Source organism: Oryzias latipes, chromosome 22 (genome assembly GCF_053564925.1).
Source record: "Oryzias latipes strain Hd-rR chromosome 22, Olatipes_Hd-rR_3.1".
In the NCBI taxonomy this organism is placed as follows: domain Eukaryota; kingdom Metazoa; phylum Chordata; class Actinopteri; order Beloniformes; family Adrianichthyidae; genus Oryzias; species Oryzias latipes.
The window spans coordinates 26,720,351-26,863,704 of record NC_136258.1 but is presented as its reverse complement, the minus strand read 5'-3'; the positions used below and the strand labels follow the sequence as shown (position 1 = coordinate 26,863,704).

At 41.7% G+C, this 143,354-nt stretch overlaps 5 protein-coding genes and 1 long non-coding RNA gene across 12 annotated transcripts; 1 reads left to right on the top strand and 5 right to left on the bottom strand.

Moving 5' to 3' along the window:
* Positions 1–25,873: 25,873 nt before the first annotated feature.
* On the bottom strand, positions 25,874–33,960 carry vrk1 (VRK serine/threonine kinase 1). Its single transcript, XM_004082147.5, has 13 exons — positions 33,798–33,960; positions 32,673–32,832; positions 32,508–32,563; positions 31,986–32,055; positions 31,506–31,593; positions 31,300–31,408; positions 29,809–29,901; positions 29,192–29,324; positions 28,212–28,332; positions 28,049–28,107; positions 26,942–27,117; positions 26,234–26,327; positions 25,874–26,158 (listed from the first exon to the last, which is right to left on the bottom strand). Exons 2-13 carry the CDS (start codon positions 32,830–32,832, stop codon positions 26,016–26,018), a joined length of 1,302 nt encoding a protein of 433 aa, XP_004082195.1. The 5' UTR covers positions 33,798–33,960; the 3' UTR covers positions 25,874–26,015.
* A 1,951-nt stretch (positions 33,961–35,911) lies between these two features.
* Positions 35,912–85,066, top strand: LOC101170478 (protein phosphatase 1 regulatory subunit 37). Of its 3 annotated transcripts, XM_023951989.2 has the most exons (11): positions 35,912–36,229; positions 36,332–36,432; positions 47,456–47,501; positions 51,915–52,015; positions 52,213–52,332; positions 54,301–54,448; positions 58,133–58,288; positions 59,651–59,763; positions 61,573–61,714; positions 61,960–62,126; positions 84,273–85,066. In XM_023951989.2, the coding sequence occupies exons 1-11, from the start codon at positions 36,088–36,090 to the stop codon at positions 84,378–84,380; spliced, it is 1,344 nt and encodes a 447-aa protein (XP_023807757.2). In that variant the 5' UTR covers positions 35,912–36,087; the 3' UTR covers positions 84,381–85,066. The 3 variants fall into 3 exon arrangements, with proteins under 3 accessions (XP_023807757.2, XP_078797240.1, XP_078797241.1); XM_078941114.1 differs by lacking the exons at positions 35,912–36,229; positions 36,332–36,432; positions 84,273–85,066 and adding exons at positions 37,426–37,817; positions 73,299–74,203; XM_078941115.1 differs by lacking the exons at positions 35,912–36,229; positions 36,332–36,432; positions 84,273–85,066 and adding exons at positions 46,433–47,382; positions 73,299–74,203.
* LOC144989108 (uncharacterized) lies at positions 60,209–62,034 on the bottom strand. Its single transcript, XR_013653256.1, has 3 exons — positions 61,906–62,034; positions 61,552–61,706; positions 60,209–61,361 (listed from the first exon to the last, which is right to left on the bottom strand). It is a non-coding gene; the product is annotated as an uncharacterized LOC144989108 (long non-coding RNA).
* A 4,003-nt stretch (positions 85,067–89,069) lies between the features above and the next one.
* On the bottom strand, positions 89,070–104,487 carry ak7b (adenylate kinase 7b). 4 transcript variants are annotated; one of them, XM_078941109.1, is made up of 18 exons: positions 104,333–104,487; positions 104,081–104,242; positions 102,554–102,662; positions 102,118–102,212; positions 101,907–102,017; positions 101,757–101,840; positions 101,515–101,603; positions 101,323–101,432; positions 101,153–101,226; positions 100,785–100,934; positions 100,548–100,676; positions 100,381–100,471; positions 90,527–90,649; positions 90,390–90,446; positions 90,105–90,302; positions 89,805–90,031; positions 89,272–89,421; positions 89,070–89,184 (listed from the first exon to the last, which is right to left on the bottom strand). In XM_078941109.1, the coding sequence occupies exons 1-18, from the start codon at positions 104,402–104,404 to the stop codon at positions 89,140–89,142; spliced, it is 2,076 nt and encodes a 691-aa protein (XP_078797235.1). In that variant the 5' UTR covers positions 104,405–104,487; the 3' UTR covers positions 89,070–89,139. The 4 variants fall into 4 exon arrangements, with proteins under 4 accessions (XP_078797235.1, XP_078797236.1, XP_078797237.1 ...); XM_078941110.1 differs by having other exon boundaries at positions 101,323–101,417; XM_078941111.1 differs by having other exon boundaries at positions 104,114–104,242.
* A 2,058-nt stretch (positions 104,488–106,545) lies between these two features.
* galcb (galactosylceramidase b) lies at positions 106,546–117,527 on the bottom strand. 2 transcript variants are annotated; one of them, XM_004082148.5, is made up of 17 exons: positions 117,079–117,527; positions 116,919–116,987; positions 116,785–116,848; positions 115,589–115,702; positions 115,373–115,512; positions 113,929–113,967; positions 113,658–113,785; positions 111,326–111,481; positions 109,583–109,707; positions 109,372–109,499; positions 108,553–108,642; positions 108,384–108,473; positions 108,167–108,311; positions 107,591–107,771; positions 107,341–107,504; positions 107,185–107,261; positions 106,546–107,115 (listed from the first exon to the last, which is right to left on the bottom strand). In XM_004082148.5, the coding sequence occupies exons 1-17, from the start codon at positions 117,217–117,219 to the stop codon at positions 106,972–106,974; spliced, it is 1,995 nt and encodes a 664-aa protein (XP_004082196.1). In that variant the 5' UTR covers positions 117,220–117,527; the 3' UTR covers positions 106,546–106,971. The 2 variants fall into 2 exon arrangements, with proteins under 2 accessions (XP_004082196.1, XP_004082197.1); XM_004082149.5 differs by lacking the exon at positions 113,658–113,785 and adding an exon at positions 111,781–111,911.
* A 4,549-nt stretch (positions 117,528–122,076) lies between these two features.
* Positions 122,077–127,633, bottom strand: LOC101170968 (GTPase IMAP family member 9-like). The gene is made up of 2 exons (XM_020713711.3): positions 127,394–127,633; positions 122,077–123,876 (listed from the first exon to the last, which is right to left on the bottom strand). The coding sequence occupies exons 1-2, from the start codon at positions 127,422–127,424 to the stop codon at positions 122,909–122,911; spliced, it is 999 nt and encodes a 332-aa protein (XP_020569370.1). The 5' UTR covers positions 127,425–127,633; the 3' UTR covers positions 122,077–122,908.
* Positions 127,634–143,354: the final 15,721 nt, after the last annotated feature.

Sequence of the window (143,354 nt, the reverse complement as noted above, 5' to 3'; positions counted from 1 at the left end):
GTAAAGCAGTGGCTCACAATTCCATTAGCATTAGGCATAAACAACAGCATCTAGTGCACTGGGGTGGTGGACCTCTTTAACTATGATGTTTAGTGCTGTAAACATAAAGGTGTACTCTATGAAGCATCCCTCATTCTCGTCTTTACCAGGGAATTGTAAACTGCTGGGTTATGCTTGATTGAGACGTCACCTCCTTTGACTGTGAGGTGTGATCTGCTTTGACCTCCGCCCTGATTTCAGCGCCCCCTCAGTGTCGCCTGAGCTGCAGCCAGCCCTCTGTGGTGGCAGCAGGACGCTTTGACACCTTGTAATTACAAGGGCCGTGTCTCTGCCATCCAATCGCACATTACTAGTCGCCAGCGTGCCCGATGACTCTTTTCTCACTGAATGTCTGCCCCTCTATGATTATTCAGAGGTTCGCACATTAACTGGGTCGACTGATGGACAGCAGCATGCATAAATTGTTTGCAAAGGCTGAACTCTGACTCTCTGCTAACAGATGAAGAACATGCACAAGCTGCAACTCAAATCAAAGAACAAGGACAGGCTACATAGAGGTCAAGGGTCAACCCTGATCCTGTGTCTGCGTGTATGCAACAGGGCTACAGTTCAACAATACAAGCTGTGACATTTTCTCCGGGAGACACCGAAGATTGTGCTGGGGAGATATGAGCGGAAGTGTGTGCAGTATGTGGAAACTTCTGCATTTCTGGAGAACGAAAGGGACAATAGTGACAATGTTCACATGATGGAAAAACCACCGGATAAAAAGAAGCTCTGTATCTACAAGACACGCTCCAACTGAAGCGAAGACGTAGCAGAAGAAAGACACCAAAGTTCTTATCTGTCGGGATATTTGCTGAATTTTAACTGAGAAGCTTTGATCAAATTTAGCTCAATCTCTAACATAAATTTCACTTTATGCTGTTTTTCTTCAGCGGAACTTTGTATTGCAGAGGTCCAGTCTGAATAAAATAGTTCATTTTACTTTCAATTTGTCAAAAAGCTTGAGAATTTTGAGGTTATTTCCTTAACATTCTTTAAAACTTTTACTCTTCACCTGTTTACGCAATTAAAGTAATTCCTGTGGAAAAAAGGCCCTGTGCTATGTTCACATTGGACTCAGTAACGGGCATTTCAGTGACCGCTTACAATAAAAAAATCTTACTCATTTGCACATTGCGGGCTTCTGCGTCCAAAACTCTCGCTGTCATGCATAGCTGCATACGTTTTTAGGCCCTACATACAAATTGTGCGAAAACTGAACTATGACTATGACTCTAATTGGGTAATGACGACAGAAGTGCTAACCGTTTGAAAATCGATCATGAAGGAGGAATTGAACATTGCGGTTGGTGCCCAGACGGAATTATGTGACACCATGAAAAAGCCTGGAGGAGGATTCGTGTAATTTGCACCGCTTCTAGATTTTACACCAAGCCTCTTCCAACGAATACATGTATCGTGTAGCGACAGACTTATATTAACACCATATTCTAAAAGTACGTACAAAAACCAATGTCAGCATGTTCTTAAACGTGCACATTGAGGCTTGATGTGTACATAGCTTTACACTGAAATGCAACACTTTACAGTAATAAAGTCTTTACGCAATCAACGTAAATCAGTGGACTCTGAAGCAGAGAAAAGCGACTTTTCGCCATAATGGAACACTTTATGTTTGTTATGTAAGTTTTCTTGGTTATACCATTTTTTGCACTCTTTCAAATCTTCAGTCAGTTTTCACCAAAACTTTGCTAAAAGTTTTTACTAAATCTATTTAATACATTATCACATGGAAAATTTCCTATTTGTGAATGGTTATCTCCAACTGTAGCAACACATTTTCCTTCAAAATAAAATTTTGCATTTCACCTTTTGCCCAAATGGCAGTTTTACAATCAAACCTTTTTGTTGCAAGTTTTGGTAAATGTCATTCCTGTGCCAATGCTAAGGTTCAGTTTCAACAGAACCAACGGAAGACTTTTTATTTCTTAATCCAAACCAATTTTTGTTTAAAAATTTTCAGACAAAACGGTTTTAACAATCTTTGATATATATATGTGTGTGATTAAAGGTGTTTTTCTAATAAAAACCGCACAACCGTTCCTGTTGGTGAGAATGCCGGTCCTCTAAATGGCTGGAGAGCTGTGCTTCCATGAATCGTGATGCCTCAGATCATCAATATTCATTACCTTTTGACAGCAGCAGTCAATGTTGTGTAACGTTTAACAAACTCAACGTTTAAGCATATGTCACGGCAAGATGTTTCCATCCAGGAACATCTGGGGTCAAAGGAGGGGGAATGAGAAGACAGAGGTTCTGGGAAGATGGATGTAAGGGCAGGAAGAAGGAAGAGACAAGAGGATGGTTGGCCAGAGTCAGAGGCTTTGACTGGATGCCAGTCTTCTCTCCTCGCCCAGCAGGCAGCCTCTGACGCCAACAAGACGTGGCTTCTCTGTCCCTAATGACCACATGGCTGAAGGTGATGAAGATGGAGGAGGAGGAGTTCAGGCCAGAGAGGAAGTGAGACACACAGGAAGGCTTTCTTCATTATGCATCAAATTAAAAACAATTCATAATTTATCATAACACCCAGCCCAAAATGCCACCCAGCTGAGCCTCATTTCTGGAAACTGCATCCCGTCGAGTGAGGGAGGGGGGAATTTTCTTTTTAAAAAAAAAGAAAAACTGTCAGAGCCCCCGCTGCAGCCAACGGGCAAAATTAATATGCAAATGCATGCAAGAAATTAAAAAGCAGAATTACACAGGCAAATGAGGTAGCTACACTTGAATTGTTAGGATTATGAATAATTACTGCGAATTTCCTGCTCCTAATATAACTTGTTTTTTGATAAACAAAGACTTAATTATCGAGATGCGCTGGAGAATTTCCGCGGCACTCATTAATCTTGCACAAAAAACAAGTCCCCGGTGGCCGCCGGTAATGAAGAGAGCGTGCCCTGAATCGGCACGAGGATCAGAGCCAGGGGGCGCCGTGCGAGCCACCGCCAAACGCCGCCCTGCCACTGTCCCTCCCCGTACCCAGGAGGGTCATAACTTCCTGCACTAACTATCAAAGGGACTTATTTATGCTGGCAACACAGCCATAAGTCCAATTTTATGAGGCCTGGGGCGGGGGACAAGAGGGAGGGGGTATCTGTTCATGCGCTTTGGAAATGCCACTTTTGTCGCTCCAACCTCCCCTCCCCGCCTGTTTCCATTTTTCACTCTCTGCTTGCTCTCATCTGATGCAGACATGCAGCCTGGGGTGATCTGGCACAGTGCTGCCCTCTGCAGGGGGCCTCTCGGGGCCTGTCCTATGCCGCCTGTGAGTGTGGGGGGCAGAGTGTCCTTCAAACCAGCGTTGAATCGGCTAATTCACGTTAAAGTGGTTTCTCAGGTCTGAGCAGAAGGTGACAACTTCTGAGGGTCGGAAGGAAAGGCAAACTGACAGAGAACTGGATAAAAAATTTATGTCACGTTTTAGAGTTATAAATAATAATAATAACATATAATTTACTTTATTTATCCCACAATGGAGAAGTTCTTTCTCTGCATTTGACCCATCCCCTGGGGGGAGCGGTGAGCTGCAGGCTAGCCACACTTGGGGGCTGACAGCTGGCTGGGGAGAGCGGGGATCGTTCCGCCAACCCTTTGGTTGTTGGACGACCTGCTCTACCGCCAGAGCTAAACTGCCGCCAGTTTACAAGGTTTGTGCTGAAAGTCTAGAAACGGACACAAGTGAAATAAAAGGGTTGGTGCTGAAGACAACAAGAAGGAAAAGTATTTTCCAGGGTTCATTTCTTATAACAAATAACTTCACTGCTCAAACATACGCCTCAAAAAAAAAAAAAAAAAACACTCGGGACAAACTCTCGTCTCTTTATCTTTTTTTATGCCAGGCTCTTATCTTCTCCGGCCTTTGCTGTTGGAGGAAGGATGTGACACATTTTTGTTCAAAACCTTTCCATGGTGGAAAAACCAAGAAGTACCTCAATTCCTTGATGTTAACTTCCGTATTGAAGCATATTTCAAAACCAAATTAAATCGAACCATTTCAGTTCATGAGTTAACAAGTAGGTGTCTTGTTTACCACAATCTTAATCTGTCCAAAAAAATAATGAATTCTGCATCTGAATATTTTTCACCAATGTGATTAGACTTCTGTATAACAATTAAATCTTCCAAAATCCTAAAAACAGACACTATATTCTTTCTTCAACCATGGTATTCTTTTGATTGACAGGTTATGCTGAGATCTACAGCTGCATCTTAAAGGGCCTATATCATACTTTTCTTAAGCCTTTCAGATTAAACTATGTCCATTTATAATGATAATATATGACCTTTGGCACTCTATAGAATGTTTTTTCATATAATATTGATTATTTTTGTAGTTCATTTTCCTACTTGAAAGTAAACCAACTCAATCTCTGAGCTCCGCCTTTCACTCCTTGTGGGTGCCGTCCATCTCATGACGCCATGGCGCTAGAGCCGCCCTCGGCAGCAAGTCTCCATTTCGTCCAGGAAAACAAACAATATCCAAGCGTTTGCAAAGATGGATGAGCATAATTCGTTCATTTTCTATTCTGTTTTGTCCCTTTCGGGGTCACGGGGCTGCCAGAGCCTATCCCGGCCACTTGCGGGCGAAGGCAGGGGACATCCTGGACGGTTCGCCAGTCTGTCGCAGGGCCAGTCTAGTCTATCAGAGAGACCAATTAACCTATGCAGCGTGCTTTTTTGGACAGTGGGAGGAACAGACTCTTCCTGGAAAGGGCTGTTCCTTAATTTGTTATATCGCAATGATTGAAAGGGTGTAGTGCTCATAGCGGCAGGTTTTAAAGGAAAGCTAAGAAATGCGTGACTGGATCAAAACTTCACCTTGTTTTTTTTTTTGTTTTGTTTTTTTGTAATGAATGAACATTATAATACACTCAAAAGCTCAAAAAGTGGATTTTACATGATATAGGCCCATTAATGGTATGTTCAGCTACCGTTAATCCTGGTTGCTTTTCGAGGCGGAGGTTTGGTGATGTCACAGCCAAGATGGTCACATTTACCCATCAATAGTCAGCTATGTGAATGAATTAGATTTTTCAAATCAGTCTATTTTTATGGCAGCAGAAACATTTTTAACTCTTATAGTCTTTCCACTCATCACTGCACTTGTCAAGTGCGTTTCTTTGTAATGACCTAAAAATCACGCCAACCCACCATTACCATTGTTTTTAATCAAAATTTAATACACAGGTTTCAACAAAGATTTAAACTTTGAATTTGTTTGTTTAAAATGAACATAGCAAGAGTTATGACACAAATGTGTGTATCCTGAGTGGAGATTCACCTTTTTTTCTTTACATTGTCTTGACTTTGTCTTTGCTTTGTTATTGGATTTATACCTTTCCATTTTCTGTAGACGTTAGATATTTGTTATAAAACAGAAAAGCAGATTGATTTTAATTCATATTATTTTTTCAGTAAAATAAAATGACTACATTTACTCATCACAATGAAGATTTTTTTGGACAGTTTGAGGTTTATTCTGGGGTCATTGTGTAATATAATATAAAAAAGAAAAGATATATACAAAAAAGGAAGCAAGGGTTGTACCAAAAAAAGGATATCAAGCACTGAGACAAGAAACAGTTTTAAAGATAAATTATTTAAGGTAATTGTAAAGCTTTAAAAACTGCTCAAAAAAGCCATCGACTACTAAGGGTTAATCAGGCTTTGATGGAACTGTGTTTTTTTTTAACATGTCTGGATTTTGTTTCAAAGGTACGGTTTTTATCCTGTTTAGTTGGCTGTTTTTTGAGCTGCTCACCTTCTCACACGTTCAGACTATGTTCCTGGACTTTCGTCTCTTTGGCATCACAGCTGCTTTTATTTTGAAATCCTCACACCTGCATCTTGTTTCTGATTATGGCCCGTTCTATTTAAGTCCATGCTGCCCATGTGAGTACTTTTGTTCAGACAAAATCTAAGTCCAGTCCTCCTTTACTCTATTTGCCATAAGGGTGGTTTTAATGGGAATGTTTTTAAATAATGCACCATTTTTTACTGATATCTAACCATACTGATTTTTATCTGAGGCACCAACATCAGAATTTATTCTTTGATTAAAAGTCCTGCTTTCTTTTTTTTTTTGCTTTTGATGAAATTGTGTAATTTGATGTATTTTTTTAAAGCCAACCAGGTTGATTGTCATATTGAACATCAGTAAGCCCATCTAAAAGAAGTGTCATTCTGTCTGATTCATGAAGCATTGTGGATTAAGTGGAACATAAAAAGGCACTTTAATGTCCACCTGCCTAAACAAAAACACGGCACTACATGTGTGCAGAACATCACTGATTCCCAGCCTGAAATCAATTTCAAAACCTCAAACGCGAGATGTTCAATCATTCAATCACTCATTGTAAAAACCATGAAGAGTCTGCAGAGCACAGACTTTTATTTCACAGGCCTCAAATCTTTTACTCATTCATTACAAAGTGAGAATCTGTAGGAGCGTAACCAAAGTGGGGAAAGTTGTCAATATCTCACATTGGGTACAGGCCTAAGCCTAACAATGTCTGAGTGTGTCCTTACAATCAGTTCATGTGCACCATATTTCTTTCATGACCTCCAACTATGTGCTGGAGAGGCTGTCTTCTTCCTGCTGGGACAATCATCGCAGAATTGTTTTTCCAACCAAAGAAAAAAAATAATAACAGCGGATACTCTGACAAGAATGTAGAAAAAAGTCCTGTCTGTTTGGCAAAATAAACAAATACAAAGAGCTAATTATCATTAAAGTCCCACCACAGCTATATTTGTATCTACTGTAAAATCGTTCCCATTGGTCTATTATGGTAATTATGGTTAGGCATTTTAGCCTAGTCTGTGTTGGTTTCTAAGACAGCAGGGGTTCATTAGAAATGTGCCTCTGAGTTGTGGGCAGGACAGCTGAAGTAAGCCTCCGCTGATTTTTGATGTTAATGTATCTATTTGTCTGCAGCTGGCTGTTTCGGAATGGAGCGGCGCTGGAGAAGTGTGGCTCGCCCATTTTAGTTGCTGTGTCACAAATTTGAGCCTTTTTAAACGGCTAGTATTTATCTGCTGCGATTTGGATAAAGACATACTCAGAAACATGGTTTTGATCTTAAATTATTTTATATATCTTTTCCATTATGAGAAAAATGCTACAAGAAGATGTTAAAGACACCAGAAGCACAGTTTTAATTAGAGTGGGTCTTCAGTGAAATCAATCATAAAAGTATGGGACCAAAGACAGATCCCTGAATGACACCGCAAATCTTTTTTTTGTTAAATGAACAAACTAATTGTGATCACTACAAATACTTAAATCAATAGTGAGTCCCAAACTATTTTTGTACAAAGCTGTAAAAATGTTTGCTGAGCTGCGACTTTGAGGACGGAGTATTGACAATCATAATAGAAATGTCTTAAAAGGTTTAGTTTTACTAGTTTTTCTTTGTTTTCATGCCCACTTTTATTCCAATAAAATTATTCCAAAATTAAAATAATTTTTTAGGTTTTTTTGGGGGTTTTTTCAAAGTAAAAAAGATGCTAGAGGTTTGTCAAAATAACCATTATATTTACAAAAACATTACCATTTCCTCCTCCGCCCCTTTCTCCACCTTGATCAATATCATGACATGGACTGGCCTCAACCACCATTAGCATCTAGGCTCCAGAGTTTATCCATCTAAGCTCATCCCACCAGGACAAAGACGTCATCTGCCCAGAGCCTAATCACCAAAAGACTGTGGACTATTTTGTAGTGTTTTTGTATCACAAATGAATCTTTGTTCGCATTCCTCAGATCTCTCCATGTTGAAATATGGGTTTATTACACTTTAGCTGACCATAATAACTTAAATTGGCTCCAATTAACTCTGATGCGCCTTCATGCAGCACACTTCCAAACAGCCATGATGAGGGCGCAGAGGAACCTTTCAGGACGTTACTCTGGATCGACAGACATGATGGTATCCATTTCACGGGGCGTCCAGAGCGTTTTGAAGAACACAGAGCCTGACAACCTTCATATTAAAATGTGATGGGAGTGACATCCAACGATGAGTGACGACAACTTTTTTAGGTCAACTTCACACACACACACACACACACACACAGAAACCAGCACACACACTCAAAGCATTAATTAGACAACAGCCTGCCATCAGCTCAAGATGACGTCTGTTTGAAAAACAAAAGAAAGGAAGGAAGACTCTGCGTCTCCTGATGAAGCCTGTACCTACGAGCTGACAGGCCTGCTTTGATGCCGCCATGCCCCCCCCCTCCCCGCCATGCTCTACTTTCACTGATGTGTCTGCAGAGAGACAGAGGAAGGCCTTTGTCAACATGAGATGGAGGCATTAACTTAGCAGATTCTTCTCACACGCTGAAGACAACATGAGGAGATGAGTCCTTCCCTCCACACATCAGACAGATTTTTTTTTTTTGGGGGGGGGGGTCTTTAAAATGCTTAAAGATAAAATTAAAGCTGTTACAACACAAATGTTCTACACTCTGCTCTAAGAAAAGTACTTCTCCACCATAGCCTTAAAAGGCTCAATAACTGCAGAAAACATCAACAAACTCTCCAGACCTTCAGTTTAGGAGCTAAGGTTCATGAAAGTATGCAATCCCCCAATGCTCAGTTTCATATTGGAAGACAGACATTGGATCCCATTTTGAAGATTCTCTGGTATGATCCAACTGAGATTTTAAAACAAATCTTTCAATGTCAAACCAAATGTTTATTGAATTAGATGACTTTCCGTTTATAAAAAGAAACTTATTCTCTGCTGGTTCTTTAATTGAACTATGTGGACGATGGAGAAAAGGACACATGGGGGGAAATTGAATTTTTGTGTTTAATATACTGTATAGCCCAATATTACAACCATAGTCATCTCAATGGGCTTCATGATGGTAATTGTACAATAAACATTAAATCATAAATAACATGAAGTCATAGAATTCAATAGGTAATAGCTAAACTAAACTAAATAGTCTAAGATAAACTGGGCTTTCCTGCCCTTAGACCCTCCTTCTCAGTAAGGAAAAACTCCAAAAAAAGAGAAAAAAGGACTGTCTCCAGTAATAAAAGAAGTAACCTCAGAGCTGCTCAAATGAAGGAGGGATCCTCTCCCAGGACGGACAAGCAATTACCAGAACTTTGCAACTACATGTCAAAATATTCCAGCAGATGGGCTTCATCCAGTTGGAGTAAGAGGAGGGCTGGGGGCGTGAGACGAGCCAGAGACGAGGTCCACGGTCAGGTACAGGAACAGGAGCATACATGAGCCAGAGGCAAGGTCCACAGACGGGTACTGGAGTACGGAAGAGCCAACTGGAACCTGGTATCACTCCCCTTTGATCTTAGCCTTTGATCATAATGAGCCAATGAGTTTTGAAACTTTTTATTTCTCTGCTCCCACCAATGTCAATGCTGCTGTCATAAACCCCACTGTTCTTTCCTTCATCGGATTGCTCACTCTCAGCACACTCAGGTGACTAAAAAGTAATAATGATGGAAATGATTGTAATCAATTACGTGACAGCATGTTTGTGGTCACCTCAACTTCAGGATTTAGTAACTCAAGTGGTGACAAAAATGACATGAGTGCATATATGTCATTTTTGTGGTCGATTAAAAATTCGTGAAAACGATTTTACCTTTTTTTGCATAATTTTACTTTGCAAATTCGTTTGTGACCAGATTTCCACAAAGACCTCTCTATCTGCCTTTTGCTACATTTTTTTATTCATCAAGGCCTTTTTAAAATCCGGTCCATAAAACAATCAAAACAATACCTAGTTTTAGGAGAGGTTTTAAGGTAAAAAATTCCACTTCCTAAAAAAGTTAGTTTTGTCTTCACTAAACTGTCCTTTCTGGAGTTGTTCTAGCCAACAAATCCACCACAATCCTGTTTGTTTGTAAATAATAAACTGCTTCCACTGCTGCCTGCTGTGTAGATCAGTAATAAAGAAAAAACTACTCTAGGTCAATTTATGACGACTTGTCGTATTTTCGGGCAGATACTCGCTGCAGTGTTTTACAGGTAACTCCCCTAGGGCGGTTCAGTCAATTAACTCACCTGCTCAGCGTCCTATTTAAGCCCAGGTGCGCAGCTGTTCATTCTCTTTCTTACCTTCAGCGCTCATTCTTCGCCCCTCCCTCCTCCCCGGTTTCCACCTGTGGGCTCCGTAAAGGGGGGTTTTGTTACCCGAAAGTTTTATGGAAATTTCTCATGGAATTGAACGGAGTCTTATGCCAAACGAAAAGATGTTAAAGGCCAACTTAAAGAATGTTGAAAATTAAGTATGTCAAATAAATATTTCTTACTGCAAGAGTTGTCTGACTGAAAGTAATTTAATTTTGAGAGAGAGAGCAGATCTAAGATGTCACCCCTTTAGACTAGATTTAGCTTAAACAATTCATAATGGTGACACATCTCATTTAATAGATCAATTGTAGAAATGTTTCACCAAAAAGTTTTCTTTAGGGCAGAAGGCCAGAGGACTTATGACATTTGACAAGGTGTAAAGACATTTTCTATATAAGTAGTTTTCCTTGGTAGGTTAGTCTGCAGATCAATCTCCGCGCTTCATTTCAATAATTTGAGATGGCCTCATGAGGTGACAAAACTTTGCATTTACCAGGTACTCCTAACCAATTCAAACTGACCTTAGGGGCCATCATTGCAGTGTCCTACAAGTGTACACCCTCCAACACACAAACAACACCACACTTCTTTCTCTTTGGGGTCTTCATTAAAGGAGAGAGGCAGCAGATTGATCTCCAAGGACAATTTGGACACAAACCAGCAGCTCACATGCGTAAATGCACAAAGTGAACAGTGCAGATGAGGCAAACCATTGTTCTGTGAGGACCACAGTCGCACACCTTCAAGATGGTCTGCACATGGACTCACAGTATAATTAAGCAGACATGATGGTAGCATGTTGGTCAGTGCGTCTGGATAAGAGATGCTGAAACATAAAAAAGGCCTTGCATCACAACAGTGGTGATAATTACAGGCTGCATGTGTGTGTGTGTAAAAATGCTGTAAAGACGATATTTATTTAACTATTTATGTCCTTTAGCGTCTGACTCTTGTTTTCAATCAATTGAAGCTTTTTAATGTAAGATCATTTTGAACACCTCAAAAATGATGGTACCTCCATAAAAGACTGAGAACTATTTGCCCAGGGGGTCATGATGAACTCGGGTATGTCCTTTGATTGACATCACAGCTGTTTTCAAATCCATAATCAGTCAGTCTGCCTATTTAAAAGGAGACAAATAATCACGTTGCCGTTTAGTGAAAAGGTGTGTACCACACTCAACATGAACAACAAAAAGAGAAGGAGAGAATTGTCCCAGGACATAAGAAACAAAATTATAGACAAACATCGTAAAGGTAAAGGCTATAAAACCATCTCTAAGCAGCTTAAAGTTCCTGTGACCACAGTGGCACATATTATCCAGAAGTTTAAGACCCACGGGACAGTAGCCAACCCCCCTGGATGTGGCTGGAAGAGGAAAATTGATGACAAATTGAGGAGACGGATAGTGAGAACTGTATCCAAAGAGCCCAGAACAACATCCAATGACATTAAAGGTGAACTCCTAGATCAAGGTACATCAGTGTCAGATCGCACCATTCGCCATTGTTTGGGGCAGATTGGACTTCATGGGAGACGACCAAGGAGGACACCACTGTTGAAAGGAAATCATAAAAAAGCGAGACTGGAATTTGCAAAAATGCATGTTGACAAGCCACAAAGCTTCTGGGAAAATGTCCTTTGGACAGATGAGACAAAACTGGAGCTTTTTGGTAAGGCACATCAGCTCTATGTTGGTAGACTCAAAAATGAAGCATCCAACCAAAAGAACACTGTCCCTACTGTGAAACATGGAGGAGGCTCAGTTCTGTTTTGGGGCTGCTTTGCTGCATCTGGAACAGGGTGTCTTGAAGTTGTGCAAGGTCAAATGAAATCTTCAGATTATCAAGGCATTCTGGGTAGAAATGTGCTGCCTAGTGTCAGAAAGCTTGGTCTCAGTCGCAGGTCATGGGTCTTCCAACAGGACAAGGATCCAAAACACACAGCCAGAAACCCCCAAAAATGGCTAAGAGAAAAGTGTTGGACTATTCTGAAGTGGCCTCCTATAAGCCCAGATCTGAATCCCATTGAACATCTGTGGAAGGAGCTGAAACATGCCATTTGGAGAAGACACCCGTCAAACCTGAGACAACTGGAGCAGTTTGCTCATGAGGAGTGGGCCAAAATACCTGTCGGCAGGTGCAGAAGGCTCATTGACAAATACAGAAACCGTTTCATTGATTATCTCAAAAGGTTGGGTAACAAAATATTAAGTTATGGGTACCATCATTTTTGTCCAGCCCTATTTCATTTTTTTTTAAATAATTCTGTTAATCAGCAACTCATAAGTAATGGCTGATTTTGATTATTTAATTTTCCATAAATTTTAATTTATTGTTACTTATGAATTTTTCAAGTCATTTCAGTGAGCATTGTGGACTTTCTTTCTTTAACTGAGGGGTACCAACAATTTTGTCCACCAATGTAAATTGATCTTGCTGCTTAAAGTTGGTCGTGCTTTACCTTTTTTGTTTTGATTACGACACACACTGCTTCATGAATCCAATAACATATGTGAAGATGATCAGAGAACAACGTTATCCAGGAATCTATCCCATGAAATTTAGGCCAATGTTTGCCTCTTAATGGTTTGATGAACTGACAAACTCTCCACCCAAAGCAGACAAAGTGGTGTGCTCACATCAACACAAAGACACAAACACAGTCGGAGCACTAATACATTTCTCAGCTGTTGTTAAAAGTTAATGAGAGAACAAATGCTCTCACCCGTGAAACATGGAACAAGCATGACCAGACGACAAAAGCCATCATGCATCTTTGCAGCCGTCTTCAAGTCTTTTGTTGAGCAGAAGAAGCAGCAGAGCGGCGGCTCAGCCTCCCCGAGGACCATCCTTCAGACACGCAACACTCCGGGAAACACTCGACCTTTTTAAATATTAACAGCTCTTCTGTTTTTCATTACATTCAGAAGAAAATAAATAAATAAAGAGCGAGGTGCTAACAGGCACGCAGCGTGCCCAAACAAAAAGCTTGGAGGTGATCTCACAACATGCTCTCTGGTACCTGTGGAGACGAGAAGATCCTTTCAAACACAATCAGTCTCTTCTGAACTGAGAGTCATGCACCAATATTTTTACAGCTTCAGCTTGGTTTAACAGATTTTTTTCTCTCTTATTTTCTTTGCAGGTGGTTTTTAAGGTTTATGAGCTGAAATGTACACTTGTTTCCACCTACTCCAGATTTCCAGGGTTTTTTTCAGATGCAACTGTACAAATCAAAACTGTATTGTAATCTACTTCAAAGACAGAAGAAGCTTTTCCACTGCATCTTTTCCAAAACAAACTGTTACAATTTGGTGCTTCTCTAATTGTTTTTTTACAAAGCTCAAAGTTTGATATGCTAGCCAAAGTCTGTAGGATCAGAGATGTTTCTTAGGGTTTCTGTGAGCATTGTCTGACCAGATTCTTATCTTTGGTAGAGTTAAATTTCTGTACTATCAGCATGGAACAAATATTTTATACCATTGAAATAAAGTTCAAACTGTTTGAAACAACCTTGTTATCCCTTCAAGATTGGTCGTTATTGAGTTCTGACACCAGTGAATGAATGTGATTCAAAGCAACTAGAAACAACCAACTTTCTGCATGACAAAAGTGAACCAATTCAACCAATCAAAGATAAGAATTGCCCAGGTCATTGGTTTGAACAGACTTTAGTGTGAGCGTAGATCAGAACACAGTCACTGAAGGTTTGTGGAGCCTGGAGGAGAACCTGAATGAAGAGCGGAACAAAGGCGGTAAGGTGGGAGGTGTGCATGAGGAGGAGCTGGGTATATTTAAGCAGGTCTCCAGCTGCTTCTAACAACCTGTGTGTACACAGTAACGCAGGTTTGTGTGTTAACTCCGTGGATGCATGTGTCCCTTCTCCCCCAGGAGCCCCTTCACTACACTCTTAATGAAGTCCCAAGGAAAGCTCCGTAGGAGGGTCGGCCGTGTTTATGCATGCGAATGCGTCGCCCGTGTTTTCCTCCCCAGCCGCCTTTTGAGCCGTGGCCTTAATTGGAGGCCCGAGCGTCCAATTAACGGCGAGCCGGTGCGGCCATTTGGTGCGGCAGACATGTGGAGGCCACACAAAATGTTCCTGTCCCAAGCTGTCCTGCTCCCAGCCGACCTCCCCGCCCAGGGGAGACCTCCTCTTAGCTTATGAGATCGCGGAGGTTAACATCTCTGTGTCCATTCTTCTCTGGTGGAGCTTCTCCTGTAACCTGTGTCCTTTGTCAGCCTTCTTGCATCTAGGTCACAAATAAAGAACAAGCAGTGGGTGGAGGAAGAGGACAGGCGGGGAGAGAGGAGGGATGCTTGGGAGTCCCTCGGTCCCTACTTCATTAAAACCAAATAAAAACAGGAGGTCATTTATCTCTTTCCCCTGCAAAGCCATAAACACAAATAGGTTGCGCGTTGTCCTCCCTCTTTCAGCTTGTGGGTATACATCACAGCAGATAAAGCCAGCCGGTGATGATAGCTTGTATTCAATTGGAATGTAAGTGAAATTTTAGATTGCTGATATGGCTGGAGGGGTGAGGAGACGGGGTGCAAGCATGTTTGCTGTTTTGTATGTGTGAGGGAGATTAACCTGCACCGTCCTTTCTTATTTTCTTGTCTGAGACAACATTAAATCACCGCTCCCGGTCAGAATAATAAGCAGCACCGCTTTTCATTCTGCATTCAGGTGGGTTGGGATGTGTTGAGTTGTGAGTTATTTGAGGTTCTGGGTCAGAATCTAGTAGCTCAAATGCACCTGGAGGCTTTAGACTGGTAACACCAGTATTTAATGTGCAGTCACTGGTTAAACTCATGACTGTTGAAGTTTTAGACTTGGTCTTCATTTGAAGTCCTTTTGAAATTATTTGACCTTTGACTTTAATCTGGATCCATCCTAGGACCATCCTTGAAAGCTGGCGAGGACAACCCAACCACAGAACTCCTTTACAAATTTATTTCAAGTTCAATTCTTCTAAATGTCATAATTTATCTATAACTACTGAATCCACAAATAAGACACTGGAGCACTAAGCCTGCATGGATTGAAAAAAAAGTTTTTTCATCTGGATGTAACACATTGAAATAAATAAACAATGTAACCTTTACTGTAACAAAGAGAAAACTACAACTTAGCATCATGGGAAGTCTATGTGCCATCTCAACCTACGGCACCATGATGGATGGGATGTTCAGAGGAGATTCAAAGCCCAGAAAAGAAAATATCTAATCTAACTTTTAAAAGTAAATCTGAGAGGGTTTTCTATTGTGTTAAGATAATGAAGAAATATTTCCTAAAAGATCCTTGTGCGTTCACACATGTTGACTTAAAACTGAATATTTTGTCATGTTTCAATTACAATAAAGTTTATATTTAATTGAAATTTTGTGGAAGTTCACCAAAGGCCTGAAGACCTGGTAACTCATCTGGATCATTAATAATTTTTTTCTGCTTTCATCATGTCTGTCTCGTCTTTGATTAAAACAAGTATCAGAGAAATCAAGAGATTTTTAGGAATCAAGAATGGTTTCAACTCAACAAACAGGAACCCACAAAAACACGAAGAAACTGATTAGATGCTGATTATAGTACTATTGCTAATTCTGCTCTTTAGGCTGCTCTCGTCAATATGATGATATTAACAACTGATTCAATCAATGTGTCTAATGTGGAAGTGGTGTTTAATTACAGCCCTGTTCTTATTCTATACAAGACAAGCCTCCCTACATGTCACTTCATTTATTTCTTTGTTTTAAAAAGGAGTGGAAGCTTTTGGAAAACAGACGTTCTTCAGGTACCATGATGGTGAGTCGAAGATGATGAGGAAAAGCACTAGTCCTTTGGGACTGCACTCTAAGGTGAGGTAGACCAGAAGGCAAACAAAGACATTTCATTTGGGAGTTGGTCAAATAGCCCTATTAGCACCTTCGTTTCTGTGAGTGCATTTATCTCTAAAACTAAATTTGGACATGTGGTTTGAGTCTAATTAGTGGGGACGGCTTGCCTTCCTCTGTTGTGGCCTCATGCTGTGAAATTGGCTGATGAAATGGACGATATTTTCGGACCCATTGTTTCAGTCCATCTTCTTCCTTATCTGTCGTCTGGAGACGCAGAACACCACAGGCTGCTGCTTGCAATCCTCTGAGAGACGAAGAACACAGTTTTCAACCAGAACTTGTTGGAGAGACTGATGGGGGCTGATCCCAAGAACTTCTTTTAATAAGTTGATGCTCTCCTAATATTTTGTTAGAGATGATGTCAACTCCACACTAACCAGGAGACACGCCCGCAGAGTTGAGCACGTGAAATAACATGTCCATGTTCTTCTCTTTCCTTATAGGAAGTTTATTGATAATTCAGCTGATCAACACTTTTGTCTTGCTCAACTCTTAAGTTAGCACTGTCTGACCTTCAGAGATGACATAAGCACTTTGCTCTTGAAGGTTTCAGAGCTATGCTTGTGTAGTTGCCATGGTACATTATGGCTTAGTTTCCACTGAGCGGTCCGGTCCGGTACGGTCCAGTTTAGAATGGTCCAGGGAATTCAGGTGACCACTTCCACTCAAAGTTAGATCATCACGCCACATGCAGGTCGAAACTTACAACAGCAATGGAGGTCATCCAGCAGCTACCTTTTTTCCGCTTGGCTTTTGGTGCTTTGCATAATTCATTTAACGTTGTTTGAGGGAAGATTGTGGGGGGCAAAAAAGGAATGCAGCCCCTTTCCTTTTTTGTTGTAATGATCTTCAGCCAATCAGCAGATTTCGACAGTAGCTCTGCCCTAACTTGTCTATTCCATTTTTCTATGGACCTACAACTAGCGGGGGCCCAAGAATGGTACAGTTCGGTCCAGCTTAATGGGTCCATTTCCTAACAGAAATGCTCAAAAGATCAGACCTGAACCGGACTGGACTGTACCACTCAGTGGAAACGAGGCACAAGAGAACATCATGCCAGTAATACTGCCGAAGATCTAAGATAGAATTTACTTGGAAGAGTCATGTCTTAACAGTTTGCTAATGAAAAAGTTAAGTGGAAATCATTATGTCTGGTTTTTGTTGGTGGTCCGGACACATTTTCCGAGCCAAATGTTTGTTAACAAGTGGAATTCCATAGAAACGGTTGATATCCTGGCAAGTAATCAGTACAGTACAGTGAACCTACCTGAGATTTTCTACTTCGGTGCACTTTCTCTATACTGTCCAGAGATATGATTTTTTTTAGACATGAATATGTTTGATCAGCCCTTGTGGGGAAGCCCCCGATCCCCATTTCCCCCCTCCATCAGGGGATGCTGACCTATTCCTCCCTTTGTAGCCTGCCGATTGAATCTAACAGCTAATGTCGACACGGCTCTGCCCCCTCTGCATCAAAGCTCAACACCTTTGCATGCAGCTCGACTGTAAGTGGGTTAGCGTGGACTTCCTGCCGCTCGCTTCCATCAGGCTGAGCAGGGTCAGCCGGAGCACGGGTCTTGTGGAATGTCCTTTTTTGAATGACATCCATATTCTGTGAAGATGAAAGATGGGAGGAGGAGGATAGAAAATGCACTCCATTGGATTTGAACTCCAACTTGACCCCTGACCCCTCCTCTGTATATCGGATATCAAAACACAGAACCATCTGCCTCAAAGTGCCAGGCAGGCAAGGAGCGCCGGGTTAAAATACACTCAGAGAGCAGCATACAGAGCGCAATTATCTGCTATTCTCACACAGAATCCTATTATTTGATCCTGGAGTCACGACAGATGGACGGGGGACGCTCAAGTCCTCCATCCCTCTCTTTCTGGCCCACCATTCCAGTGCAACACCAAGTGCCTTAATGGTGAGAGAGGGCGAGGACGGGGCACCAGAGGCTGAGAAGGGCCACAGAGGTGGGAACAGAGAGAATGAGGTGGAAGTGGGAAACCTGAGTCGCCTCCTCCTCCCTCCTTGGTCTTCCCATTCATCACTATGGGAAAAGGGAGAGCCCGTTCAGAGGCAATAAAGACGTGCACTTTGAGCACAGCTGCTGCAGTGGAGGTCACATGATCGTAATTGTATATTTTATTGTAATGATGGTGCTAAAAGGGGCCTCGATTCTGCATAGACTGTGAGGGGGGGGGGGTGGTATTCTCACCATTGTTGTTTCTGGATTACAAACTAAAATGTTAGAGTAGGTCTTTGATTCAATTCAAAAGTGTACTTGTGTCTAAATGAATGTATACATTAATACAGGTAGACAGTTGGCACTATCAAGTAAAAACGTGAAAACCGTCTTCTTTTTTTAATTCTGATTAAGTGGATGCTAAACTGAAATGGGTCACCATGTGGTTCCTTTGTTCTTTTACATTTTTCTATGGCTTTTTCACTGTGTTGCTATCACTTTTATAAGACCAGCACATTTAAAGAGGTACAAATAAATCAAAAACTGGCAAATGACAACTGCAAGTTGAAATGGGGGGCGAAAGGGAACAAGAAGAAAGCCAGAGACATCAAAAACAGACATTTCTCTGTTAAATTCAATATAGACAAACATTTTCCTGGACAACTACATGAGTCATGGAAATGTCCAAATTTTGAAAACTTTGATTTTTATGTTCTGTATTTCCCATTTCCAATCAGTTGTACTTGGTAATGTCCCATTCCAATTAACCTTTGAGTTATATCCAAAGCGTTTCCACTGGTCTTTGACAAACAAATTCCCAGATTATGTATCTATGCAACCACATCCATATATCGAACATGCCATGGGATATTCACAGGTATTCTCTGGTCAAATGGATGCAAATAAAAGTCAAAAGAAAAAGACGAACGACCTCTAAGTTGTGAGTGATACTGTAGGCACAACCCCACCCCTCCCTCCCTGCAGAGAGCTCTCTGTTTGCACGCTCTCCCAAACTTATTTGGCTCCCAATATGTTTCCTTTTTCAACAAGTTTCAATCGGGTAATCACACTGGAAAAACTGTCCTACCCAAAGAAAGTTAGAAGAAAAAAAACAAGAAGCTTTTTCCTCGTTATAGGTGAAAAAAACTGCCAGAGGAAAAGGCGGTAAGATCCCTTAAAACTTAAAATGCTCTATAAACACTCAAATTGACATATTTTGCTCTGCTATGAGTCAAATAAGACTTTCCAGTTTCCTGAAATCAAGTCTGTTATTCACAATGAAGTTTATCCTTAAAAAATGTTACATAAAGTAAATAAAAAAAATGTTTCATTCAAGGTATTGAAGATGTTTTCAAGATCCAACAACTCAATATATATTTTAGGTTGTCTAAAAACAAGTCAATAGATCTCACTTGAAAATTACTGGTAAGTTAGTTTTGTCTTGTATCAACTGTGAAAAAATTATATTTAAAGAAGAAACTAGACAAAAGTGCTGGGTGAGGATTTGAGATTTAGCAGTGACACCAAGAACCTAAACCTAAATTAATAGATTTATTCTAGACTATCATCTCTGCATAAAATCTCCCAACATCAACTTGCAACAACATCAGTATTTTTGAAATGTTTGACATTGATGACCCCAAATGAATCAAACCATAAACACCATTCCTGCAGAATAATAAGGTTTAAACATCTCAGTACGGGTTTTTCACCATTTAGCTCTAACACACACACAGTGAAGCTTAAGATCTGCCACGTTTTCTGGGCAGACATCACAGCGTTGAATTTCCATGTAGCGACTGGCCCAGGAGAGCTGGTTTACAGGGCAAAGAACCAGTTAATTACTGCCTATCAGTGGCATCAGAGCAACTGGTTGAAAAAGTAGGATGAAACGGTCACAGACATGGAGGGTGCAGAGCGGGGAGAAGAAGGCTGCTGGGAAATTTTCATGCGGCGATGGGAAGTTTTGCTCTTTGCTAGCCGTTGTTTATCTCTTGCTCCTCCATGCAAATATGAAATATGCAGTGACTGAAGAAACGAGGCCCTCTGATGATAACATATTTACTGCTCAGTTGTGCTCTGGTAAGTGTAATATCAGTTCGCTTAAAATAAACATGAAGCATGTAAATGCAATCATTTATTAGGTCACAAGTGTTTTTGTTGATCTTGAAAAATAAAACATTCAATTCATTTTAACAAAATCTGGAGCCCCTCCTACTTTTAAAATTCAAACGTCTGAAGCATTCAAAGCCAAATCAATTTAAACTCACCCTTATTTGAACAAATAGTATAAGTGATTTATTTCAAGTTCAATTCTTCTAAATGTCATAATTTATCTTTAACTACTGAATCCACTATTAAAACACTGGAGCACTAAGCCTGCATGGATTGGGAAAAAAAAGTTCTTTCATCTGGAGGAAACACATTGAAATAAATCAGCAATGGATCCTTTACTGTAACAAACTACAACTTTGCATCATGGGAAGTCTGTGTGCCGTCTCAACTGACAGCACCACGATGGATGGGATGCTCAGAGGAGATTCAAAGCCCAGAAAAGAAATCGGATCTAATTTTTTAAAGTAAATCTGAGAGGGTTTTCTTATGTGCTAAGATAATGAAGAGATATTTCCTAATAGATCCTTGTGGGTTCACACATGTTCATTCAAAACTGTATATATTTTGTTATTTTTCAATTACAATAAAGTTTATGTTTAATTGAAATATTCTGCAACATGTCGTCTTTGATAAAAACAAGTATCAGAGAAATCATAAAAAATGGACACAAGTTTTCTTATACAGTCCATTTTTCTCTTTTGGAGATCTTTAAAGAAACAGCAACAGATAAGGTTTATGATATGCTATATTTATTTTGTATGTTTTATTAGTTCTCTTACCACTTTAAAAGAAACTACAGTTTATCTCCTTTGTAATGAGACCCACAGCGAGCCAGAGTGAGGACAGACTCCGAATCTGTTCCTCGGGTGACCTCCGCTCTGATGTTCCTCAACCCAAAGACTTTCACCACAACATTGTTCTGTGGCCCCAGTGTGGGACGTTGCCTGAGGCTCCCCACCGGCCCTCTGTGTTTGTTGAATGAGCATGACCTCCCTGTGGACCACCGACACGCTCCTTCACCTCATCTAAAGCGCTCCTTCTCAGAGCCACTGCAGCCTGGCCCCAGTCAACGGGGGCGCCGCCTGGGGCCAGTCTCCCAGCCGGACCAGGGGAACAGAAAGCACTCCTTCCGCCAAACGTTTTGTGTGTGTGTGTGGGGGGGGGGGGGGGGGTCAAAAGAGAAAGATAAAGAGCCTAGACATCAGATGCTTTTGTGTTTGAAATCATTTTACTACAGCTTCTGAAGGTATTTATTAAAACTCTTCAACAATAACAAGCCATGTATTTAATGTGACCACATGTGTTTGTCTAGTGTAACTATGTCTATGTTTTGCCTTTAGCCCTACTGTCATTTCAACCTAAAGCTAAGTAGCCGCCTTCCTCCTTTATTAGGTTCAATACAGCCTTAGGTACAAACAGCCCATAACGGTGACCATGTCGTTTGGTTTCTTCTTAATAACCGTCGCAGAATAACATCTACAGGTACTCATTTTTGCAACCTAACCTATTAAAGTCAAATTAGAGCAAATAAAATGAATCAGGTTTACGGGGGGGGGGGTTACCTTGGTATATTCCACCTTACATTCAAACTTTGCTGTAGCTGAGGACAGTGTGTGTGTGTGACACTACCGTATGTTGTTGTGCTGACACTCGCTGTGTAAAAAAATGAGTACGTCTGAAGTTCAACGACTTTTGTTTAACCTTTTTTTTTATAGGATTTAGAGGCTGGAGAGAAAACAAAACCCTGAATGTTCTGCCATTGGGTCCTCCAAATTTGGAACTTCTAGAAAGCTGCCGTGTGGTGTTCAAGTGAAATAAGCGCTGTGGGAAAATGCAAAACTGAACCCAGAAAATCTTGAGTTTTTTTATGAACATGAAGGGAAGTCTGATGTAAAAAAAAACATAGACTTTAGTGCATCAAAGAGGCTAAAGTCCCCCTTGACTGACGCCCCTGGATGATGCTTTCAAAGACATCCTGGTTCAGAAAGACGCAGACACTTGGAGCGCCCACAATATGTGGTGAAGTGGAAATAAAACTGGCAGGTTTCTGCTCGTTCTGCATAAGTTCATCAGGTCTTCTTCAGCTACAGGGCGAGGTGGTTGTAAATCAGAACAGCCGTCTGCCAATTAGTTGGCCAGAGGTTCAATTCCAAGGCTCTGCAGGCATTATGCTTTTGGGAGAAACCTACATTTCGTTTTGGATTAGCACCGGCTAAATGTTATGCAATCGCACATATTAAATTTATTATTAATCGCATTATCAAAGACTATTAACGACCCGAAACCATGTAGGCTAAGTGGACAATACCTCCAGTTTCAGGTCTGACTCCTCCCCCATGGATGCATATATATACCAGCTCTTAGACCAGCTAATTCAGAATTGACAAAGCCTCTTGGACAAGAGGCGAAACGTCTTCTAACTTTAAAACTAAGTCCAGATGACATTCCTTAAACCTACTACACTGGAACCAACCTGGATGAATGAGAGTCTTCATAGACATAATCAAAGAAGATAATCACAAAGAGACCAATCTGGTTGGATCTGAAAGCACAACATGGATGATGGACTGAACTGTTCAGATCAATGTTCATTCATTTTTCCATAAAATTCATACATTTATGATGATTGAGCTCAATTGACTGGCCCTCTTAAACCCTCAAATACATTTTATTCCAAGACAAATGACGTTACAGAAAAAAAAACACTTTCTTTATTTTATTTTTTTAGCATGAATGATGAGGTAAAGGTGCTGGCAGGGAGGACAAACTTTCCAATTGAACTCTTGTTGGCAGCAAGAAATCAATCTAAATGCCTTGTTTGGTCATTTTCTGTTGGATAAGCCCTGAAGAAAGAAGCAGACCCACAACAGTGAGGAGAAACAACTGAAAGAAAGGGAAAAAAAATGCTGTTGATTCTTTTTTCTGAGCTTTGAGAAGAGCCGAAATTAAATGTGTGTGTACATTTTATCATGCCTGCTATCGCCTTTTGAAATTGCAGGTAGCAGAGTGTTTAACATTCTCTTGTCAAGCGTCCTCCTGCTGGGACAATAAATGCCTGTCCAGTTTTGCTCACAGCGGCGGCTGCAGATTACAAACAGCAGGAGCACGCCGGAGTCTGAGCACAATGCCGATAAGGACGCCGCCGCTTTGGCTGGCTTCTCCTCACGCCAGGAACCCACTGCTTTCTAATATTTACACACAACTGGAACGGCAAATGTAGCGTAACTTCACCCACACACACACACACACACCTGGAACCTGGGTGCATAGTTCTGTGTTTTGGGCAGAATTACAGCACAAATAGAGTGAAATCTCATCACGTTTTTTCATCCAGGAGCCTAAAGAGGGAGGGAGGTGTGGATGATTGCTACTGCTGGAAAGTTTTTAATCAGACTTTTTGGGGATGGAAGGTGGGCGGAATAGAAAGCGGGGAGGGTGAAATGCAGATTTATTGTGGAAGCTGTGACAATCGAGCAGCCAGGGAAGGCAGGCAGGAGACGCAGGAGGCCACTGACACAGCACATTATTCACCAGCGCAAGACAAAGAGCTCCATGTGATTTACATTAAAGCACAATGAAAAGAGAAATGACTTAGATTTGAGTTCTCTTCTCCATCTAATGCGGTCACAACAGACTCCAGACTGTCAGAAATCCACGCAGGTGCTGAAAATTGGGTTGATTTGGTGATTTTGAGTTTGGCCTCCTGTCATAAACCTTCAACCCCATCTGCCAAACTTTTTTTTTTTTTTTCATTTACTCGACGAACCCATTTTTTTTTAAATAATACATACGGCTCGTGCAAGATTTACCCTCTTATTCTAGTTCTCTGATTTATTTAAAATATTTCTACCTTCAAAAAATTAAATAAACAGCTGAATGTGTTTACGGTTTCCATTGTTTTAGTGTCCAGATCAGGAAAAAGTGATCAGATGTGCAGAACTCTAACAGAATATAATACTCTACATTTTGAAATGTTCCAAGTCTCCATACAATGAATGGGGGGGGGAAGCTTTAAAAAGCATTTAAACGTTTCTTCATTTTTTTTTGTCTTTTCCGTTTATTTTAACAAAGTCAACAAACATAAAAAAAGAAGAAATTAAGCTAAACCGGGCAAACTTTTTAATCACTTTTTCAATGCAGTATTTTTGCATTTTGCACATTTAGTTTTGTATTTGTATCATTAACAAGTTTTTAACACGGCAGATAAATAAAAACGTGAACAGACGTTTATTTCTCTATCTGTCGTTTATGACAGAAAAACAAACAAAAAAGGACCAAATTCAGAATTAGGCTGTGAAAATTAGGTTGTGCTTTTTTTTCCTGCTGACCCTGAGAGGCTTCCATCCTGTAACTGTAGAAGTTGTTTGAATCTCATTTGTCGGTCGACATTTTTTGTGTTTTCTTGAGGGAGAAATGGTCTTTATGAGCAAAGGTTTTCCTTCTTGAGTTTGAGACAAACCTAGATGTGTTGCAGTTCTGCCCTTCTCCTGGACGCAGCTTTCAGAGAAGAGCAACTTCTCATTGATTCCAATGTAAAAAAAAAAATTAAAAAGTAAATTACACTAAAAAAGGAAACCTCATTGCATTTTCACATCAAATCTTTACAGTTTAATAAAAATAGAACATATTTTTTTTATGGATGAGTGGACGGCCCACCTATGGTTTCCCAATGTTTTGGGTTGTTATTGTCAATGCTGCTGATAGGAAAGAGATTTTGTTCACCTGACAGGTGAATTAAACAGATTCTAAAGCAAAAACTGGTTTGGAATCTATTTTTGAGGAGATGCAGTTTGTCCGTTTTGAATCCTGAAGTTTTTCCAAACAATTATACACAGAAAAATGAGGAGAAAAACCTATTAAACACCCCCCATACTGACCTTTCATATTTAGACCCCCCTTTCAATATTTTGGAATTTTCCTACAGTAAAAACAGGAAAATGCAGACAATTGTCACAAACACAGGAAACTGTCATCGAGTTATTGACCGGGGGTGGGGTGGGGGGTGTTTGTCCGCTGCTGCCAGTCCTGACCAGGCAGCCACAGGTAACCCTGCCCCCCACCCCCACCCTCCTGCATCCATTTGCTATCATTATGCACTGCTGCCCCCTGCTGAGGGCCCGTGGCTGTGGCGTCCATAAGGTCAGACTGGGGGGGGTGTGGGGCTCTTTACTCACGTGGGGGCTGCAGCGATCGATGGAAAGCCACCAGCCACCACAGGGGGCCCCGGGGGCCCTCTCAACAGCAATATTAGAGATGTCTTCCTTCATGGGGAGGGGAGCCTGTGGGAGTTCATGTGGGGGGTGGGGGTCAGGGACGGCTGGAAAATGAAGGTTTCTGTGGAAAATGAAAAGCTTTTCTATTTTTAATCCTTTTAAAAATGTTCATAAACTTTATTTTCTTCGTCTTTTTTTTAATCTCATCTTTTGGATTTAGTTTGTCATTTTTTTAAATCTTTTATTTTATTGCTTCCTTCTTATTTTTTTTGTATTTTTATTTCAGTCCTGTTTTCTCGGTCCATTTCCTGGACGGTTGTACTTTCCATTTAGTTGAGTTTTTGGGTCATTTTTCATCGTCTTTCTTCATATTCTTTCCTCAATTGTTTTGCTTTTTCCTCGTCAGTAAAGCAGCTGTCTGCAGACGGGTTGATGGTTTGATTCCCAGCATCTGTTGTTGTGTCCTTCAGGATTTCAGTTTGATGTGAAAACATTTCTTTCTAAATAAGAGAGTGACTTTATTTCCATTTATTTCAACAGCTCTTCCTTCAAGGCAACAAACAAACAAACACTGGCTGTGAGTAAAAAGCAGAGGAAGGACGGGAGCGTGAACGGTAGAAAAAACGGAGGAAAGTTCACGGGTTGGCTTTCTTCCTGCCTCTGGATTTCTGGACGAGTCCCGGCGACGTCTGGGTGCTCATCTCCACCAGTTTGGACTTGGCGGGAACTTTCCGGGATGCTGGAGGCTTTCTGGGGCTTTTCTTCACTCCGTTTACCTCTGCAGGAGAAAGTAAACGGATGCTACAGAATCAGAACTTTTTTCTTTTTTCTTTTACAAAAGGGGCTAACCCACCTTTCTTTTTCACTTCTCTCGTCTTCTTGATAGGGGTGTCGTTAGAGCCCCCCTCCTCTGGTTTATCTGCCGCCATCTTTCTCTTTCTTGTCTTCTGGAGAGAAAAAAGTAACAGTGGCACAAATGAGATGAAGGTCTTTGACCAAACTCTTCAGAACCAGCAAGGATCCAAAGAAAATCCTCTAATCTGAATTCTTTCCCCCCCCCCTCCTCCCCCCCCTCCCTGTGTGACGGCGCCGTCCTCCCTCTGCTCTTGTTTCCGTCGTTCTGTTGGCGCGGCGCCTGCTGAGCTGAACAGATTGGTGAGATAATTACAAACAAAAATCGGAGCAGAGGCCCGCTGACCTTTCAGGAGGAAACGCCACGGAATCTCCCAGAAAACCCGGAGCAAGACCAAAAAAAAAAAAAAGGAACGAAGCAAAAGAGCAAAAATGAAAGCAGGATTGGTGGGGCTGCTATGAAGATGAACTTTAATCAGAGGCTTGAAGCTCTGTTCTGAACTTAGAAAGCTCATAAGAAAATCTTAGAAGTCCTCAAAGTTATCTCATCGCTCTCCAAAATCTTAATTTGACCCAAGAATGCAGGAAATCTTCTAACTCTGAGGGTGCATTGAGCCCCCTCCCGCCTTCAGCATCTCCAGACCAGAATGGAGTCCAGAGAAGCGGCTCCTGTTTCTGCGTTGGTACCAGCAGATGGACACGTGCTGACCTTGGCAGGAGCAGGAGCAGGCGCCGCTCCGCTGACGGCGGTGAACTCCAGCTGCCCGTCGTCTTTCTGCTGCAAACTCTTGAGTCCGCTCTGCAGGACGGAGCGCAGCTTCTCGTACCGAGGCTTGTCCTTGTACCCCAGAGACTTCACCTCCTCCATGAACCTCTGGATCTCATCTGCAACAGGAGGATTTTTAGACCAAAACATGGAGCAAATGAATAATGAATCCCACGTCGTGTTTTCTTTCAAAATAAGGCCCCGCTTGGCTCGCCGTCTGTGAACTAAATGCAGTTTGTCTGCTGGACCTGAGCAAACCGACCTCGCCTGTCATCCCGATGCGGACTCTGGCTGCAGCGACCGGTCGGGCTCAGTTTGCACACAAACGTCTCTGCTGCTCGTCCACGCGGAAGGAAGCCGGGCCGACGTCTCTTCCTTCAGGTTTAAAGAGCCGACGCCGCGTTTCCCCAAACAAACGTCAAAACAGACATCTGCAGTTCGGGCTAACGCCTGCTGAGCGTTTGTCGGAGGATTTTAACCTCTGCCAAAGACCCAGCTGCTCTACAGTTCATAATTACATAAGGATATATTTTTTAATGCTTTTATTGTGAAATGCAAATTTGAAACTTGAATAATATCTGAGAAAATATATGTAATAATAACAAAGTGTGCATCAGGGAATTCATTTTTGATCATTATAAACCGACAGAACAGTTTCTTCAGTTAATTGAAGCTCTTATATCAACGACTGCTTGAATCCCATTGGCTGATATGAATGAGGACCATTACAGTCAATTCCCATCAAGGAGAGTATTTGTTGCCCTTTTCAAACAGCTCTAAACATTTGTTTCATTTCTAGTTTGAAACATTTTAAATGGATGAAAAGATGACGGGAGTGGGACTTTAAGGACAAATGCCCCAAACAAAGACGTCTGTGGATCCATTTGACTGTTTCTACCATATCAGCAGAATTTAACGTCTGGTTTTCATTTCAGTTCTTTTTATAAGGTTAAAGTGTTTTCTTCTGGCTCACAGCTAAGATGTTTTTTTTCTCTGTCTGAGCAGGAGGAAGGTGCCAACCCACCCCGGCGTGCATTGTTCGTCTCTTACCGGGTTTCTCTTGAGAGGAAAAACACTTGGACATAAACTCTGAGATGTTTTCTTGACTCCTGTGGGAGAAAAAAAACACACAGAGAGCAGCTGTTTACTTCCACCTGAACACAGATCAGTTGACATCTGGGACGCCCCGCGTGAAGCGGCGCCGGCGCTCCACCTGATCTTGGAGTCTCTGACGTAGACGGGGTCTTGGAGCTTGTCCTCCCAAGGCAGACGTCCGCACAGCCACTGAACCATGCAGTAGGACAGGATCTCCAAGTCGCCCCGCCTGCAAGGAGCTGCAGACGAACCAAGACGTGAGGAGCTGAACCATGAGCACGAGTAACAAGATTCTGAGCTAGGCCTGTACAATAAATCGCAAATTTGTCGTTATTGCGATGTCCATAACGCAAAATACGGCGAAAATCACAATAAATGCCGAACCTTTAATCTGATGGCAGCTTGAAGTGTTTAATGAGTTGAATAAATCCATTTATGCGTTTGACCAATCAGACGGAGCCTTCATGTTAGATGTTTGCCTCTTATGTAGACGAGGGTCATTTGGAGTGTAAATTAAGGTATTTTGACTCTTATTCAAATTAAATTGTTGCATTTTCTGTTTTTGGTTGTTTTGGTATTTGTACATGCATCAAAAGTTATGTCATCATCGCAATGTTGATCATTAATGTCGTACATCGCGAGTTTTCCTCACATCGTGCAGCCCATTGTGAATGAGAGCTTTCCAAGAACCGGTTCGACTTTCTGCACTAACAATATTGACTGTCTTTGTTTCATTTCTGAGTTTAGAAAAACACTTTGACTGTGATTCCAGAAAATCTCAACAATCGGTTTTAACTCAAAATGTAAAACAGCAACAAAAAGTATAACTTTAGCATCAATCCTGTTTTTACATTTCGTGTTTTATATTTCTTTAACATAGAAATAAACTCTCTTTTTTCCACATTGTAGTTATATTTGGGCTTTTGGCAAAGGAGATGTTTACATCCAAAAAGGTCAGATTTTCTCCTCGGCCTGATCTTATTGTGTCTAAAATGATTGGATTCGCTCATTTCCACGGCTGGGTTTCATTCAGGATATGAGTTTAATCATATTACAGTCAGTAAGTGGATCTGAGTTTCAGAGCGGACTCGTACGCACCGACTCCTTTGTGGGCATCGATGCTGGTGAACTCTATGGTTCCATCGTGGCATTTCTTGGGATCCTCCTTGTACTCTTTCAGGACGCCATCAGGAGCGTATCTGTATGCCAGGCCGTAATCTACCAGATAAACCTGCACAGCCAGCAGAACCGGGAAACCAGATGAACCCGCTGTGATCAACGAGAAGAACGGACAACTTCCAGAACCACAAGTTCTTTTTGGACTCGAAATCTTTGCTCAGTCTAGATTCTTTCTGGCTTAAATAAGTGACACAGCTACAGTCCATCAACAGAAACAAAAAAACAAAACAGAGGACAATTAAGCATAGAATCCTGAGGGCTCATTTTTATAGTGTCATTTAAAAACAACACAAACAATCCATTATTAATCTCCAAATTAAATACCCGCGCCTGTTCCAATTGTGTTTGCTAAAAATAATACAAAAATAAAAAAACCTCTGCTGCTTTCTAATCTTTAGACACACACCTACACCCACACACAGCAGGTTAGAATAGAGTCTAATGAAGCGGAATGAGGGAGCTTCAACCAAAACCTTCATCCATCCCGGCTTCCAGCAGCAGAGCTGAAGGCCGGGGGTTTCCCCACATGAACTGACCTGGTTGGGGTCACTGTGGCTCAGCATGAGGTTGGACGCTTTGACGTCGGCGTGCACGTACTCATGCTCGTGGATGAACTCCAAAATGTCCAGCTGAAAACACACAGGAGAGTTCAACCACATCTCGTTTATTGTCTTGCTATAGACAAACAAACACTAGATGGCAGCAGAGATGCTGTAGCTGCAGCTGGAGCTGTCGTAGCTGCAGCTGGAGCTGTCGTAGCTGCAGCTGGAGCTGTCGTAGCTGCAGCAGAGATGCTGTAGCTGCAGCTGGAGCTGTCGTAGCTGCAGCTGGAGCTGTCGTAGCTGCAGCTGGAGCTGTTGTAGCTGCAGCAGAGATGCTGTAGCTGCGGCTGGAGCTGTCGTAGCTGCAGCTGGAGCTGTTGTAGCTGCAGCAGAGATGCTGTAGCTGCAGCTGGAGCTGTCGTAGCGTGTTCAAGTCTCGTTCAGGTTTCCCAGCGTCAGACTTCACAGAGAAGGAAACTGCTTCAAAGTTTTACATGTTTAATTCTACATGCTAAACAATTGGCATAATGCTTTAAAAGATCTTCATTCAAGGCTAACCGGGAAAACCGGAGTAGCTGGGTGAACGTAAAAAGAGAATACAAGTAATCGCTGTTTTTAAAGTTTGTTGTTCTCGTTTTTTAACCCTACCTGGAAGTTTTGGCAGATCCACAACTATTCAATTCAATTCAATTCAATTTTATTTGTATAGCCCAAAATCACAACAACAGTCGTCTCGATGGGCTTCGAAGTAAAACATGAAATCAAAAGGATCACGAATACAAAGAGTTCAATAGAAAAATACTAAAATGAACTAACAAACTGACTAAGCTATACTGGCATCCCTGCCCTTAGACCGCCCTTCGCGGTAAGGAAAAACTCCCAAAAAAACCGGATTCCGGAAAAAACGAAGAAACCTCAGGGGTGCCCACATGAAGGAGGGATCCTCCCCCAGGACGGACAGGCGATTTACCAGAAATCTTAGAGAAGAATTAACTTATCTAAATCTACAACTACATATATAAAAGTCCAGCAGACGAGCTTCATCCAGCCGTGGTTGTGGGGACAGTCAAAGGCGCGAGTCGAGCCGGAGACAGGAACCACAGCCACGTGTAGGAGCAGGAGCAGAGACGAGGTAAACGGTCAGGTACAGAGCAGAGACGAGCCAGAGATGAGCCAGAGGCAGGATCCACAGCCAGGTGTAGGAGCAGGAGCAGAGACGAGGTAAACGGTCAGGTACAGAGCAGAGACGAGCCAGAGATGAGCCAGAGGCAGGATCCACAGCCAGGTGTAGGAGCAGGAGCAAAGGCGAGGTAAACGGTCAACTAAAGATGCATTATTATATAAGCTCGGAGTAAACTTAGTTTTCTAGAATCTGTGTTTAGAGTTAAGCAACAGAGATTTCTGCAGCCCTAAACTCTGTGTTTTGACACAATGCAGTGCTATGTGTTTTAAGCTAATAGAACACCATTCTCCTCATCAACCAACCAGGCGGAGACCGAGCTGCAGGACCAGTTTTCTGGGGAATCTCTTCCCACATTCTTCAAACTTCTTCTGCAGGTCTGTGCCGAGTCTGTCAATCACCATGAAGCGATACCTGCCAGGGGCAGAGAGGGAGGTTTCTGCTGTGTGTTCCACAAGAAAACCCTCCCGATCTCAAGTCCAGAGTCAAAGACGGGGGAACCCGGTCTTACCTTTTCCCTCCTTTCTCATGCAGACCGGAGCCCCAATAACGGGGAACCCCCAAATGCTTCAACTTCTGGGTCTTCATCCAGGTCTGGACTGCAAGACAAGCAAAGAAACAAAGACTCAGAACAGACTGGAGAGCCCAGATCCTGGACTGTGAAGACAGACGTTTGTTTTTGTTTTTTAGCGCTGGCCAGCGTGACCAACAGTTAATCTGCTGCAGGGACAAATACATGAATAAAAGATGAGCCTTTGGTTTCTTAGTAATACTGCAGTTAATTGTCGGGGGGATTGACATTTGGAATGTTATTATATTCAATGCAGAGCTGTGGCCCCCAGAGCCCAGTTCCCCCTTCAGGCCAGCTGTTATCCTCCGCTCTAACATCCTCTCTTTAATTAAGAAAGTTTGATTCTTTTATTTGTTTGCATCGGATTGGAGGTTCCCGTGACGGCGAGGAGTACTGACGAAGAGTGAAGCTGCAACTTACTGAGATCGGGCTTGGCGGCTCTCATGTAGAAATGCAGCTCGGAGAACAGCGGCCCGTTTTCGCTGGGTTCCTGTGGCAGAAAATGTAGTTTTTTTTAAACGACACATCAGCTCTGGATTTGAATGTAAGATCCTGGAAGTCACAGGATCACAGCGAACTCACACAGAAAAATGAAAACACTCTCCTGCTCCAGAATAGTATTGCAAAAAGTCAGAAACACCAAATCAATCAATCTTTATTGGTAAACCGCTTTAACATCTACCAGAGATCCAAAGTAAAACAGTAAAATCCACGTTAATAGAAACACTAATAGAGCTGGCCTGATTGTCATCCACTCTGATGTTAAAACCTAATGTAAAATCTTTTAACAAAGATTTAAATTCATGAGGATCTGGCAGACCTCACGGAAAAAGGGAGACGGTTCCAGAGTTTAGGGGCGGCCCCTGAAAAGGTTCTGCCCCCCGTAGTCACAAGTCAGTGGAGATGATGACAGGAAAGATGAGCAGACTTGTAAAGCCTTACCACTTTGATGACGTACGGCGCTTCTTTACCAACAGGTTTGTCAGAGTTCTGATCCGCTGAGGATGAAGAAAGAGATGGACAGCAGTTTGCGTAACACATCTGGAAATGCTGGCAGTCGCGTCACAAGGGTCAAACATTCATCTCTAACTGCAAAGCTTTTCTCACCCAGATAAATCAGGCCGAACCCCCCCTGGCCCACCGGAGCTCCCAGCTTCCAGGATTTCTTCCCGGTGTCTGTGAGAACTTCTCCAGGGGGAAACTCCTCGGCCAGCTTCCTCTTCGCAGGAGCTCTGGCTCTGCCGGTCGCTTTGGCTTTAGGGGGCATCTGAGACATGGGGGGGAGAGGGGGGGCGATCAGAGGGGTTAACAGGATTCACCCAACAGAAGAAAAAAAACCTACAAAAACAATGATTTTGATACACAATCTATGTTTAGACACATTTGAGATGTTATGTTTTATACGACTCATCAGATTAAAAGGATCATTTTCTAGGAAACTCCTTTTTTGATTATGAGAAGAAAGTAACAAAAAAAAAAGATTTTAGAATTCGGATTTTTTAAAACCTGGAACCAACACAATAAAAATTATTGTATTTATTTTTTATTTTTTATTCATTAAAGCTTCAATTATAGTTTCACTTTGGTCATTTGCATGTTTGAAAATAGTTTAAAAAAAGAAAAAGAAAGACATTATGTGTATTCAAGTGAAAAGTACAATTATAGCATTGCAATTTTGAGATTTGGAAATCAGATGAATTAATATTACGGAGATTATTATTTGTTTGCTCTTTCGACGGAAGACTCATTAAAACTTAACACGTAAGAAGTCCCACTTTATTAACATATATCGGTTTAAAATCAGCAGTGAAGCTTTCAGCAGACTGCTCGCTTTAAGTTAACCTCAAATCTGATGGCAGAAATCCATTATTTGGATAAAGTGGGAACTTTGTTTATTTATGTGACGCATTTACAAAACCAGAAAACAAACACGAACCATCCATGGAATATTTACCAAAAAAAAAACACGAACACGAACTCCAGGCAGCAAATAACTAATCAGCATCACCAATCTGAACGTAATACGCAGTAAACACAGTTGTTGTTGATGGACAAACGGCGTCGAGCATTTTTAGATGACCGGTTAGCTTGAGGTTAGCTAACTAACTGCCTCGTTTTGATTTGTTCCGTCAAACTGTTACGATATTTCGCAAAATAACGGCGTTTTTTTGCTGTCTGTCCCGATTTACCATCTAAATATATATTCTTAAGGTGTTAACAAAACATACTTACCGCAATATAAATGATCGCGGTTGATTTAGGGCTTAAGTGTTTACGGAACAAACTTCCCGCAAACTTGCCGGTCAGGAAGTTGCGTCACTAAGCCTCGATTGTCTATTGGTGGAATGACTACCGGAAGTAGAGATACGGGATTTTTTTTTAAACTGTATTGCCCAAAATGAAACGTTACTGTCCCCAAATAAATATTTGTTTAGAAAATAAAAATGTAGAAAAAACTTTAAAAAAAAAAATTAAAACAAAATTATTTTTTTTAATACATTGCAAATGCAGAACGTAGCATTAAAAACATAAAAAAGGTTTCTGAAAGTTATTTTTTATTTAAAAAGAAGCAGTAACTATAGTTGAGAATTACTTTAAATATATGGTTTAATTTTTTTTAATTTTTTTTGTGGCCACAAACAAACAAAAGAAATCCCATCTACCTTCTTGAAAACATCAATCTAAAAGTAGTATTTAATAGGAAAGATCCTAGGAACATGGTCAAACTGCAGGAAAAAATGGAGTACAACAGAAATGAATTTCAAACAAAGAAAACTTTTAATTAATCATTAAAGTTTAAAAAGATGCATTATTTTTGAGGATGGGAACATACTAAGCGGTATTTACCAATAAAAAGGAACACCCAATTACTATTGTCATTTTTCAGAAAATAGACTCTATACACAGTATAAATGCATAAACCTAAAAATAAAAAATGGGAACAGTTAAATATTGATAAAATTAAAAGTTATATGTCTCAAGTCTTTTTTTTTAAAGTCTCCACACTGTAAATAAATTGGAGCCCACAGTATTTGAACAGATCTCACTGTGGGTCTGACTCTTGAATCAGTAAAGAGGCCTGAACATGAGGATCTGAGGACTATCAGAGGTTAATATGGTAAAAGTAACAAAACAACTAAATTAAAGTGACTCTGTCTTTCTGATCCTGGATGAAAGTCCAGGAAAATCCTGGAAAATGTCCCCCTGAAGATCCTGACTTTGTCCCTTAGTATAGTTACTTTGCAACTATACTGACTTTCTCTGCCTCAGAGCTAAAACTTCACTTTTGTCCTGATTTAGAAGCAGGAACTTCTCTAACATTCACATCCTTAATAGAAAATGCAGTTAAAAAGGTTGTCAATGTCATGTCATCAGCACAGTTAGATTTATATTACCCATGTGTGTGAGTCTGTCTATTAGAGTTTAGATGTCCTCAGGTAAGGTTTAAGCATCCATATCAGTTGAATTATAAGGAATTATCCTGCCTTAAGGATAAGAATATCCCTCACTTGCTCAAAAAATAGATGGCTAATTCTAAAATATGTGCAACAACCTGTCTGTTTCGCTCCCGGTAAGAAGCAACAAAACTATTTCAGAAAAGAGTCAGATGGCACCTGAATGCTAGCAACAGAGTGTCAAAGGTGGGCCAACCTAGATCCACAGGGTGTTTGGTCTGGAGATTCTACCACAGCCGAGCACCATGCTGGCCTGTGCACCAACCAAAGTCTAACCGCTGCCAAATCCGAGTCATTTACCTGTTTATATTTTGCACCTGTGTTTGTATATATTAAAATAATAAAAATCCAGTCAAATCATCCATTTGTAGATAAAATAATGTGTCAAATGCAATGATGCTGTTTGTGCACTCCGATCTGTTGAGTCTGCTTGATCAGAAAATGTGATTAAGTTCCTGTGGTGTCAACAAAATGAAGAAAGTCAAAAAAGGAGGAGCTTTAAAAGCTTGATGGTTAAATCTCTGACCCTATCAGGGTTTTCACTTTTAACACAACCACATTTTCACAAGAAAGAATTAGTTTCTATGAAGTTTTATTCAAAGACTTTATTCACAATGGATGAGGATGACAGTGACAGATGAAGGTCATCCTTCCTCACACGCAGGCTGAAGTGAAAGAGCTGTTGTTGTTTTCAGAATTTGTCCTGTAGTGTTTCTTCATAAAGAAGCAGGAGAAACTTTGCTTCAGCAAACATCTCGCTGCCTGTGCACCTTTGACTCCTGCTGCAAATGCTGCATTTGAATAGGTATGTAAATGTGCACAGTCGTGCCATTTGATACAAACATATCAGGTTTCAACTGCAACCCAGCGCACAACTCATGAATAAGATATTGGTTCTTCAGTGTCTTGTTTTTTTTTTTCCAGGTGCCACATCGTGGAGGGAGCTGCTTTACCTGTTTGTCCACAAAGTACAAATCAGAAGAAGTTGAGTGATGTCTCCACAGAGGAGAGAATGATGCCTGAGCTTAGCTGACAACCACTTTCTGTTCGGAGATTTAAAGGCAGAGATGACGCGCTGCGGCGAGCAAGAGGAGCATGCAGATGAAGCCAACAAACCCCAGAAGAGGATAAGCAAAAGTGGAAAACATGTGTCCTTTCCTCCTGATGAGCAGATCGTGTCCAGCTTTGTTGAGGACAGAGACAGAGCAAGTAAGACGTTTAACCACAAAAGCTGGAGTCTGATCATACCTGCAACTTCTGCGACTGCAGATTCTCCAGAAAATCAGACAAACTTGATTGTTCATATTTCAGCTGAGCGCTGTGTCACTATGGAGGAGGTGCTGGAGGCCTACCAGCAGAGCTGCAGCAAACACCAGGTCCAACCCAAAGAGAGGATCCTGCAGCAGCTCCAGGTACAACCCCACCTCATTTCCTCTGATCCGACAGGCTTGTGGAGCAGTCCCAGCAATATATATATATATATATTTTTTTTAACTTGTCCTGTCCAAAAGCTGGGCAAACAGATGAGAGCTGAAGGCCTCTTGTGTTGGACATATTTTACTTTAACAACAGGGGTTATGAATCTTCTGACAAACCAGAGGTATGTCTGAATAAACCCCTTTTGTAATTGAGGCCAAACTTTATTCATTTTAATCATGTTTGAAAATATTTTGTGTTGGACCGGACGGAAAAGGAAAGAAGGAAAGAAGAGAGAGGGATGTTAGAGAGAGGGGGATAGGAGGGAGATCATAGGGGGGGGGTGCAAAACCATGAAGCAGCATAAAGCAACAAGCTACTGGGTGTTTATCATTACGGTAAGGTTCAGATGTAATACAAATCTCAAAGGGCGGGGTCTGCCTACACACACACTTGAATGTTATAAACACACCTGTTAGCTGCAAAAATGTCCACATGTCAACATGTACACAATACAAATAGTGTTCACAAATGCATACTTATGCCTTCAAACCAACTAGTGTGAAATATTAATTAATAAATAGTCCCAGTAATATTTTTGCCACAAAAACCCCCAAAAAACTGTAGTTTCATATAATTCTTGTTGGTTTGAAGTAAGTGGAATATTCAGCATATCACATGTTACATTTAAGAAACCCAAAATTTCTAGCAAACATTTGAACATAAAAAAGTGAAAGCATAAAGGCAAAAAGCTTATTAAGATTAAAAAGATTTTGTACTAAATGCAATAGCTCAAACCCTTTTCATAGTATATGAAAGAGACATCAAGAAAAAGTTCATGTTACCAATAAAAATGACATTTAAAAGCTAACTCACCAGCAGGACAGTTTTTTTTTTAAATAATTCTCACTGTTTTGTGTAAATTTAGTAAACATGAGTTTGACCTGAAAAAGCTGGACATTCACATTCCATGACAGATAAAAGCTGCAGAGTGAATTATTGCTTTGAGAAGTGTTTGTAACTCTGTTTTTGAGCGGCATCAGCAACTCTGCTCATAAAATAAACGCTCCGTGCAATGACATTACAGCTCGGCAGCACGGATCGATATGAACGCTACAGCCGTGCAGGAGCTGAAGCTGTCGGCGCCCGCTGCAAAGCCGGGCTTTATTAAAACAAAGGCGCCTCCATGAATCAGTCCAAGCGACACGTGTGAGCACGCACGGCCTGACTCAGTCTGCTGCTGATCTGAGAGCGTGTGGACTTCATTTCACTCATGTGGCTGGAGCTGCTTCAGACAGGCTCACTGAGGCGTCCTCCCTCCAAACAAAAGGCTATAGAGCAGGTTAACTGGAAACAATTTACCTCCGACGTTTTCCTACCAGTAAGAAAATCCATTTACAGTTTTTGTGAGGCGTAGCGTCATTGGTTCTACAATGACTTTAAGAGCAGAATTATGAGAAAACCCCTAAATATTCTGTGGAGGAAGCAAGCAGCTTCCTGCGGAAACAGCGGGACTTCCTAAAACACAGAGGAAAATGGTTGGATGAGAGAAACACTTGTAGAAAAACCACCAGGCATTGTTGTAGAACAGTTGTTGATTTTTTTTTCTTATTAGTAATGATTTAGGAATGCAATTTCTTTGCATCTAATCTTGCAAAACTTTATAGACGCTTTTTTTCAGGAAAAAACTATTTTTTAAAAAGTGTTCTCCTTCTTATCATTGATTTTCCAAATTACCCACATATAAATGTTTTTTTTTTGTCTTTTTTTAATGAACAAACTCGTACATGTCTTGCTAAAAAAACTTACATTTTCAGGTAAAGATTCCCAGTCATTTGATCATGTTCTGACAAGATTCTGTTCTTCATTAAATGTTGATCTGGGAGATGTTTGGCTGATCGTCCAAGTATCTTTTTTCTTGGAACTGCTGATGGGAATTCAGATTGGGGGGGGCGCAGGTGTCTTGCGGTTCCTTTTATACGGCCACCTTAAACTTCATTAAGTTGGTGTTGTTCACCTTTCGAAACATCCCGTCAGGCTTCAAATCTGCTTTCACTGAGGTGGTTTGGCAGAGTTTTCACATTGTAAGCCCTTCCTGACGCAACCCGGTATTTTCAAGGCACAGGGAGACCCAGATAGGTAACGGCGTAAAGCGTCCAAACTGGATTTTTGGCTCATTGCACGGCCTGGGAAGTGGACCCAGATAACCTGAATCCCACACCCAGCCCACCGAGCCATCCACCTGCTAGATGCATCATTAAGTTTTTGAACATGCACTCATGAGGTACGGGGGATGCTGTTGTTCGGTGTCCTGTGGTCGTCAGTGAGGTGAGCGTACTGGGTACTTACTGATTGCAGAATGCAGCACGGGTGTGCAGGTGAAACGTCAGCGCCTGTGGGACGCCCGTATGGGATGCCCACACAAACTACACTCTGATTGCTCAATTTCGTAATTTCTAACAACCAGGCTGCACGCAAGGAGTGCGCACTTATCACTTATAGGCAGCACTAACTGGCTCCTTGCGCAGTTTACAGGATGTGGGGGGGGGGGGGGGGGGGGGGGTCAAACAAAAGGAAAATCCATACAAAACGTCTGCGTCTCACCTCATCACCCTTATTTCCCCTTGCGTGTTGAATTCGTTTTTAGTACGACCTGTTGCCCCCAGGTTGCTAAAAGAAGAAATTGTGCATGTAAATGTTTGCTCTACAGGCTCACCAAGCGACATTGATATGTTGTGCGGGCCACCGACATGCATGGGTTTCACCCGCAGACGGCCGTATTCCCCCGTTAGGTCAGTTTTGACTCAGGCTTAAGGCTGAAGATGTCATGTGAGCCGACATGAATGTCCAGCTATCTAGACCTTGTCAGAATGGTCAGCTATTGGCAGAGGTCTCTTTGTGGCTCAGAGTTGGAGTCTTCCTCGATTCACCTTCTGTCCAGATCACAACTTTGATGTCTTCAAAGTAGTCATCTGTCCCTTAGGTCAACTACAAAGTCCTACTCTGACGGTGTGCTTCTGCTAGACTGTCTCATCCATTTGTTGGGTGTTGTTTAATTTTCCTAATAGATCGGAAGACTTCTAAGTGCACTGGACAGCATGGACCACAATGCACTGCTTCTTCATCTGGGTTTTGTATTTGGAGTACACCACTTTTTGTCTCAGGTTTGAAAGTAACAGAGAGGTTTTGTGTTGGAAAAGGTTTTGAGTTTTTCAGACACATCTTAACATAAGGAAGGACATATTTTCTCTGTTTCTCCCTTTTCCTCAGCTTAATCCTACAAATTCTCCTTGTTTTTGGCTTTTGCTTAAGTCTAACAGGGATAACTGCAGTTTATGTGGATCTCTTCTGTGTTGGTTCCTTCTGAATGTGTTGGCCTGATTTCTGTCTGGTGTTGAAATGTTCTAGTTTATTAAACTTCAGAATAATGGTCACCAACAGTTGAACTTGCAGTATTGCGTCATTTTGTTGCAAGTGAGGAGATCTGCCTCTAATTGAAAGGAGACAAAACTCTCTGTACATGCAGATCTGTTACTCTCACCATCTCACATTTATTCTTCACATACAGGAAATATTAATTTTCACCCTGCAGTAACTTGAAACACAGTTTACCATTTATAATTAATTTTATGTACACAGTTCCTTTACTTGGACCGGCAGTATTAAAGCACCGCTCTCCACCCTCACCCCGCATAAATTTCACTTGAGATCAAGGGGAATTATTTGTGGAAAATTAGAGACTTAGCAGTGCTTACATTAAGCACACAGCCGCCGTATTATCTCTGAGGTGCTAATGAACCCGACTGCACTGGAAACAAATGTAGGTGGTCCTCCTGAAAGAGTCAAATATGTAGAGTTAAGCATTAGTTAAGAGGGGCAATATTTAGACCAAAAGGGCTGCATGCGAATGAATCTGTAATAAGACGATGCAAATCGAAGAGATGGAACGCCTAAAGAGCAAATTTATTAAATTAGGTCTTTTAAGGCGCGAAGCGTTTTCCCCTGAGCATCAGCACTGAAGACTATTTAAAGCTTTCTCCGAGCCCCCGTGGGGCCCTTTGCACTCCTTTGAAATGCTGTAAGTGGATAAAGCAGCATTGCTGTTGGTGGCATTTTTGTAGGAGTCGTAAACAATGTTAGGTTTGGGCTGGTGGGGGCCACTGAACTGTAACTTTTTACAAATATTTAAGCTTTAACTTATAGGGTCAAACAAGGTTTATGTCAACCTATAGTCAAACTTCTCAAGTTTTACGTTTTTTTTTTACATTGAGAACTTAAAAAATGCATCAGTACTGTTGGTTCCACCAGCTGTGATCATGAGAGGCCACAGTAACAGTAATCTTGACGCTGGTTCAACACTTTTTTAAGGGTTTCCACAACTAAATACATCACAAAGTGAAACCACCCTATCCAGAATTTAATTTAGGCTACGTTCACACTGCAGGGCTTAATGCTCAATACCCATTTTTTTTTTTTAAAATCTAGATTTTTTTGCAAGGTCGGAGCCAGTTTAGCTCGTGCTGGTTTGCGGCGCCTTCCGTCCGTGAAACCAGGGTTCGACTCCGGGCTGCTCCCTGTTCCCTTCTCTACCTCTGTGCCGGTCCCAAGCCCGGTTTGAGAAGGTTGCGTCAGGAAGGGCATCCGGCGTAAAACATTGCCAAATTTACCATGCGACTTGTTCGCTGTGGCGATCCCTGATGGGAGAAGCCGAAAGTGGTAGAAGATTTTTTTGCAAGGCCGTTCACATTTTCAATTAAATGCGAACTTTTGTGATCTCCTGTGTGACTGTGTGACCGTGAAATGCGCAGAAGAGTAACCAACGGTGAACGACGTCACTCGTTGTTTGCGGAAGTAGCTAACGTTAACAATGGATGTTAACAACAGTGTTGTCAACAGCTGAGCTTTTTTGCATTATAACATTTATTTTCTCAAAGGAGCCAGCATAATTACAATCTTCTAATTTTAAGAAGAAAATGAAAAAGGAGGATAGCAAGGATTTTGGCCATGCCGTTTTGTGGAGCAGTGTTAGCCAAGTCGGTCTCAGCAGCATCGTCCGCCATGTTCTTGTTCCCGCCCACTTCAACGCAGAATGATGACGTTTGTAGCGTGTCGATGACGTACGGATCGGAGTCATGTGGCCTGGCCGTTCAGACAGCGGTCGCATGTAAAAAGATCGGATAAGTGTCGGATTCAGGACCACATACCCAAGTGGCCTGGGTCGCATCTGAAAAGATCGGATCTGTGTCGTTCAGACTGTCATGAAAAGATCAGGTACAGGTCGCATAGGGGCAAAAAAATCGGAATTGGGTCGTTTCAGCCTGCAGTATGAACGTAGCCTTAGTTATAGAGCTTGATGTGTTCCGTCAGGCAAAAATACAATGGAATCCCCTGCAGAGGTTGCTATTGGTAACGTTTTCAAAAAGTGCTGTTAAATTCAAGAATCCGCCTTATGTTCCAGACTTTGTGTGACTTAGTATCAGGTCGGTATTATGAAGTAAAGTAAAAACCTCCCTAAATAAAAAAGTTAGTATTTTTGTGAAAATATGCGGTAATATGATAAAAACTGGTCATTCAGTGACAACATCCTCAAAGTCTTCCAAAATTTCCTTTTTCAGAACTTTGTGCAATCAAAACAATAAATGTTAATATGAACCATGGAGTTTCTTCTTCTTTTTTGTTTTTTTTTTGTGAATGAAATCTATGGTTGTGAGTTATCCTTTATGTCGACTATCAACCGAAAAAGTGGAGTTTATTAGCATCACCTTGTTTTATCCCAATCTCCTCTATTTTAACCCCCTGTCCTTTTTTTAGGGTGTTTAGGGGTAAATCAAGGGGTTTAGTTGGGATTTTAAATTATTTAAAAGAATTATTTAACACTGGTTCAGACTTTTGTTAGTTCTTTTTTAAAATCTTTTTTCCAAAACTTGTGGGAGTAAAACAGCCAATAAAAGGACTGCAACGAAAAGCAAAAATCCACATTCAGTAAAAAAGATTTCAATCCCTTTTTTTTTTAAACTTGTGTTATATGATAAGAATCGATTTATTCACGACAGAAAAATCAGAACTTGACACGGATCTCTTCTCTGGTTTCCTGGGTGATAAAGTTTACCACATCAATGCAAATGCAGCTATGTGACTCACAGAGACATGCTGGGTGCACAAAAAATACACAATTTTAGTGCAGCAGCAACACAAAGCTATTTAGTTCCTAGCCTAGAGTGTCTTCTTTTTTTACTCATTTATAATGCGATTTAGTCAGTACCTTTTAACGGGCTCCAACTGCAGTGTTTTCTCACCTACATGTACCAGAGGATTCCAGATTACGGTCGTTTTGACTCGAAGTTTTCATTCTCCCCCTGATGTTTTGGAGAGTAAGCCCAGAATTAGCTGCATGTTGGCAAATCTTCTAATGAACAGCTTAGTGGTTGTGTCTCTCGCAGATTATTCAGCTGAGTGGACTGAGGAGAAATCAATTACAACAACTTAACTTTCATTATTTATTCGACCGCTGAGGAAAAAAAAAATGACATGACAATATGCTTCCCCTAAATGCAGGGTCAGATTCAATTCCCTGGGATAAATCCCTCTGAGGAAGGAGTGGGATGAGGGGAAGGATAGGGGAGGGAAAAGAGAGGATCCCCACAGAAATGAGAAGACAAGAGAAAATCTGTTTTTACAGACCACTGCTGCTTTCTCAGCTCTTTTGATTAGCATTAATGTTCCACTGCGGAAGTCTGCCGGCACAAATGTTATAGCTTCTCCCGCACACACCCGCATCCCTCCCCACTCCCCCCGATTCAAAAGGGGAAAGATTTTTTTTCTTTTAAATTAAATGCATGCTGATTGTTATTGCGGCACCCCTCCCCGGCGTGGAATAGTCGAGGTAAATGCCACTAAGTAAGTGCTGCACTGTTTTCCTTGCATGCGAAAAATAAATTCAGGAGGAGGGTGTGCACACAACCGGACAAATGTTGCCCCAACAGGAGCTGCTGGTCGGAATCGGGGCCTTCTGCGCACTCCAACACAATCATGCTTTATTTAAAACACACAAACTCCACTGCAGCAGCAGTTCCCCCGACGCCATTTAGAAAAACGGCGTGCAGGAACGATGAAACCTCGTCTAAGTGCTAAACAGTCTGCCTTACATGCTAATTAAATTGGGAGCAGTTGCAGTTAAAGTGGAAGGCATGTGTGCGCCGCTGTTTGACTGAATTGAATTTGCGTGTTCAGGTGAATGCTCATGTAATGAGTGTGTCTAAGCGCCTTGCAGTACCAACGTCTTCAGAAATGTGCATTTCCAGGCTTTTGTGGTTTTAGATTTTTGAGAAAAGCGCGTGATTCCTAACAGCAGATACAGTTAGAGAGGAAGGTGCACCCAACGGGTGAAAGCTTTTTTTCTTTTTCTTTTTTTTGAAGTTTGAGGAAGAGCGTGCAGAAGCAACGGTGTGATCCTCTTCCCGCCGAGGAAGAGGGAATCTGATCTGAGAGTGAAATGTCTGCTGATCACTTTGTGGTGCTAACAAGCCTTTGAAGGAGCAAAAGATCCCCCATCCTGGAGAATGAGCACTTCCACCTGCTAACACTCTCTGATCAACTCTATTGAGCCAGAAAATGAAAAGAAACTGAAAAGATGAAACCTTTTAAAATAAAAAAAATAATAAAAAATCAACAGAACCAGCTTCATTTATTTGTTTAGATTTTTTACAGTGAAAACACTGATTCAAATTTGGCTCACGGGCAAGATTCTAGTCCAAATGTGTACCAATTATCTGACTTTTTTTGAGAGAAAAAAATGCTAATGAAGTATATTTCCACTTTAAAGATGCAACTAGAACGTTTAAAACGTTCTTGAGTGCAGAGATTATTGTAAATTAGCAATAATGAGGTCGCTGGAGAAAAACATAATCTGTGAAGCAGCTCCCTCTTAAAACCTTGATTTTTATCGCAAAATAGACATTTTTTTTTTATATAAAATGTTAAATAAACTCAATTTAAGAAGTACTATTTTTATTCTTTGCTTGTTTTGGAAATTTTTCTATGCACGTAAATATAGTTTAAGAGTTCTTTGTTGTTGAATTTTGGGAAAAAGACTTTTGATCCAGACTTTATTTTTTGTTTCATTGGTTAAACTGATGTGTAATTTATCAATCTACAATATAATCCAGATTTACAGTGAACTAATTTTGTAAGAAATAAAACAAAATCATTTCTTTTTAGAGATTCAATTTGGGAAAAGGGAATAATTTAGCAATTTTTTTCTATATCACATCCTTTTACAGATAGACATTGAAAACAAGTGGCATTGTTCCATCAAATATTCAAATATATCCATAAAATACTTGAAAAACAGTTTGATTCCAGTTACCAACCAGATTCCCACTTTTGCCTTTTCCAGCTGATCGCAGACAATCGTGTGAAAACCTTTTCCAGCTCCTGCATCTGGAAGCTGATCAGAGAAACACGGATGCTCCCTGCTGGGTTTTCCGTCTCTTCTTTCAGCCAACATGGAGCGAACAGGAGCATCTGAGCTGATCTCATCACTCAGTGTGAAACCTGCAGAATCTGAATTCAGCTGAGACCCAAACCAACACCAATCATCACAAACACTCAGCCTCCAGCGTGAGCATTATTTCTGACATCAAGCGTTCAAGGAGACAGTATCTCTGACACAAAGTGGCATTAATTAAGTCACTAAACGAAACAGAGTCGCCTCGGACGAACAAAGCCGGCGACGGAAGGAGACGCTGTGAAAGTCAATTAGAATTGGATGTTCGTTTTCAGATCTTTCTCTCTCTTTTTTTTTTTTACATGATAAATGAAGTTACTAATTTTGTCTGAGCTCTTTCTAGACACTGCGGCTTTAATTGCTAATTGTTAACAGCAAATGAATACATTTGCATATTAATTAGCTCCCAATTTCCATTTTTAATTTGCCGCCTTCAAAGAGTGTGAGATAAAAGGTTGAGTTATTTTAAATAATTTATCCTTAAGTGCAGAAAAGATGCTGAAAGGAAAATGTGGGGGAGATTTTTTTTTTCTCTTAAACCCATAAGAGCTCTGAAACAGGCAACAAATTCTCATACATGTTACGCACATTTTTAGTTTTTGTCGGTAATTAAAGCGAAGCACTTGGAGAGTTCTTGACACAAAACCATGTGGAGTGACGAGGACTTCTGTGGGAGTCAAGTTTCCGCGTGCGTCTTTGCTTTTTATCACTCCATTTTGTCCCGTCTCCCTCCTGACACATCAATGGTTTTGGCAGCCGGCGCCTTCGGTTTACGTCTTTCACCACAAAGCAGCGGCGAGCGGCGAGGGAAGGAAGGAGCTCAAAAATTCATTAAGATGAAAAACAGCTGTTCTGCCTGTGAAGAGCAGGAAGTGTGTGTGCATTTCTCTATCTGTGTGTTCCTTCTTTTTTTATTATTTTTTTTATAAATCAAGGAGATTCACACGGCAGACTTCTGCACAAAACCACCTTCATTTTGTGCTGTTTTTTTTTACTTCGTCGGTCGGCTGACAGACGGCTGACGTGAATCCGAGTGATCAAGATGGACGAAGAAAATCGCAGCAACTCAAACTAACGTTTTTCATTCAAGCTGTGCCAGTTACCAATAATTTATACCCAAAATATTTCTTCTGTTCAAACTCAGCGTCAATCACATGACCTCATACCAAAGAGGTGACCTTTCTGACCTTTTAAACTCGTACATTTCAAAATTTTCTACTGTTATTTTTTTTGTGGGAATAAATCAGGGAAACAGTCACGCTGAAAATCAAAATAAAAGTCTTAAACTCTATTTAACAATAAATCCAGCAATATGAATGATTGTTAACTCACTCCTCTGTCTTTTTCTTTTATTTTCAGCTTTTTTGAATAGTATGTGAATTTTAATCTATAAATGGAATTTCCTGGATTTTAATCTCACTTGAAGAAGCTGATTGGAGTCTGTTTTACTACCAGCAGGAGCAGATTTATCAACCAAATTAGAGATTTTCCTGTTTTCTTTAATGCGTCGTCATTAAAAATTAAGCAAATGATTCATAAACCGATCTGAGTCATTCACAAAAGTGATAAAGGATAATTTTTCCTTTATTCAGATGCAAAAATCTCCGTCCCTGCTGTGTGTGAGAACAGGTGAGGCCACGCAAATCTTTGTTGGTGCTCGATGTTTTGTGTGAAACCACTTCAACATTTACAAAAAAACTGGCATTTTTGTTCCACTGAGACGTCTTTTTGTGTGTCACGGCGATTCTGCAGGGCGCCTTCAAGTCTTCGACTTTCTCTAATTTGGAATCAAATGAGGAAGATGGAGGACATCTTCGATCCGTTGTGGGGGGTGGGGCACGAGGCTGCCTGCCTGTGACTGACATGCTGGTGTCTGTTTAAGTGTTTTTTTTCTCTTTTCCTCTGTTTTTGATGATAAAAAAAAAAAAAAAGCTGCTTCCTCCAGCAAAAAGTAGAAGTGATTTGAAGTCCGCAAGTCTAATTTTCACAGTTTTGGGGCCCCCTGGTGGGCACTTTGTGACACCTCCAGGAAAAGACTGGAAGTTGTCATAATTGAGTGAAGGTCATCAAATGAAAAAGTGACACAGGAGCTTTTTTGAACCCCACATTTGTGGAGTTCTTGGGTTTAAAGAGGTTCAGTAGATCCTGCAGTTGTTTTGTTTTTCTCATGGATAAGGAAGAAACAAACATGTATTGGGATTTTTGTCCCTTGTTTTGCACCACCCGCACAGATCTGCTGCCTCCGGTTGATTGATGCAGTCAAATTAGACGTATGTGGAGCCTGGCTCCACAAATGAACACATCAACTGATGACCAGCTGTTTCTAATTATTATACACTGGTTAATTAGGACGCCGTGTCACCGTCGACGCTGGTGGAAACTGTGAAATTCATAATTCATAGTTGGGCAGCCGACGAGCTTCCTTGATCAAACCACGATGGTGTGAAGAGGCTGTGTGTGTGTGTGTGTGTGTGTAAGTGTGTTCATCAAATCTCTCTCTGTCTGTCTCTCAGCAGGGGGGGTGTGTAGGTGGCAGCGTGGAACGCCTGGATCTGAAAGGTAGGCCGCACGCCTCACTATCATTATCAAACCCGACTGAGGACTTTCTGTGACATTCAGGAACCTTCGGGAAAACACAGCTTCTTCGTGGAGTCACGTTGTCTGCCAAAGACGGACAGAAAATGTGACAAAACTAAGATCCTAAAAAACCTGGGACACAAAAAAATATATTTTTGAATTACTTGGTTAACACAACCGATTGTGAAATCACTAAAATGCATAGACAAATGAATATACAAATCCCAGTTAGGCTCAGGTTCCTCAAGTTGTCCTCTTCAAGGTTGTTTTCATTTAATTTGAATTAAACTTGTTTTTCAGTACTGGGCTGTTACCTTTTCCCCTTTTATTTAATCCCCAAGTAACTAAAAGATCTATATAATCATGCAAATGATAATTTTTTCTCCATGTAATAAAATACCGTGAAGATGCTGAAACAAAATGCAGGGGACCATAGCTTTGAAATGCAATCTGTTCTTTATATTTGCATTTTTAATTTATACTTTTTTGATGTTTAAAATAGGGAATGACTGCAGTTTTTACCCAAATATTTTTTTCACTTCTACACTATTACAAAAAGAGTTAAATTGTTTATCAGACGATTTTTACAAAAATTCATATTTCTTTTATTTTATTTAGATGGATGTCAGTAGAATACAACACAACATTAATTTAGGTAAATTCTATTATCATTTAGGAATGTTATAACTAATCTTAGTCCAGGTTAGTCCAATTCATAACGGTATTTTCAATCATGGTCCAGGAGGGAACAGTGCAGCAATGAAGAAAAAAGTTACTCATATTTTAAAATTATTATTCTTTTGTATTAAATATTTTGTGTTAATTTGATATTTAGGAAAACAATTTTTCAATAGTTGTTGGTTTGATTTCAGGGCAGTATTCTAAAAATGCTACATAATGAAACAATTTAAGTGCCGTTTACACATTGTGCACAAATTACGTAACTTCTCAAAAATAGCACGCTAGGAACTACTTTTTCTTCTATAGATTTAAGCTCACAAAGCTTCACCAAGGCATGTTCAGCTCAGCAGTGCTGCTTTTCATCAGTGCTGTAATCCTCCTGTAAAATATGTCAATTCGCAGCTCAACTCGGCTTTTTGACCGACTTCTTCTGTATTTTTACTTCTGCTTTGTCAGAAGGAAAACAGGAGCATCAGAAAACCCTGTGAGGGTTTATTTAGCCGCAGAAATCAGAAGGGCGGGGACGCGCGAGGAGACACAATTTAATCTTGCAGCAGCAAACGTAAAGGGAATTCGGTGCAAACCAAAATAATAAAGCAGAATCAAGCCAGGCAAAGAAAATAAACAATCTGCAAATGCTAATTTCTGTCTTGATTTCTAGTGAAAAAAATGGGAGAAAAGTCTGTAAATGTCAATCGAGTCCCCTCGATTGGATTGACTGGACAATAAGGCAATGTTTTTTAATAGTTTTTGACTTTTTCTTTGAGTTTTTATTGGACTTTTCCATATTTTCCTTCATCTGTTATCTGATCTACAACTGTTACACTGTCTGTGAAGCAGTCATCATAAAAAGGGAAGCTATCTGAATATTTTATCATGATGTATTCTTATAGAAATATAAAAATAAAAGTAGATGAAGGAGAAGAGTTGAGAAAGTTGGTATATTTCAATATATTTTGTTTGAGCTTGTTGTCATGTTTGTGTGAGTTTGTGTGAAAGACACTAGAATTTAGTGCTGCCTCTGTCACATAAACTCCACTCACTGCTGTCATGTTAGCAGCTAAACATAAAGCACATTCATTTTTTTTCCCCTTAATGGCTTTTCTCTCCAGCCTTTCTGAGGCTTCGGCTGAAGCCAGGTTTGGGTTTAAAACCTTAGATTACACCTAAGTTTTGAAAAGTCCTCTATCATTCGGAAGCAGACACGACAGAGGTTGAAGCTGTTTGTGATGGCGTGATGAGTGTAACTGTCGCCACGCACTGATGACATCTGACTCGGGGTGTTGCCGCCATTATCTTCCCGATGCAGGGCGGATTAGGAAAAATGGGATTTCAGAAGCTCTCCTTGCACCCGCTGCCACCGCTCAGTGAAGTGATTATTGTTAAAACAGAAGGGCAAAAAAAAAAATCATTTGGAAAATAATTATGATAGTAATTATCATTCCCCCTTCTTGGCTGAGGAGATAAGAATAAACCCAGGAGAAAGAGTGGCATGGGGGGGTTACTGTCACGGCCTTAAAAGTCACGTCAATTTGTCTGATCAGTCACAGTTGGAGCTAAAGTGCCACAGTGGAAAGAGTAAGTCACTAAAGTAATCAGATTACAACTATGGAAAAACATGTTGGTCGGTTTTCAATAAGGAAGACATTTTTAAATGTTTTTAAATACTAAATGAAATAAAAAGTTATGCTTTTATTTTTTTTAACTAAACTTAAAAATCAATTCCTGACAGGTTTTAACTCTCCAATGTTAAAGACCTTAGCTTTACAGTTCAAGAAATTATGTTTTTAGAGGTAGCTGTTAATCAAAAAAAAAAATTATAAGTAATTTTTAACATCTGGCTGTTTTTTTTCATTAATAATGAACAATAAAGCTTGGCAAGTTTTTGCAAATATGGCATCACTACTCCCTAAACCCCTAAAAGTCTATATGGTGTATATACAGTATTGTATACAGACCATCCTGTTCCCTGGATTTTAACATAGTTCAGACCCAAAATCACCAATTTATATGTGACATCACAGATTTGCCAAAGTAAAAACCTAAAAAATGCAAATGTTTAGTGAAGACTAAATGTGAATCCACTGCGTGCTGATGATGAAAACTTGGATAATTTAAAAAAATGATATATTTACATACATTTTTTATCCAATTTGCGGCTGGATGGCTGAGTTAGTTCAGCACAGGACTGGCACATGGGGAAAACCAAGGTTTGATTCCCAAGGGCCACAACGAGCTTCATCCAATGTGGGTTCTTTGGCAAGACCCATTGCGCTACTGCCTGCTATGTAGCCACAGCGGGACCAAAGTCTGAGTCTCCTTGTGCCGGTCCCCAGCCCAGAAAAATGCATGGCTGTGTCAGGAAGGGCATTTGGCATAAAAGTCTCTTCCAGACCACCTGTGAGAATCAGCGAACGCTGATTCGCTGTGGGGACATCTGAAGGGATCTGCCGAAAGGTGAACAAGAACTAAATGCATTTTTTTCAAATGACAAATCATTCAAACGCAATGCATTGTGGTCTATATTTGCCAAATTAGAAACCAGCAATGCACACTAGTTTTTGCATGCCACTGGATTTTGAAATGGTATATTCAGACACCACAAAAAAATTGCAAACAGCAGATAAAATCCATCCATCCATCCCCTTTTAGAGTAATTCTTGTGTTTTTTAAGACAAAAACTACTTTTAGTCAGACTTTAAAATGAAAAATGATTTTATCTTAAAATGTTCCACTATTATTTTTTTTATGCAATGATTATCTTTCAATACTAAATAATTATATATATAGGAAACAAGTCAATTCAGTGTTTTATCCGTGACAGCAGCAATACCATCTACGATTCTATTTAGAACTGTTGGACATGCAATCTGCAAGCTTTCAATCTAGCGACCTTTTTTTTTACATCTTTTATAATCAGAAAAACCTTGAATAAAATCAAGTTTCCAAACATACTTTAATACTTACTTTGAAATCTCTGAAAAAGATCTCACCTGCTCTACACGACAGAGGAGCAGCAAAAGATGATGCATCCATATCAAAGCGGTACAGAGGTGCTGCTCCTGTCTGACACCATAAACTTGTGTCGGCACGAGAAAAAGTTTTTCCTCTATTTTGTAAAAACTAGACTGGTTTCACTCAAACGCTTGAACTCCAGGCTTTTGTTGGATTTTAGAAAACTTTTAACTACTCAGAAAATGTTGTTTGTCCTGTTTTTAGTTGAGCAGTTTTCCTCCAGAATGAGGACAAATTGTTGGGTGCATCTTTTATTTGTTGTGAGAATATTCATTCCACGTTCAACTGGATTTTTGGAGGTGGAAAAAAAAAACCCCATCTGGTTGCATTCATCAGTTTTAGAAGTCGAACGTCTTCAGTACAAATATTGATTACTGTGGTCTGACGGCAGACAGTAATCAATGGACACTCCGCAATTCAATTCTTGGAAGTGTAATCATAAAAACCTGACGGTATCATCATTTTTTTTTCCTCTTTTTGTGTTTCTGATTAAGTCGCAGAACTTTATTAAAAGAAAAACACACACAAACACTTTGTCTGTAAAGGAAGTTGTTTTGTCCTGATATGTTTTTTGTTGTTTTTTTCCGCTGAAATGCTCATTTTACACAAAAGGATGAGGCACATTTAGAGCAGGGCAATTTTGCCTGTTAGCAAACAGCCTCCAAATTATCTTGCCTTTGATTGCTTGCCTCCATCAAGGTGAGCGATTAGACCACCGCTCCTGTGAAGCTCTGGAAGCCGTCCTGAAATCGTTGCACTTTGATTTCATCAATCTGCAGGCAGCCCAACTGGAGGAAAATGTGAGTTTTATGAGCAAAACTTGTTTGCTTCTTCTTCGTCTTCCAGTTCCAATACACTTTCATATTCAGGCATTTCCTGTATCAGATTAGGCTTTTTTTCCCCTCCTCTTTCCACAAGAAACTTCATAACATTCCTGTCAAATTTTGAGCCTTGCTTTCTTCATTTTTCCCACTTTTCACTCGGTTTTCTGTTCCAGGGAGCATCGTCCTTGCTGGATATGATTTTGTACTACGAATCGACAACATATCTTGACATTTCTGACAACGCCAGCATGGGAACATCGGCTTGGAGGGCCCTTGCTCATTTAATAAAGCAGGTTGGCAGAGGAACGGTAATCTTTTCATTAGGGGTTTCTCTCAGGAATAATGTTTATCCAGGAAAAGTGAGTTTTGGGCGACGATGCAGGGCTGAACAAACGGGATGAGAAGGCCTGGCAGTGCACTTTGGAGCACAAACACATCAACAGGAAGAGCTGACTTTCATCTGATTGGATCTATGTGTAAGAAAAGTGAAGGAGAAGCTTTGAATCTCGTATCAAACTTGTTGTTTTTAACTAAAGAATCTTAAGAAGAGTCTGGTGGTGTCCAAAATCCCTCCCTACTCCCTAATCCCTCCCTACAGGAATTTGGAGACAAGCTCTGTTTCCCAGCTAAAACTTTGGTCCAGAGGTGAAATTATAAAGGGAGTAAAAAACCAACTATAGCCCAGGATGTTGTATGAACTGGCTTCATGAGTCGGTGCAGGGAGCTTAAGGTTCACATTTCCACTGCAAAAGATTAGAAAATTACCAAAAACGCTTAAAATAACGCACAATTTTCAAACATTCTCAGTTTATTCTGAGTCTAAAGGCCCGTTCACACCGGGACGAATTTCGCCGGCGATTTTCGCCGACGTTTAATGCCTCGTGACTAAACAAAGGGCACCAATGGGAGTGTGCATACCGACGCGAAAAAACGCCACGCGTCAAAGCGTCAAAAAAAAAAAACGCCTCGGGTTCGTTTTTTTTTTTGACGCCTCGTGTCGAAATCTATTCGACCAATGAGAATGGCGTTTTTGCACATGTGTCTGGAGCTTCTGAAGTTACAGTAAATCACAACTTGGGGGCGCTCAAACACAAATCTGCCTTGCTGAGCACACATACCAGCGAAGAAGATAGACGCCGAGTAGCGTCTACACTGCCGCGAAGAAATATTGACGGACATTCTAAATTATCCCCGAACCAAGCACTAGTTGGAGCTACTGCTGCTTGAAATATTCCTGTTTTCTTTGTATGATTCTGACAAGCGCGTAAATACTTGCTCTCTTCTTCTGAGTGAAAAGCGACTTTAAGAAGCGTAAAGTTACGCAGCGCCACCTTGTGTGCAGGAGTATTTCTGTTTACATTAAGCGCCATCTAATGTCAGGGAATGAAATTGCATGTTCGCTCGGCTCATCGTCAGCGAAAATCGGCTGGGTGTGAACACAAAAAACGTGGCGAAAAATGCTGGCGAATAACGCCTGGCGAATATTCGTCCCAGTGTGTACGGGCCTTAAGAATGCAGTTTAATCAACACACAACTTTGGAAGAGGCAAGACATGGCAAACTTGCAAACATACTGAACACAAGTCGAATTAACCTTTTTAGAGTTATTTTAAACAAAAGACATACTGAAATGCTGATTGAATGCTCAAACATTTGTTTGGTTTGGATGCTCTCACACTGACCACAGCAAATGCCTGAAGATGTGGTGCACCGACAGCTGCTGCTTGCTCTGGCGATTTTTTTTTTCCTAAACTTCTGTGCAGGAGGAAAAAAGCACAAAGAAGAAAATCTGGCAAAATAAATGCATTCATCTCTTCTAGACAACAAATTAACCAATGAGACATTTGATGACATTTCCTTGATTTGGGCTTCATCCTCGCATGCAAATATGAATATGTTAGATATTTGTCACTGTGGTGAACCAAATCTGCACAGGATTAGGTGATCTTTCACTCAGACAAAACAAAGCAGATCATTTTAGATGCAAAATTTGGTCTGGACCAAACCGTGCAGTTTGAAAGTGTCCAAAGTCATGAATGTGTTGAATCCAGTAAGAGATTAGTGATTAAGATGTGGGATCTGCCTGGAGGCCAAATGACCGATTTAACTATGAAGAATATGTTTAAAATCTAAAACCTATTGATTGAAATAAACGTAATAACGGAAAAGGTCCATAATGGGGGTCTATGTATGATGTTATCTCACAGTACTGTACAAACAAGTGGGTTCATTGTGATAATGCACATTGTGTGTGTGTTTCAGAGTGTGCGTCTGTCCCGGCTGGATGTGTGTAACGTCAGTCTGGTTGACTATCCGGCCCGGTCTCTTTCCAAGGCTCTGCTGACCAGCCGGCTCTCAGTGCTGCACCTTCACAACGCCCAGCTCAGCGGCACGCCACTGTTTACACTGGGTACGGCACAGTCCATGCACACAGGAAGTCAACATATTTATGTGTGTGGACTGTGTGTGTACATGCGTGGTGTGTGTTTGTTGTTGTGTGTGTGTTCTGAGGCCAGCAGGACCAGATTTTGACCTGTGACCGTCTCTGCACGTCTGGACCCGGATTAGAGGCCTAATCTCTTACCTGTCACTTTACACTCTGCTGCACACTTCTATAGAAGCCAGGGCAGCCAGGACACACACACATGCACACACACGCACTCACACACACATTTTTACATGCCTTTATAATCAGTCATATATAAAATAAGAATTAACTTAAGCAACAAATGAAACACTTTTATCAGTTACCTGATCATACCGTCATAAATCCGTGATCAGCATCAGCGAGGAAGAGGAGGGCCATGTGGGAATGCTGCCTGCTGGTGAAGGTCACATGACCTCCAGGGCTCATGGGTATGCACATGTATATAAATAAACTCATTACAGGCAAATCAGAGAGGGGTTGAGTGTTTTTATTCAGGGAAGAGGAAGACAACAGTCTGAGTCATAATTATGTTTCCGTGTTGATGATGGACACAAACACGTGTTGTTGTGCGTGCGTTCTGCCTGCGCACAGACACGCACTCACGAGGATCTGTGTGACCTTCATCAAATCAAACTTTGACAATAAGAAAATATGAGGCTAACTGTTTTGATTTGGTGCACACCAAGACCAGACAAGTCTGAAAGCCATACAATAAATTCAGAATTGAAAGCTTAAACCAACCCCACAAGCAATTCTGCTCTGATCGGTGTCTTTAGTTGTAGAATTTTCTAAAGATTGTTTAGAACTTCCCTCATAACTGCTATTAACAATTCCATAGAACTCCTCATAAGGACTCGTTTATGTTGTGATGAAAACAAGTTTTTTCTTAAAAGCTTTTCTAAATGAGTTGTAAAATGTAACACCTTACACAAAATTCTATCTGCTCAAACAAAGGAACCTGCGAGTTGATTTACAGCTTAAACAGGGTTTCTTGCTCTCTAGACAAAAATATCTGCAGATCAATAAATTAAAAGAGCATTATTTTTTATTTTATTTATTTCTTTGTTGTAGCCATGGATCAAACGGACCTGCAGTCACAGCCACTCATTGAAACTGATGAAGCTTCTTGATGCCATTTTTAAACTCTTTCAAATGATGATCAGCAACAGCTGCATGAAGGTCGTTAACCAGAGCACATGGAAGCTACTGGATCCGTTTATATTGAGTTTATCGGCTATTTAGAACCTTCTTTATATGGTTTCTTGACTTGTTTACAGTTTATATTGGTAATGAAAGAATTGATAAAACATTTTACCTGAAAGAGACCCAAATTAATGGAAGTTGGATGTGTAAGGTAAATGATAGCACTTAGAGGTGCCAGATGGGTTTTATATGTTTTTAAAAAACATAATACAGTAGCTCCTCGTTTATCATAGGAGTGATGTACTGTATCTGTGAAGTAGTTGACTTTATTTTGTACAATAATTCTTAGTGTTTTAAGGCTGTGAAACCCCTCCTCACACATTTTGTATACTATTCTCCAACAGACATGGACATCTTCAAACTTTACTTTCTTGTTTAAACTCTCAAAGAATAAACCTTCAAGGAACAATAAGTCCAGTTTTATAGAATAAAAACAAAGAGCTGCTCGCGATTTTATATTTATGTAGACTTGGCAAACTCAATGCATTATAGGTGACATGGCTCTGAGAGGATTGATTGACAATAGTCTAAGCAGATCAAGACACAGAACACAATGCACTGTTATGTAAAAATAAAAAAAAATCTGTGAAACAGCAGCCTGTAAAAGCGATATAGCCACTGCACTGTTAAAAAGAAGTAATCCTTCTAAAGACCCACTCCAATCATCATTTAATCTTTTGGAAGAGCATTTCCATTTTTTTAAAATATCTGATTACCCCATTTTTAGCCAAAATCGACAATAATTGTTGTTTTCTAAGACATTGTTTATGCAGAGTGGCTGGAGTTCATTAGAAATTTGTCTCTGAATAAGGGGCGGGACTCCTGCCACATGGTGGGCACGCTGTGGCCCTCCCACCGTATATTTTCTACGTCAGAAATAGGTTATTTTTCTTAAATTTGTTCGTCTTCTCCTGATTCTCCTGATTCGTGGATTTCAGAAATGCAACTTTGAGCTTAATCTTCTTTATAATGTCCTCCATCATCAGAAAATACTGTTAAAAACACCAAAATCACCATTTTCATTGGAGTAGTTCTTCAAAACAAAGAATTGCACTGTTTTTTTCTCTACATGTGAAACAAATTGAAAGTTTGAATTTTCATGTCATGCAGCACAGGAATCAGAAATCCAAAAAAAATCTGTCATGGTCTTTTTCAATCAGAGGTTAGTGTACGACAGGCTCTGTTTCTGATGAAAAAGACGAAAGCCCACTGTTGCCCCCAGCTGGGAGCAGAACAGACCCAAATGGACGCAGTGGGCTGCCCACTCTCCCTGACACCGACTCGTCCCCTCAACATTTGCAGCCGCTTCCTGGATCTTTTTGATTTTTAAGGTTCTGCCCCTCCTCTCCCTCTTCCCACTCACTCCCCACAGTCTACCCATCATCTCCACCTTCACCGAGCCTGCCAGCCAGCCCCCGCCCTTCCTGCCCAGCGGGGCTCCCAGCTGAGGATCATTGCCTTTGATCGGAGGGCCTATGATTGCGGGATTGGGCGCTCGCAGTGGAACCCACCAGATCAATCCCACCGATTTCACCATTTGCCTCCCACTGGGCCTGATGACAGTGTTGGCATTCCACACACAGCCCCACAGGCATGATCAAATCTGCGGCATTGATCTGAGGGGGGTGTGGGGGGGACAAGGGTCGAGGCGGAGTGGACAAATATGAGCCACGGTGCAGTTTACATTACACAAAGACACCAAGGATGCCACACACATGAATACAACATCCACCTGAAGGCTTCTTCCAAAACAGTGATGAAGTTCTGAAAGGAGAGTCCTAGAAGGGAAGGGGGGGTGGAGGGTCCTCCTTCTTTACTGTAATAACTGCAGGAGGTGCTGACTCCTGCTGTGCAGTGTTTTCCATGCTCACTCAGTTCCACTGTGAAATCCTGCCATTTAAGAGGGACTTTGGATGGATCTTGTTTGGGATCAGACAAAAACAATATCTGGCTTCATTCACAAAGCGATCAGGGGACAGCGCCCTCCAATGTGATGTGTTAGAATAGCAGATTTATTTTTACCCCAGTCGTAATGAATGTGAACGTGAGTGTTTTATGTTTATGTTTGTTCACATCTTTCTTTTTTTTTTAGGACAGAACTTTACATTCTTCTGATTCTTGAAGCTAACGCCAGGGGTGGAGCTACAGGGGAGCAAGGGGGGCAGCTGACCCCCAACAAAAAACTCTTCCCCACACTTGCCCCAGAATTTTTGTGTCAATATAACGATCACTATTGAAAAAGATTAAGAAATCCTCAATACAAGCTTCTTTAATCATTGCACAAATAACAAAAGCAACATTTTAAATGAAATAAAAACAACAAGAATGATAAAACTGTTAGAAATACATATTTTTGATCCTTTCATTTTTAATGACCTGTCACTCTTCTCTTTCCAAAGACTCCTATCTTCACTTTAGCTACTTTTGAGTTGCACCTTTTCTTTGTTGTCTTGTCTCCTGCAGTCGGTGCGTTGAAACATAACCGAGCTTTGCAAGAACTTCACCTCACCAACAATCTTCTGAACAGCTACCAGGATGCCATGCAGCTGGGAGACCTGCTGCGCTTCAACACCACCATCCATACTCTGGAGCTCAGCAACAACATGGTTGCAGATGCCGGTAAGATGTTAATGTAGGGTATGTGATGCATCAAGTCCTACTCATTGTGTGTTTTGTTTTTAAACCAATCTTTGCTGGTAGTCAACAGTTGATCCATTTGAAAGACCCTCTGTTGTACTCTAACGGCCAACTCACACCAGACAATCCATCCCGTGGTATAATCCCTGTTTTATGTGCGGGGGCATGGCGAAGTGAGCTGTGTGGAGGCTGGCTTACAGAGATGGATCAGAGTATGGATCAGTGGACATTGGTGCAATTGGGATCTGGCATGATTCCTAACGATTCTCCGATGCTTTGAGGTATACAAATGCCTTGTTTCTACTGAGCGTTACAGTTCGGTCCCGTACGGTTTAGAATGGTCCGGTCAATTTAGGTAAGCGTTTCCACTAAAGTTGGACCATCACGACGCATGTGGGTTGAAGCTAACAACAACAACAACAATACACAACATCCTGCAGGTCTTTTTTTCTTTCCACTTTGCTTTTGGTACTTCATATATACAAAGCATTTAATGTTGTTTGAGAGAAGATAGCGGACGGCTAAGACAAACACAGCCGCTTTTGTTTTGTTGCAATGACCTTCAGCCAATCAACGTGTTTCAACAGTAGCTCCGCCCTAACCGGTCTGTTCCATTTTTCTATGGACCTACACCAACGTTGGCCCAAAAAAGGTACGGTTTGGTCCAGCTTCATGGGTCCATTTTGTCATGGATATGAAAATACCAAACTGGACTGAACCATGCCGCTCAGTGGATGCAGGACTTATATGAAACACTGTGTCATTTGGCATAGAGACATTTGTTGTTCTTTTATGAGTGACGTTGTTTCTACAGTATGTACTTTTCTCCATCCATCTCTGATTCCTCTGGATGCCATTGGGAGTCACCTGTCCCAGCTACTGTTGGGCGGAGGGATGTTACACCCTGGACACGTCGCTAGTCTGTCATAGCCTTTTTAAAGCTGTCCAAGTTAATTTGAGTCCAATTCTACTAAGGCAGAATGCTGTTTCTGTGGAATGTCACCTGTCCCCTTCTCTTTTTAGCCATGACTTTTGCAAAATGGGGTCGATTTGAAAAAGCACAAGGCTTGGGATCCTTTTAAAAATTCAGACCAACAGCAGGATTGTCTGGTGTAAGTCGCCCTTGATGCTTTCTGCCATTACTTAGTGCATGGAGTTTTTATATTGCCCTTCCTGGTGACTGTTCCCACAACCATTTCTATTCCAAAACCATCAGATTTGGAACATTTTACATTGATAATGATTCATAATAGAGTGGAAACTTGTAGAATTTCTGCAGCCTCATGACACTAAAAAAGCACAAAGTCATGGAGAACTGAGTTCCACCGTTTTTTTGTTGTTGAGGGTTGGAGGAGCTGTGTGATGGTCTGTCAAGACAGACAGAAGGTCTGAAGGTCTTGAAGCTGCGCAACAACAACGTGACCAAGAGCGGCATGGAGCATCTGGCCAAAGCACTGGTAAGGGACATCAACATTTTCAAATTAGGGTACAAAGTACAAAAAATATGATAATTGTGACCGCATCAGATTTGATTAGTAAAAAAAGTGTAAAAAGGTAATAATTGACTTTGAAAACAGAGGATAGGTTTTTTTTTTAGCCCTTTAATTCTGGAGATGTCGCCTGAGTAACACATGCTCTTTGACATACTGTTCCCTAACTCTTCGACCTTTAACGCGATCAACATTAATCATCTGATTCTGACATGGAGAAAAGCAACTTTTCATATGCAACACATTACTATTGTAAAGTGTTGCATGGAATTTACTATCGACACATTTCATTGGCGTTTTTAACATGTTCTTGTAACATTTTCTGATTATGGAGGACAAACATTGAGAAAATAAGGGTTAAAACTGCATTTGCTGAGTAGTTATTTATAAATTGCCTTAAAAAGGGCATAATCACAATTAAAAGATCATTGGGAACGCTTTAATAAAAACTCAGAATATGATCAGAGAAGGTATTTATATGTGCAGTTTCTCTTTGATGTGATTAAGTTTATATTAAAAAAAAGCCTAGGCTGCAATCGTGGTCAAAAGTAAAAATTTGCCATAAGAAAGGAATGTCTCTCTGTGGACTTGTAAACGAGCCTGCTCAAAACAAACCCTGCCTCATTCAGAAATGACACTTCTCCAAGTACCTTCTCTAATGATCAGCACCACAAACCACTCATTCTTTCATGTAAATGGTATTTGTGTATGTCACACTCAAAGAGAAGACAGTTAATTAAATAAGAGATGTTTGTTGAGCGTGTGGTCGGATCGTTACAAGGGTACAACGATGTCCTTGCAGGCTGTGATAATGATAATTAGGCTTAGCTGGTCATGGCTAATGTGACAATGAGAAGGAGACCTATTAACTCCGTTTTTCCATACTTTCTGCTGATCTGTCTTCGAAAAAGCGTGTGATTTTTTTTGTTGTTTAGATTAACCTCCAGATTTCCTCTTTGTCTGCTCATTATCTGTGGTGAGGAAGAATCCTGTTGTTTTCCTGTTTAACATGATTTTTTTTTCCTTCTGTTTAAAACCAGCATGTCAAGTGTGAAGGCATACTGTGTTTTTGCTGGCTTCACACTCCCACCCCATCTGAAACTTCTCGCTGCGATCCTCCCGGGGTTTACGTTTGACAGGTTTCAACCATGCTTGACTCTCACACATTCTCAGCCACGCAGTCGCCTCTTTAATTGTCTGCTATCATCCCTCATGCATATCCATCCGGGATACCCCCCCCCCCCCCCCCCATTGTTGCAGATGCTCCTCGACAAGTGTTGGATGTTATAAGCACAAAGTGAAAGCAGAAGGGAAGCGGGGGGGCACTTTCTCAAGTGTGTTTGTTGTCGCGGCGGTGCAAATTAGCTCAGAAGAAGGTCTTCTTTCAGCCCCCGTGTGCCGTCTCTCTTCAGAGCAGTGACCAGAGGAGTTTAACGAGGGTGGCGAGGCGAGGAGGGGCAGCCAGGAGTGGGTGGCGTGCTCCTCCTCAGGCTGCTGGGCCCATGGTGCCCCAGACACCTCTGGATTCACGCACCAGCTAATCAACCTTCACTGCTAATGCGACTCTGGAGAGAGAAAACAGAAGTTCTGAGCTTTGAACATGAAGGGAAACATTTTAAAAAGGCATAATAATCACTGCTGAGTGGTGGTAATTAAAGCTTCCCAGCCTCTCTAAACTCACTGGCTCCCTAAACAGACAGCTGGAGGCTGCCAGTCCAGTTCAGTGAGCGCTCCCACATGGAGGTTTTATCTCACCTTTCCTACTCTGTTCTGCAGCCAGTGCTGAAGGTCCTGCAGGTCCTGGACTTGGGGGAGAACTCCTTGGGGAACGAGGCTATCCAGGTGATCAGGGAGCCCCTGATAGCAAACAATACATTGAAGCAGCTTGGCCTGGCCCAAACAAACATCACCTGTGAAGGTACAACAGCAAGAAGCATCAGGCCGATCATACAAAAACCAACAGTTCACAGCTAGACCTTTAGACCTTTTCATTAGCACAATTTGAAGTTTAACCGAATATGCCAAATCTACCTAGAAGTGGTAATTGTAAATACATCACACATCCATGTGTAACTAGCAAAAGCTACCTGCAGTATACCTTATTCTTACCTGTTAAAACCTCCTGTTAAAACCAGCTGACATTAAGTGTTTCTCATTCTCAAGGCGCCGTGGCGTTGGCTGAATTCATCGTAGAGAGTCGTCAAATTCACAAACTGGATCTCAGTCAGAATCCGGTGAGGCTTGGAGGTCTGATGGCCCTGAGTCTGTCCCTGAGGATCAACCGGTCTCTTGCTTTCCTGGATGTGAATCCAGTTTCTCTAGAGGAACAGGTAGGTGCTTCTATAACCTTAAACCAATGCTCTAGTTCTTGACTGTCAAACCACAAATCTCACTAAAAAAATGAGCAGACTAAAGGCCTGTTCACACCGGGACGAATTTCGCCGGCGATTTTCGCCGACGTTTAACGCCTCGTGACTAAACGAAGGGCACCAACGAGAGTGTGCACACCGACGCGAAAAAACGCCAGGCGTTAAAGCGTCAAAAAAAAAAAACGCCTCGGGTTCGTTTTTTTTTTACGACGCGTCGCGTCGAAATCTACTCGACCAATGAGAACGGCGCTTTTGCTCACGTGTCTGGAGCTTCTGAAGTTACAGTAAAACACAACTTGGGGGCGCTCAAACACAAAACTGCCCTGCTGAGCACACATACCAGCGAAGAAGATAGACGCCAAGTAGCGTCTACACAGCCGCCAAGAAATAATGACGGACATTCTAAAACATCCCCGAACCAAGCACCAGTTGGAGCTACTGGTGCTTGAAATATTCATGTTTTCTTTGTATTATTCTGACAAGCGCGTAAATACCTTCTCTCTTCTTCTGAGTGAAAAGCGACTTTAAGAAGCGTAAAGTTGCGCAGCGCCACCTTGTGTACAGGAGTATTTCTGTTTACATTAAGCGCCATCTAATGTCAGGGAATGAAATTGCATGTTCACTCCACTCATCGTCAGCGAAAATCGCCTGGGTGTGAACACAAAAAACGTGGCGAAAAACGCTGGCGAATAACGCCTGGCGAATATTCGTCCCGGTGTGTACGGTTCTTTACTTGCAGGTGTTGGTACCTTCTCGCTACACTCCAACCTTTGCTCTGCCATTCAGCCCTTGCATTCCTCTGTTTAGTTGACTTTTACATTGGGTCTAGCACGTGAACTAGGACCTCTTTTGCTAATAGATTTACTTGTTTGCTCCACTGCAGAATTCAGCTAAGGGTTAGACTTGTCAAACAGACTGAACCATCCAAAGAAATAAACCTGGGTGTGGATTAAACCAGAGTTGAAGCACCCTAAGGAGGATTTTAGCACTGCCAAATGCATGTGAAGTCCCTTATTTAACATCAAATTAAAAGGGTAAAAATACTTGAATTCAACTTTTTTTTGAAAAAAATATGCTTTGGAAAATAAATATATTTTTAGGTTCATTATGGCTGAAATTAAAATCTCTGTCATGAACCTAAAATATTTTTTCTTATCTTTTTTCTACCAGCATGTTTTCCTTCACAACAAATTGAATAAATAAACAGTCAGAAATGTCAGAAAAAAACATGCGTGCTTTGGTATTATCAATACATTTCAGAAATACCCCTTTTTAAATTTACCACGCCCACTTTTCCAAAAAATGCTTGTGTTAAAATAAAAAAAGTTGGCATTTATTATATATTGTTTATGTCATTTCTTTTAAACTGGGGTCAACTTTCCCTTGTGAAATAAATGTAAATATAATTGGGGGGTAAATATACAATTTTAGAAAATTTAATTTTTAGTTAGCCGTTTTTTTCACACATTTTTGCCATTTAACTTTTATCACTTCCACCCCTCATAGCTATGTTTGTAGGAGTTTATGATGTGGGGTGGAGGAGTGTAAGTTCAGAACTGTTTACTGGTGTCGGGTTTAAAGGTCGCAGCGTCTCTTTGTTGTGTGTTTTCAGAAAGGGCCTGAGGAAAACGACAGTGTAACTTTAACACACGCCTCTGATGGATTCACAAAATATTTAGCCGCACTTGCCATCTGTTTGTCATGATTTTATCTCTGCTAACTTATTTGCATATTAAAGCATTAATTAAAATCTCCAAGGAAGGGAGTGCTTACTTTAAAATTAACTCTGAAGGCGAAACGTGTGTGGCTTCCAGAGATGTCGTATTTTTAATTTTTTGTTTGTGTTGTTTACATGATTGAGCCAATTTTTTTTAATATATATATCTAAATGTCTCCTCTGGCTAAAGTTGGGTGGAAAGATGAAGCAGATTTGGAAGGAGATGCTTTGAAGAGCCCGATGCCTCTGAGAACATGTGTCATTAAACTTGGGATTTCTCCCTCTTGCTCCTTGTTTCTTCCACGTGCACGTCTATGGCGTTGGCTCCCTGAGCTGAGATGTGATTAGCACCGCCGCCGCTGTCTGGGGTAGGTGTGCTCGGGCATTTTAAGGGAATTGTAATCAGGGAGTTTTTAAGCGGTGGCGGGCGGGATTTGTGTTGGCGCGGCGTATCCAGGTGGGAGAAGTGACGATTGTATTAAAATCCAAATCTTTCCATCAGGAAGAAGCGGGTGGTCAGATCAAGTGCTCCCGCTCTACAATCGCAGAGGAATAGCTGTGAATGAGTGATGGGGGGGCTTGGTGGAGTTCATACAAGTAAATGTAAGGAGGCGATTGGGGATGCGCATATTTATGAGGCCGGTAAGAAGGTGAAAATCTGGGTTCTCTTGTCTTTGTCTACAGGAGTGGAAGTTTTCCGTGTCTGCTGCCACACTTCTCCATTTGATCAGTGGCCTGTTTGCTGTTAATTATTAATTATTTACTCTTTTAAAATATTCATGCAGCCTGGCCCCCGTGGAAAGCCGCCTTTTTCAGAGGGGCAGCTTCCCTCTGTAGCCACTGCAAGGGGAGCTGTTTACACATCCTTATCAGGGGACTAGCCGAGGTTCTGCTCGACGTGCTCTTCATCATGCCCAGGATGACGGAGCCTCTATGCCTGTTTGATGCTAAATATTTGGCTTTGGATTTGTCCGATGAGAGCGTCCCGTTAGTTGGGGAGTTTGGAGATAACGAGTGTCCTCTCCCGAAAGTCAGCAAGTGAAAGCCGTCCAATATGTTGTTAATCAGAAGAGTGTGAGAGAGGCAAATGTCCCAAAAAGAAGTGAAAAATCTCCTCAGACATCCAAAAATTTATTTAAAAAAACGTTGCACTAAGTCACATTGATATAACAAACAGATCTTGCTGATTAATAGGTTTTTTTATGCAACAGTTCGTTTTCCGATTTGATAGGAACTGGTTTTCGTTTTGGTTCGTTCTGGTTCGTTTTGAGCAAACCAAATGTGTCCAGTCTGAATACACCCTTAATGTTAGTTGGAGAACTGGAACATACGTGCCACTAAAAATCCATTAATAAAAGTACCTGCCTTACCTCAAAAGAAGCAGAAGATCATGAAAAAGAACTGCAGGCATCATTTGATACATTTAAGATCAGTTTGTGAGAATCAGAAAGAGGCGAGAGGGCAAGAATGGATCCATAGGAAAACTCAAGTCGCTTCTCACACACGGAAGTAACCGGTAACGCCCCTCGCCACAATGTCTGCCTTTTTTTCAGAGCGTTATACACATCCCTCTGATCCATCAGGTCGCTAAACTAGAATCTATTGCTGGGAGGTTCTGCAGAACTTTGGCCCGCTTTGCCGATAGCCTATTAGCCGCTGCCATGCTTCACTCGTTTTTATTTGAGCCACTAAAAAGCACAGCAATCCGCTTTTTATATGTTACTGGCAGAAACATGGCTCAGAGTTTCTGTTTGGTGTCCATCCCAATTAAAAACAAAGTAGTTCATGTCTCATAACAACGAAACAAGCTGCCTCTGGCTGAGGTCTTCCTGTTGTCTTGTGTGGTGTGGTGCTGCTCAAAGAGGCTCCGTGCGCTCTGCTGCCAACTAGCGGTCGGAGGGTGAAGTGTACAACAAGAGTCAGACACTGAAGGACGCTCAGAAATAATGAAATAAATATCGTCCTGGCAGCATTTTGAATCGATACGAGTATCGCCAAATTAACTATCGCGATATTTTGCAGAATCGATATTTTCTCACACCCCCAATATGTAGGGTGTTCACCATTTTGTCATGGTGTCCACATCTATTCCAAACTCAAGCGCCCTAGAAATTTCAATACTAGTCTTTGCAAAATGTTCACGTTTATTTCGTTTTAACTACTGCAAACATGGGACGTCATGGAATCTTTGAATAAAAAGTAGTGAGCAAGTTTAATGGCTGTGTGTTTTGTATGTAGAGGCCAAAAACTGTTTTAATAAATGTGCATACCGATACACAAACACAAGAGTTTTGAACGTGGAAGCCTTAAATGCACATTTAAGCACATTTACACAAACTTTTCCTTGAAAGCGGCTGCTTGAACACGAGTTGCTGAGGGCAGTGTGAATGTAGCTTGATGCTGGCTTGTTTTTGGATTTTCAGAACCGGGATGACTTAAACTTGTGTTTTATTCATATGAAACTCACATGAAATTATAGTAATAAAAAAGAATTCAAATAAAACTGCATTAAACTAGGTTTTATTACCAGTCTATACAGGTTTAGGAGGAACAGTGGAGGAAGAAACTTGTTTTTTCCTTCTCCAATCCAAACATGTTTAAAGTTTTTAGTAAACTCTTTGTCTGCTTCACTCCTGGTCCTCCTGAAGTCTTGGGTGTCTGATCTGTATCTGACCAAGTGATCATGTTAGGGTCACAAACATACCCCACCAGAATTACCAAACTTCTCCAAGGCTTTGGAAAGACAGGAAGTTCTTGCTGAAAAAGAGAAACTTCTGTCTTTCAAATGATATCTGAATGAGAGGCGTGTGCAGCTTCCACAGTTCAAGGTTTCTTTCTTTTTTTTTTTTTTTTCATTAATTGAGTCTGATCCTGATTGAGTGTGGAAGGAGGTGGTCATCATCGCTGCAAAGGTTGCACACACAAACCCTGAAGGTATTGGGGATGTTTATTTCAAAGGTGATGAATCTCTTTCCTGAACAAAGTTTACCTGTTCATTTAAATTACCGTATGTGAAGATACTTTGTTGTTTTATTATAGCCGCATTTTTGTGTATTCAGGATTATTATCCTTTTATTATCCTTTCTTTGAGTTTTTAGCTTCAGTTTCTAATCATTATCTTCTCTGTTGGTTTAATAGCTGATAGTTCAGATCTTCTGTTTGCCTTTTTTAGGATCCAGGTTTAAAAATTTAGTTTTAAGTTCATATTCACATCTTCTGTCGCGTGTATCCAACCGTGACCTTTATGCATTTTGGACTTCCACAAACACCGTTGTTATTTAATGTGAAAGTATTTATAACAAGACCCCTCCCTTTGATATTAAAAATGTATACCAGAATGCATTCCTGCTAATTACAGTTCTAGCGTTCATCTTTCAAATACATTTGGGTAATTCTTATGCCAATTAAACCAACTTTGCGCCCTACAGTGTTTCTTTTCTAAGTCAAAGTCAGTCGAATGCTTCAGCTGATCCACTCAAAGTGATCAAACTGAAACAGATCATTGTTAACTCCTCAGTTTGCCGCTCTCCTTTCAGTGTCATCACAGTCCCGACATGTTTGTGCATCCATGGAGACACCCCTTAAAAGAAACCTGGAATTTTTTTCCTTTGAGGAGTAGCATGAAACAAAGAGGTCTCTGGATGTCGGAGTGGGTCCGCCTCCCTGTCACGGTCAGTCCCAGGGGGGCATCTAGGTGACAGGACGGCCTGACCGTGCATGTAGTCGGCACTCAGGTTTCGGCTCACATCATGATGACACTGCTGCTCGGGGGAATTGCAGGCTGACAACGGCGACCAGGCAGAACAAACGCCTCAGCAACGCCTCGCAGGGCAGCAGCTCCGAGCAGCTGGAGGGGCCGGCCGGGGGGGTTAACGCAGATCCCAAGGAGGAGGGACTGCTTCAGCACAAAATGATTGAAGTACAAATTCACGATAGGATTACTTTAAAGTGCTCACTGCCGAGGAAACCCTTAAAATTCCAAAATTGATCTGGTCCATGTTGAGTCAAAATCAGGTTAAAAGAGTGTTCTAAAGGATAACGGTGGGGAGGAATTTCTTCCTTCCAAGAGGAATAAAGTTTCAGAGGAACTGAAGTTAAACGGCAAAAGGTGCAGGGTTAGGGGCTGGCGTGGCCGGAAAGAGACACGTCACAAACCTTACTGTGGCAGGTGAGCGAAAAAGTACCTAGCGTTTTTTCATGACTATAGGGCGCACTTAAAAGTCTTAAATTTTCTCCAAAAATGTATGGTGCGTCCTGTGGAATCGATGTAATTGATTCATTAATTAATCGTTACACCCCAAAAAATATTTCTGGATTCAGTTTAGGGCATCAATTTCTGAAGTTTGCAAATGGGACATTTTGCCTGTGACATCCTGGGAAATGACCTTAGCATGACAGCCCTGAACTTGAAATTAAACCCCTAGACTTCCAGCTAGAGATCGACAAAGAATTTTTTTAACCTACATCTGAAGTATGAAAATAAACAAACGCAAAACACAGTAGAAAATATTTACAAATAGTTTTTGGTGATTATATCAAAACAAATTTTGGAAACTAAAATCTGTGGAAGCTGAGGATCAGACTGTCCAAAGTCAACAATGATCTTTCACTTAGCAGCTCCAGAAAACGGGGCTTCATAGAGATGCTAGTTTCACAGAAGACATGAAGTTCCAGACACAAACTGGAACCAATTGTACCAAAGCGCCAAACTAAAAAGAAATACTGAGGGTTTCAATTTTGTTCTTTGGCAGTTTTTAGACAATAAACCCCAAATTTTCACCCAAAAAGTGAACTGATGAGCAGCTCCAGATCCAGATGTGCTGTAAACCAAAGCTCCACCACAACAACCCGTCCAGATCAGAGCCTCAACGTTCACTTCCTGCTGCGCTCCTCTAAATTTCCACCCAGCGAGCTGCGAGTCGACGTTCCCTCCTGATACCTCTGAGGGGGGACATAGCTGGATGGAACTCCTGCAGACTTATGGGGATGTGGTTGCTGAAGAGTAGTGGGGGGGCAATCCCCTATCTCCCTGCAAACACAACAACAACTGCAGCAACACACTCCTCGCTGCTCTCCTGATGTATTTTCAGGCAAAAACAGGCGTATTTGCCAGCTGTGTAATTTACTGCAGCTCTCATTTGCATATTAAAGCCTTAATTAGCCCCTCTGAGCGAGTGTGTGCGCTTCTGTGTGAGCTTGGGGTTTGGGGTTGAGGGTGTGGTGTAATCACTTAGATGTGTAGTCAGGGGAAGAGTGTGATGGATGCGGGGGGGGGGGGGGGGGGGGGGGGGATCAGGATCAGGGCCGGAGGAGAGTAAACTCCTTTTGGAGTTTGGATCTGGGCTAAAATCGAAGAGAAGCCACTGATGAAAAACTATTGACGTGGTTCCATATAACAGTTATGAAATATGAAAAAGGTTTAAAATTTGGCAGATTCAGATATTTTTTTAGTTCAGTGATGGTATGTTGGCATGTTTTTCGCTATTTTTAAATTTGAAAAGATTCTAAAATACCTGATCCATCCAAATTTCTGGCACTGATCTGTTGTGTTTTAGGGTAGCTAAAAACTGTTATTTGCTCATTCGTAAAGATGTAAAGCAACATAAACAAGAAACAGAAAATCTACCAAGTTACACCATCATCTGAATGGAATTGCTTTGTTGCTTAAGTAAGCAGGAGTCAGAAACTTAAGACTGAGTCTTTTCATGTTTGTGATTCAACAATTTCTTTGATGTTGGTAATTTGGAAGCTGCTCGTTTTTTCATTAAGGTTCATCTAATTGTCAGCTGTCCATCAATTTCAGGCCATTTCCTGTCATTTATTTGCAAGGAGACACTGTTCTCTCCAGATGAACACATGGTTCAAGGGTGGATTTAAGCTGAGTATTCACATCTGCATCTGGAAAAAAATCCAATATTTTTAGATGCGCATTTGGAAAATCGTCCAATTCCTTTCAGATCTTTCTGAAACGCCAGGATGGTCTTGTGGACTTAACGTATTTTCCGCACTGCAGTGCACACCGGATTTTAAGGCACATCGTCAACGGATGGTCTGTTTTTACTTATATCATATATAAGGACACCGAACTATAAGGCACATTAAGTGAGACAAAAGAGTCAGAAGAAAGTCCGACAGCCAATCAGACTAAATTAACTGTCAACAGGAGCTTTAGAACTTGTCTAGAGTAGTAGTGTAATGTGTTCACAATACCTGTAACTCCCAACTTTGTTTGCAACTTGTAAAAAGAACAGACTAATACAGCTATAACCAATGTTCCTGATGACTCTATCAACCAACCTTGTTAGTAACACGTAAAACAAACACAGTTCGACAGCGCCACACTTTAGCCAGTTTAGCCATGTTAGCATACTTCCAATAACCCCCAACCTTGTTTGCGACCCGTTAAAAACAGACCGATAAACCGATATTTTGACAGGGCGCTGTGTAGGCTACTTCTCAAAATAGCTTCGAGAGCACAACCAGAATTGTTGATAAGCTCTACAATTTCGGCTTATTTTGCTTTCACATGCAATTCTCCCAGATGACAAAGAATAGAGGATGACCAGATCCCACGAAAGGTGACCCACAATATAGCGAAGGAACACTCTATATAATCCCTGGTAGACACAGATAATGTCAAGAGATTAGCTATATTTATTTTGAAGAGCTCTATGAAAGTGTCGGTGATCACGTCACCATGTCTGGGTTCATGACATTCCATCATTTTATCACTTTTTTATCATGGTGTGCGTATGTGTGTTGGGGGGGGGGGTCGGCACTGTTTGTCTTGTCATCTTGTTTTTAAATTTTATTGTATTTTATGCACAGCACTTTGAGTGACGTGTTGTTGTAAAAGTGCTATATAAATAAAGGTTGATTTGATTTGATTTGAGATCATTCAGATATTCTCCTGGTACGGTGAGGTTCACCATCTATTGCAGCAGCTGCATCTGAATGTCTCACTGTGACCCAGTTTGACAACTTGCTGTCTCACAGTCAGAGGACAAAAAAAATACAATTTTAGGGCCTTTAATTATTGTCTCAATGCAAATAAGATAAGTAAATTAATGTTCAGAAGGAAAGCAACCAGATATTCCTCCATGTTGTTTTTTGGACTCCACCCAATGGTTATGTCATCAACACGCCATAGGCCAAAGCCAAGATCCTGATTGGTTGATGCGATGGGAATTGAATTAGTTTTTTTTCATATTGCCCAATATTACAACAATAGTCATCTCAATGGGCTTCATACGGGCAAATGTATAGCAACACGAAATCAGTCATAAAATACAAAAGGTAATTGGTAAAATAAACCAAACAGACTGGGCATTCCTGCCCTTAGACTCTCCTTCTCGGTAAGGAAAAACTCCTAAAAAAATAGATTCTGGAAAAAAAAAGAAGAAAGCTCAGGGATGTCCACATGAAAGGGGAATCCTCTTCCAGGACGGACAGGCGACGTACCAAAACTCTTAGAGAGGAATTAGCTAATCTAACTCTACAACTACATGTTTGAATAGTCCAGCAAATGGGCTTCATCCAGATGGGGTTGGGGGACAGCCAGAGGTGAGATCCACCGCCAAGTACAGGAGCAGGAGCAAAAACGAGCCAGAGCCGATAAATTTGAATATTTGAACTTTAAATTATTTTTCAAAGTTCAAATGTTGGACTTGGGATGACACGGTAAAATGTTTGCAGCCCGATAGAAATTTTACCTCACCGACGCGCTGTCGCCAGACCAACACCATGCCTGACGCTCAAATCCCACCTCAGGATCTGAGATCCTGAGGTGGGATTATCCCCCTTCCCCTCCTATTATCACCCCCCTACCCCCCCTCTCTCTAGCGTCCCTCTCTCTTCTTCCCCTCTTTCCTTTTGCGTCCGGTCCAACACCAAAGATTTTCAGACATGATTGAAATTAATAAAGTTTGGCCTCAATTACAAAAGGGGTTTATTCAGACATACCTTTGGTTTGTCTGAAGATTAATAACCCCTCTTGTTAAAGTAAAATATGTCCAACACAAGAGGCCCTCAGCTCTCATCTGTCTGCCCAGCTGTTGGTCAGGACAAGTTAAAAAAAAAAAAAAAAAGGATCTCAGATCACATCTGTAAAATTGACTTAACATTGAAACTGGCCACCACTGTGTGAACGCAGACTTATTTGAAGCTAACTTAGGGGCGGCCGTGGTGCAGCGGTAGGGCGGTCAACCCAAGATCGCAAGATTGCAGGTTCGATTCCCGCCTTGCACGCCCATGTGTCGAAGTGTCCTTGGGCAAGACACTGAACCCCACCTTGCCTCTGGTGGGAGGTTGGCGGCAGTGTTCAGCAGCAGAGCCGCCATCAGTGTGTGAACGGGACTGTGACTGTAAAGCGCTTTGGGCCTTCGTGAGAAGGTAGAAAGCACTATATAAGTATACGCCATTTACCATAACTGCTTGAGGATTTTTGTAGCCAGATTTTTGCTCCCCTCATTATGATTGATCATCACCATAGAAACACACTATTCATGTCCCACTGAGAGACACTTGATGGACTTTGTTTAGCCATTGGAGGACCAGTATGGTGATTATAAGTTTTTCCCCACGCACTGGATCAAATTCCGATTTCTGACTGCAGTCAATGTCATCTTTGGTCCATCTTTTACATGAAACGACCAAATCTACTATTGTTTTTGTTGTAGTTGCAGTTGGTCTTATTAACAAGGTATATCTCCGCCCCCAAAACATTCATCTCTTTTTCATTGTTCTTGTAAATTGTACTAGAGCTAATTTTGAACAAGAAAAAGACAAGAAAAAATGTCTTCAAAGAGACACATAAATTTGAATCTAAGTGACTTAATTGAAAATTGTTGTTTAAAAAATAATAGTTAAGAAGATTTTTAAAAGCAAAATTATTACTTTAATTCATTTTCTCATCATGTTCTCTTAATCAACCTAAGTGTCCCAAACTTTTTGTCCCTCAGCAGCTTCTGACATACGTCATTTCAACATTTCAGTGGTCGCTTAATGCAAATGAAGCTTCACTTGCTGGTCATAGGCCAGTAAGTCCACAATTCCCACTCAGACATGCAATACGCTTGCTCAAACAGCTTGGCATAATGACCAAAACACTGCAGCGGATATGGACCTTCTATGCATAAGGCGGGGTGGTGTATGTATATAAGCCCAGCATAAGTGGAGGTATCGGATCGCATCGTCTTTCAGCGGGCATGTCCTGAGGCGCCACGCTCAAACAGTCACCCATCAGCAGCTGGCAGCCTCTCATCTGACTACCATGAAGCCCCAAGCATGTCTATCTGCCGCTCCCTTCATCCACAAGCCACATCCCTTTCACTTCTGAATGCCGGGCTGACTGCAGAAATTGCCCTGTCCACCATGTGCACTGAATATTTAACAATGAATATGAAATGTCTTGGCAGAACTTCAACCACCTTCAAAACCCTCCACTCTCCCAGAATACAATCCAAATATCCCCAGTTCTCTTCGCTCTTCTGAATCCATCATCCCATTTCTGTATGGAGAGATGTCAGGAGAGGAAGTGGTGGATGATCTTCTCCGGTTCGGCACCAAAGTCGGGGACTGAAGGGAAAAACTCTTCAAGCTCTGACTGATAAGGTGAGACTCCCTCAGCAGCGTTCAGTGGGAGTTTCAGTTTGGCTGCTTGCTTATTCTTCCATCCACCTTTAGTGAGGAATCCTGCATCTAAAACATCACCTGGATGGAATCAACAAATCCATTAAGTACTTTAACAGCAGATTCTTCAAAAGAGACTTAAGTTATGAGAAAATACAGAGCTACAAAATAAATCAAACAATCTTAAAGGGCCTATATCGTGCTTTTTTTAAGCTTTTCAGACTAAAAAATATCTTGATAGATGATCATATATGACCTTTGGCACACTAAAGAATGATTTTTTTTTCCTTAAATTAAATATTTGTTATTTTTTCCAGTTCATTTTCGAATTCAGAAGTAAGACGACTTGGTCTATGAGGCTCCGCCTCTAGCTTCTTGTGGGTGCCGCCCATTTCATGAAGTTCACGACGTCAACCTAGCATGTCTGCAATTCACCCACAAAAACAACATCCAAACTTTTGCAAACAGGGATATGCAGACTGTGCATGTAAAATGAAAGCGTTTTAGCCAATCACTGCTAGCTACACGAAGAAAGTGAGTGTGTATGTTACCCTGGGGGGCGGTGCTGGCAGCGCAGACGCTTCCTGGAAGGGGCTGTTCCTCACTTATCTAGGTCACAATGTGATGAGCCACTCATTTTTATCAAGTGGGAGGGGCTGGTGCTCAGCAGGGATTTTAGAGAAATGCTCATAAATGCGTGAATGGATCAAAATACAGTGATCCCTTGCTATATCACGGTTTACTTTTCACGGTTTCGCTACTTCACGGATTTGCATCCTGCATTGTGTTCTGCATTCTGATTGGCTAAAAGTCACTCAGCGAGTAGCTCAAGAATGGGACCCTTTGATGAGCCGTTCATTACAGTTCTCCAACATAATCGATGGTGGCATGTCGGTGTATAAGGATCTTATAGCAAAGAAGAAAAAAGAGCGACAACAACTGCCTATCAATGTGTTCCTCTCCCGAACAAACACACCTCCAGCTGCACCGCGGGCTTCAGAAGGAAAAAACGCTGCAGAGGATGCAGCGGCTCAGTATGAAGAGCAGTGAAAAAGAAGACCGGAGTCACTATCTGTCCCACTGTACTTTTTTATTTTTTTCATAATCATTTTAAATTTTCTTCCGTTTAATCCACTCGGGTCGCGGTGGGTGGGGCTAATCTCCGCAATTTAAAGCCTTCTGTTCTTATCGATGATTGAAATTATTATTTGACAGCACACTACAGAAGTTATTTGTTGAAAAACGTTTCTAAAGTACTTTTATTTGTTAAAAAAACAATTGATTTAGCCTGTTAAATGGTTTGTTCTTTCTTTTCAATGTATAATAGTGTATTTCATTGTATAATAATTGTAAAAAAAATAAAGGTTTCTACTTCACGGATTTTGCTTATCACGGGTTCTATTTGGAACGTAACCCCCGCGATAATCAAGGGATCACTGTACTGCTTTGCTGTGAGGAATAAACATTATAATACACTTAAAAGCTCAAAAAGGTAATTTTGCATGATAAAGGCCCTTTAAAACGGATCAAAAGATGATCGGAGAGGGGCTCTAAAGTATCAACCAAAAAAAAAGGTGCAAGCAGCTAAAAAGAACTGGAAAAATAATAAAGCTACATTAATGTTAAACCTGATAGAGTAACTCACAGGAAGGCTTGGTCATTGCTGAGGGAGGAGGAAATCTATGCAAATGTGCTGTTTTATGCTATTACTTAAATTAGTTTAAAAAAAAGGTGATACCAGGCAGGTAAAAATGTACTTTGTCAAACAAAAATACCAAACTAAATGACAAATAGTCTGAAAGGAGTGTGGAAAAAAAATCAGAATTAATACTTTGTTTTTACAGAGCCAAAATGCTAAAAAACATCTAAGCAGTTAAAAAGTGAGAAAAGTTAAGCGAAAACTATTTCCAAATACAAAATGAAAGAGAAAGCTACATTATTAGAGGAAAATTGGATGCAGACTGTAGTTGCAGTTGAGTTCTAGTTGGTGGTAAGCAAGTTTCATTTCTATCAAATAGTTGAGAAATCTGTTAGATTTTTTTTTTTTTAAAAGTCTTTGTTAAGGAAATTTCAATTGTACGACGGAGTTTCAGGGCCAGTTTACCAAAAAAAAAGTTTTTTTTAAGTAAGGGAAAGAAAGTCATAACTGTTAAATTACAAGATTTTAAGTCGTAAATTTACGAGAAAAAATCTCGTAAATGAACGAGTTTTTATCTTGTAAATTTACAAGGAAAAATTCATAGATTAACGCTGAAAAAAACGCCAAAGTTTTCCGTTTTCGGAGCCTAGCTTGAAGATGAGGAGCTTTTTATGAAGCTTTATTTCCGGATAGGTTTAAAAAAACAAAGAAATTTGGAACCTTTTGGCAACTCAAAATCATTATTGTCAGTGGAGCCGGCTTTCCGGGGTTAGTGTCAGTAAAGCAGAGTTTCATCAGTAAAATAAGGAGCTCAGAGACACAGTTGGGTGAAGAGGGCCGCTGCAGCCTTCATTCTCCTTTTCATTCACACTCCTGAAGGCCGTGGTGCAGCGGTAGGGCGGTAGACTGATGACCATAAGGTTGCAGGTTCGATTACCGCCTTGCACGCCCATGAGTCTAATTGTCCTTGGGCAAGACACTGAACCCCACCTTGCCTCTGGTGGTAGGCGGGTGCCTGTGTTTGAATGCCAGTGTGTGAATGTGTGTGTGAATGTGTGTGTGAATGTGCGTGTGACTGTAAAAGCGCTTTGTCCTTGTAGGTAGAAAAGTGCTATACAAGTATACGCCATTTACCATTTGTCACCTTATGTCATGAACCTGTCATCCGAAAACCAATGCAGAAGTAAAAAGTGTTACAGACGCCTCCAGATGAAACGTCCCGTTTCAACATAAACCAATAAAGGAATGAAAAGAGTTTGGTATATTAGCATCAGAACGTTGAAAATGCCAAAAAAGTGCTCCTCCTCGGACGGAAGCATCACACAAACGTAGAGATCTGGTCTTTGGTGGAGGAAGAAAGGATTGAAGTGGACAGCTGCCTGCAGGGATACCGATGTCTTCATCAAAGGGCTGCAGAGATTCTGCAAAACATTAATAAAACATTAATAAATCGTAAATAAAAAAAAAGAGCTTCCAAACATTTGGAAAGTAATCAATAAACATCCAGCTTACCTGTTCAATTGAGTTTAGTCGGTCTGCTCTGCTGCTGCACTGTATGCTCAATTCCACTTTAATCTCGTAAATTTACAAGATTTTTTCTTGTAAATTTACGACTTAAAATCTCGCAAGTTTACTCTTATTTGTTTGGTGGCCCTAAAACTCCATCGCACAATTGCGAAATGCACGAAAAAATGAAATTCATGTAATCTGCTATTTTAGATTTGTGTGTGGTCAGATAAGACACTTCTCTCCTGGTTGTGCTATGCTGACATGTCTCGTATATCAGTGAATCATGAGAGGATGGTTGTGTTGTTTAAGTGCAGACAGAGGCTGACAGCGTAAAAACGCATCCAGGAACAAGCTGAGAGTGTCACTCTGATGTTGGAGCATCACCTCGTCTCCATCTCCACTGCCCCCCTCACTCATCCCGCTCTCCTTCCTCCACCCAAAGTCTGGACTGGGCGCCATGGAGGGGAGGTAATTGGATTCATTGTCACCTCCAGCGGCTGGCAGGCCCTGCCTGTCGGCTCAGCTTAGCGATGAAGACGTCAGCATGACAGGAACCCTGGGAGAGGATCAGCTGGAGTTCAGGACGCCGCCAATAAAGCTGTGGTCACGCCACGACCATGATGCTGCGGCCGCAGCCAGCTGTTACCTCTGACACCTCTCCTCCAGTGATGGCGCTCCTTCCACAGCTCGGGGAGAGGGTCATGTGGAGGGGGAGGGCAGCATTATTAAAGCAGATGCCAGCCCCTCTCCGCTCTGTCGGAGCGGTCAGATACACACTCCTCTGCCTCTTGTGCTCCTGGGCAACGTTGGCAGAAGAGTCCAATGCCCTGTTCTTCCCCATGATGCTGGACCGCTGATGACGGCGCTGACAGGAAGTCCAAATCGGTAGTTCAGGCTTCAGTGCAGCCGTCCCCTGATTCACCTCTGCAGAGCCCATAATTTATGTCTGCAGTGTCCTGCAGGTAAAGTCGCTTAATTAATGCAAAAACGGAGCTCCAGAGGATCTACAACTGTGTCTGAGACCTGCAGAAGATCAGATACACGTCTAATATGACTGCTATGTTTGAGTTTTCATGTGCTTTTGGGTTCTGCATGGTTTTCTGCTTCTCACACCAGATTCCAGTTTCAAATCAAGCAGCTGTTTCTGCTTTTGTTAATTGGTTTCATGGATAGTTAAGTCCCAGGTTTCCTGGTCTTTGGTTCTCATTTGTTTGTCATGATTTGACTTTTGTTTTGTCAAGTATTACTTTATATTCTGCAATTTGTCTTTTTGAAATTCCTTTCTGAGTTAGAAAATATGCCACAAAGAGTTTTTGAGATCAGTCCGACACATTGGCACAACATTTATGTCCAACAACTTTTTTTTGTTTGTTTATGGATAAGAAATGTTTTTTAATGTTTTTTTTTTTTTTACATCTGGTTTTAAGAGAACTTTTGTGCACTTAAGATTTCACAAGATAATTCTGCTAAGAAAATTGCAACAATTTTTGCTCCACTGCCAACAAACTGATTCATTTTTACAAACGTTATACTTTCAGTCCCATTTAATGGCGTCCCCATAAAGTTTTAATTTGCATCATTAAACATGTTTGAGGACATTTATTTGAAGGATTTGCCTTTTTACCACAGTAAATGTAAACAATATTTTACGTCATCTAACATGTTTTAATGTCTACGTATTTAGGAAGAGTTTACAAAAACCAGCTGTTGTTATGTCATGTCAAACATCCACTCTAACAAGATGATCTGTTCAGATCAACTGCACAATTAAAAAAAAAAAAAATCTACCATTTGCAGAAGCTCTTCTGCAGCTGCGGCTTTCCTCCACTTCCAGTTTATTTAAAATTCACAATTTCATATTTATTACCAAAAAAGCACATTTTTGGAAAAGTGCAGCTCAGGGCTGTATTATTGTTTTTTTTTCTCTCTTGCTTAAAGCAGGAAAAGTTTTCTTCTAGTGATCGATCACATTTTTTCCATTTAAAATTATAACTGTAATTCATTTTTGATGGGAAAAAAAGATGAATTAAAGACAGAAAATTGAAAGTCAGCTGAATTAGTGTTTAATTTGGTCCTTAGAAGTTGCTGCCTGTTTGGGTCATGACCTGTTGGTGTGGGATTAGAGAATGAAAGCAGGCTGGGTTAGACTGTGCTATCAGCTTGGAAAAAGTGAAAGAGGAAGAGGAGATGATGCTGGTGGTGGTGGAGAGGTGAGGCACTTCAAAAGAGAGCAGATCAGTGAGGCGGAGTGGCAGCGGAGCTGGCCGGGGGTCTCGGCTGTGTGGTCTCCTCTGATAATGAGCAGCCTCTGGCTCTTCGTAATCTATTGAAGGAGTGTTTGTTTTCACTTGCTGCTCTTTAACAGGCGGATTAGGAAGTTGCACCACCTGACAAACATGATGTGTGTGTGTGTGTGTGTGTGTGTGTCTGCAATAGCCACACACATGCAGTGATGCTGGAAAAAACTCAGTGTTGTGGGAGAGGCTTTAAATTCTTTTAAGATGTGTGTGTTTTCAAGAGCAGGTTGTACCCAGAACCTCTGAATTTTCATCCTTTTGGTTTGTTTTCGCTGCAGCGTTCAGAGTTTTTGCAGCTTTTAAAAGCATTTATTTCAGTTAAAAACATTGTATTGCACAGATTTGATCTGATGTTTCTGAAGAGCAGACTTAACTGATGCTAAAACCTGAACTCTACATCTGTTGAAAATTTCTACAACACACCAGCAGCAATTTGGCAGAGCAGATGGAGAAGTCATTCGGTGTAAAACAGTGACATCTGCTGGCTGAAATCCAAAAGTGCATAATGGCTCGTGTTAGAGGTTCATGCAGTCTTAACTAGTGGGTCATCTAGACCCACTAGACAGTGCGCTGAACCTTTTTGATCTTCAGTGATGTTCATGGATTACATGAAATCCTCTCCACCTTTCTCAGGGTAGGAATAACATGTCAATGGTCATCTTGACCCCATAGGATGGCACAAGGGTTAAAAAAGGCTGCGGGACTTTTAGCTAGGCAGCAGTGCAAGGGCAACTCTCCTGATTATTTTAACAAAACCTAGAAGGATGGATGGCTCTGATAAATAGAAAACATGCAGGAAAGTGAAGGTTCCTGCAGGACCCGGAACGACGATGCAGTTTGATCTGCTGGGTCAAGACTTAACCTGGGTTTTAAATATGATCATCTACTTATGTAGACATTTTTATTTGAGGCTCGTCGATTTTTTTTTTTTTTTTCCCCTTTAATTTCTCTAGAAATGTCTGTTCCTTAAATCGTATGACGAAGATGGCTTTAAAATTCATGTATAGTATTTTAAAGTTGTGCAAAAAAACTAAAAATTACAACTTTTTATTTAATTTCAGATGAACAACAAACCCAAAACAATAAAATGAGTGATATGTACAAATGATTTCATTTAATTTACAATAACATTTAAAGCATTTGAGATAAATTAGGTAAGTGACTCACGTTTGAAGTTAGATCTCATTTTTCAATTTTAAAAAAAACTCAAACTGGCTCACAAATGAGGATGGGTAAAAACTTAAAAACTCCTTCCCAGCCCATGACAAATGGCTACAATAGTTTTGTTCTGAAATTTGAGTCCAACCAGGAAGCACCAAATTGTTGCAGCTTCTCATAATTGTTTTTTTCATTTTTGCTGTCAGAATCCAGTGACTGCATGGTGTCAGATTTTTAAAAGTTGCGAGTCTGCAAGTTTTAAAAACATACAGATGTGCTAAACTCAACAAGAGTATTAGTTTTCTTTCACTTAAACATTTTTGTTGATCCAACATTAAACTCCAGAAACGAAATGAAAATGTTTTATGTTTATATGAATTTAGATTTTTAAATTATTTTGTCGTTGATTCTTCTCCTTTTTCTTTATAAAATCATGGCAAAACTTTATTCATCTTTAAACATTTTTGTCTGTTTGCTCAAACTTTGGTCTCTTCCGTCCCTCTACAATCAAACTTCATGCTAAGTTATCAACTCTGTTACTGAAAACAGTCCAGTGTGTTTGAAGTTCAGGATGCAAACCGGCGCCACATTTAGGGTGAATGAGCGTTGATCAGGCTGAAGGAAGCAAAGGCAGACAAAGCAGCGCTGCAGACTGCGTTTGAGCCATCGTTTACATACATTAGCATAGAAAGTACGCGGCACAGATGCCAGGACGCAGCCTCAAACAGATTAACTGTTATCGTTGGGGTGACATTGTAAAAGATGAGCTCCTGTTAAAGCTCTAATTATTAGAAACTTTCAAGAACAAACACACAGAATTATGGTATCAACATTTTCAGCTGCTGTACATATTATGTTATTCTTTTCTTACACTTAATTTTATTTTTCTTAAAATTAATGCTTTATTTTAGCCTTCAGTTTATGAATTTATTCACTTATTTTTGTTTATTATTTTTCTTGTGCCATACCTGTTTTTGGCATCATCATGTTACATTTTGACATGGACCTCCGTATTTTTAATATGGAAAACCAAGTCTGGCTTTGATTAGACATAGATGACAGTCAGCAGAGAGTATGGCACCCCAAGATGTACCAAAAAACAAAATTACATTTTGTATAAAAAGTTTGATTTGCTTTGATCAAGCATAGTAAAACCAGTGACTCCAATCTGATTTTAGTACTTCTAGTAAAGTGGGCAAGTGCCCGGTCCTGTTGGAAAATAAAATTGGAAGTTTAACACTGTTAGTCGGCAGGAAGCGGGATGAAATTCTTCAGAATATCCTGGTCACTGGCTGCGTAGAAAACACGGTGCTCCAACAGCTGTGGCACCACTGACTGTGGAAACTTCACACTGGACTTTGTGAGCAACGTCTGCTCAGTCCAAACTCTGGGACCTTTATATCAAAACAAAATGCTAAATTTACTTTCATCCGACAAGAGTGAATGGTATATGTGTACTTCTATAAGTATGCGCATTAAGGCCCAAAGCCCATTTGGTCCAGTCTCATCCAGCCACACATACTTACACACAGGTATTAGCAGAGCTGCCATGGAAGGCGCTAACAGGCCCACCAGGAGCTTCGCAGGGTGTTTGCCCAAGCACGATTACACACAGGAAGTGAACCTGCAACTCTGCGATGAGAAGCTGACCACTCTTCCTCCCCACAGCTGTGAGAACTCTGGACCATCAAGCAAAAAAACGTTTCTTTTTTTTTCCCTGGCACATTTAGGATGCTCTTGATGCTGCATCTGGTTCAGGACTGATTGACAGGAGTATTGGGACAGTTGAGGTTCATGTCTCGATTTACGACGTTTGACCCCTCCCCTGGGGGAGCAGTGAGCTGCAGACACAGCCCCCACCACAATCCAACCGCTTCATGCCGAGTGTCATGCAGGGAGGGATTGAGTCCCATTTTAAAGGTCTTTGGTGTGACTCAGCCGGGGATTTGAACTCACAACCTTCCAGTCTCAAGGAGGACCCTCTTCCATGAGGCCACTAAGTTGATTTCCTCAGTGGAGCTTTTCTGCATGACGAAACTTTCCAAATACTTTTTTTTTTATTATTTTACTTTGCCAGCTTGGGGGTTTGGATGGAGCGTTTGGATTTTAAATCCGTGATCAAATGACTTGACATGCGTCAAGAATGAGTCACATGTGGTGAAGAGAATCTAGCAGTTTTCCAAAATAAAACTTACTTCTGAATCGGATTATAAATTGAACGTAAAAAATGTTGGGTCATGTTTTTGAGGCCAGGCTACCATCTGCCCCACAGACCAGTACCGGCGTTGGGGAGAACACTGTTGTACAAGATAAACCCATCGCCAGCAACTTTATGACCACATTTACTGAAATCTTTTAAAATTAAAGAAGGATTGAATAAAATGTTTCACACACGCCGCAGATGTTCAGTATTTGTTTGATCTGCTCCTCAGCGAGAAGATGAACCTCTTTGGGAGGCGTGGGGTTCTTTAGTTGCTGTAGGATCCGTAGATTTCCTGCTGAATTAAAATCAGAAGCAGAATAATGGAAAACGTTACTTTTAAAAACTTTTATTTTGTGTTTTCGACGCGCAAACTCACAGCTCGGAGATCGGCCGCCCGGTTTTGTCCGTAGTTGTGTCCTCAGTGGTGTTCACATGTGTGTGACGGGTGTGTGTTTGCGCAGCACGCTGACAGATGGAGGTGTGTTCCCGAACCTCCTCTGACCCCTTTGGCTCCGGGGTCTGCCATCGTTGGCATTCGTCTCCCTCAGCAGAAGGCGGTGGTGTGAACTCTGACCCCCCCCCACCACAACCACCACCACTGCCACCTACACACCAGTGCACAGACACACACACACACACATACACACAACACAAAGCTCTTCCACCAGCAGAAGGTTTGGTTTTGGTTCTCCACATGCCCACCTCTCACCCATCCAGCACCCCCGCCCTCCACATCCTCCTCCACCTCACCTACCCTCATTGTTGGCAGAGGCGTCCGTGCATGTGTGTGTGTGTGTGTGTGTGTGTGTGTGTGTGTGTGTGAGAGGCGAACTGCTGGGTTGTGAGCGTGCCCTCTGTCGTTCACGCAGAGCAGCACTGTCCAACTGTCACTTCCTGACAGCCTCATAATCAATCTCTTTATTAACTGCTCTGCTGCAGACTGATGCCATTGGTGGTGGGGTGGTGGTGGTGGTGGTGGAGGTGGGGTGGGGGGGGGGCTGTGGAGCGGAGTGCAGGAGCCAGCCTTAAAAAGTTTGATCCTCAAACGTGATCGAGAGCTTTTATTTTGTAAGGCTGCATCACAGGAACAAGAATTGTTTTTGTTCTCTATTGTGAGAGGAATTGCATCCAAGTTTCCCCCCAAAAAATGTGTTTTACTTGTTTTTTTTATGTGTTGAAGTGCAAAATGATAAACAGTTTTAAAAAAAATGGGAAAAAGGAGAAAACACCAAAAGAAGTGTCAAAACACATCATTAAAGTGCTTTTTTTTACCATTCAGAAGTAAATTCATCTTTTTCAAAGTTCATAATCAAGATTTTAAAATCTAAATATAATCTAAAACCAACAGCCTGCAAAGAGCTGAAAGCTTTTTGTTATTAAACTGTCTTATTGTTAATAACAATTAAGTTTTGCACATCGCTTTAAGATCTAATCTGAAAAGTTTTGCCAAAAATTCTTGCATTTACTTTTTTTTCTGCAAAAATAATTGTTTGGATAATAAATCGAACAACAAAATGAATACTTTGACCTAAATTTTTATAGGAGCTTGTGTGAAAAGACTTGGATTAGCCCTTCTTTACACCATCCTTCCTCTGTTCTCAGGAGGCTCTAAGGGCAGGGATGTTTAGTTTAATTTAGTCTGTTTGTTAGTTCAATTTAGTATTTTCCTATTGAATTCTATGTGTTCATGATCCGTTACAAAGCCCATCGAGACGACTATCGTTGTGAATTTGGGCTATTCAAATAAAATTGAAAATTGAATAGAATTTTTTCATGGATCAGGTTTGATCACCTTGTCCTACGACCAAAACAGCTAAAAGAACTGGAGGTTGAGCAGCTAAAACACACTGTAACTCCTACTCCCTGTGGAACGTTAAAGGAGCTTCTGTCCTTGACGTGTAAATCCCCATGTGAATCCTGTCCTGATCATCTTGTGGTGTTGTGTGACCAACAGGACGAGTTCCTGCTGGAGATGCAGATGAAGCTTCAAGCAGAGATCACGCAGCGCTGTGTCGCCAATGCCAGCCGCCTCGGCCTCCAAACGGAGAACTCTGAGACCTGAGCGGACAAACTCGCACACGGAAAAACTCAGAGCAAATATTATCCGTCTAATCATAAGTAAAAGACTCAAAAATCTGGGCATAAAGTTAGAGTGGGGCTCTTTGATCGAAACAAACTAGAGCCTGAAGAACCAAAGAACTCAAGGTCAGCAACTTTGTCAAAATAAAGCCCTAAATAAGTTAAAGAACACAGACTTTCTTGTGATAAACTGTTATCACTACAGCAGATGTTTCAGGAAACACAAGAACGCCGTTTTTTCCCCCTTTTTAGCTGCTTTGACGTTTATAAAAAAAAACACATTTGATCAACTTTCTCCAGAGATTTCCTCAAAGTCTGTTCTGTTCCTGTCTCAATGCGAACAGAACTTCTTGCTTCAAACAGAAAAGTTGTAGATTTTGTCATTTGCTTTAAGACTCTTCAACAAGTGCACAAATTTCATCTGAAGTTCAGTTGTAAATATTTGGGCTTATCCTAGTTGTTGTTACATGTTTTCTTGGATGATGAATGAAATGAAAATCAGTTACTCTTAACTGTATTCTGTTAAAATGTTCTTTTTTTTCTCCCATACATGTTTTGGTTAAATCAGTCAACATGTTTTAGATTGCTGTTTCTCCTGACAAATTGCCTCTTTTTTCATCACTGATTCACTCATTCAAGCAAACTGAGTGAATAAAGTGATGATGCTGTTGGATTCGCCTCCTTGTGTGATTGACACCCACCTCAGGAAAACGTATTGACTGTTTATAAGGACTAAGTGACCCCCTCCCCCCTTGTATATTCTAAACAGGAAGTACCTGCCGGCTCCAAGAAGCCAAAACCCCATAGACTTCTGTTGTACCGTATTTGTATTTAAGTTTAGCCTCAAATACAAAAGGGGTTTATACAAATATACACCTCCTGTGTCAGAAGATTCACAACCCCCTATTGTAACAGAAAAATCTGTCCAACACAAGAGGCATCCAGCTCTGATCTGCTTGCTCAGATAACAAAGATAAAAAATCACTACATATTGACGTCCTCTGGCTCCAACATGGCGGCGTCTGAGTCTGTAATGGTGACTGAATCGACTTCATTTGGTTGGAGCTAAAAGTAAACCATGATGTCACACTCACAGCATCCAGACTCTTTTACAGTCAACTGGAAAACTTAGAATTAACACCCGATTCGATCCTAAAACTTCCACTTCTCACCTTAGCTGGGGGAGGAAACCATCTCATTATGGACACGCCTCCCCCCACACCCTTTCTGTACTTTAGCCCAACTGACCCCAGACCTGGTTCTTGGCCCTGAACCCCTGAAATGAACCTGTTCCAGTCCTGATGGCAGAAGGTGAGGAGGCAGATGGTCGGGCAACGGGTGTCCACGAAAAGACCACACCCACTCATCTCCACTATTTTATTCTCATGTTTTGCTTCAACTTTCAAAATCCTCATAAACCTAAGGAACTTTGCTCAGGCAGACAAAATGAAGTTTGGGTCTTTGAATGCAGCACTTAAGAAATCAGGAGTGGCTTCAAAGTCTCCCGACTGCCCTCCATGACCAGTGTGTTTTCCTTTTTTTTTTTTTTTTTTACATCTGAGCAGCTTCAAAGCAGAACCTGAACCTCCTTTAAAAGAAACTTTTGGATGTAACCTTTAACGTCCTGTCGGATGGTTGGATTTCACTAAGCCAGGATGCTCCTCACAGCTGATGCAGAAAAATGTTCCTGAGCGGCGCAGACGGCAGCTGTGAAGTGCACACAGTGTGTGGAGGAGAAGGTGAAGTTACCTGAAGCAGAAGAAGAAGAAGAAGAAGTAGAAGAAGAGCAGGCCTGTCATCACTCACCACCGTGTGACGTTCAGGAGGGCTGTGGTTGATGGAAGCTGCTCTCGCATGCACACACACATGCACACACACACATGCACGTCCTGCTGCTGCTGAGCCTTGGAGGTGTTTCCACCTCTTTGATGAGTTTCTGGCCGGAGCTCTCAAACTCCCCGCCGAACGTGTGGCTGCCTCTTCTCCTCCTCCTCCTTTTTGTCTTTCCCGCTTGTCAACACAATCCCTCCATCCATCCGTCCTTAAGCGGGGGCCCGGTGGGGGCTGACGGCCCCTCGCTGCGTCCTCTGGGTGCTCTCTGCTTGTCTTGTGTTTCCCTCACAAACACATACGGAGATGAAAAGCAATGATTTATTGCTTCAGCTTTCCAAATTCCCAGCTTCCACTGAAGAAAACTTCCGGACAGCAGCAATAACCTGCAGTACAACTCTTTGCAGAAGTTTATCGTAAATATTCAGACTAAATCGCTTTCAGAACCAAATTTCTTAACAGCTTATTTTAGCTAACAAGACAAATTCTTTTTGTTCTTTTTTTTGTTTTAAAGCAGCATCGATGTCATAAAAGAGTTATAAACCGGAGCAATTTAAAACATTTCTAACAGACGCCGCGGCCTGTCAGCAGGAAGTGGTTGGAGTCTGGGCGCACAGGCAGAATTAAGAAAAAGTCATGTTGTTGAAGTTAGAAGATTTAATTTGAGGAAATTCAATAGTCATATAATCATGTTGGTCAATAATAATCATAATAAAACCAACTGCCAGACACATGGATTTAGAAAAAAAGGTTAAGATAAAGGAAAATTTTTGCAAAACAACAACGATCATATTTAGCCAATGAAACTGTTGGACAGAAAGAGGCTGAACTCCGAAAGACGGAGCAAAAAAAGCTAAAAAGACATGACAAATGATATAAAGATTACAAACAAAATGTCAAAAGACAAGATGGTTGAGAAAATGAATAATCTTTCTGAAAAAGGACAAAAATAGTAGATGCCAAACGGCAGTAAAACTGCTAATCAGCATGTTGAAAGTTAAAAAAAAGAACTATTTAAATAATAAGCAATTGCTTAAAATGTAAAAAAAATGGATAAAGGCTTAATGACTAAATTACAAGATGAAAATATCCAAGAGATTTTACACCTGAAATTAATTTAAGATTAAAAAAAAGACGGAAAAACAAGACAAAAACTGGACAATACCAAACAGAGCTACTCTATTCTGACCTGAAATCTAAAAGTGACCCACTTCCCTGACAGATTTAACTCTTTACTCTGCCTCTGAAATGTTTCAATATTGGAAGCCTTTGAAAAGGTTTTAAACTCATCTAATATCCCATTTTCAAGAGACAACAAAAATGCCTTTATGGAGTTATTTCAGTGTAGTAGAAACTTTGGTGTGAAGCATGTTCAGCATCTCTCCCTTATCAAGGAGCAGTTGATGCTGCAGCCAGTGACTCAGCCCCTCCCATGGCTAAAGTAAACTCAGGTTTTGGAAAATGAAGAGTAGCTGACTTCTCACTTATAAGGATTTATGTGTTCTGAACATTTTTATCATTTACTTTGATTTTAAGATAACCAAACCCATATTCTCACCTGTTTCTGTAGTTTTTTTGTGACCCAAATAACGCTGCAATGTCTTGAAGGGTGTGAAGACTGCTGACTCATTGAAGCTGTGGGCCTTCATCCGTCGCTGCTTTCGTCTTGGTTCATTCAAATATTTAAGCTTTTTGCACTTCAGTCCACTTTCTAAAGTTGAAAAAGCTTCTGTGACTAACCTGTTAGCGAACCATTTCAAGAAGACACAGAATAGAAGGACTCCAACACAACAGCCACTTTGTATGAGAGCACACACAACCAGAAGGTTGGGTCCGCTTCGTTTTTTGGCTGTGTAACATTGTGTTGCCTCTGTATGACAGACGAAGCATGTGCTAATGTTTCCAGATTATTTTTATCAGGAGGTAAACCTGTAAACAACTTCAAAACAGACTTAAGAACCCAAATGCAGCCCCGAAGAAGGAACAGGAACTTCCATCGCAAACTGGAAACAGGAAGTGATGTCAACTTTTCCTCAAAATGAGGGAGCTGTTCAGACAAAAAGGATGATTGTTGGATTGAAGGGGTAAAAAATAGTCCAGCATGTTTAAACTCATATGCAAATTACAAAAAAAAAAAGATCTTTATAACTCTGCACACTGACACACCCCTTCTGAAACTCTCATTTTTGCATTATGAAGCTGGCAGACTTCTGGACATCAGAAATAACAAAAAGAAATCCCTCCATCGTCAGTGAGAGCTCCTCGGTTCATCCATCTGATCCATGAGCAGAGACTGACACCTGCTGGTAAAATGTAACCAGTTTCAGCTCAGAGACCAGGGCAGAGAAACAGAAAACGATCCAGCTGTTACACCTGGCTCCCACCAGAGGGCGCAATACTAATATCCACAACCTTCTTTTTTGGTCTTTGATTTAAATGTAAAACTTGCAATATTGTACATCATGTGATATCTGAAATATAATATTCATTATTATTATTGTATTATTCGTGTTTTAGATTAGATATTGACCAGTTTGACGTTCTTTTACAGTGAACGATCATCTTTATCAAAAAGAGAAGATGCTTTCCTTTAAAAACTTCTGTTTTAGATTCAAATCAGTCTGCACTTGAAAGGCCTGAGTTGGCTTAAGATTGATCTACATATGAGAGAGAAAATAGCAGAAGTTAGACCACAATTTGCTGGATTTAAATGATAAAACTGTATCTGAAACTGAAAGCAAGACTGAATCAAGTCAGGTAGAGAATGGTACCAGTCAGAAGTAATTTTTTGATGTAACGTTGGTGACGATGAAAAGCTGGAGAATCACTGTGGTACCCAAGGTTTTGCTTCTTCCCTGTTACGTTTTTGCAGAACCAACAGAAATTTATTTGCTCAGTTGAGTATAACAACTTTAGGCTGGCTTGTCAGAGGGATTGTTCTTGATTAAGTACTCTGCCTGTAACCAGAAGAACCAAAACATACTATAAACAAGAGAAGCTCCTGGTGGTCCACACTGAGTTTCCACCAGAGCAGAGCATCGTACCACAAAATCCACAGGATCTGGAGGCTGAACTCGGCAGCATTCGCTCAGAGCCTGCACCAGCGTGGGCATCACCTCCCTCTTCAGGTAGCTCAGGGCCTCAGCTTTCAGCGGCTCCTCCTTCTGCCGTCTCACAACCTTCAAACACCGACTCTGAAACATAGAACATCAAGGTTCACGAGGAGAAGATAGGATCCTTCATCACTTGACAGTTTCAAACGAACATTATGGGGACCATAACCTAATATGACTTGTGTGGTTCCAGCATGTATGAGGATGACGAAGCTGAGATTCTTGAATTTTGGTTTGAATTACTGAAAAACCTCTATTTCTGCATTTAAACATTTATGTCTCATTTCAGCCCAGCAGAAGGCAGTTTGGCAAGATTCATTACATTACTGTAGAATCTGGTTAAGCTCTAGTCACAGCTGTGTGAAAGTAGCATAATGCTTTTAGTGTCGGGAAGATCAAGGTGTCGTCTACAGAGACTGAAGGAAGCATTTAGAGGCACAGGGGACCTCCCCGCTCTCACCCACCCACTTCTCCAAACGTGATGCCCTTCTCCTGGCCTCCTCCTCCTCTGCCTCCCTCCTCTCACTCTCTGCCTTAGCCAGGGCCTCCTCCTTCATCATTTCCTCAGCCTTCCTCCTCTCCTCCTCCTCCACCTCCTGTCTGGAGGGGCTGTAACTCCTGGGAGGGCCCACCGTCTGCAGGATCTTCTGTATCAGCGGTTGATTGTAAGCTTCTTTACTGCTAGTGATTTCTGGTGGGAGATGCAGTGGAGTGAGCTAAACTCAAGTCACCAGACAAAAAAACGGATGAGCTTTGAGGATTACCCAGGCGCCATGATGGGATGTCCAGCTCGGTGAAGAAGGTGAGAACTGTTTCCTCAAGTGTGTTCATTTTTCTGTAGGTGGCTAACCGCTTGGTGAAGTTCTCTGGATGATAGTTGTGCTCCTGCACCACGCTCTCTGGCAAGTTCATCACTCGATCCACCAGGAGGTTGTCCGGCGCGTCCAGAGTGAAGACAAACTCTGCAGATTAAAACACAGGGGCAGCATAAAAACCCCAAATGCTGTTGGAGCAGCTTGAGAATTTTAAAATCAGCACAAAACCAACACCTGGAACAACCCTCCTGAATGAAGCCTTGTGGGGCGTCTCATCATCTTCCTCTGCTCCTGTGACAGAAGGCAGTTAGCCGTGTTCCTTCATACTGACTCTGTAAGATCTGCAGCAGCATCACGTCAAGGTTTCTAACCACTGAAGACTTCTTTTGCTTGTTCGTATGTGTTGGGGAATCCGTCGAGGACAAAACCTTGGTTCCTGCACGGGTTAGACATCAGTTTCTCCTTCAACGCCTTCAGCTGGTTCTCTGACACATCTGCAAGACGAGACAAGTGAAGAAGAGCGAGGCTGAATCCTTAAAAATAGAAAATATTTCTTATAAATTGACACCAATGATATCATATTTTCATATTTCTTATATCTACCAGTACTGACACATTACCATCCTCTAGTCCAGCATGTAAAGATTCCTGTGGGGACCTGATGAGTAGCCTATCTATGACAAATCCGGCAGACATTACTGAGACTGCCATGTTTTAACTGCATCTTCTTTGATTTTTTTATCTTTGAATCTCAATATTGAGATTTATAAATAATTTACGGGGTCTACTGAATGTTGGAACTTTGGTTATCAATGAAAGCTAACCTCTTTATCATAGCCATAAATGTAAAATGTCCTCTTGAGGACCACAGAAAAAAACATTGTCGAGTCAATTTTTTTTTTTTTTTTTTTTTTTTTTTAACTTGTCCTGTCCAACAGCTGGGCAGACAGATGAGAGCTGAGGGCCTCTTGTGTTGGACATATTTTACTTTAACAAGAGGGGTTATTAATCTTCAGACAAACCAAAGGTATGTCTGAATAAACCCCTTTTGTAATTGAGGCCAAACCTTATTAATTTCAATCATGTCTAAAAATCTTTGGTGTTGGACCGGACGGAAAAGGAAAGAGGGGAAGAAGAGAGAGGGACGCTAGAGAGAGGGGGGGTAGGGGGTGATAATAGGAGGGGAAGGGGGATAAGACCATGAAGCAGCATACAGCAACAAGTTTACTGGTTGTTAATCATTATGGTAAGGTTCAAATGCAGTACAAAAAGGGCGGGGCCCGTCCACACACACACTCAAATGTTATAAACACACCTGCTAGCTGCAAAAATGTCCACCTGTCGACATGTACACAAAACAGATAGTGTTCACACACGCATACTTATGCCTTAAAACCAACTAGTGTGAAATATTTCAGTCATTCAGTCATGCAAACTGTTAGTGCAAAGGTGAGCTAACACCAGTGCTCAGGTGAGTGTTTATGTTCTTCTAAAATGGATGGTGGAACGTGAAAAGAGGGAGGGAGAGTGCCCAGCCATCCCCACCCCAAGACCCCCACCGCAGCAGCAGCGGCTGCCGGAATCCCCCCAACGCCACATGGGAACCGGCAGGGAACAACCGCCACCCGGGCGACCAAGCCCGCCACCCAGGCCAGGGCCAGCAGGGCCGCCGCAAGGCCCCCAGAACCAGAGGCCAGGGAGGCACGGAGGGAAAGAGAAGCGCCGCCCCAGCCCAACCAGGAGAGCAGCCCCCCCGCCGCGCCCGGAAAACTCAACGCAGGGCCCCACCGGAGAACGACGCCCACAGCCCCAAACGAGCACCCCACCACCACCCAGGAGTTCCGGGCATCCCCCCGCCCCAACCCCAGGTACGAGCCAGGACCCCCCAAGGGAGACCCGCTCCGCACTCCAGGCAGCCATCCGCCCGGCCCACGGTTGGTCCAAGGAGGAGCGAGGCAGGGGGCCCGCCGCCCCCACCCAGGAGGGGGGAACCCCGGGGAAAAAAAGAGGGCCCACAAGGGGTGTTGTAAATATGGCCCGACCAGGCTCGGCCACAGTTGAAAATTTGGCGGGGCCCAGCACTCAGGAGCAAGGACCAGAACCCACCCCCCAGGGACCAGACACCCCCGGCTCAGATGTAATGTGAACCCCCCCCACCGCGCGGAGAGAGCACCGCCGGGCCCAGGAAGCCGGCACCCCGGGGACACGGCCGCCGTTGCAAAGGGGCCCGTACCCCCCACCAGGGAAGAGGCAGGGGACAGACGGACCCAGGTCCCACCTTCCTTGCAAAATGTGTGTGCGTGTATGTGTGTTTGAGAGGGTGTGTGTGTGCATGTGTGTGTGTTTATGTTGGGATGTATATATTGAGGGGGGAGGGGTGTGTGTACTAAGGGGGGTGCAGTTAAAATTGGCGGGTAGGGCACTAAGGGGACATCTCCTGATTACTCACAGTGACGTCCCCTCACCCTCCCCACCAAGGGGCCCTAAATGTCTAAGGTGCGGTTAAAATTGGCGGGTAGGGTGCTAGGAGGACATCCGCTGCTTGCTGGCAGTGATGTCCAAGCACCCCCCATACCAAGGGCCCTACATGTCTAAGGTGCAAATAAAACCGAAAGAGGGGGGGCCCACTCCATACGGCAACCATAGGAGGGGGGCCACTGCCTAGTAAACCCCCCCCCAAGGCTCATCGCAGGCTAAGCCCCCCACCCCCTCACCCTATTATAAGGTTATATGAGGAAGGGGGTAAGTTGGGGACAGCTGATAGACTGTCCCCCGGTGGTCAAACAGCTGCCCCCCCCCCCCCCCCCCCCCCAGCAAGGGGGCCAGGCCCACCCAGCCCAGGGGCCCCACCCCCGGAGGCGCCGACACCCCAGGCCCAGCACCACCCACCCCACACAGAGAGAGAGGAGCCAGAAAGCGCTGCCCCCCCCCCCCCCCCCCCCCGGAGCAAGCCCAGGCCCCCACCCCCAAACGCCGGCCCTAGAAGAGCTCTGGTCAGGCCTTGACGGGACCGAGGCAGCCAACCGGCCGGGGAAACCGCCGATGGCCTCAGCGGAGACCCCGACCCGACAACCCCCCCTGCCCCGTACCAATAGTGCCCCCCCCCCCCCCTCCCCCAGAATCCCCCCCCACAGGACAGGGCCGACAAGACCCCCCACCCCACCCCAGACCCCGCAGCCGAAGCGGATGACACCCAGAGCGACCGGGGGCCCCAAGAGGGTTGTCCTGTCCCGCCCCAGAGCCAGGGAAGGGCCGATCCCAGCCCCAGGTGTAGATGGGAAGCCCATCCAGCGCCGCTGGGCCCCCCCCCGAGCAGCGCCCCCCGCCAACCCCCCCCAGCACAGGCAAAGGGACCACCCCCCCAAGCCAAGCCAGACCACCACCCCACCCCCCCACCACGCACCCCCACACCCAAGCCTAGAGGACCACGCAGCGCCCCAGCCCGCCCCACCCAGGCGCCGGACCCGACCCCCCGACCAACGGAGCCCCCACCACCCCCCGCCAGGCACCGGAGGCCCCGACCCCCACCCCGGCCCACGGCAAAAGGGCAAGGAGCAGCGATGACCAGGCCCCCCCCCACCCCCTAAGTCACGGAGTTAGCTATGGGAGACCAGAGAGACCGAATTCTTTCAAAGTTACTTGAACTTTGGGCTGACATTTTTTCCAAGCTGATATGATCAAGCAGCAGATTTCTGTGATGAGTTATATTTATATTTTTTTTGCTTTTCCAATTTATTAAAATAGTTTTTTTAGCAATGCAAAGAGTTATGAAAATGATAGAGCCTAATCCTCCTTCTACATCGATGGCACTCATGTCACCAAGCACACAAAGTGACGGTGAAGCTGTGATTGAAACCTTAAGCCAGACTGATAGATCGGCACATACCTGCTGCCAGAGAGCCTGGACAGGCGTGCAGAACCATAGTGCATGCATGTAATTGTCGGGTAGATTACTGTCACAGTGCTGACAAATGTCTGAGTTACTGAGACCCATCTTGAACATCCTCTGTCCAGTGTAGTAAATTCTGTGAAGAGTTTTGAAATGGATTAGCTGCAGATTTGGACTTTTTGTCATTTTAAAGGTGTTTAGACAGAGTTCTGACCAAAAACTTTCATCTGTGCTGATGCTCAAATCCGCATCCCATTTTGTTGTCGGAAGTGAAATATTGTTATCTAAATTACATAAAAGTTTGTATATTTTGGAGAGAGTTTTATTCATTGAGAAATTGATCAGAGTGGCAACTACATCTGGTAGCTTTAAATCGTTGTCTCTGTATTCAAACTTTTTAGTAATAATTGATTTAAGTTGCTGATATTCCAAGAAGTTATATATTCCATGTTTGTCTTGAAGTTCCTGGGGAGTTATGAATCTTCTATCAATAATTACGTGCTCTAGTTGTTTTATGCCCCCTGCTTGCCAAGCTGGGAAGTGGATAATTTTTTTGTTTATGAGGATGTCTGGGTTGTTCCAGCTGGGTGTCATTTTGCACGGTTGAATTGATGATTTTGATATTTTGAGAAATTCCCACCAGGCTGGTAAAGTGGCATTTATATTAATACTTTTGAAACAATCCTGTTTTTTAACTATTTGGCTAATAAATGGAAGATCTGACAGGTTGATCTTTCCACATAACGCCTGTTCCAAGTCTAACCATGAGTTAGTTTCTGGATTATTTTTTAACCATTTTAAGATGTATTGTAATCTATTTGCAAGAAAGTAATTTGTGGAAGTTAGGTAATTCTAATCCTCCACAGCTTTTTGCAGATTTTAAAGTTTTTAGACTAATTCTTGCAGGTTTATTGTTCCATAGAAAGCTTGATATGGATGAGTCTAATGTTTTGAACCATTTTAATGGCGGTTGTGTGGGAATCATTGAGAAGAGATAATTAACTTTGGGTAAGATTTTCATTTTTACCCTTATGGGCTACCTTGCCCATAAGGGACAAAGGCAGGTTGGTCCAGCGTGTTAGATCGTCCTGTATGTTTTTCAGTAATGGGGTGTAGTTTAGCTGCACCAGTTCTGATATTTTGGGGGAAAAATAAATACCTAGATATTTTATATTGCCTGATTTAACTGGTATTGTGAGTCCTTGCTCCGCATTACTGTTCAGTGGTAATAAAACAGATTTATTCCAATTAATGGAATAGTCTGATATAGAAGAGAATTCATTAATGATTGTTGCCGTTTCATTTACAGAATGTATATTACTTAAAAACAGTAATATGTCATCTGCATAGAGACTAATTTTATGATGGCTGTGTTTGGTTTTAATTCCTTTAATACTCTCATTCTGTCTTATTGCTGCAGCTAGAGGCTCGATAAATATTGCAAAAAGAGAGGGGGACAGTGGGCAACCCTGTCTAGTTCCTCTTCCGAGAAAAAACCTGTTGGAAGTCTGTTTATTAGTTCTAACTGATGCATTGGGGTTGTGATATAATATTTTGATCCAATTGATGAATGATTCTCCAAACCCAAACTTATGGAGGGCAGCAATGAGGAACTTCCAGTTTACTCTATCAAAGGCTTTTTCAGCATCCAGTGATAGTATAGTCATTTCCTGGTTTTTGATGGTGGCAAAGTCTATTATGTTAACGAGTCTGCGGACATTGTCATCCGAGTGTCTGCCTTTGATGAATCCAGTTTGATCAAAGTCAATTATGTGAGGAGTGACTTTTTCTATTCTCTGTGCTAGTGCACAGTCGAGTCAATTTTTTTAATTGCGTATTTAATTTGGTTTTTACTGTGTTTTTGTCGGTACGTTTTACATTACAAAACAAACCAGTGTCTGATAAAAAACAAATTAAATACGCAGTATAATTTTATAGACACAATGAACCTCTTTGAATCATTACGAAAAAGTTTCGGACAATTATCCATCCATCCATCCATCCATCCATCCATCCATCCATCCATCCATCTTCCTCCGCTTATCCAGGACCGGGTCGCGGGGGCAGCAGACTGAGCAGAGATGCCCAGACTTCTCTCACCCCAGCCACTTCCTCCAGCTCCTCTGGGGGGACCCCGAGGCGTTCCCAGGCCAGCCGAGAGACGTAGTCTCTCCAGCGTGTCCTGGGTCTTCCCCGGGGCCTCCGCCCAGTGGGACATGCCCGGAACACTTCTCCAGGGAGGCGTCCAGGGGGCATCCGGACTAGATGCCCGAGCCACCTCAGCTGGCTCCTTTCGATGTGGAGGAGAAGCGGTTCTACTCCGAGCTCCCCGCGGGTGACCGAGCTTCTCACCCTATCTCTAAGGGAGCGCCCAGCCAGCCTACAGAGGAAGCTCATTTCAGCCGCTTGTATTCGGGACCTTGTTTATTCGGTCAAGACCCATAGCTCATGACCATAGGTGAGTATTGGAACGAAGATCGACCGGTAAATTGAGAGCTTTGCTTTTCGGCTCAGCTCTCTCTTCACCACGACGGACCGATAGAGCGACCGCATAACTACGGACGCCGCTCCGATCCGCCTGTCAATCTCACGCTCCGGTCTTCCCTCACTCGTGAACAAGACCCCAAGGTATTTAAACTCCTCCACCTGGGGCAAGGACACTCCACCCACCGAGAGATGGCAAACTACCTTACTCCGGTCAAGGACCATGGCCTCAGATTTAGCGGTGCTGACCCTCATGCCAGCCGCTTCACACTCGGCCGCAAACCGCCCCAATGCATCTGGAGGCTCCGGTTTGATGAAGCCAACAGGACAACATCATCTGCAAAAAGCAGAGAGGAAATCCTGTGGTCCCCAAACCAGATCCCTTCCGGCCCCTGGCTGCGCCTAGAAATTCTGTCCATAAAAACTATGAACAGAACCGGTGATAAAGGGCAGCCCTGCCGGAGTCCAACGTGGACCGGGAACAGGTCTGACTTACTGCCGGCTATGTGAACCAAGCTCCTACTCCGGTCATACAGAGACCGGACAGCCCTCAGTAAGGCTCCCCGGACCCCATACTCCCAGAGCACCCCCCACAGGATGCCACGGGGGACGCGGTCGAACGCCTTTTCCAAATCCACAAAACGCATATGGACTGGATGAGCGAACTCCCACACATCCCTCCAGTACCCTAGATAGGGTGTAGAGCTGGTCCACTGTTCCACGACCAGGACAGAAACCGCACTGTTGTTCCTGAATCCGAGGTTCGACTATCGGACGGACTCTCCTCTCCAGTACCCTGGCATAGACTTTCCCAGGGAGGCTGAGGAGTGTAATTCCCCTATGGTTGGAACACACCCTCCGGTCCCCCTTCTTAAAGAGGGGGAACCACCACCCCTGTCTGCCAGTCCAGTGGTACGGTTCCCGACCGCCACGCGACGCTGCAGAGACGTGTCAGCCAAGACAACTCCCACAGCATCCAGAGACTTGAGGTGCTCAGGGCGGACTTCATCCACCCCCGGGGCCTTGCCACCGAGGAGCTCGTTGACTACCTCAGTGACTTCAGCCCGGGTAATAGACAGCCCCACCCCAAAGTCCTCACTCTCCGCTTCTTCAAAAGAAGCGGACAATTATGCATGCGAGAACTCCGACGGCTGGAAAAACTGGAACGTAACCGGGCGCGTCAGAAGAATTATCTGCGGATTAACCTCCACTGCCGGGATGAAGGGATTATTCCAACCAGTCTCAACATAAAGAACCCGATCAGAACCGACAACGCAGAGCGGATGATCAAAAGAGTGCGGAGGGCTTTGGTCAAAGAAAGAATCCGGTGCACAACAAACAAGATTAACATTTTGGAAACACAGCTGGAACGGGAACTACAGGACTTCACACAACGACACTCGCTTAACAAAGAAACGGAGCAAAACCTGAGAGGACACCTACGCAACGTACACAACAGTGAGTATGAAAAAACAAAAACACGCCACATAGCAAAACTTGAAAAACTAATAGCCAAAGCAGCAAAAAAGCAAGAACACAAAAACACCATAAATGACAAATGGATCTGCAATCTATAAAAATACACTCTATCCGAAGCTGAACGCAGCGTATTATCAAAAGGTTTAAACTACGCCATAACCCCAAGCAGATCCCACATGAGGAATTCATCGTAGCCACCGAATTAGCATGTGAAAGAATACAGGACCCAGGAGAAAAAGCAGCATTGCGCAATGAAATGGCAGGCATCCTCAAAACCGCAAAACTACCACCAAGCAACATAACCAAAAAAGAAATGGTAGCCATCCACAATCTGAAAAACAATAGAGAAATCACAATATTACCAGCGGACAAAGGCAGAACCACAGTCATCCTGGACAGAGAACAATATGAAAAACAAATGGATGAGATACTTCATGACCGGAACACCTATGAGGTCCTGAAAAAAGACCCGACAGAAGCAAAGAAGAAAAAACTCAAGACTATACTGAAACAGCTACAGGAGGAAAAGAAAATAGACAAACAAACCTACAACCACGTCATACCAACAGCCAGCATCATCCCCCGAATCTATGGCACTCCAAAAATACACAAACCTGGAGCACCACTGAGGCCCATAATAGACAGCATGGGATCAGTAACATGCAACCTATCCAAATTCATCGCCGATATTTTGAAACCCCTCCTAGGAAACACAGACTACCATTGTGAAAATGCAAAACAGCTGGCAGGGAACTCAAAGACAAAAAAATGGAAGCAAACGAAATATTCATTTCACAAGACGTAGTATCATTATTCACCAGGACTCCAGTAGAAGCCACACTACAAATAGTCCAAGAACAGTTAACAGCAGACAAATCGCTAAGGAAACGCACAAATTTTACAGTTAACGACATTACTAAACTTCTCCATTTAATCACTACATCCACGTATTTCCAATTCCGTAACACAATTTACAGACAAAAGGAAGGCTTTCCCATGGGTGACCCACTATCAGCCACAATGTGCAGCTTTTTCATGGAGGACCTGGAAAAGAAAGCAATAACATCCGCACCAGAGCACTGCCGTCCAACCTTGTGGAAACGCTACGTCGATGACATTCTGGAAAAGATCAAAACAGGACACACGCAAGAGATCACAGACCACCTGAACACCATGGACGATACGGGACAAATCAAATTCACACATGAAGAGGAGAAAGACAACTCCATCAACTTCCTGGACATAAACATCACGCACACCGAAAACAGGGGCATAAAAATAAAAATACACAGGAAACCAACTCACACAGATCAATATTTGTTATGGACATCAAATCAGCACCCCAGTCAAACCATATAAAAAACTCAGGCAAATACTTGTTCACCCAAAAGACAAGATCGAACAAAACAAGAAATGCAAAGTCATTTATGAAATCCCATGTCACACCTGCAATAAAACGTACATCGGAGAAACAGGACGCACCTTCATCACAAGAAAAATGGAACATCAAAAAGAATGTGAAAAGGAAACAAATAAAATACTAACAAGAGCCAGACGACAACAGGCAGTACAAGAAAATATGAAATCAGCCATAACGGACCACTGCAAGCAGGAAAACCACATCATGGACTGGGAAAAGGCCAAAGTCCTCCACACTGAAGACAACAGACACCGCAGATGGATCATGGAGGCGGTGGAGATAAGAAAGCGAGCCCATACTTCCATGAACAGGGATGAGGGAGCCTTCCTGCTCTCCCACACCTGGAGCAACATCCTCCAGCAAAAAACGGACATCAAGGGGCGGAGTCACTTGTCAAAGTTTGACAGGTGACTCCGCCTCAGTCACAATCAGCTGTTTTTTAAAGACGTCACACACCACCACCTGATGACGACCCTGATGAAGGTGGAAGACATTCCACCGAAACATGTCGGTACGTTTTACATTACAAAACAAACCAGTGTCTGATAAAAAACAAATACGCAGTATAATTTTATAGACACAATGAACCTCTTTGAAACAATTTTTTTAATTCTACCAAAACCTACAATTCCCAGAGCCCCACCCTTCACATTTTGTTTAACTACAAAGCCCCAAATCTCCTCTGTAAATACCAAAATGAGATAACTCAGTAGTATGCAGTTGTTGGGAGATATTCAGGTTTAGGAGATGTTTAAGATAGTGCTATCACATTTGCTTTTGACATAAACAGATGGGGCTCCAAGAATTACCCCTGAGGAACACCTTAAGTTACACTGAAGCAGCTTAAGGTAAACTCTTCCTTGAGACATCTGGATCTACCTGTGATATTGGATCGTAATTATTTCCTACATAAAAACAATGAATCAGAAGAGGGTAAGCCTGTTTTTTTAGACCTTTGTTATGCTTCATGCTGTCCTTTAGGCTGCTTAGAAGATCCTTCATCGTTGAATCATCTGCTTCTGGATCAAGATTTACAGAATCCTCCTGAAATAAAACAAGAACTGTACTTGCAAACAGAAAAAAAGAAGATAAAAAACCCTCAACTGATGTGTCGGCTCACCAGCTGGGCGATGGCCTCCGACACGGCGTCCCTCAGGGTGATGTAATGGAGCTTGTAGTGTTGGCAGATTTGTTTGGACACCGTGCTCTTCCCCGCCGCAGGAGGACCCAGCACACACATCCGGATGGGCTGCAGCACAAAGAGCTTCATCTTAAATTTTGGGTTAGTTTAGTTTGTGATCGAGTTGGTTCTGTCTTTTGACCTGGACACTCCGGACAAGGATCATCTGGTGCTCACCAGCAGTCCCCGAGTCTGCCGGTACTCCTCCACCACTAGATCCACATTCTCCACCAGCCCAGACTCACAGTGCCAGCTGATGGAAAACAGCTTGCGGATGAACACAGCTTCCATTCGAAGGCTGACCAGCAGATAATCGATGTCTGTTGCCTGTTAACGACAGACAACTCCATAGAGGTTCGGTAGAATTACAGAGACCCAAGACCTACAGATCTGTTAGTTTGGTAGCCACAGTTATGAGCCACCTGATTACTGAACACCTGTATAGGATCTTTTTTTTGTGAGCTAGACTATCTAACCCGAAAGGTGCCCTACTTTATTTTCAATTACATTAACAAGCACAAAGTATGAGCTTAACAGGTGCATACACTCAGGTCTTGTACAAGAAGGGCCTCCTCAATGGGTCGTTTGTGGATCTTTCCTGATCCCAGAGTGGAGGCCACTGCCTGGAGAGGAAAGACATTACATTAAAAAATCAGTGACACCTGCAGAATTACAGGAAACTGTTTTCTGAAAGTGTCCTAACTTTTTTTTAAACTTGCCTTTATGATTTCCTCCATGCTGTTATTGGAGCCATCCACAGCCAGCAGGTAATACGGCCTGGGCCGATGGTGGATCACATGTTGAATGACACTAAACACAAAGGGACTTTGATGGTTTCAGCACTCAGGCTTCATGCTGGAGCATCATGCCACGTTCTGGTATGGCTATGCAAAGCAGAACTACTCACCTGGCCAAATCCCTGATATGAATTGTAGGAACAATGTTATCGCCATCTCCAAATACAGAGACTTCAGGCTCCTGTCCGAGCCACGCTTTCTACAAACACATATGAAGCCATGGATAAGTACAGGACACTTTCAGGCCTGGTGTGAGCTACTTTTGACACCTTTATTAAAACGGTGGCATTTTGGTCAACCACTAGGAGGCAAAGAAATGAGAAGAATAAGGAGGATTTTCTTCATTTAGTACCTTAAAGAAGTAGTGGAATAGGTTTTCTCCCATCCCGTACTGCAGTCCTGACGCCACCACATAGGTGGAGAACAGCTCCCTATTCTGAAAGAAACCAACATGTCAGCTGTGAACAGATCTCAGTCAATGCACGAAGCCACCAGAACGCACAGTTTTGCCCATTTTAGCCACCCTCTTCTCCAGGTCAATGTGCCGCGCAAAGTTCGGATGAGCTTTTCTGCTCCAGAAAATCTCATCTGTGAAAGGAAGCGTTGGATCATCCTGTAAAAAAAAAAAAAAAATACAAGAGTTAAAAAAAAGGTTTTTATCTATGAAAAAGCCATTCAGATGATAAAAAAACTGAACTTCTATGGGAACTCACAGGATCCACTGGCTTGCTTGAAGCCCAGGTCATTACTGTAGAGATGAGGATGAACATCTTTGGTCCAGAGAAACTCCCCATCAAACCATGGAGAGCTGTCAATCAGACACAGAGAAGATCGAGGTGGAATTTTATATTCACACCAATTAAAATCCTCACAGCAAGAAAAAGCTCAACATCTATGCAAACAAAGAACTGGCTCCATAGCAGAAAAAGCTTTTAAAACTGTCATTAACCTTTATTTGTATATAAATAAATATCTTAAGTCCAAATGACCCAAGAAAAATGGAAAACAAAACATAAAAGTTAAACTAATATTAGTATTATTGTCTATTATGCATTTTTAAAAAATTGTAATAGATATTACCTAAAGGCAGGAAAAACATTTACTTTCGCTTCTAAACAGCTTCTCATCCAAACCACGTAACGTTGTCACCTGTCACAGCCCACGCGGCCTCCTCCACCTGACCGGTCTCCTGGCTGACATTATAGATCACAGCATCACACTGCATCAGTTTGGACAGCAGCTCCTCTCTGTCCGGACGCTACAAAACACAAAAGACAGACATGTTTCCTGCAAAGACGAGAGGCTATTGGTGACGCCAGGATTACAGTGTTAAAGTAAGACTAACACTTCTTTAAAAGAATATTAGTCTATATTTATGGAAAGTAGTTGTAATGTTTTTTTTTGTAGTTTTTTTTTTCATATTATGCAAGTAGTTGATATAAGTTATCCTCCAATTGGTTGCTCAAGAATGACTAAAACAGTTCTGGTGGTGAACATAACTATGTGATAGTTTATATTCTTGAATGAATTGGATTTTGACAAACAAACAGACTAAATACAACAGGTGTCGTCTGAAAGAAGCAAGCACGCTTTGATGCTTCGCTTCATTCTCCTGCCTTCTTCGCCGTGGCAAGAAAACAGGATTAAAACCATATTTAAAATTTGTGAGATTGGCTATGATGTATCAATGCTGTTTGTTATACATAGCCTGGAAACAAGAGTGACATGGTTTAACTCTGTCTTTATGAATAATATTTTTGTATCATCGCTGCTGGCTGTAGAGTGTGTTTGTGTGTGTGTGTGTGTGCACATGCTCATCCAGAGTAATGAGGACGATGAAATGTTGATCAGTGCTCCCCTATGACCTCATTTATCCTGTCATTTCACAGGCAGGTGAAGGTTTTGTTTGACGTGCTCATCGTCAGGTTATGGCGTCTCATACCGTCTTGAGTTTGTACATAAATGAAGCCTGTCGTCCAGATGTGTCTCTGTTTGGCTTTTGCCTCCACCTAAAGCCCCAGCTTCCCTCACTGGCAGTGCCTGTTGTTTCATTTGTCCCTCTGTGTGTACAAGAAGTGTGCCTCCTGGACACATGTATGTGTGAGTTTGCATGTCAGCAAATCTTTCTTTTTGTTTTTTTTTTTTGTATGGTTTTGTTTGCTTATTCTGTTTTTCCTTCTGTCCATTTTGGGAGTGTGTGTTTATTTATTTCACAGTTCACAACCATCCAAGGACATTATATCAGACTTTTTGGTGCCTTTTTTATGTTTCTTCAATACACATCTAAGTAAAAATGGACAAAACATTGAAATGGAATTGAAAGACAACTCTTCATCAAAAAAATAAATGACTAAATCAGGCTAAAAATTAATTCGGTCTCAAGCGTTTAACTGAACTAGACTGACCAAAAACGTGTTGTGCTGTATGTATAAAAATCATATTTCAAAAAATAAATAAATAAATCATGTTGTTGACTTTTATTTTCTTCGTATCACTAAAGTTTTTACTTGAGCTCTATATTTAGAAAAATTGTCCAAAAATGAGTTAGAGAAATAAAGTCTAAGTAGAGTGTTTTATAAATAGGCTGTTTTATCCAAAATAAAAAAGTAAGCTCTGAAAGAATAATCGTTATTTTTATTTATCTTAAACACACTCTAATAAATGTAACAAACTCACTGCAGCTTTTACGTTTAAGAGATGTTCACCCACAAAGTAAACCTCCAGCGCGCGCGGCGCGTCCTCGTGAGGCCGTTCGGAGACCGTTCCGACCACCTGGAGGGCTGCAACTTCCTGAACGTCTGTGTGGTCACGTGCTGCAGCCTCGCGCTCACACAGAAACTAAAAAACAAAACAACAAAGTTAGCGCACTCAATATAAACATAGACAGTATTGGCACAAACGGAACCTCATAGCAGCGAGCTGCCGTACCTCGGCGATGTGTCCGGAGGAGAAGGAATTAATGTTGTTTATGAAAACTCTCATCACCGGCGGCTCCGCCATCTTTGGTATCAGTTGTGATGTTGCTAGGAGACGATCTCTGTGACGCAGTCAGCAACCACGCGGGGGGCCAAATATTTGAGTTCCGGCACGTCACTATCGCCAGAAAAAAAAAACGTTATGCCCCCTCATATAAAGGAGGATATGAATTCACAAATATTTCTGATTTAAATTATACATTTAAAATTAACTGGATTAAAAAATGCCTTCAACACTCAAATTCAGTTTGGGACTTTATCCCCTTCAATTTTTTTAATAAAATTGGTGGCATTCATTTTCTATTAAAATGTAATTATAATATCAAAAAGAATCTAGTCAATCTTTCGAATTTTTATCATTTATTTAACATTATTATAAGTTTCAAAAAAATCCTGACATATTTCACTTCTGATGATAAAAAAGTAGAAAATAGTTTTAATTTGTTACTTCTCCAATCTAAATCTTACATACATAAGTGCCGAATAAAAAAAACACAACTCCAAATTTTACTGTATTTAAGAAAAAGATGTTTCAATTTTATGATTACATTTAAAAAAAATAATACACCCAAAGGAAGTAACACTGGAACAATTTGAGCTTTGCTAGTTAACTATTTAATCCCCTCTATTAAGAAAACTTTGTATTGTGAATAGTATTATTATTATTGATTTTGTACTCTCTTTTTATATATTTTAATAGACTCTATTTTCTTATCAGCGAGCTTTATTTTTCATATGTTTCTGCTACGTTTATTCCTTGCTGTGGTTAAATAAGTTTGGAATGATGTCATTGGTTGTTGCGGCTGATGATCTATTTGAGTCCTTGATGTTGTGTTTTGTACTTTATTATTATGTTTCAGTTTCGGTGCATAGCGTTTTGTGAATGTTGAAGTTTTAATTATTAAAAAAACACTGTTTCTTTAACCAACTAAATAACTAACTAACTAACTAACTAACTAACTGACTAAATAAATAAATAAATAAAAATATTTGAGTTCATGCAGAAGGAAGAAACCATAACCAGGACGAGGGGCTTAGACTTTATAGCTCTACCAGCCAGTATGCAGCCTACTTTGTTAAATAAAATAAAATAAAAGACCGTAAATACATTTTAATATGTTTTAACTGTGTATTAACCTTTTAATGGAACTTAAAACATGGAACTTTCTCAGATCATCTGAACCGAACAAACAATTTTCCACTCATTAACTCGAATCTTTACATCCAAAATTACAATATACTGTTGCAAATTCACACTTTAGAGGTAATATATACTAAGAAATATTCTCAAAGTATAAAACTAGTAAGTAAATCATCCAAAATGTCCAAAAAGAGAATTCCTGTTTGGCCTTAAGGTGTATCTTTACTAGAAAGCTAAATGGAAGCTCTGATTTAGAAAAGGAGTTAAAAGATCTTCAAGAGATCTCAGGAAAGTCAAAGAGAGAATCTCATGATGTACGGTCCATGTACAACAGCGCAAAGAGGCAATGTCGGCTACTCTGAACACAACTTTGGGCACAAGAACACTTCAGTGACAGCAGATGGAAGTCACATCCAATATGGTGGATTAATCCAACAATAGTTGCATCCATTTTCTTAACCCCCCTTTTGGGGCAGGGGGCTTTCCGGAGCCTGTCATGTGATCGTGATCATTAAATAAACTGAATTTTACAATTTATTGTAATGGAAGACGTATTAATTTTCAGGTAGAGTTTTTCTAAGTCATATTTAAAATAAGTAATCGGGTACAATATCAGGACGCGCATCATATGGTGGGATGCATATCGGGATACATTTTGGTTTGCCAGACTCTTGCCAACACAGACCCGTAATCACGAGGCCCTGTGGCAGGTGCTGTCCGTGGTGCTGATAAGATGCGATTCTGGTCAGCGCTCTGAATGTTCAAGTGAAGAAATTCAATGAAGCGCGGGTAAATGGCAGGAGTAACTATGACTCTTCAAAATCTGGATTTTTTTTTACTACTAAAATCTAAATCATTGAAAATAATATTTTCTTATAACTTTTCTTACAAAATCATGATTTTGATCGTGTTTTCTTTGTGATAAAATTCTTTACTTGGGGGTAAAAAATGTTCCATCAGTAATCTGATTACTTCAACACAGTCTGTATTCTGTGCATCACGAATGGAATTGAAAAGATGTACACTTTTTAATGGTGAAAACCAATGTTTATTACAAACAGTAAAGGATAAAACAACAGTCAATGTGATAAAACAAGAAATTGGCCCAAAATCAGAGTTGTTAAACAAAATCAGTAATACAGACAAACATTTTGATCAGTAAAAAAAAAAAAAAAAAAAAACGTAAAAAACCAACAGCTCCTGAGAAGTTCAGGTCACAGGATTGAGGTCAAATGAGTCAGGTCGCATGATGTGCAAAGTGATGGTAGACAAACACTTGAATTTTATCATCACCTTTTCATCACATTCATCTTAAAAAAGCAGCAAACCCTTAAAAAAACACAGTGCAAAAATCATTTCCTGTAAGCCAGAAGAGTGGTGACATCCTGCTTCTTTAAGACCCCCTCCCCAACAAATGTTCAGAGAGGTCAAGTATTCATCATGTGACCTCATCACTCCGCCACCACAGAGAAGTTGTCAAACTGGGCCAGCTCAAAGGAGGCGGTTCCGATGGCCGCCCAGCCGTTCGGCGGCTGCAGCTGCACGCTATTGGTCCAAAGCACCTTTCCGTTCAGCATCCCGGTGGCTTTCTGGCCCTGAAGGGGAGGGGACATTGTGAATGTCTGTAGTAGTTTATATTCTCAGAATATTATGTCTGAACTCACCTCCACAGTCAGGGATAATGTGTACCAGGTAAATGCCTCAGTCCCGGACTTCCCCTCTGCGAGCACCGCCTGCCCACCTACGTGCACAGAAACGAGGGTCATTCAAGATGAAGCCGTTTCAACATCTGTGCTGCAGTGAGGAGTGACCACACCCACCAATATCTGAGGTCACTTTGTAGGTGCCATTAACAAAAACCCAGAAGAAGACGCCTTTGGCACGCCGCACGTCCTGGCCTCCTTTACTAACTCTGGCTGCCACAAATATGCCACCGTTTTTAACATTCTCCATGAAGACGTCACATGTGACACTCAGATTCTGCCTGTAATCCAGACAAACATTGGAAACGTAAAAATCTAAATAAATAAAAAAAAAAAAAAATCGGAACTTTCCGGATCACCGCCTCACCACTTATAGTCTCCGATGACGCTGATGGTCTGGTCGGCATCGGCTGTCCAGGTGACGGGTCTCTGAGTGACGACCTGCCGCATGGTGAACACGTGCGGTCCGGGGTCAGTGGTGTTCACAAAGTACTCAAACACGCCAGTCTGGTCAGCAAAGTTTGGAGCCTCAGAGAACGGAGGGTCTTCTGCAGAAACGGAGAAAGAACATTTCAAGTGTGAGACACCTGCAGAAACAGAACTCTACTGTTTTTTCCCCCTTTTTTTAATATAAAGAATAATATTTCAGTAAATACAATATTTTTAGCAAAAAAAATCTTAAAAGGAAAAGTATAGTTTAATGAGAAAAGAAAACAGAAAAATAGAAAATACATTTATATACAGAATTTTTTTTCTTAATTTAAGGAAAACAGAAAAAAAAGCAAAAGGTGCAGGACCAAAAGCATTACATCATACTGCCACCAGAGCGGCGCCATGTACTTTTATTTTAATAAGTGTAAAGTCATTGGTGCTTTTAATTTTAAAGGCATTTCTCCAGTGAAAACCAGAAGAATTGCAGCCCGTTGGACGTGTTTGAACTTACGAACATCAAAGTTGTCCTTGTAGGCTTTAGGGAAGCGAGCTGAGGGCGGCGGGTCAGCGTAGCTGCCTTTTCTCCCTGTGGTGACGGTGGTCAGTGTGTAAACCTCATCTTCAGCCAGATCCAGGGTGAACGACCCGTTTACCAGCTGCAGTCATCGGCACAACAAAGCTGTGTAATCCCGCCTCCTTTTCCTCGCAGGGATTCAGTTTCTCCTCACCTTCACCGCAGTCAGCTTCTCAAAGAAGGACGGCTTCTGTGTCTTGAAGTTGAACTGCGATCGCCACACCTGGAGCTCCTTTATGGAAGCCTTGGGAGAAAGCAGAGCAGTTGATGAAGGTGATGGGGTTCATCAGCAACAGAGACGTGTGGAGCTCATCTGAACTTACAAAGGATCCTCGCAGGTTGAAAGTTGCAGTCTGAGACGTCAGGTTAAACGCAGGCAGAGGAGGTCTGATGCAGGCAGAATGATCATGAGTCTGAGAAAGAAACAGCAGAGTCACCTTTTGTCTGTCCGGTTATTGCTGCAGCATCTCTAACTTTATTTCATTGACACCTCCTGCAATGTTCAACTTTCTCTTTTAGTGCATTTTATCACTCAGCAGCCTCACAAGAAGGCATGTTTACTGGCTGCATTTCTTTAAATGGACAGCAGGGGGCAACAGTCTTGATCCAACTGTGTTTAAGGTGAAAATAATTTGTTTTTATTGGCCATTTTCAAATAAAATCCTACCAAGTTTATTGTAATTAGCATCGATATTTTGAATCAAAAGAAGGTTTGATTTACGGGGGGGGGGTGTAAAGGGGCATGTGACACCACTCAGCCAGTTAGGGCGAGCCATTGGGGGGGGGCATAATAGGCTATTTACAGCTTCAATATTTTATTTTCTATCAGCAAGGTACTACTATTATTGCATGATATAAGTATCTTGATTACTTTAGTGAGTCATACAGTTCTTGCAATCTCAAGCATTTCACGGGATTGTTCATCCTGTGTTGATCTTGCATATCGCAAATAATAATAATTAAAAAAAAGAGTTTGTATCTATTGTTTCTAATGTTCTCGTGCCAGTTAATGTTAAGCGTTTTATCATTTGTTTCTACTTAAAGGAGAGCTGAACAAGAACCCAGAAAGCTTAACATGAATTGGAGTTTCCTAAGACCGCAGTGTCAGATACTTTTAGCTGAAACATGACAGAAACCCCAACCATGGTTTCGATGACAACTGTCAGGTTTCCTTTGCCGTCTGTCAGGGCGACGTAGCTTCCTCCCTGAGCCAGATGTCCCACAGTCCGCAGGTACGTCCATCCTGGCTGTGTGAACTGGGTGGTGTGGGCTTCAGCATACAAAAAAGATCCACGTTAGCGGAAAAGGGTTGATCCACAACTGGCGCTGCAGCGATGGGTAAAGCTGGAATACCTGTGATCCAGATGGGAGGAGAGACCACATAGTTTCCGCTCCAGGGCTCCTGAGCCGTCATCAAACCGCATCTGCCGAACGGCAGCTCCTCATAGTAACTGGCCACCAGGTTCCAGGAGATGGTTCTGCAGCAAAATCAGAGTTAACCGGACTGAAAGGCTTCGACTTCACACCTTGCTGATCCATCAGGTGATATATTGAGAAAAGTCAGTTGATAAAACTGTTGTCTGTGTTCCTTTTATCAAGGAAATACAATTATTCTCCCTGCAGAAGCAAATGTGTAGAAACATTAATAAAAAAAGAAAACAACAAGCTGATCGACAATTATAAGCTGACCAAAAGCCACAACGTGTCCGTGTCCAGGATGAATGGTTCAGTTTTGTTTGTATTGATGCAGAAAACGAATTACAACTACCGTAATTTCCGGATTATAAGCCACTACTTTTGTCACACGCTTTCAGCCCTGTGGCTTATTCAATGATGCGGCTAATTTAGGCATTTTTTTCCTCTTTTTATTACATTTTTTCTAACGGCCGCTAGGGGGCGCTCGAGCAGAAAGGGGTAGAGTGAGACAGGGGGAATACGATATATGTGTCGAGGAAGACGCAAGTTTAATATAAATTCCTGCTTTGTAAATGAATAGCATGAACAGACCCTCATCATGGAAAATGCAAGAAGAAATGCATATGACGCAGCTTTCAAGTGAAAAGCAATCATTATAAGCAGTGTGAAAAAATCCACCATGACCAACGGGTTTGGAAAAGCCGCTCTGCTGCATGACGGAGAGGACAGCGCAAACTCAGGAGTGAATTTACCTCAGAGTGATACAGACAGCGACAACGAAGGAGAGACTGAGAAAGTGTGGTGAACAATATCTGACGCTATTCCAATCCCACACTGAGGAGGAAGACTTCCATGGTTTCAGAGCACAGGAGGCGCGCCAATAAGTTACTGCTGTTTTCAGTGACTTTTACTGGTATGTTTCTTTAACCAGCCCTGTTAGTGCTGTCACTACTATGTTGCTGCTGTGTTACTGCCGCTTCACAGGCACTGTTTGGAATAGAGCTGTGACGGTGTGGGATTTTTGATCACCGCTGTGATGAAGCAGCGACACTGTGCGGCCTATAATCAGGTGCGCTCTATAGTCCGGAAATTACGGTAGTTATTATTTTGATAGACTTTGCCGCCTGCAAGTGAAGCAGCACAGACAAATGAATCAAAACTAAATCTCAGACACAAAACCATCAAAATACCTGGACCTTTTTTACTGTAACAGTAAACCACGACTCTCGGAGAACTGCACTTTGTAGACGTTCCCTCGTCTGCTCACTCCCTGCAATTTGATCTTTGAAAAAAAAGTTTGTTTTTCAGGAAATCTTTTTTTTTTTAATTCACAAAAACCAAATCTTTACATTCATTCATTCATTGACAAATGAATGAATGAATGAACAAATCTTTACAATTTGTTGTTATTTTTGAAGATATTTTTAAAATATAAAAGATTGAACAACACCTTTAAAAAAAATTTTTTCAATTGAATGCAGTATGCTTTCATTTATTATTTGAGTTTTAGCATTTGCATTAAAACAACCAGATTTTTCTGTTTTTCGGGAGATATTAAACAAATCAAATAAGAAAAAAGTCGGAGTGAACCATGATAAATTATTTAGTAGTACAATAAGATTAAAAAGAGCAGAATTCTTGCTTTTTAATGCATCAGGGGTTTCTTATATTTTTCCTTACGACGTCATTTGTCCGTTGACGTAGTTCTGGTTGAGGATGCGAGCCCAGCAGCCGGCGCCCATCGCATCGTTGTAGGTGCTGTAGTCCTCTGATGCCCACAGCTTCTTCAGCGTCTTCAGGGCCTGTGGGACCGTTACTGTACCCGGATAGTGAGCCCTGAAGGTCAGAAAACACGGGCTTTGGGTGAGCAGCACACATTTTTGCCGTGCACCCACAACCAAGCAAAAGCTTGAATCCAATCGGGGGAAATTTGCTCCACTCCATTCCTGAGATAACATCCAGAATTCCTGATGGTAAATATGAAGTTTGGACTGTTCTTCAGAAGAATGCACAGGGCAGGACATCCAGGCTCCGCTTTTATCAGCTGTTACCCAACATCAACAATAAATCACACAGCGCCGTGCAGCAGAAGACACACACACACACACACACACACACACACAAGAGGCTCCTACCCTATCACGTCTACAGCTCCACTGAGCTCAGGGTCAAGCAGCAGCGATTGAGCTATGGGCTCCCACAGGTTGTCGCTGGCTATGATCCTGACCTCCTCCAGACCGCTCTTATCCAAAGTGTACCGCAGCAGCTAGAACCAGCCCGTCAGCCATACAGGGGGTAGAGAGCAGAGGAAACAGGCGTTCACAGCCTGGAAAATCCACGGGCTTTGCTGCTATCAGGCAAAACTCCAAGGCTGCTCAGCAGACACGGTCATAAAAACTAACTTCAGTCACGTTTCAGGCACTGTGGTGGAGAAGTTCTCTGAGGCAGCAGCTGAAATTTGGAGATTATTTACATTTTGCCTGATCTGCCTTTGCCTTCCTGCTCCAATGTTTAAAAACTGATACCAAATCACTTGTAGACAGTCAGACTTTCAGTTCTAGTTTTCTCTTCCCCCCAAATATTGTTTGTGACAGTTTTAAGTCACGTACTACTACCACAAAAGAAGTGTTAAGGACTTCTCTGTCAAACCTTCACCACGGCTTAGCAACCTTTTCTGCTGACGTTCTTCTCTTGTAGGATTCCCATTGACTGTAAATGTGAGCTGGACTGAGTGACCCCTCCCCCCTGGGAAACTAAACAGGAAGTACTCGCTGGCTCCAAAAAGGCAAGAAGTAAACAGCTATTACTCACTCAGAATAAACTGTTCTTCATTTATTTATTTTTTTGTAGTGAAAGTTTAAGTTATAAACTGGCCATTCAACAAAAGCAGGTTGTCTCACATCAAAGTGTTTGATTTATTTTGGGCCGCTTCTAACTAGAAAATAGACTTCCAACAAGCTCACTCCTGATTGGCGAGAGTTGTTGACTCAGACCGATTCAGACCAATCACGGCTTACCGACATCATCTGGCTCCAACATGACGACGTCCCTATTGTAAAAAACGGCGACTGAATTGACTTCATTTCATTAAAATAAATCATTTTTTATGGATGACGTCACACACACTCAGTCCAGTTTTCCTATACAGTCAGTGGGGTTCCTCAGGGTTCTTTTCTGGAGCCCAGTTTTATTTTTGTTTAAGTTTTAGATTTGATGCAGCCAGAAGTTCAATTCCAAACCAACTTGTGTCAAACGTTCGTTGAGTATAAAAAAAAAGCACCAAAAGGTGGTAAAAACGCATCTACTACATGTTGTAAACTGTCACTCTCTAGATTTCGAAGGGTTAGCTGAAAACTAACAAAGATTTTTGGAAACCAGTAATGAAATGAAGCTCAAATACGTTGTTTTTGTGGAAAAAAAAGACAAACTGTGGATGTTGAAATGTTGAAAATTAGCAGCAAATCATTTAAACATCATGAGGTTTAACAGATGTCACTATTAAAGCAACTTCTCTGCATTTTATGTACATTTCGATCTTTTAGATTGAACTGATGTCGTCTGTTTAGTAAACCTGACAACCACAGGGTGCCCAGTGAGCTGAAAACAGCAGTTTAACCGACTCAAAAGCCTGCTTTGCATGATGGCAGCAACACACCATAAACCCCACACCTCCGGTGAGCGTGCTCGGCTGAGTGCAGTGCTCCTCAAACCTGTCCTGCCTTCTCCCTTTCTAGCAGCTCAATCTCCATTTGACCTGAAACAGTTCAGAAAAAGCTTTTCTCTGGGAAAAGCAGATGAACTGGTGACACTTAACTCTTCTAATTCAGGCTTCAGTTTGAGAAGCACTGCTTTCGTGGAAGAGACGCACACACCCTCTGGTGCGTCGCCTTCCACACAGAAAAACAGCCACAAACATTCAGCTGAGGCCTTTCAAGCAGAAAGACGGCAGGCGAGGGAAACGCGGGCGCTCAGGGAGTCGCTGGTGGCGGTTCCAGAACGTTCCCGTACTTACCCGATCACGTCGACAGAGTTATAAAGATACGGGTCTGAGATCATAGATTTTGCGATGCTCCAATCGCCGTCTGCAGCGATGATGCCGACGCCTTTCAGACCCACTCTGTCCAGCATGTTCCGCAGCACCTTGGCAACAAACAAACCCAGGGAGAACGGTGGGCAACGTGTGGGTGAGGCTCAGCTCAATGCGAGTGGCTGTTCTTCCCTTCAGCTCAGACTGAGCTCCTCACCGTCACATCAGGGAGGACGCAGACGAAGCGCGGCCTTACCTTGATGTACTTGACGTCAAAATTCCTCTCGTTCCAGATCTAAAGGTGGAAAAAAATGTGGAGGATTTTGTTTTATTCTCTGAATCTCAGAGAAAGCTGTCACTGCTGTTTTTTTAGTTTGGGTCTTTGTGAACATCTAACATGTTTGAAGAACCCGTGGGTTAAGAACTATCAATCATCAAGCTGTAAACAAAAGGGTTACACTTCAAGGACCATAAAGACAGTTCTAACATCTTTTAAGCTACTTTCAAAGCTTTCCAAGTGGTCTTTTTTATAAATTATGATTAAACTGTTTTTAGCCAAAAATCAGAAAACCGGTATTGTTTTCTAGTTCAAACTTTCTGCAGGAGTTCACTTAAAATTCACTTCTGAGTTTTGGGCAATATGGTTGTTGTGAAGCAGCTCCCCTTCCCATCACCCATAACCAAGAACTCTCCGTTTACGCGCGTTCCCGCTAGCTTACAGCCCCTCCCAACCCCAACCCAACATTAGCGATGCAACAAAAATGGCGGTCAGTATTGGAGCCGTACAGTTTGGAGCCAGACGAGTATAAAAAACCAAGACGTAGGCGGAACTAGTCGTCTACGGATGCATTTCTCCTGATTTGAATAAAGAAATACTCAGAAAACACAATAATGCCACAAAAACATGCTAAAAACACCAAAAACATGATTTTGATTGGAGTGGGTCTTTAACCAATGTGTTGGAAGCCGGATTGACACTGGGGGGTTAGAAGCTGGGAAAGACCCTCGTCTTTTTTCCAGCAGGAGCAACATAAAACTTCACCCGTCATCAGTATAAATGTGGTTTCTCAGTGGAAAAACCTCTGAAAACGAGGAAGTGCTAAATGCTGTCGGGATTAGGCTGTCTTAATGTTTTCTGAAACAATCTAACATGCATAAATGTAGACCAAAACTCGCTAAAGAACCTGCTAATCAATATCAGAAACTGCAACCATCCTCAGCTTTTGACAACTTAAAACAGAGCTGCTGCTACAGCAAAACGACAGAACAGGGAACCAGAAATCACATGACAAACCAGGAAGTGTTTTTGGTATTTTTAACTAGAAGCTTTTTTTTTCTCATGATGGAAGATACGTATTAAGAAAAATTAAGCCAAAAATTGCATTTCCGCAGTTATTTTATTCTAATTGTTCTAAATCAGGAGCAGACACATAAATGCAGTTTGAATAAGAGCGCATTAGGGATGTAGGAAATACACAAACTCCCTGCTCCGCTCCACAACAGGGAGGGGAGGGAGGGTGGGGTCCTGTCCACAACTAATGAGCTCCTGCCGCTCTGCAGAAACTGTGTCCAAGATATTTTTATTTTTGGATAAAAATGGCATAATCGTTATTGAAAGACCACTGGGAACACTTTTACAATTGATCAAAAGGTGATCGGAGCGGCACTTTGAAGAAATAGTGTTGTCTGAGAGTATTTACCCCGACATATTGAATGTGCAGGTCGTGGTATTTCTTGGCACCAAGGATCCATTTCACTACATAGTTTGCTGTGACATCAGGGAAGTCGTAGGGCCAGTCTTTTCCGTGGCCCAGCCATCCGGGGAAGGACCACGGCAAAGCTGCACGGAGAACCGAGGTGAGACCAGTTCTGGTTGTGCATCAGCAGCAGACGGAAGCGCCTGAAGTCCTGCTCACCGGTCAGAACTATGTCAGGGTTCCTCTTTTTGGCCTCCTTCATCAGCCACCACTCGTATCCTCTGAAGTAGTTCTCATCGTCCTCATAGTGCATGTGTGACGGCTCGGTTCCATCTGCTCAGCCCGCCATCGGCAACATTAATAAACATTCAAATCTTTGTTACTTTGAATCCTGAAAAAGTAATCCTCAAAACTTAAGATTAGGTTAAGAGATTTATTGCATTTAATATCAAATCCATGAAATAAAAAAATTACTTTGGGTAAAAATGGATGGATATGTTTTAGAGATTTATGGTAAAAACACAGTTTCTCGTCTTCTTGGGCAAATTTACTTAAACCATTGACTGTGTATAAGAACTGGAGGGAGCGAGTGTGACATCACTCATGGAAACCATCCCACCCCTTCCACCTCAAGGCGGGCTACACAAAATCTGTCAATCATGTCCAACGTTTGACATGTGATCACCTACTTATCTGATTGGCCAGTTTATAACTTGAACAACAGAAAAAAAACACTAAAAATAAGATTATCAAGAATATGTAAAATAAAACAAAAGGACTGAGTAATAATAGGTGTTGTCTATAGAATTCAATGGGATTTGGCTTCTCTGAACCAGGGGGGTACACCCCGTTTGAAATGCAGAGGGGAGGGGTCACTCAGTCCAGTTCTCATATACGGTCACTAATTCCAAGAAGGAAGAAGAAAAATAACTAAGAAATTAAAAAAGAATCTGGAAGTAGAGCAAAGCTTTTAAACCCATGATGTTGGAGATCCCTCCTCCAGGGTGGTTTTCATGACTTTTCCAATTCAAGTGTTTTTTATTCAAGCGAATAAAAAAAAAATTTTGATGCCACAGAAAGCTGCAGCAGAAATTCTTGTGACTACTTAAGAAAAATGATGAGTTAGCCAATGACTGAAATAGTGGAATGCAGCTGATCTGATCCATATCTAGGGAATTCTTAAAGTTTATTGATCTTTTGATATAGACTTTCCCAGAAAAGTCACACCAAAACTGTTGGGAGGTTGAAGCTTCTGTGGAACTTGGGGGAAGAATTTGGAGGGGTGTCAAGTAAGAACTGCAGGGTGGAAGACCAAAACAAATAAAGAGATCCAAGAATCCAGTTTAATCTCTGTGGGTTCATCCTCCCACCTCGCCCCCAATGTAGTTCCGCCCCTGGTCAGTGCAGAAACTCACCGGTGGTTTGTCCGTCTCCTCCAATCTCCACCTTCAGTATGTGCAGAGATGCCCCAAAGTTTGGCTGCAGAAACGGGACAATAATTCAAATTCCGTTTTTTCCCTTTTCGTGTCTCAGCAGCGGCGGGTCTCACCTTGAACAGGTAATCGAGGATCTGGCTGCGGTGCGGCTCCGGGTAGTTCACCAGTAACCGGGAGGTGGCCTGCAGGCATCGAAAGGGGGCGCAGCACGGTGAGAAGCGCCAACGGACCGCGCGTGCACCGAACAGGAAGTCGGAGCCGAACGTTACTCACCCCTCCGCCGCTCAGACCCCCGATCCCGTCGAAGTCCCTCCCCAGCCCCCCGTCGTCGCTCAGCACGTACGTGTCCGCGGAGGAGGACCGCGGCGAGGCGAGGAGGGCGGCCACAAACACCGCCGACAGCCGCCAGCACATCCTGACAGCCGGACTAGGAGCTGCGGGACGTCCGCTCAACAGGTATTTATCCGCGCTCCACCACGTGACCCCTTTCGCGTCACGTGACCGCCCCCGAGTCACATGACAACGCCGCACCAGCAGCACGTAAAAGGTAGTAAAGGAGGAAGAAAACAGTCATATCTGTATTTTTTACAGGTACAAAGAGCACAACTTTTAATACCACATACTTTGTTTTATGAGGATCATAAGTAACTTCATTTGTGACATTTTAGTGCCACCTCGTGACAAATACACTGTGTGATATGAATGTGTCCCTTAGCGAAAAGTAGTTCATTTAAAGTCCCACTCCATTTTTTCAACCCCAGTAGTCTTTTAATTACAACTATGCCGTTTTAGCTATAATCAAAATATCTGTCGTTTTCTAGGGTAAACTTTCTGCTGAGTTCATCAGAAATGGCCTCTGATTATTGGACAGGACAGTTGGCGCAGAAGTAAGCCTCCGCTGATATCCCATCATCCCTTTGTTTAGTCTCTCTCGCACTAACTTACAGCTCTTCACAGCCCCAACCTAACATTAGTGGTGCAACAAAAAAGGCGAGCAATATCGGAGCTACAGTCTGAAGCCACATGGCAGCTCAGAGGAGGAATAGGTTCTTTTATCTATCAAGTAAATACATCACAATGGAGAAGGGAGACTTTGGCCGCCCATATCAGTTGCTGCATCACAACTGAGAGCTGTTTCAAATTATATTTTTTAATCTGCTAAACCATGATTTAAATAAATGAATTCTCATAAATGCGATTTGTATATGAAATTCTTTTGTAGGCTAGCTTATATGTCCGCCATCATAAGAGAAATGCTACAATGCTGTGTGTGTCAAAAAGACAAATGTAGATTCATGTTGTGAGGAAAAAACAATTGGTTAAAAAAAACATATTTTAGCCCACAAAAGAAAATGACAGTGTGATTTATGTTTGAGCTTTTTTTGTATTTTTTAATCACAAAAAAGAAAAAAAGCAGAATGGTTACATCATTTTGCATGTCTAAGTAATTATGCAGACATTAATTATAATAATCATCTCATAAATACATTTCTGGATCAGGCAATTTTCAAAAACAAATTCTAAAAGGTGCTATGTGGCACCCCTAAAGAGCTGTTGGCGTTACTGCATGATGATGAAGGCAGCTGACTTTAACAGATGATCTCCTGATGTTTTTCTCAACAAGATGCAACCTAATGCACCAAATCAAAGGTAACAGCAGCTAGACCTTTTTACTTTTTCTTAAGTGAAATATGTTGAAGATGAAGGAAAATAGTGTTTACAGATTTAATTTCAAAGGTAAACTAAAATATAAGGATGGGCGTTCTCCTGTCAGTACCTGCAGGAACGTCTTTTGCCATTAGCTTCCAGACTATCCTGCAGACTTGGCTCCACTGGACTGATTGTGCATTGTTACACCAATATTTAGCTTTCCTTCAAACACACTTGAAGGACTGACTGAACCAAAGACGAAGAAGGAACACAGGACCAGGAAAAAATGTTGTTCCACCAGCAGCTGGTATGGGTGTGGCATTGCCAGCAACAAACTCTGAACTTGATGGTAAAAAAGCAGAAGAAAGAAAAACCAGCTTATCATGTTTGCCCTCTATTAACTAGTAATGTACCTCTTTGCAGACTTCAGTTAAGCAATGGACTGTTTTTTCTTACCCATGATTGTAATGCACAGTGCTGATGCCATTTCCTCCTTTTTGTCCCCTTCTTTTTTAAGAATTGCACCAGAGTTCATTTTCAAGTAAAGAAAAACCCTAGTTTTCAAGCAGATCAGAGTTCTGGCTTGTGGTTCTCCAGGGTTCTGTTGAGCCTTCACACTCACCAAATGAAGACAGTTTTGCCAGAGAACTAAAAATCACCACAGGACCTAACGAGTCAGCATGAATGTGGCTTCAGCCCAAGCCTGAGGGAGAAACTGGGAAGGATTCCAAGCATAGCTAAACTAGTTTGAGTGTAATTCAATTTTTTTATAGCTTCCAATTAATTTGGTTTTTCAAGTAACTGACAGAAGTCCCCCCTTCATAATGTGTTAACTGTTGAACTCCAGTCTGCTGACAGTGTCACCTCAATCCAAGGCCAGTGCAGGTCAGCAGCTTCTGGGATCTCTGATCCCGACCCTCCTGCTGTTTGTCAGAATCCTTGATGATGGTGTCAGCAGTTTAGTGTCAGGTCAGCAGACATTCAGATATGAGATACAAACAACAGGGTCAAATGTCCCTTTGCTCTAAACACGTATTTGTTATCTCATTGTCATTTGTGATTGTCTTTTTTTGCTTCTTCACATAGAAAAAGGAAAAGAAAAAAAAAGCATCAAGGTTTTAAATTTTTTTTTGAGTAATAAAATCTAAAGTAAAAGACAAAAATCATAAAAGTCCTTATGAAATAGTCACAATCTTGACTGAAGGTGTTGAAGAGTCTTTATTTCTCCAACCTTCATGCTGGAGGTGTCACTAATGCCCACTGAGATCACTGAAGGGTTATTTCAAAATCTAGTTGCAACAACAACTTACACTTTGGAGAAAGTGTAAAGTAAAATAGTGATTGACTCCGTAAGAAAACAACCTCTAAATCAGGGGTGCCCAATACGTTGATTCAATCAACTGGTGGTCTGCGCAGGAAGTGTGGGTATATCACAGGCCATCAAAAAAACGGCACTATAAAGTCAATTCAGTTGCCATTTCTTCACGATATGGACCTCGCCAGATGACAGTGATTGGTTTGAGTCAGCATTTCTATGGTAACTGCTATCACCAGTCAGGAATGAGCATGGTCAAGGACCACACCCCTACCACTTAAAGGAGGCTCAGGAGAAACTGTCAATCGAGGTGGGGGCCAGCGGGCACCACAAGCTTCTACTGAAGCATCCGGTCGGTCAGTTTATAAATTCAATAACTTGGGATAAAGAAAACGCATCATTAAAAAAAAAAATAAAATTAGCAAGAATATGTTAAGGAAAAAGGTATCAGAGCAAAATGGTTTTTCTGACAAAAAGAATGACATAGTAATAGCTGTTTATCTCTCAATTAAACCCTAAGGGATTTTGGCTTCTTGGAGTGAGCAGATAAATTCTTATTGTGAATGCGAAGGGGGTGGGAAGGCTTTGTCCAGTTTCTATATGCAGTGAATGGTCACTGCACATGCATATTCATCTACACCATGCTCCACTAGCAGATTTGGGGGTTTTCTTCCTCCTAAGCTTCAGAAAGATGTGAGCGTTCAATGTCAGACTCCTAACCGTGGATGTAACTGGCCTTAACTGGCCCAAGGCCGGTCAACCTTGAACAGAACGAACACGCAACATTTGTGATGTGCTGACGTGACAACGGCAAACACACGGGTCCAATACAACGAGCTGCTAAGGGGAAAATGACAAGAACTTTTGATCATGTTTTCTCACATGTTCATCAATTTAAGTTTATCAATTTAATCCAAAATGATTGTTTGATTCACCTTAAAATCAGCTGTTCATGTGAAGTCTGTGTATTTATGTATCTAAATATGAAAACTTCAAATTGGGATTTTATAAGATATTATATTATATAATTATAGGGCTATATGTTGATCTTTTGGAACTGGCTTTTCAAAAGTAGCTTTCATTTTGAAAAAGTGTGGGCACCCCTGCCCTAAATGAGCAACACAACAATTAGGTACAAGCTGGAGAAACCTTTCTAGAACAGGACAGTTATGCTACTTTTTTCTCTCCTCGGGTAGTGGTGTGACATGTCCCTCGGGGCCATACATTTTTCAAGAGCACAAAGGTCCTTTGGTTTGTCCTTAAAGTTAATGAAAGCACAAATTCCTCCTGCGTTACAGGTGTGATGGTCACCTCATCCTCATGAAATTGTTTTTTTTTCTCAGAAATGCGAGCATTTCGGATTCCTATTGCACCACGCATTTGTTCTTTTTTACTCTCTGGCCGTTCAGTAACATCTCTGTCTTCACCTCATTTTTCATGGTATTCCTTCTCTGTTTCTCTATCATCTTCCTCTCTTTTAAAGCTTTTTGTTTCTTCTTGTTTAAGATTTTTTTGGCCCTCTCCAGCATCTTGTTGGTGTAATACCTTCCCTTGTTTTCGTTAACCACCGTCATCATCTTATCCATCAGTTGTTTTGCTTGTTCTGCGTCGTCTGCTTCGTTGTTGAATACGTGGTATCTACCTGAGAAGGAGTACAGAATCTCGGTGAGTCCCTCACTTTTTGAGATAAACTCTTCAATGGTTTGCCTCTTCAGTTTGTCGCCATGTGTGAACAGCATTATCGAGTATCTGGAGACCCTTTCCCCAAATCTTTCCAAAAACATCTTGACGGTGTCCTGTTCTTCTTGGGTAAACCTTCCAAGCCTTAAAACAAACAGGAAGATGTGAGGACCAGGATCTGCCAGAGCCATGCACTTCTCGATCTTCTTCATGAGAACATCCTCGTCCAAAATTGTGTCGAAAAGCCCTGGAGTATCCACCACCAAGACATTGGAGCCTTGGATCTGTCCGTAAGCTTTGTTGCTGTCGATTGTCAGGGAACGCGGGGACAAGTGGGAGTGAAACGCTTTTCTTCCCAGGATGGTGTTTCCTGTGGCGCTCTTCCCAGCTCCAGTCTTCCCCACCAAAACGATTCGTAGAGCATTGCTCTCCTTCTTAGGCCCTGGAATTACAAAAAACAGGGATTTCCTTGGTGTCACTATTATCATTTTGAATTGTTTGGTTTCTCTTTTTTAAACAGTGAATTCCAACTCTGCAGTTTGAAAAGTGCAACATTTGTGGGATCTTTGACAAGAAACTTCACAGCAGAACTCAACATACGATTACAAAGAAATGGAAATCGGCCATTTTATGCATTAGCTTTATTAGGAGTTATTTTACAGAAGACGAGGGAACTTCAGAGAAATAAAAAACAAACCCTCACAATTAAATCATTGTTGACCATATCCATATTTGAGTCAAAAGTCAACCAAAACACATTGATTATTGTAGTATGTAGGTTTCTTTTCCATATTTGCAATCAAAGATACAGAAGATTTTTATACAAAGAAAGAAAACCCAAGGAGAACCTTTTGTGCCTCAGTCTGCATTCACACTGGCTGTGTTGACTCGCCTTTAAGTGGTCAATTCCAATTAAAAGTAGGCTTTCAGAATTTCAGGCTTCCACATCCGGAACGTTCATGATTGTGCATTGCTACGTACGTTTTTAAGTCTGGTCACAAGCTCTGCAAACAAATCAGGCGTTGATTGATCGCGTGCTGAAAGTTTGGTTGAACTTCTTCACCCTTAATCGCTGGAACGCGCCACTGTGACCAATCAGGGACTCGGGTGGACAAGCGCTAGTAAACAGTAAAAAAAACAAAACAAGAAGAATCCCCCTCTCTGTCGCTTACTGCATGTCCAGTGTGAACACCACAACTTCAATGCGCGTTCATGAAACCGCATATAACGTGTTCTTAGACGCATCATGAGCGGCCGGTGTGAATGCAGGATTACAGATGGGTTACAATGTGGGTCGGGGCAAAAAAATAGTGAAAAGTTATTTTGAAAATCCTAAAGAAGCATTACAAACATCAAATCAAATAAAATAATCTATCAGTAAAATAAAAAGGTGCATGCAATCAGTAGAGTTGTAAAAACGGCAAACTTTATCCTTCACCGATCTGAGGCATGTTGTCCCTACTGTATACGACAACGATCTGGATATCGCACAACCAAAGCTCCTATAGCAGCGCCAGCAGCAGCGCCAGCAGCAGCTCCCAATGCCATACCAACTGGACCTCCAACAATCCCCATCACACATCCAATGGCTGCCCCAGAGTTAGTAGATACAGCAATTGATTCTTTGGCGAGGAAGCGGTTGGACCTCTCGGCTCGTTGTCGGGCCTCGCACTCGTATTTGCCGTACACCTCAGACTCTAACCTGGTGCGCGTGGTTCCGGAGTATCTGGTACGGATTCGGTCCAGCTCCCTCTGTCTTTCTATTTTCGTTTCCTCAGAATGTTGCTTCTTCTGCAACTGAATTTCTTCCTCTGCCTTCTGGAACATCTCATTGGTGTAGAAACCTCCCCCATTTTGCCTGGTTATCATGTCAATTTTGTCTAGAAGTTGACTGATTTGAACGGGATCTTTGATCTCATTGTTGAACACGTGGTACCTGTTGAAGCAACGCTGTACGATGGCAACCAGCTCAGGGCTGTATGAAACAAATTCCTCAATGGTTTGGCTCTTCAGCTGATCGCCATGTGTGAACAGCACCATGGTATATTTATCTGCATCTTTACCAAAAGTGGTCTGGATCATCTGAACAGTTTCCTGCTCCTCCTTGGTAAACCTGCCAAGCTGCAGAACCACCAGGAAGACGTGGGGTCCAGGAGCAGACAGAGAGATGCACATCTTGATCTTTTTCAGCACTTCCTCCTGGGTGAAATTAGTGTCAAACAGTCCTGGAGTGTCTACGATGGCCACTTTCCGACCAGCAATGAATCCTCTGGCTTTATTACAGTCGGCCGTGAGTGAGGACGGAGACAGCTCCGACTCAAAAGCTTCCCTCCCCAGGATAGTGTTCCCAGAGGCACTCTTTCCCACTCCTGTCTTTCCAACCAGAACAATCCTCCTCTCGTCCTGAATTGTGGCATCCATGATCCCTGCCGGACAAAAGTAGACTGTTCACCATGCAGTGTGGCACTGTCAGAGGAACAGACTCAGTCCAGGTGAGAACAACTTAAGATCAAAGAAAAACCTAAAGTGACACCTATTCAGAAACAAAAAGTTTGTTCGTAAGAAATAAATAACCCATTTTTGTTATAGTTTCTTAAAAAAAACAGAAGAGAACAAAATGTATTTGTACATTTTTCTGTTGGAACGGCTGTCTTTGTTGTGGTTTACATCTTTAGCATTCCATTTACCATAAAAAAACACATTCCCAAACGCTTCAGACACTAATATAGTGGGTTTGATCTTATTTCTTGTCTTGACAAAACGTATTTGAACAAATTCTACTGTTAATAAAAATAAATGGAAATAAAAATGTTTATCAGTATTCAACTGGATCTAGAAAAGTTTTTCTGACAGGGGTAAATAAAGAAACATAGCTGACAGTAGGCATGAATTAAGCTTACACTGAGCTTGTTTGTTCTGGTCAAAGTTCCTTCAGATAACCTGCAGGGAAGGGTTGCAAATGTAAATTTGTGTTAGATTCATATGTATTTGGTGGAAAATCCCCCAAAATCTGTGAATATAACGATTGTGCACAGACTATTGTCAACATAACGTTCAATATCCCAAGTAACTGAAAAATATCTGAAATGTCAATTTTTTTTCTGTTTTTTTTTTAGAAATAAAAGAACAATGTTTTTAAGACACTATAACTCTGACACTCTTTAGATCGGTGTCTTATTTTTAAATTCAGATGAAGAGAAAGAAGTCCATTCAGAAAGTCCTTTCAATATTCCACCTGCAATAGAGTGGAATTTAATCTAAGACAAGTCGTTCTTTTGCAAGTCTATCTCTAGTTTTATTTGAACTGAGTTGTGGTAAAATACAAAAAGAAAAGTGGAAAATGCACAAAATGTTTTTTTGTCTTGAAATTAAAACTGTGGTGACACTATTATTACTTCAAGACAAAGCAAATGTGCTGCAGCAACTTCAATATGAATGCCAAAGTGTGATGGTTTAAAGTTAACTGTTGCATCTCAGGTTGGTGGGTTTGAGACTCGCTTGTAACTCATTTTTTAGATTACTTTTTTTACTAAGTCAGTAAATTTAAATATTAAATAATATAATAAATAAATAAAGGAAATAAAAATAAGTCAACTAGAAAATAGGTTTCAGCTCTAACCAGAACAAAAAAAGAAATTCTCAAGAAATTCTAATTACAACCTGCAGTGTTTATCATGTATACCTAGTTTTTCCTGTGTCGTCACCTTGAGCGGTAAGCATGACAAAGCTCTTTCTGGGCTTTGCAGGTTTTGTTCTATTTTTACCTTTAGCAAAGTATGGCAACCGTAAGATAACTATGGAACATAGTGACTCAATACTTTGTCAGCTGAAAAAGTCTTAAACAAAAGCGAGGAAAGTCACGGAATGTGTGGGGAAAAAAAATCACCATTTGCAGTTTTTAGATCTCTTTAAAAAAAAGGTAATAATAAAATTAATATGAATGAAAAGTAATGATAATAGAATGATTTAACAATTACTATACAAAAGTAAGAAAAACTGACACGTTTTATATTTCTCCTGTATTTCTAACTTGATAAACACTACAAAGAATCTGAAGCAACATACAAAATGTATTCATTGTAAATATTTAAATCAATGTTTAGGGTTAGGGTTAATCAGCAACCATTAAAACAAAACGAGCCATTTCTCCATGTCCAGAACCCAGATGAAGCTGAAAGTCGTACTTACCCTTTAAAAAATTGACTTTGCTTTGTATTTGTGTTACTTTTATAGTTCATATTAATTCAATTGTTTGTTTGTTTTTGTCATGATAAAAACAGAAATATAAAAAGAAAATTTACTTTTTTTACTAACTAAAAAATCATGTACTTTTGAAAAAAGGTTATATTAAAAAAATATATAATATAAAAATGTGCAGGACAGGATCATCCTACGGCAGCAAATGTTTTTCATTGAAATCTTATGCAACGCCAGTCAAAAATGTCATTTCTCCTGTTATTCACCCTTAAGTTTACCTTGGTGTGTCTTCATCCTCTTTTTACTGCTGGTAACCTGAATATGTGATTTCAACTTTTTCTAGACTTTAACTAAAGTTTTAGTCAAGATTTAAAACCTGTGAATTCACTGGTTGTTAATTCATAGCCACTTGATTTAGTGTAATGTCGGCAGTGGTGTATAAAACTTTACAGTTTATTTCATTGCTATAGAAGCATCTTAATCACAAATTCAAATATATATATATATATATATATATATATAAATATGTATATATATAAAATTACTATCATTTTATGTTTTCAGGCACAGTTGAGGGGTTAAGGAGCCATTCTTCCATTGCATCATTTCATCATTCTTTTTATCATGGTGTGTGTGTATAGGTGCGTGTGTGTGAAGGGGGGGGGGGGGGGGGTTAAAAAATATTTGCTTGTCTTGTCCTTTTGTCTTTAAATCTGATTATGTTTTTATGTAAAGCACTTTGAGTAGCTTGCGTTGTAAAAGCGCTATACAAATAAAGTTTGATTTGATTTGTGACTCTGGACCCTCAGGTTACAGACCCTGATTTTGTTTTTATTATTTTGGTTCCAGCTATCCTTGGAGAGACAAGCCCTTTGAGGAAAGTAGTAAAAAGCTTTAAACTAAAGAGTTGTGGGACCTTAGAGGTTTCTAAGTAGAAGGTTACCTGGCAGTTTACGTACCTTGAGGGGATTTTCTGTCTGAGTTTAGCCGTTGGGCTTTAAAATATGGTAGCATGGTCATATTAGACCAGCTATTCAATAAAAGGCACTGGCCTCTATTGAGGTAATCATAAAAGTTTATTACAAAAAAGTCAAAGTAAAAGCTGAAACAATGAGTTATTGTGTTTGCTCATTTTCATGTCTGATAAATCTGAAATCCCGAAGCAGTGAGGCAAACAGATGTCAGTTTTATTATTTTTATTTTTTATTTAGGAAGAAATCATCCATGCACAAAAATAAACCCATCTGTCATCAACTCCTGCTATGTCCAGATCAGAGTTAAGGGGAGCTTTTCCCAACTGACACTGGGCGACGGCCAATTATTAAATTCCTTCATTGAGGCATCATCGCATGAAGAACTATTGCTCCTAAGGCAACAAGCAAAATAAAGTCAACAGGGCAGAATCAGATAAAGCACCTTAACTAAACTGAAAGAAAGACAATTTAATTAAGCTAATTCATCTGATTTATATGTTGTTTTTCAGAGCTTCTCAAATATTAGATTCCATTCATTTGATATTCATAGCTATAGTTTGTGGATTAATACCAATAAACTAAATGCATCTATTATTTAGATATTACTCTAGAAAGAGCAAATCCTACGCAAAAAAAAAGAATAAAAAGAATATAAAAAAAACATATTCAAACAACAGAAAGCTGCTGAATCCATCCAATCAAGTTATACAATGTTTTCTACACAAACATTTTTGTGTTTTTGCATATATTTTTGTCATTTCATCAAGCTTACCTTGAGGCTGTGGTGGCGGTGGTGCGTACATGTTGAGAGCTCCGATGTTCCTGCACACGACTGGATTGATCTGCGTTTTCTGATTTCCTTGTGTGCAAGTCCCTTTTTCAAAAAAATCCAAACAAGGAAGCACTAGTAGGAAAATAGATTTTGGTGTGACGTTAAGATAAGGCTAAAAGCATTCTTTTGTCTGCTTGTTGGAGTAGTTGCGCTGACATATGAGATGGAGTCTTTGTGACTGAGCTCTGCAGCGTTTGGAGGTGGAGGAACCTCTTCCAGCAAGTGGTCAGACCAGACTGGGGACATGCCTGTCATGTTTGGAGCATGGGTCGGAAAAAGGGCAGGTTCTTCTAGCAAAAGCACAATAGCAGATTTGACAGCTTAAATAAGCTTTGGAAGCAGCAGTGTCCTCTAAAGTCCACGAATGACGTGAACTTTCCTTCCACTGCGTCTCACTCTGCCATCTGAAGGGGTTCAGGCGTTCCAGACCGTCACTTACCTGATATTATACAGCAACATTTGCAATCGGAACCTTCGCTTTAATAACACAAACTGATTAACTATGCAAAAATTTTTTTAGGAAAGAATCTATATCTTATCAGGAGAGATGATCATTTATCAAATAAGGATGTACAAACTTAAAAAAACAGTGTTATCTCAGCTATTACTCAGATTTCTTTTTGCTTTTCTGTTATAGTTTTTGAACCCAAGATTTAAAAGTATTGCAAGGGAAGCATTTTATTTATATATATTTTTATTTTTGTTGTGATAAACTCATTTGAGGTTCTGATGAATTTTATTTTTAAAATTTTTGTTTGTCTTTGCCGGGAATGTTCAGCTCCGCTAAGATGAGTCACAAACAGTAAAAATTCATGCAAACAGACTCGTTAGACTTGTTTACTGATCTTTTTATGTTTGGTTAGATGGATAAACCTCCAAACACACACCCACACACCCACACACACACATACACATTCCTTGTCACATCTGGTCACATAAACATATTTCTGTCAGTTGCTTTAACCATCTTGTTTTGTGCAATTGTTCACAAAGACCTTTTTGTATTCGAGTTCTGTGACTTAGTTCTGAAAAATATTTCTAACTTCTTTGCAAGTCTGGTTGTTGTGTAACCGCAAAGCTGAAATCCGAACATTGCGTTTTAGTTTAGTGGTAAAACAACTGTTTTTTTCTGCCTCAAACATGTAGACCTAAAGATTTTTAGAAAGAGACAGAACACTAGCTAAAACATCTGAAGAGACAATTGTATACCTAGAGGGACACCAGGGCAGCCTCAACTTTAAATCTTCAGTTCAACTTTAAATATGAAAATGTCTCATGCACTGAAGTTGGGAGTCGTTTCCAAAATGAGAAGCAAAGCAACTCGTCCAGGATCTACCCCCACTTTGTGCAACAATAGCTGGGATCGGCTCCAGCAACCCCTGGAGCCCGAAAGAGATTCAGCGGGTTAAGAAGATGGATGACTGGATGACATGGATGTTGGACATACAGTAGCAGTTATTAATTGATTGTCAGAAGCCATACAAAACAAGTATCCAGAACCTAAAGTTGCAGAAACACACACACCCTAACCCCTAAAGAAATGAAAGTAGAGAATTGTTCGAACATTTAGAAGTGCAGAAAAATCTTCCGGTCATGTGGAAATATTTCTCCTTTCTGGAAAATTATGGTCAAAACCTTTCGGGATATCCTAGTATGTGAGATAGTCATGGACCCACAGATATTTTTCTTTGGCCTATCGATGGACGTCATTCGACCAGAAGACAAATACCTGTTCAAGGTGATGATACTAGCCTGTAAAAAGGCAATAACAAGAAACTGATTGAGAAGTGAAACGCCAACACTGCAGCAATGGAGAGACATTATGGAGGAAATTTTCTCCATGGAGAAGATAACATATTACTTAAGGCTAGAGGCACAAAACCTCGAAGATCGATGGAAGAAATGGACACAATACTCAGCTCCCTCGGTCCGGTCTTGAAACAATGTTTTAGTTGCTCCCTGCTACTTACGTCTGCTTTTGCTTTCCTTCTCTTTCTTTTTGTTTCCTTTGCTTTTGTTCTTACAGGAAAAGCTGTATTCTGTGTTAATAAAAATATCTAAAAAATAAAGTAAAAAAAAAAAAAAGAAGTGCAGTAAAATCGTAGAGCAGAATCTTGGTTTGTGAATGGTGCAGTACCTCCATGTGGCCACTTGATGTCAGTGTTGCATAAAGATTCATCTTGTGTCGCTTATAGTCTGAAATAAACATGAAAAAAGTTTTATTTCAGTTTTCCTGAGAGAATGAGAAAGAATAAGTAGAAAACTTGAATTTTTACATTTAAAGCTGGATAACAACTTTAACATCAATTCTAGAATGTTTAGATTGACTTCCACTTGTTCCCTATATTCATGTGCACGACTGCCATACATCTATAGATTTACTGAAAAGTTTATATCACACAGGAAGCAAAGAATGAAGGACGAGAAAACTGATGGAAAATTGTGAATTATTTCAGTAAAGTATAGACTATCTTTACTGCAAGTACAAAGTTAAGCTCTATGTCCTCTTTAGTGTTGCTTTTTGAACTTGTGCTGTGCTACATCTCCTTCACTTCAGGTAAATCAAAATTTCCTCCTTAAAATGTTTGTTGGCCTTTGGCTGCTCCCTTAGGGCGTCTCAACAGCAAATCCTCTCCATCTGACCTGGAACAGGTGCATCCCAGACTCAATCAGATGCACCTGCATTGCCTGCCATTGCATCCTGAAATACAGTGAACAATATACGACAAAATCTGTCATAACAAGGACTCTGCTTCAATATTTCTCACACCTGACTGAGACTGGGGTGGACAGGTGTGCTAACATGGCCGAGCAAGCGATCTTAGAAAACAAGCAGCAATACAGCCTTATATCCCCACCTTTTTTGGCAGTTCTAACCTCATCAACCTCTAAAAATATTTCTAACTTTTTTCTAAAGCACTCTGGAAAGTCCTGCAATACTTTACTCATTTCATCAGAGTCTTTTATCATTTTATTTCCAGTGGATACAATGTTTTTGTGGAACCTGAGTTATCAACAGCTGTAAAAAACAAAATTAGGGCTCTCAGATTTAATCCCTGAGGAACTCCACATTCAAAACCACAAACTGATCAATGACTGACCATCCGGTTTAGACACATGCTGAAGGGATTTTGAATAATTTTGTAAACAAACAATAACCACAAGAGACAAAACTTTTGAAAGGTAAAACTTATGTTTTATTCCAGAATCATTTGATGTGGGGAGCTGGCAGACATCCGCTCTGTTCTCTTCCTCTGTAATCATCATTTTCCCAGGATATTTCACTACCAGTAGATAGCAGAACTGCATAATGAAAGTAAGGCGGGCGTGGAAACAATCTAAATGCTGATGGTGTCGTTATTTTATGCCCATTATACTGTGCAATAAACGTTTCATAATGATTCTTTGAAACAGAAACCTGAGCCAGGGATTTGAATTTTGCCTAAACATCACAGGAATCCTCCTCCTCTGCCTCTCTGGGTGGATTTCTCAGAACGTTTGGAGCGGTAAGGCCAGTCGCTTAAAACGATGAAGCATTTGCATAGTGTGACATTTCCGAGCCGACGGTGAGACGACCTGTCAGAAAGCCAAAGACTGCATTTTAAACTCTGATTTGTCGTATTTCAGGATCCATCTTCAGCCTTTTTGTTCCTCTTTTACTTCAAAGCCTGCTTTCTTCAGCAGCAGGTCATGCTGGTGTCAATTTAAGTTTTTAAGGTCTGAAGGAAGAAGTGGACAAAGTTTCTAGAAAAGAAACATTTTTTGAGGCATGAGTCTGTGAATACCACTCAGCTTTTGCTTGCTATAAATATTCCGCCTTATGTGGAATTGGGATGCAATTGTAAAGGAAAAAAGTACAATTTATAAACATAGTCTTTCATCCAACACAAAGAAAATTATAGAGCTCTGAAAATTGGCTATGTACATTTTTTTGGTTGAAACTTAAAAATAAAAGAAAAATAGTAGAAATACATAATCTGTAGATGTAAATTTGCTGTTTGCTTTCCAAAATAATTCATTTAAATGATCTTTTAGTAAATATCCTTTTATTTTTGTTAACAAAGTTTAAAAAAAAAAACACTATCCCCACCACATGAGTGTTGTCCGCTGTGATGTTACTCGGTCGTGTTTACATTATAGTGGAATAAACCTACCATGATTCAATCTAAATTATGTTTTCCAAGACCGATACTAATGGTTTATTACATTTTCAAACGATTTTCTAATAGTATAGGTCGATTCAGCAGGATTTGATTAACAACTTGCCTCAGACAAGTCGATCTGGTTAAATCGTAGGGAAAAAAAATCAATTCTCCGATTAATCGTTTCACCCCTACTTGACTTGAACAATCCAAAGTAGATAGCACAAGAGGTTCAAACACAGAACCCTGAGGAACACCATTACTTGTTTGTATTTTTTTCTGATGTAAATGTATTTGCTCTTTTCTACTGTGCCTTTCTATCTTTTCAAGGAAAGAAACACTTTTTGGTCACAGTTACACTCACCTACAGACATTCATACATCAATGGAGGCATGGATGAAGAACAGACCTGAAGTCTTGGTCACATGAACCCCTAAGGTTGTCCGGGTTTGCAGGGTACAAGTGCCTGTACGAAGCCTGTTGGATGTCCACACAGACTGCGCTCTGATTGTGCGATTTCCTAATTTCTAATAGTCAGATTGCACACAAGGAACCCACAGGGGGCACATATTTTTCACTCGAACAGCACTAACTGTTTGGACGGTCCGTAGAATTTGGGATGGTTGAAAAAATATCAAATCTGTATTCCCTATGTCTCACCTACTTAATCCTTACTTACCCTTCCTTGCATGTGTATGTTTGCTATGACCTGTCACTTACAGCATGCCTGTAGAAAAAATGTGCATTAATATTTTTGCTCGATGGGCTTGCCGAGCGGTCTACATCTTTGATATTTCATGTGGGCCTCCATCATACCCTATACAGGTTTACCCATTTTTCTCCAGCAGACAGCATGTATCCTCTAAGGACTGAGCTTTAATATTACCTCAAACAACAGAAGTTTCTGAGAGAAATTATGGATGTGCACTGAAGCTGCCTTTAATTACTGTTTATATGTCTATAGTTCTTTTTATTTCCTGTTTGGATCTTTATCAAAAAGCAGTTAAAAAGCGGTTTAAAAGGTTGTCTACTGCGATATCTCAATGACTCTAAGTTTGAAGAAAATGAGGGGGGAGGCATCCATCATCTCTCTGGTCTTTCTCATTACAATAACTGTCTCACCAAGTCGCAACGGGGAATGAAAATGACAATACGAGAGCTGGGCTGTGGATGTCGAAGTGAAAGAGAACAAGAGCGGACATGATGCCTGAGGACTGCATGTCTGAGGAGCCGACTGACGTGATGGATGGAAATGAGACACAGAGGCTTTGTGAGAGCTGTGCTTTCATTTACTGGCCGGGCCCTGATTGTACATGTGCAGTAAGATGATAGACTGTTCCGTTTAGTTAAAACATCCATCTGCCCGGACAGAAAAAGACCCGGGAAGAATAGGAGACAGAGTGAAGATAAAGTGTATAAAATCTGTAGAGAGGATAGGGCTTTTAACTCTGACCCTAAAATAGAAATTTAAAAAAAGTATCAATTATTTTCTCTCCAAAAAAGAAAAAAAAATCACATCATCTAGATTGAGGAATACAAACATATAATAATGCAAATATTGCATGAAAAAACTACATCTTGATAAAAACATATTTGGTCTAAAAAAAGGTATATATCAAAAGAAAATGGGTTTCCTAATATACTTTGCATCATCTTTTGATCCTCATCTGTTCTCTAAGGAACAAATTAACTGTTTTATGAGAGTTAGTTTTGACAGTCACAGCTACTTAGGACGGCGTAGCCATTTTTTAGCCTCAAGTATTTTGAAAGTCTCATTCATGTTCTCACTGGCTCTAGAATGGACTTCTGCAACGCCCATGTGCTGGCGATAACATCACTACTTGCTAGTCTCCAGGTGGTCTAGAACCTGGAGACTATCCAGATTAATTTTTCACCTCGTCTGAGAAGTTGCTAACATTTACCATGTACCTCCAACTATCATTGGTTGACGGTTGAGTTTTGTACTGGGTTAAATATAAATACCTGTTTATGCCTTTATTCTTCTGCATGAGTACAAGACGTGGGGCTGGCCAACGCTTACTCTGCATCGGCTCCTTACCTGTAGAAGATTATAAAACTGTCTGGTTTGAAATGTCAGGTTGAAAACTCACTTTTGTACTGTGACTTATAACAGACATTGGAGTCTTTGTACATGTTATTATTGTTTTGAGTGATTGTACAAATTTTTTCTTTTTTTCTTAAAGTCCCACTCCTGTCATTTTTTGATCTATTTTCAAATCGTTTTCAATGGTTTTTATGTTGTTTTTGGCCAAAATAAAAAAAAACGGTGTCGTTTTCTAGGAGTTTTTGCAGAGAGAAATTAGCGTCTGAGTTGTGGGCAGGACTGTTGGTGAAGAGTAAGCCCACCCCTATTTTCCAATATCCTTTCGTTGACATACTCTCCCATCAGCTTAAAGCCCCTCACAATCCCAAGCTAACATTAGTGGTGCAACAGAGCATTATTGGAGCCATCTACAGTTTTCAGCCAGATGGCAGCTTGGATGAGGAAAACAGACGTTCATGGATCTATTTGTCTGCAAGTGTATACATTAACATGGAGTGGCTCAGGGAGCTTATTGCCTGCCAATTGTAGCCTGCCGACTGTAGGCCTACATTACACCTACATGCGTTTTTAAATAAAATTTCTTCGTCTGCTTCACAATTTCAGTAAAGAAATACTCAGAAACACAATAGGCTTAATTTTCTTTTAATGTCCCCCGTCAAGAAAAAAATTCCACACAAAGCACATCAAAGTCTGTAACATTAGGTTGTCATCATTTACATCTCTAAAGGTCCTTAAGAAAACTCTGTGTAGAAAATGTTGAGCCACACAATGAGAAGACTCAGTGGTGTTCTCTTTGTAGAACACAAGTTTATCTGAAGTATATAAGACTATCTGGTGGACACAAGCCTTGACAAGCCCAACTTACAGGTGTGACGGTTTAATGTTGTGTCCCATGGTCTACATTCTCTTCAGGTGGTTATACCTGTACAGAGTTCGGCTCTGACAAGAATCATTTAGCTGTTGTGCCCGACAGAATCCAAGCAGTCCTCAATCTTAAAACCTGCTTCCTTCAAATACACCCCCTCATCCTGTTGCTTGCACAATATATGAGGAGGGTCCTTTCATCCTGGAGGGAGGAGGAGGAAGCTGGAGGAAGATGTTGAGCAAATAAAATCCTTCAGAGCATGACCAACGTGAGTGTCTTATTGATCGCCAGAGGAGCTGATGCAGTCTTCAAAGGTCTCTGCACACAGAGAGAAAAGTCTTAATTTCTTCTAACAAACAGAAGTACAAGTGAGGCTGACAGAGTCGGAGCACAACAGCTCTTTCTGCCATAAACTCCATCGATTGCAGCTTAAAGCAGCTTTATTGATCGCAGACAGAAACGCCTCAAAGTTTTTCTTTTTGTCGATGGGGGAGGCGGGGTTCTGGGGGTCATTCTGGATGACTATGTGAGCCGTATTTTTCTCTGTGGGTGTCAGGGAGGGTCTGTTCATTAGTGGCTGAGATGGTCACGGTTAAACAACCACCGTGGGTCACGTAACGCTTCGTAACCGGAGAACAAAACGGGCAAAGAGCAATTTCTGAGCAGCAAAAAGTTTTCCCTGAACCAACAAGTTGAAACTTTGCTGGATCTTATTTTAAGTCTGTGCAGAATAGCTAATAGAACATCCTCTGATACATATATGGACTGGAAACCCCAAGGTCAAAATGGAAAACACCTCAGAAGGTGGTAGAGAATGAAAGGGCACAGATCCTGTGGGAGTTCAAGATCCAGGCTGATAGGATGGAAATGGAGAACCAACCAGACATTGTAGTGGTGGATAAAGAACAGAGGAAAGTCGTTATTTATTGGCAGTGCCAAGAGATGGGAACATCAGGAAGAAGGAACATGAGAAATTGGAGAAATACCAGGGACTCAGAGAAGAACTGGAGAAAGCCTGGAAAGTGAAGGTGACCCGCAGGTGAGAGAGTCAAAAAGAGTATGTATGTATGTACATGTGTATGTATGTATTTGTGTGTTTATGTATGTATGTATGTATGTATGTATCTATGTACATACATCTATGTGTAGATATGTATTTATAAAAAAATTATAATTATTATTATGAAAAAAAACACCCCTCTCACCCTCTGTGGGTGGTTTCTTCTCCAAGCTCGGGTCCTCTACCAGAGACCTGGGAGCTTGAGGGTCCTGCGCAGTATCTTAGCTGTTCCTAGCACTGCACACTTCTGGACTGAGAGGTCTGAGGTCTTTCCAGGTATCTGTTGTGGCCACTCCTCCAGCTTGGGGGTTACTGCCCCGAGTGCTCCAATTACCACAGGCACCACTGTCACCTTCACTTTCCAGGCTTTCTCTAGTTCTTCTCTGAGTCCCTGGTATTTCTCCAGTTTCTCATGTTCCTTCTTCCTGATGTTCCCATCGCTTGGCACTGCCACATCCACCACATCGACTTTCCTCTGTTCTATATCCACCACTAAAATATTTGGTTGGTTCTCCATTACCATCCCATCAGCCTGGATCAAGAAGTCCACAGGATCTTTGCCCTCTCATTCTCTACCACCTTCTGAGGTGTTTCCCATTTTTACTTTGGGGTTTCCAGTCCATATTCTGCACACATGTTCCTGTATATTATTCCAGCCACTGGATTGTGGCGCTTCATGTATGCTTTCCCTGCCAGCATCTTACACCTTGCAGTCTTTGTCTGGTGTGGTAGATCTACACCTTGGGTGTTGTCTGGTGTGGTAGATCTACACCTTGGGTCTTGTCTGGTGTGGTAGATCTGAGCCTCTATTGCTCTGGTGCTCAGGGCTTGTTCCCGAGCTGCCAGGATGAGCGCTTCAGTGCTGTCCTGTAGGCCAGCCCTTTCTAGCCATTGGTAGGACTTCTTGATATCAGCCACTTCAGTTATGGTCCGGTGGTACATCCCATGCAGGGGTTTGTCCTCCCATGAGGATCTGTCCTCCAGCACTGTATCCTCTGCTCTCCATTGGCTGAGACATTCACTGAGCACACTGCCAGTTGGGGCCTTGAGCTTGATGTATTCATGCATCCTGGATGTTTCATCCTGGATAGTGGCTTCCACTCTCACTAGTCCTCGGCCTCCTTCCTTACAGCTAGCATATAGTCTCAGGGTGCTGGATTTGGGATGAAACCCTCCATACAGGGTGAGGATCTTTCGTGTTTTAACATCCGTGGTCTGTATCTCTTCCTTTGGCCATCTCATTATTCCTGCAGGGTATCTGATAATTGGCAGTGCGTAGCTGTTTATTGCCCGGGTCTTTTTCTTGGCACTGAGCTGGCTTCTCAGGACTTGCCTTACCCGTTGGAGGTATTTAGCTGTTGCAGCTTTCCTTGTTGCCTGCTCCAGGTTACCATTTAACTGTGGAAATCCAAGGTACTTGTAGCTGTCCTCAATGTCTGCCATTGTTCTTTCTAGGAGTGAGACCCCTCCTGTGTGGACTACCTTGCCTCTCTTTGTCACCATCCGGCTACATTTCTCGAGCCTGAATGACATCCCAATGTCAGCACTGTAGATCCGGGTGGTGTGGATCAGGGAGTCAATGTCACGATCGCTCTTAGCATATAGCTTGATGTCATCCACGTAGAGGAGATGACTGATGTTGGCCCCATTTCTGAGTCGGTATCCATAGCCAGTCTTGTTCATTATTTGGCTGAGGGGGTTCAGACCTATGCAGAACGGCAGTGGGGACAGAGCATCACCTTGGTATAGCCCACATTTGATGGATACTTGTGCAAGTGGCTTCCCATTGGCTTCAAGGGTGGTTTTCCACAGCTTCATCGATTTTCCTATGAAGGCTCTTAGGGTCCTGTTGATGTTGTACAGCTCCAAGCATTCAGTGATCCATGTGTGTGGCATTGAGTCATAGGCTTTCTTATAATCAATCCAGGCTGTGCACATGTATTGAAGACTTCAGTCTTTACTAAGGGTTTCGGATTTGGATGATCGCAGAGAGCACACTGGTCAAGTGTGTATATTCTCCCAAGCAATGACAGACCAGAGGAGGACTTTTTCTGTTCCTTTTTTAATCTGCGTTTGGCTTTACAGTCCAGCACATGTATATTTCTGGTTTGGGTTTATGTGTGTGTGGTTCTAAACAAAGAATGAAGAAAACAAATAATACAATTATAATAAACCAAATTCAATAATAATAACTCTTAATAATAACAACTTAGCCTGTTATATCTGCACTTTACAAACATTCCACAAACCTCGATAGCATCAATACTCAAAATATTATACCAAGAATACTTATGATAATAATAGGAGCTAAATAAATCCAATAAACTTCTAACCAAAACTAGCTTAACTTTTTAAGTTAGCAGAAAATATCCACACCAATAAACAACATATTTTACCCTAATATAAACACAAAAAAATGGGCTCACCGCTCTCATGGACGCACACACGAGCTAATTAAACTGAATTGCTCTGGAAACATCGCCATTTGCTCCTCTGTTCACCTCTGCTTACAAATTATGATTTATTAACTCAAAAAACGGCCGCGCCCTCTAGTGGCGAACTTCAGAACAACGCCTTTAAGCCACTCTTCATAACAGCCGCCCCCAAACTTGCACAGCAAGTTTGCTGCAGGGTTTACTGTTCATTTGTTTGCGCGTCAGCAGGTAGTCGGATGAGGCGTCTCACTGGTCGCATGTATGTACGGTCCTTTACTTTAACTTCTGCTGTACGGATCAAACCGTCAGCTCCTGGGAATGTCTTGCAGATTCTTCCAATAGGCCATGAGGCCCTTGGCAGCTGGGGATCAACTACCATCACTACAGTTCCTGATTGAAGGGGAGAAGTGTCTTTCTGCCACTTTGAACGGGTCTGCAGTGTTGGGAGATAGTGACGTATGAACTGAGTCCAAAATCGATCAGACAGCACTTGACAGGTCTTCCAGTGTCGCCGTCCAAGAAGCTCTGAGTCATGGTAGATCACTTGTGGCAGAGAAGGGTCCAGCCGCCCCATCAGCAACAGGTTTGGGGTAATGGGGTCTGGGTCAGCCAGATCTGATGAAACGTAACCCAAAGGTTTTGAGTTGAGTATTCCCTCAATCTCAATCAACACAGTCTGTAGGATTTCCTCACTTACTACTTGAGAACCCAGCGAAGAGGTTAAAGCCACTTTTATGGACCTGATCTCGCGCTCCCAGGATCCTCCAAAGTGAGGAGCATTCGGGGTGTTGAAACGAAACTTTATCTGATGTTCTGCCAGCTGAGCTTCTAATGTGGGATGTAAACCATTGAATGTTTCTCGTAGCTCCCGTTCTCCGCCACGGAAATTAGTGCCCTGGTCGCACAAGATCTCAGCTGGTTTCCCACGACGAGAGACAAATCTTCTTAAAGCCATCAGGAAGGAATCTGTGTTAATGCTTGAAAGTACCTCGATATGAACAGCTCGAGTTGTCAAACATTTGAATAGCAGGCCCCACCGTTTCTCGTTCCGTCTACCAATCTTCACCTGCATTGGCCCAAAACAGTCTACACCGGTAGAGAAAAATGGTGGCTGGTTGAGTCTGAGCCGTGACAGAGGAAGGTCAGCCATTTTCGGGGTAATTGGTTGTGCTCTCCATCTTTGGCACTCGGGGCAGGAGCGCTGTTCACGCCTTACTGCTTCACGGCCCCGGAGAATCCAATATTTTCTTCTCACCTCTGCAAATAATCTCTCTGCTCCTGGATGTTTTAAATCACTGTCAGCCTGTCGAATGAGTAGTCTGGTTACAGGATGTTTTGGGTCCATGACAACTGGATGAATCACATTTTCTTCCAAATCAGGGCAACGTCTGAGTCGGCCACCTACTCTGATGAGTTGAAGTGACTCATCAAACTCTGGAGACAATGTAACCAAACGGCTGGTGGAGCTGACTGGTTTTCCAGATGTCAGACACTGAATCTCATCAGGAAAACTGTCTCTTTGTGCAGATATCAGAAGACTAAGCTCAGCCTTTTTGTAATGCTCTGTTGTGAGGTTGTCACCAGCCGCCCCGTGAAGGCACCTGGCAGTTTCTTTCACCAGTTGATCAAAACTGGTAAACTGTTGGGCATCAGGCAGAATTTTCAGGTCAGTAGAAACAGCTAAGCAAGTTGTGGATCTTCGCTGTTCTTCTTCTGAATCTGCGCATGGCAAAAATGGATGATCTGGCCATTGATCTGAAGGCAGCTGCAAGAATGAGGGTCCACAGGCCCACCTGGACTGACTGGTGAGGTCCTGCAACCGTTTTCCTCTTGTCAGATCATCTGCTGGGTTTTCCGAAGTCGTCACATATCTCCACGACTGGCTTTCTGTCAGTTCCTGAATTTCAGCTATCCGAGTTCCCACGAATACTTTGAAACGGCAGGAGTCAGATTGAATCCATGTTAAGACAGTTGTAGAGTCTGTCCACAAAACAACTCTGGACAATGGCAGAGTGAGCTCTTTAGTCAGCAGGCTGGCAAGTTGAGCTCCAGTCAGGGCCGCACATAGTTCCAGGCGTGGCATAGACAACTGCCGCTTAGGAGCCACTCTGGAGCGAGCAGTGAGAAAGGCAACTTCAATGTTTCCAGCAACATCTTGTGTTCGTAAGTATGCCACGCTGCCATATGCCTGTTGGGAGGCATCACAGAAGATGTGAAGCTCTCGCTGACTGTCTGCTTTGTCCATCTCTGGGCTTGAATAACAACGGCGTAGACTGATGTTCTCCAGCTGTTGCAACTCCTCTTCCCATTCAATCCATGTAGAGAGCAGCTCACCTGGTAACAGTGGGTCATCCCATTCACGGTTTTTGCCCCACAACTGCTGAACCAGTACTTTAGCTCTCGTGGTGAAAGGAATAAGGAAACCAAGGGGGTCATACTGACTGGCCAAAACTCTGTAGATGTTCCTCATCGTAGGAGAGCTGCTCCCCATCTGACGGGACTTGTACTGCAGAGTGTCAGAGTTGCACATCCAACGCAAACCAAGAGCCGGTTCTTGAGGATCCATATCGGTATGATTCAGCCACTGCTCGCTGCTCTCTGACCTGAATTCCTTTGGCAGATGGCTGATGATACTTGGAGTGTTACTGGCCCACTGTCTTAGGTCAAATCCTCCTTCTGATAATAGGGAGCGCACTTTCTCCACCTGGTCTTTTGCCACTTCAGGAGATGGAAAGCTCTGCAGCCAGTTGTCTACATAGAAGTTCTTCTCAATGGAGTCACGCACATAATCTCCCTGGTTACTGTTTTCATGTACAAGTCTCTGAAGTGCATAGATTGCACAGCATGGTGAACATGTTGTCCCAAAGGGGAGCACCTGCCATTCGTACACCTGAGGGTAAGTATGTCTCTGCAGGTCACGCCAGATGAAACGTAACAATGACTGATCTTCAGGTAATAGTCTTACCTGGTGAAACATCCCCTTGATGTCACTGCTAATGGCGGTGGAGTGTTCTCTGAAGCGCAGCAGGACGCCAAGAAGAGAGGCCCCCAGATTTGGGCCTGGTAGCAGCAGCACATTGAGGTTCTTCTCTCTGTAGGTAAATGAACAATTGAACACAACACGGTTCTTTCCGTTGTGTGTTACCATGTGGTGGGGGATGAACCATGACTCTTTTGATGTCCTCACTTCCTCTTCTGTTACTTCTCTGACATAGCCTGCTGTTATTAACTTTGTCATCTCCGCTTGATAGACTCGTGCCTTTTCTGGATCTCTGCTGAGGCGTTTTTCCGTACTGCGCAGACTTGGCAGGACTGCTTCAGGTGATACTTTGAGTGTTGGCATGTGGCTGACGCGAAGAAGGGGGGTAGCATACCTGTGTATTCCGTCTACATTCACTCTTATCGTTTTTTCTTCCAGCAGATTCACAGCTTCCTTTTCTTTTCGAGATCGGGTCACTGACTTCTCACTTCGATATGGTAGAGTGTCAAGTTGCCAAAGCTTCTCAATGTGACTGAACAGTTCTGCTTGTGGAGAAACGGTTGAAAGGAAGAGACACTGCTGCGGTTGCACAGTTTGCTGGGGTGAGGGAACTGGTCCTTGTAGTGTCCAACCCAATCTAGTTTTGACTGCAGCTGGACCTCCAGGTGGGCCCAAACGGACAGGTTTTATGGGCGTGACGAGGTGAGGACAGTCAGAGCCAATCAAAAGTAATGGCTTGGCATTTGTAAATGGCTCTAAGGGGACGTTTTTCAAATGTTTAAACCTTTTCTTTAATGCTTCCACAGGGTAAGAATGTTCCGCTAACCCCAAGTCCTCAGCTGTGAAAGCACTCTCAATAGAGAAGGTTCTGTATGGTTGGCTGGCTGAAGAGACCTTGACCTTCACAGATGCTCCATGCAAAGTTCTTAGTCCTTGTCTTACTGTTCGCAGGGTGAGACTCTCTGCGGTGCCTTGTAAGTGAAGCTTTCGCTTAGCCTCTGGAAGAAGGATTGTTCTTTCTGATCCATCATCCAAAATGGCAAACGTCTCCAATGTATGTTTACCATTCTTCAGCAGCACTTTGCTTATCTTCAACAGCACTTGATTACAGCCAGCTCGACGGTCTAAATAGAGCACATCTGTAGATGACCTCTCCATCTCAGTAGCTCGTTCTGTTGGTGGTTTAGGTACAGCGGCTCTTAGGTTCACCGCATGTAAGGCCTCAAGGTGTTTCCCTTGGCATATTTTACACTGCACTTTAAGTCGACACTGAGCAGCCTGATGATGCCGCCCGCACCGCCAACATAGATTATTGGATTTAATCCAAGTGGACTTCTGGTCTTTTGTCAAGATCTTGAAATTGCTGCATTGGTCTAAGAAGTGCAGTGTGTTTTTGCAATAAGGGCAGTAGGCTTTGGGCTTTTCTTGAAGTTCTGACACAGTGGAGGTTGTAGCTGAGGGCTCTTCATGAGCGCCTTTCTGTGTTGCACCATGCAGAACAGTGGTGGTCCTCTTAGCAGCTCTCTTATCTCTTTTGATGCTGTTTCTATCTCTAAGGGACTCTTCTACTCTGTCTGAATTATCTCCACCTTCTTGGATAACCAGCTCATATTCCAGCCACTCTGCAAAGTCTCTTAGTGATGGTATTCCATCTTTCTGTGGGTAGAGGTAACGACGGAAAGCAGCACGCAGGTCTTGGGGTAGCTTACGAGCAAGCCTTGCTACATGAGACCCACATTGCAGCTCTATGTGTCCATCATCTCCAAGTTGCTCTAACATGCCCACCAAAGCACGAACTCTTAATGCAAATTTTCTGAATCCTGATGTGTCATTTGAACGAATGTTAGGCTCATCCATCAGCTCTGCTATTCTGTGTAGTGACAGCTGGTGCGGCTGACCATAGTGTTTTGTGAGAGAAGCCATCGTGTCTGAATAGGGACGAGGTGAGTTACTGTATGAGTCAGCAACGAGTAGAGCTTCCTCAAACTTAAGATGGTCACACAGCACCTGGTACTTGAATCTCTCTGTGGCATCAGCTGGGAGAATATTGTCCAGAGCAAGTTTCAATCTAGCAAACTGTCTTGGATCACCTCTGGTGAACTCTGGGATTGAGGGTAATGGTCCCCTGTAGGTTTTCTCCTTTGTAGCTGTGGCCATGATGGGAGCCAACACTGCTTCTTGTGACTGCATGCTAGGAGCTGGACCAGGTCCAGATTGAGGTTGCAATACAGGTGTGGACTGAGCTGCATGTGATTGAAATGCAGGAGCTGCAGTTGTTGCAGATGATTTCTGTTGTATTTGTAATCCTTGTAAGTGGTGGCTGAGCTCTTGGGTAATGATTGGTGGCTGTGGAG

Coding starts and splice junctions, on each gene's coding strand:
- vrk1 (XM_004082147.5), bottom strand. CDS start 32,832: ATGCCCCCTAAAGCCAAAGCGACCGGCAGAGCCAGAGCTCCTGCGAAG. Junction 32,564..32,672: donor GTTCGGCCTGATTTATCTGG/GTGAGAAAAGCT, acceptor CTTCATCCTCAG/CGGATCAGAACTCTGACAAA. Junction 31,594..31,985: donor AGCCGCCAAGCCCGATCTCA/GTAAGTTGCAGC, acceptor CTTGTCTTGCAG/TCCAGACCTGGATGAAGACC.
- LOC101170478 (XM_023951989.2), top strand. CDS start 36,088: ATGACGCGCTGCGGCGAGCAAGAGGAGCATGCAGATGAAGCCAACAAA. Junction 36,230..36,331: donor TGAGGACAGAGACAGAGCAA/GTAAGACGTTTA, acceptor TTCATATTTCAG/CTGAGCGCTGTGTCACTATG. Junction 59,764..61,572: donor AGCATCTGGCCAAAGCACTG/GTAAGGGACATC, acceptor TCTGTTCTGCAG/CCAGTGCTGAAGGTCCTGCA.
- ak7b (XM_078941109.1), bottom strand. CDS start 104,404: ATGGCGGAGCCGCCGGTGATGAGAGTTTTCATAAACAACATTAATTCC. Junction 100,472..100,547: donor CGGAGGCCATCGCCCAGCTG/GTGAGCCGACAC, acceptor GTTTTATTTCAG/GAGGATTCTGTAAATCTTGA. Junction 89,185..89,271: donor CAGATCCTGTGGATTTTGTG/GTACGATGCTCT, acceptor TTCTGGTTACAG/GCAGAGTACTTAATCAAGAA.
- galcb (XM_004082149.5), bottom strand. CDS start 117,219: ATGTGCTGGCGGCTGTCGGCGGTGTTTGTGGCCGCCCTCCTCGCCTCG. Junction 108,643..109,371: donor CAGTTGTCATCGAAACCATG/GTTGGGGTTTCT, acceptor TTTCTTTCTCAG/ACTCATGATCATTCTGCCTG. Junction 107,772..108,166: donor CAAGGACAACTTTGATGTTC/GTAAGTTCAAAC, acceptor CCGTTTCTGCAG/AAGACCCTCCGTTCTCTGAG.
- LOC101170968 (XM_020713711.3), bottom strand. CDS start 127,424: ATGTACGCACCACCGCCACCACAGCCTCAAG. Junction 123,877..127,393: donor ACCGCCACCACAGCCTCAAG/GTAAGCTTGATG, acceptor TTTGTCCGGCAG/GGATCATGGATGCCACAATT.